Source organism: Quercus robur, chromosome 11, assembly GCF_932294415.1.
Source record: "Quercus robur chromosome 11, dhQueRobu3.1, whole genome shotgun sequence".
In the NCBI taxonomy this organism is placed as follows: domain Eukaryota; kingdom Viridiplantae; phylum Streptophyta; class Magnoliopsida; order Fagales; family Fagaceae; genus Quercus; species Quercus robur.
In genome coordinates this window covers 16,387,270-16,531,448 of record NC_065544.1, presented here as the reverse complement: position 1 = coordinate 16,531,448, position 144,179 = coordinate 16,387,270, and the positions used below count along the sequence as shown (strand labels likewise).

At 38.6% G+C, this 144,179-nt stretch overlaps 2 protein-coding genes across 2 annotated transcripts; both read left to right on the top strand.

Moving 5' to 3' along the window:
- Window positions 1–41,807: 41,807 nt before the first annotated feature.
- Window positions 41,808–87,479, top strand: LOC126706332 (uncharacterized). The gene is made up of 3 exons (XM_050405751.1): window positions 41,808–42,018; window positions 86,771–86,929; window positions 87,007–87,479. Exons 2-3 carry the CDS (start codon window positions 86,801–86,803, stop codon window positions 87,379–87,381), a joined length of 504 nt encoding a protein of 167 aa, XP_050261708.1. The 5' UTR covers window positions 41,808–42,018; window positions 86,771–86,800; the 3' UTR covers window positions 87,382–87,479.
- An 18,217-nt stretch (window positions 87,480–105,696) lies between these two features.
- Window positions 105,697–110,931, top strand: LOC126704769 (phytosulfokine receptor 1-like). The gene is made up of 5 exons (XM_050403780.1): window positions 105,697–105,742; window positions 107,596–107,753; window positions 109,249–109,339; window positions 109,406–109,730; window positions 110,013–110,931. Exons 1-5 carry the CDS (start codon window positions 105,697–105,699, stop codon window positions 110,929–110,931), a joined length of 1,539 nt encoding a protein of 512 aa, XP_050259737.1.
- Window positions 110,932–144,179: the final 33,248 nt, after the last annotated feature.

The following is a 144,179-nucleotide window of genomic DNA, read 5'->3' as shown; positions in this document are numbered from 1 at the left end:
TTTGTTTGATTTTTTTAATATAAAAATTTATTTGACATATTCCCATTGAGAGAACCTTTGAATTCTCCATTACTGGCGAGATTGGCAGATTGTGAATAAATGTGTTTAATTAAAAAAAAACCAAAAAAAATAAATAAATAACTAATGCATTCTCTTAGAGATTATTATTGTGGATGTTTATATGTAGAAGAGCATGAACTCTGAACCTTACTGAACAGTGATAGCAATGTTACGAACTACTAAATTACGAGTATTTGAACACGCACCCAATTAGATATCAATGGATCAAATAGCATGCTAACTAATTTCTATCTTATTTTATCTAAAGTAGGTAACTTCACAGCTTTTCTATAATTTTCCTTTTCCTTTGTCTTGGCGTTTTTAATGTTTATATGTTTTTATTCTAGATAAAAGTCTATGTTACAAAAATATATAACAAAACACAACTTTTATTGCTTAGGATGTCTTCATCTTGATTTGATATTGATCATTAAATAGCATTATGATATTTGAGCAATATGCATATATTTAGACACTTCTTGATGCACCATTTAATTAAATTGTCGATCATTGCAGGAAATAAAAAATGTTGTTGTGGGAAAATTAAAGAATGACAAGTCCATTTCAAATCAGCAAATAGAAGCAGCATATACGTTTGCCAAATGCTTCATAAACGTCACAAGGCTACTAAATAGAATGCATCGAATAAGGAAAAGAATTGAATAGGGTTCAAGAGAAACTTATTGCTAAACTTCTATGATATAACATTTATGTTAAGATGATTTATACACTATTTAAGAATTTTTATGATATAACATTTATATAATTAGAGTTTATCTGTGGTTGATTTCACACACAATTAAATTGTAATTTCCTACTAAAATTTTATTGTATTTTATAGATAGCATTCATATGATTAACAAACTTTACATGTTTTAACATGACTAATACATAAAGTACTCCTGTGCATTTGGGTTTATTTCTGTAAATCTGAATGCATGTCAATTGCAAATACAACTGCATTTTTTTTTATAGAAATTTATTGTTGATGATAAATGGTGATTTTAAAGAGTTGGGAGTTTGGTCATGCCAAATCAAAGAACCAAAAAGATATTGTTAACTGGTACTATACTTAACCTCCATGTCCTCTCTCTCAAATATCTCTCTATAATTTAATTCAATTTGTGCTTTCAATATTAATGTTTTGCTCATCTTCTTATGCAAAAACTAATAACAGAAGTCCTTCATTCCAGGTTAATATGAAAGGTTTGGATGGAATACTAGGAGCTAGCTTGGGACTAGAAATCATTCTATAATTATTATGCTCCTAAAGCTAAGAAGCCAACAACTAAGACATCCAACTATTTGCAAAGGTGGTGCTGCTGTTGTTATAGATAGAGGAAAAGGAAGGTTAAAAGAAGCTTAAATCTAAGATAAAGAAAGGGTATTTCTTTTCCCATTGTTAGGAAATTAAATTATGCAAAATATTGTTATTGATGTTGCTGCTTTTGTTGGTGTCATCAACCCAAAAGCTATAAGATATAGTGATTGATAATTTTAAAGTGCTTCTTACTTCCTAGAAATGCCAAAATTAACTACTGCACCTTAATTTGGGACTTCTCTGACTTGAATTGTTTAAATACTATGTATGTCTAAAGCAATTTAGTTATAATATTATACCCTTTTTTTTAATCCTACTTGGTTTCTAAAGATAGCCTTTTCATTTATTCTTTGTTCGCTAATAGCTTCTTCTTTCTAATGGTTAAGTTTTCAATGACTACATCTTTGCAATATCAATGTTAAAGTGGTTCTATATATATAGATGCTAAAGGTATTACTGTGGTCATTGCTTCTAAAAAATAGCACCCTAAGGCTATGGAAGGCAATTGAAAAATGCCAATAAGCTGTAAACTCAAATGGCAAAGAAGGTAAGCTACTAAATAAAAGTAATAGAATGAACCCTTTATGTATAAGTATATTTTTTTGGCAGCATATGCCTAAGTGTTTGCTGGCTTGGTTCCTTATTTCTATGCCATTACTCTTTTGGATGCATCACCCTGCTTACATTTTGTTATAGTGATTTGAATGTTTGCACTAAAAAAATGATTTTTTTTTGCTTTCTATAGTTTGAATTTGGTGTCTCTCCTTAGTTTCTCTTTGCTTGCACCATAATTGTCTCCAAGAACCTATATGTTTTTTCCCTAATAAAGTGAATTTTGTCTCATGTCCTTGGAATTGTGTTTGTTGACTCCAAGAATCTATATGTGTTTTCTCTAACAAAGTGATTCTTTTCTTATGTCCTTGGAATTGTGTTTGTTGCTATAATATGCTTGAATTATGGATTATTATTTTAATTGCCTTGGTCATTACAGGATGATTCAAGAGGGAGACAACAACCAAAAGTTGATATAATGTGTTATCATGCAATTTTTTGTGGTGGTGTTTTCTTCTCTCATAGTTGTGGATTTGGGATGAAAACTATGTTACCTTTGTTTTTATCAACGAAAGACTGCACCAATGCAACACTATTTATTTATTTTTGTTAAATTAGAATGAGGTATGCTATATGGATGAAAAGCTATAATGTTCTTTTTGTTTATTTTTTGCAAAATTTCCATTTCTATAAACTGGTTGTTTAGTCATACCCTGCCCTATACTTTCTTTTTATTTATTTATTTTCTTTATGTGTGTGAGTCTCCCTCCTAGAAACTTGAACCCCGACCCTTGCCCCTCATACCTCGCCCTCTACTTAAAGTTGAGACACAATGTCACTTATTACTAAATATATTTAATGCTTTTTTTAGTAAAAATGGTAGGTGTATTGGAGGGTGAGACTTGAGTGCAAAGTTTTATGAAGTAACCATTTTGTAGGACTATCAAGCCATTTTGAATGCTGCCTAAAGGAGAAAAATAAAAATAAAATATAGTTTGCTAAGTGCTAACCATGATAATTGACGATAAGATTAGATTTGGGATTGGTTTATAGTTTGATATCTGTAACTAGAAAACACATCAAATTTGAATTGGGTTGAATAAAAAGTATTGACATTTTTAAAGTACAGTAAAGTTACCCAAAAAAAAAAGACTGCAATAAAAGTTACTTTGTGGAATACCTTGCACATTGCACAGGTTAAAGGCTAGTAACAAAATAAAGACAGAAAGCCACATTGGGTAGAATAAAATAAGTTAATATTGATATATTTGTTTAAATAGTAGGGTTTTAGGGTATGAAAAATTTACAATTATAACTCCTTAGCAATACGGGGCAGGGTGGAGATGGGGAGGGGCGGGGCGTGGTGGGTCTAAAAACTCTAAACCCATCTTCGACCCACCCCGTGGTGTGGGGCTAAAATCTTGCCCCATCCCTGCCCCACCACCTTTGTAGGGTAGGGAATACCCGCGCAGGACGAAGCGGAGACAGGCGGATTAAACAGGGTGGAGCAAAATTGCCATCCCTGAGCTCGCTCAAGCAAAGTATTCGCACACTATCAAGAAGGGCCTGGGCTTAGAAAGCTATAGAAATTCAATGCACAAGTCCTAAATGCCTTAAACAAGCATAATGGATGATCACATGACTTCCTTCCCCTAGACAAAAGAAACTACTGTATAACCAAAACACAACTTTGTTTAAATATATACAGTGGATCCAATCCATCACTAGTGGATTCTCTCTCTCCTGTGCTCATTTTGTTTTTTTTCACATAATGAATAAAATCTTTGTTCTAATATATATATATATATATATATATATATATATATATATATATCTCTCGTAGTAACTATTTCTATTGTATATCATTGTCCATGCGTACGTGGCATGTTCCCCCCATCCCCAATCACACATATTTGATTATTTTCAGCTTAAAGTTGTATTTTTAGCCAATATAACTGAATAATTTATTTCAATCGAGCATAAAGTACATGATAGATTAACATTCTTATTTATTACAGTCTATTCATGGGTACATGGACCTTTTTTCCTCTTTTATTTATTTATTTATTTATTTTTACTCTGCTCAAAACAAATAAAATAATGTAGTGTTGGAATGACTAATTTAAATCTCGCTTACATTGAAGATTAACCGGCCTTTTAGCATGTTAATAAAGAGGAATTATCATAGAACTGACCTTACAAGTTCTATTCTTACCCCATTATGCCATTGCAAAAGCCAATTACAGCCCTTGCCAATATATATATATATATATATATATATATCAAGAAAAACCGTAAATTCAAGAGTCTAGAGTAAAATACCAAATTTGACAAAACTTTGACCAAAATCCAACATTTAGATTAAAGCGGTTATTTTTCCTAATGCATAGATAATTGATTCCATTTAAAATGATTGGTGAATTACCAAAACCAAACTTTTTTTGTTTTTTTGAGAGAAACGTTAGACAAAACCAAACTGAATATGAATGAGATGTTGCAAAAACGATAAACTTTCCAAACTTGAAATCTTAGCCCCAGCTAGGATTAGGGTTTGATTGAAACCTGACTATGTCGATCTTCAAATCACTTGATCCCATGTATAGTTGGAAGCTTTTGCAATTAAATTTATCATGGTCAGTTACAGGCAACCAAATTCTTAAAAAAAATTACATAATATATTGTTAGGTTCTAAGACTTTGGGAACTAAATGTATTAGAACTTCATTTTGTATATGTTGATAAACCATGATCAAAACAATGAGTCTAGATTTAGGCTTGATCAAAGCATGTTTAAGTGTAAGTTTGAATCGAGTGTTTTATAGGAATTTATAGTGTAAATCTGCAAGGCTCGATCGATCGAAAATAAGGCTCGATTGATCGAGAATCGTGGATCAGCAAATTCTGTAGAAAGTTCAAACGCAGCCTAAGCCCATATGACGTGTAGGGTTAAGTGTTTTACTTCAAGTATAAAAGGAAAAACCCTAGCCACGTTTTAGAAGTCTCTGAATAGCTTTGTGTTTTCTCTAGTGTGAGATTTGAGAGGTGTTTATCTTAAAACACAAGAAAAGCTTTACCAAGATCAAGATTTGGTGGTGATTCAGTTGCTGCACAAAGATCCTTCAAAGTACAAAACCTTTGAGTAGAGTCTTAAAGTCACAAGTAGGAGAACTTGTGTTTGGTGCAAATTCAAGGAAAGAAGTAGTCCATGGACTCAGAGCTGTCACGTAGTCGTGGTAGTAAGTTTTCTACACGAGGTAGCATTAGGATATTAGTGGTCTAAGTCCTATCATACAGACTTCAATTCTTTCATAGCAGATCTGTTTTTACCTTGAGGATAGCTAGGTTAAATCCTCCCTAGGTTTTTTACCAGTTTGATTTTCCTGGGTCATCAGATCTTTGTGTTCATTACTTTCTGTATTATATTTGTTTTGTTCACAATTGTTTAAGCTAGACTTGAATAACAAACATGTTAATCAACTTGGCTTAATATTAGGTTAAACATATTGTGTTAAGCGGTCTAAAACTTAACAAGTGGTATCAAAGCAGGTTAGCTCTTGTGTTGGATCTCTCGATCTAAGAGTTAATCCTTAACCCCTGTTGTCATGGAACACGATCACTCTCTTGTGATCCCTCCACACTTCGTCAAGTGATTGGTGTTATTCATTGTCCCTAGTCATCTATGTTTTTTATGGTCCTTGCGATTCATCTCAAATCCTTTGTGACCTTTTTTTTTCTTTCTTGTTTTCTTTTGTTTCTAGGATTTATATTGCATTACATTCATGCATTTCATATTAGGTTTTTTTTTTTTAATAAACCAAAAAAAAAAAAAAAGGAAAAGAGGAAAGTGGAAGGATGTGTTTTGTATTACACATCATGGATATGTATTTGAGGTTGGCCTATTATCTTTGCATAACATGCATGTGTACCTTGTTTAGCTTAGATGAGCTTATTTTTTAGCACTTTGCTAGTTTGAGCTATGTAGTGCATGTTTTGTTTGAGTTGTTTATAGTTTTTGATCACATTTTGAAGTCACATGCTTTTAATTGTAAGGACTAAAAAATCTTAAGAGAAATGCATAAATAACCATCTCATCACTATTTACTAGCCAATCATGAACACCTTAGTGCATCTAAAAAGTTTTTGTGCTCGAGAAAGTGTAACACTTGCACATAAAAAATCATAAGGTGTTGCCTTTAAAAAAAAAAAAAAAAAAAGGAAAAGTTGAAAAAGAAAATATGCAAAAAAAAAATATATATATATATATATATATATATATTAAAAAAAATGATAAGGAAAAATTTTAAAAAAAATCCATGATTGCAAACTTGTTTTCTAGGAGATGTGGGAGTTATATGATGTAACTCTTTAGGTGATAGTCACTTTCAAATTTATGTGATGAATAATGTAGAAATTGTGATTGATTACTATCTACAATTCACCTCACATGTATCTCATGTTGTTACTAGTTACACACACTTCACAAGTTATTCTTTACTAAACTTAGTACATCAAATTGTGTGTGAATTTAGTTTGGCCTTCCAAGATTATATATTCTATGATTTTGATACAAAATATGCTCAAGGGTTGAAGATTTTGGAGTAAAGAGTTTGAAAAATCTTGTTTTGAAATTCTGGGTTGAAAACTCATGTTTTTGAAAAACTTCTAAACTCATTCTCATGCATTTCATTCATAAAATCACTTAGGTTGAGTTGTTTTTGCATAATCTTCTGCTGTTTTTTTTAAAAAAATCAACTTTTTAGAATTTCGATCTATCAAATGTGTTTTTCGACCGATCAAAAAATTAAGATTTTTTAAAGGGACCTTTCTACCTAGCTTGATTGGTACTCAATTGATCGAATTTCGAAAAGGAAGAAAAATAAAAAGCTTTTATCTCACATGTTCTTCATATGTTCAAAACATTTTCTTCTCTTTTTGTCCCTTTTTCTCTCGACCGATCCAATCCAATATTTCTTTGTCGTTTCCTCCTCAAATCTTCAAGGGTTTTTGTCTTCAAGTGTCGGTAAGACCTAAATACCCTTCCTTTTTCAATTTATTCACATTTTTCATGCATTTTTTATGAGATTTTTTGAAAATGTCGAACAAAGAGGTTGTTGAAATTGTGGATTTTTGGGTTTTTTTTGTTCAAAGTTAATCATTGGGTTTTTGGTTCTTAGATGATATATACATGTTTCCCATGCATTAATTTGATTGATATTGTGTTTTGAGAAGAATTGGAAATTCTAGAGCTTGAAATTTTTTTAAATTGGTGTTTTTGTTAAATTGGACTTAATTGGTTAAAATTGACTTGTGATTTTGGTTAATTAGTACATTAAAACATGTTTTCTAACTGATATAATGCTTAATTGATCAATTTGTTATGGTTTTGAAAAGTGGGTTTTTCAAATTTTGGGTTTTTTTTTTTTTTTTTAAACTCTTTTGTTCAAGTCAGTTAGTGGTAATTTTGGTAAAATTGAACAAGTTTTTGTGCATTAGAGCATGCATCATATGTGCATTTATTACATGAATCATATAGTTTGTCAATTTCTTGATATTTTTTGTGCTCTAACCCTTTCTAATGTAGTCTAACCTTGGTCTTTGTGTTGTGTTATGTTTTATCTTTGCTTTTATTTTTTCTTTCTACTCTTAGAGTCATGGTTAGGGGAATTAGAGCAAAGAAAAACATTACCTCCTCTTCTGCTTCTAATGTAGATAGCACTAGGTTTCAGTCTAAGTCTTGTTAGGATGCCTATGAAAAGTTAAACATTTTTAAGCCTGTTTGGGTTGAGAGAAAAGTTATACTAGCTAGATGAGATTAATCTTGAAATCCGTAGGAACTTTGAGAGTTGAGGTTGGTTACCTCTTCTAGATGTTGTACATCCTCCTCCTATTGCAATGATTAGAGAGTTTTACTCAAACCTCTCTATTCACACCAATGGCTCTAATATTCACTTTGTGAAGACTTGGATAACGGGTGAAGAGTTTGTCATTACTCTTGAGGTAGTGGCTTCAGCCTCAATGTACCTTTGGTACAACAACCCGTGTATCCTTGCATAGAGTTTCCTCCCATTGATGACATCATGTCACTTCTCACTGGTACTACCATTAGTTGGGGTACTGATCCTAGGATTACTACTCATGAGCTTACTGAGCTTAATTATCTGTTCTTTAGGATTTCTTGTCATAGTATGCTCTCATCACTGATGCTCCTATGAGTTTTCCTACTCTTTTTATTCGTTCTCTTGTAAAAGTCTATAGGAGTAGTGCTAAATCCCATGATTTGTTCTAACCTATTTTTATTCATAGGATCCTCCGTGATTTTGGTTTAGAGGACTTTCCCACTTCTAAGCCTGTCCATATCATATCTCCCATAGGTGCCACCTTTCTTAGGTAAAGAGCAACTCAGTTAAAAGCTAACTCTAAATGCCCTAGAGTCAAGTCTTCTACAGGTGATGCATCTAGAGGTCCTCCTTCTGGTGATCCTCCAACTGAGGACTACATGGATCCCACTGCTGCTGTGGATCCTACGCCACCCACATCTATCGCTTCTACTAGATCTATGTTGAAGACCTGTCTTATAAGCCGATCTTGTTGCTTCTAGAGATGCCTCTCCACCCTCTGATGAGTCATGATTGCCCTTTGGCAATACTTCACAAAAAGGGGGAATGCATAGAGATAGGGGGAGTGTGATAGATGAGATATGAGATAGGGAGAGTAGTGTTTTTTTATGAGATAGGAGGACTAGTTTTTGGATGTAGTATTTTTTTTTCACAAACTTTGATACACTATGGTTTATATATTATGATCTTTATTCATTATATGATGGTTATTCATTATAATATGTTTTATTTTATTTTTGTGAAATCAATAGTTCTATTTTGGTTTACTTGTAGTTTCCACACATGCGTTTATGGTTTGTTTAGTGTTTCAGGAATTTACAAGTTGATTCATTCGAAGTTGCTATCTACACTTGCAATTGATAGGTAGTAGTTAGTTTGAATTGTATAGGTTAGGCAATATTGTGTATTTGGGTTTTTTACACTTTGAGCAATTTACTTTTTAAGAATTGTGTTTTGTCACAGATTGCCAAATGGGGAGATTGTTAGGTTCTAAGACTTTAGGAACGAAATGTATTAGAACTTCATTTTTCATGTGTTGGCAAACCATGATCAAAACGATGAGTCTAGGTTTAGGCTTGCTCAAAGCGTGTTTAAGTGTAAGTTTGAATTGAGTGTTTTGCAGGAATTTATAGTGTAAATCTACAAGGCTTGATCGATCGAAAATAAGGCTCGATTGATCAAGAATCGTGGATTAGCAAATTCTGTAGAAATTTAAAACGCAGCCCAAGCCCATATGATGTGTAAGGTTAAGCGTTTTACTTCAAGTATAAAAGGAAAAACTCTAGTCATGTTTTAGAAGTCTCTGAATAGTTTTGTGTTTTCTCTAGTGTGAGATTTGAGAGGTGTTTACCTTAAAACACAAGAAAAGCTTTATAAAGATCAAGATTTCGAATCAAGATTTGGTGGTGATTCAATTGCTGCACAAAGATCCTTCAAAGTACAAAACCTTTGAGTGGAGTCTTAAAGTCACAAGTAGGAGAACTTGTGTTTGATGCAAATTTAAGGAAAAAAGTAGTCTGTGGACTCGGAGTTGTCACGTGGTCGTGGTAGTAAGTTTTCTACACGAGGTAGTATTAGGATGTTAGTGGTCTAAGTCCTATTGTACAAACTTTAATTCTTTCATAGTGGATCTGTTTTTACCTTGAGAATAGCTAGGTTAAATTCTCCCCATGTTTTTTACCGGTTTGGTTTTCCTAGGTCATCAGATCTTTGCAATTTTTACTTTCTGCATTATATTTGTTATGTTCACAATTGTTTAACCTAGACTTGAATAACAAACTTGTTAATCAACTTGGCTTAATATTAGGTTAAAAATATTGTGTTAAGGGGTCTAAAACTTAACATATATCTCACACAAAGAAACTCTAGAAAAACTTCAGAGGCCCATCACTTCCAAAATTGATGTACAAAAAGCTCTAACCAAGGCATGTTCTTAAAGTAGGAGTTATAAGCTCTCCAACAGCTACCATGTGGCACATCCATTTCTAAGTTCGATAAAATTTCCATGCAATTTCACTTCGAAACCAAAAAATTTTATGATTAGGGAGCCATAATTTTCACAAACATCATTTGATTCATTCAAACTTACACTATGTTTGTTTCGTCACACGCATTTTCTTGAAAATTTTTCATTTTTCAAAGAGTATTTTCTAGAAAACCATCTTATTTTCCTATGTTTGGTACTAACTTTGAAATGAGCTTAAAATGTTTTATGGTGTTTGGTATGCACAAAAAATCACTAACATTTCTTGTATAATTCAAAACATATATAACATGTATATTGTGTAAAAGAACTACATAATCAATATTAAATAGTTCATAGCCAAGAGTCTTGTTGTTCAATTAATTGACACTTCTTAATGTTTTTAATGGAGACATCCAGAATTCAATCCCCTTCCTATTGTAACTCTCGAATTAATATATATATATAGCACTTAAACATTACAAAAAATTATAAAATATTTATATAATTTTTTATAATTCTATATGTGATAGCCAAAGGTAATCGAAGTAGGCAAAAAATCAAATTGTTGTCGTACATCTAACGTAGCACCATGAGGTTGAAATAGTTTTTTTTTTTCTTTTACGCAATAGCCTTATAGGATGCATTTCCTCAGTAGTTGTAGAAATCATCTAAATTAGCCTAATAGCCTTGCTGAGTGAGTTGCTAAATTTGTTACTGCACAAGGCATTGATGAGCTTTGTGACAAGGGAACACAATGATAATTGGATTAGAAACTGTTAGGTTTTAAAAGTTTAGAACAATTGGCTAATCATGAACACAAACTTATCTAGATATAGATCTTAGAGTCTATAGGTATTATTAGACAATGCTCAAGGTGATTTAAGTCAAGATTCAAGACCATACAAGCTGCAGGAAGAAGATTTCATAATCTGTCTAGTTCGATCGATCAAAAGACAGGCTCGATCAATCGAAAGTCGTATCTGCAGAATTTTAATTAAGCCCAAACAGCAGTTCAAACCTATTAGGGATTAGGGTTTCTAATCTACTTCTCCTAGTATATAAAGGAAACCCTAAGCACGTTTTTATAAGGCTTTTTAGAGAGAGAAGAGAGTGCCTCTTTTGTATTTAGGGTTTTGTTCCTAAAAAGCTCTCTCATATCTTCTACCGGTGTTATTACTTGAAGAATCTCAAAATCCGGTATTGTAGAAGTTTCTGCCTTCTCTAGTCATCAAAGTTGCTGATGATCTAAACCTTCAAGGGTGGTCTTGGAGTCACAAACAGGAGAGTTTGTGTTGCTAAACCTTTGAGTGGGATCTTAAAGTCACAAACATGGCTGTTTGTGTTTTGCTGGAGAATCCAAGAAAGAAAGAGTCTGTGGTCTCAGAGTGAAAGTTCAAATAGTGTATAAAACACCCTTGAATGTTTAGACCCCCAATTACAAAATAACCAATTCAAGCTTTGTGACAAACAACTAGTGTGCGGAAAATGAACACAAGCTATAAACAGAATTGGTAAACAAACTAAGCCAATTAAAATCACATCCACAGTAGAAAATAAAAGGTAAAGATAAAGGGAAGAGAGAGAGATGCAAACACAAGGACAACACACGATGTGTTATCGAAGAGGAAACCGAAGCCCTCGGTGTAAAACCTCTCCGCCGCCCTCCAAGCGGTAAGTAATCCACTAGAAAATGTAGTTGGGATACATGAATAGCAATAGCCCCTCCAAGCCTAATCTACCCAGTGTACCTAAGCCCTCCAAGCTTCTTGCTCCAACGAGGTTGCACCGAACCTATTTCTTTTCTAGCTTCCCGGATTCTGCTACTTGATCATAGCATCAACTAATGTAAGTTGGTTCCTTCCTAATTGCTTCCCAGAACATCAAACAGCCCTCTCACAGTAATGAATGGTGAGAAAAGGTTTTGGTAAAAGGCCTTTCAAGGATTTAATAATGGAGAGGAAGAGAGTTAAGGAATTTGAAAAGTCTCTTATGTGAAGATTGTGGATGAATCAATCTTGTATTACTCTAGGGTTTCTCTCTCAAAATTCTCTGGAAGCTCTCTTTCTTTTGTGGGTATAAGGGGTATTTATACTGGGGTGAGAATGGAATGTGAAGAGTCAGGTTTTTTAAAACAGGGCTGACACGCGGCTTGGCCTCGCGGCTATACTGAGTCACGAGATTCAGCTGCGAGATAACAGAACGGACAGTTGTCCTATTTGTCCTGTAGTGCTCCAGCTAGCATGACGCTTCAACTTCTGACATACTTGGCACGTGTGCTGCTTCTGGCGGCTTGAAGCCGTGAGTCACCCGCGAGATCAAGTCACGAGTCTCTGTTTTCTTGTACACTCTTGAGCACTTCAACACTCTATCTCACTCACTACCTTTACAACAATCCCACCTAAATACATGGTTACTAAATGCTGAAATACAAGCAAATTTGGCATGGAATAAAGCCAACAAGATGGTTGATTAAATTCAACCTTACAATCTCCCCCTTTGGTTATTCCATGACAAAACCCTACAATAGACTCTAGACTTAACATGTGAGTTGGGAACAGTTGAACAAATCTCACTCACACCTAACTCTAGAACCTGTGAAGCTCTTGAATCATATAAACATGAAACTCCTGAAACACAACAATACACCGTGATCATTGTATGCAGAAAAGCATGAAATGCATATGAATCAGGCAATATGTGATCAAGCAAAGATGGAGTAAAGAAACAAACCATGACTTGATCAACTAAGCAATCACTACAAGGTAGTGACCACAATGTTCATTCACACTTGGAATGAACACTTGAACAAACAAGCTAACAAGCTCAATGCAAGTCACTTGCATGCCCAACACTCAACCAATGCACAATACACTAAGTATATGCATCTAGGAACAATCCTACAAGGGCACAAGAGTGACAGTACTTAACAAGAAAATGCATGACATTTAGTTAGAAGTACTAATTAAACAAAGTATAAAGGCTGCATAAAGCATGGTACAAGCCATAAAGCCTACAGACTAAGAAAACAAACCCTAAAAGCTTACAAAAGCAACATGGGTACAAACCACAAAATACTGAATATAAACTTAAACAATATAAACTAAAAGTGCTTAAAGTTTCTCCCTTCCAAAATGATGAGAAGCTGTGATGCACTTGGAACATATATACTTGTAACCTGAAACACTTGCACAAAACACATTAGACCCTTTAAGTAAAGCAAGTAATAAAATGACAAGTATAATGTAACAAGTAAATTGTGATCAAGTAAACATGATGTGAAACATGTGAGCAACTTGATCATACACCAAAACAGTCATATAGAAATGAATACAATGATCACATAACAAAGCAATTGATCATCTGAAAATGCATTCAATGAAGCACAATAGCATAAGGAAGTATGTATGTCCAATACACAAACATGAAGTGATGAGAACAACAAAGCATAACTCAAAGCACCATAAAGCCAACAAGAAAACAAACAGAACAAAGTTTTCTAATTAACACAATGTCTTCTCCCCCTTGGTATATGCATCTCCATTATGGAAAATCTCTCCCCCTACAAATGTGCATGAGAAATAGAATTTCTCCCCCTAAGGATGTGCACAAGAGTTATATAGAAATGACAAAAACTCTCCGGTATACTCTCTAGAGTATACTCTCCCCCTTTTTGTCAGGAATAGACAAAAGGTTAAGAAGAAACGAGGGCAACAAATGAAGGTACGAACAATGCTAATGATGCATGAAGGGTGCAAGATGAATGAAAAAATGAAGCTCAAACCTAAGACAATGTAAAATGCTACAAAGCATAAGATAGACATGACATGCTAGGATAAAAAAGTAAGGTATAGACCAATGCATGACGAGGGTAGCAAATATGTGTGCAAGAGGTGGCTAAGTGCAATGCATAACCAATACATGAAAAATGCACATGCGGGGCAAGGTGTGGTAAATACACAACCAATAAACCAAACATGTTCCTAACGAGGAAACATGTGAAACCCCAAAGTTTGGTACTCATCGGAGTCCAAACAAGCGAGAAAATGTCAAAGAGGCATTTTATCAAACACCTAGCATGCACACTATGAACAATAATGTGAAACAATGCATGAACATCATGAAATCCACCCTTAATACAAGTTCTTTATGCCACAAGGGGCCAACATCCAAAGCAAATCAACAAAAGAAACCAATCCCATGAAAAAATTTGACAAAAATTAAGTTTTCCCAACCCCTATGATGAAAATCCCAACTAAAAGCACAAAACTCACCAAAACATAATCTAAGGATCAAAATTAATGAAAAGAGTTTATAATTACCTTAGAGATGTTAATGGAATGAAAAACCATTCAAATTGATTGGGTTTTGATGTAAAAATAGTGAAAGAGGGGTTTAAGAGAGGATGAGAGAGGTTTAAAACAGGTTTCCCACAAAAAAAACCCTTTAAAAAGCTATTTCTGGGCGTTTCGCGACTAGGCGAGTCGCGAGGTTCAGTCGCGAAAATTTTAGCGAGTCGCGAGTGAGTCGCGAGCAAGCTGCGAGTGAGTTGCCAAAGCTTCTGGATAAACTCGCGACTGGGGTTTCACGACTGGCGAGTCGCCAGCTGAGTCGCGAAAAACTCTAACACCTGTTTTTCAACACAGAACATGTTTAAACAATGAAAAACAAAGTAAGCACTAAACATGAATACAAAGAGTGATAAAAATCACTTCCAAAAACATATAAAATGATCAAAAAAAAATTTGGATTGATCCATATATAGTTAAGCACACACACATTACATTTAAACAAGTACAATCGAACAAATGAATAACGCATTCATTGAACATTAGGCATGTGTGTTGTGTGTGCGTATCAAATGTGAAATAGTTCTTAGTCTAGAGTGAAAATTCAATGATCAATTCAATCAAGTCATACACAACTAGTACTAAGTCAAGTGGTCTATCTCAATTATAGAAATGAACATATATGACCTCCCACAAGAAAATGAATACATATCTTTGAAGCTTTTCATTTGGCTTCTTTACAATTCATAACATTTGATCATTTTGAATCAATACATCTCATTTTGAGATTGATGCCTGAAATTTTTGATATTTCAATTTGATGAACAAGCCTTTGTCTTTTGGGCATCATACACTTTCAATACAAGTCGCTTTCCCTTTTTCCTAGTCAAATACTAGTATGTGCAACGGCTTTTGTAGCTTATTATCTCTTTTCATTTTGAGATTTACATTTATTGAGCTCTTTAAGTAATAAAAATAGAAGAGTGGGAAGAGATATAGGCACAAATCTACGCATGTATCACAACCAACATGACTATTGACTAATCATTCATGACAAGCTTGAAGATCGATTTACAACAATCACACAAAGATGTCAAGATTTTTCCCATAAAGATATAAGTGCAAAAATAACAAGCTAAGCTCGTAAATGCACAAAGCCATTAGTATAAAGGTACAAGGTCAAACTCACATGTAAAATGTGCTCAAACATATACGATCAAACTTTTTGAATTTTTCACTTTTTATGTGGTTTTGGATGTTTTACTCACACAAAACTAAAACATAAAAGTAAGATCAAAACAAAAGCAATGCATACAAATAAATGCAAGATGTACAAAATGCATGAAGATATGACATTTAATGCATGAAGGGTCCTACAAAGATCGAAAGAATTAGATCAAAGACCAAAAAGGACAAAAGCTCAACCATAGGAACCCTTCGTCATCCAAACAGAATGATTGTTTGAAATGAGTGTCTCAAGGGAAGTGAGACGAGGGTTGGAAGAATGAGAACTGGAGATGCACATAGTCAAGGAGTTAAGAGCATTAAACATTTTCTTTAACAACATGCTATTTTCACTCAAAACCAGTTTACCCTTTTTAGCACAACTTCCAAGAAGCTCAAGTTTCTCTTTTCTTTTAATTCTTTTAAGGGCATGAAACTTAGAGCAATGAGGTCTTAGATGACCAAAGGCACCACAATGGTGACACACAATGTGTTTAGGTCCACTAGGCCTTTCGGGAAGGGATCTAGCAATATGGTTTTGTTCCCTCTTCAACTTATGACATTGAGGTCTTATATGACCAACACACCACAATGGTGGCAAGTTGGAACAAACTTAGATCCATCCAAAGCCTTAGGTAGAGACCTAAACAGAGGCTTTGACTTAATAGCCTTTCTCTCCACTTTTTGATTTCTTTTGTGTGGAGGAACGTACACCGATTTGTCCTTAGAGATAGATCACACAATAGACACAAGATCGGGTACCACAACATGATTACAACAAATATTATCATTCCTTTTATCAATGGGTTTAACAATCAAACACTTGGCATGCATCTTAAGTGAAAGTTCAAATATGTGTATAAACACCCTTGAACGTTTAGACCCTCAATTTAAAAATTAACCAATTCAAGTTTTATGTCAAACAACTAGTGTGCGGAAAATGAACATAAGCTATAATATAGAATTGGAAAAACTATCTAAGCCAAATTAAAATCACAACCCACAGCAGATAATAAAAGGCAAAGATAAAAGGGAAGGAAGATGCAAACACAAAGACAACACGCGATGTGTTATCGAAGAGGAAACTGAAGCCTTCGACGTAAAACCTTTCCGCCGCCTTCCAAGCGGTAAACAATCCACTAGAAAATGTAGTTGGGATACATGGACAACAATAGACCCTCCAAGCCTAATCTACCCAGTGCACCTAAGCCCTCCAAGCTTCTTGCTCCAACGAGGTTGCGCTGAACCTTTTTCTTTTCTAGCTTCTCGGATTCCGCTACTAGACCGTAGCATCAACCAATGTAGATTGGTTCCTTCCTAACTGCTTCCCAGAACACCAAACAGCCCTCTCACAGTGATGAATATGGTGAGAACAAGGTTTTGGTAAAATGCCTCTCAAGGGTTTGACAATGGAGAGGAAGAGAGTTGAGGAATTTGAAGAGACTCTAATGTATAGATTGTATGTGAATCAATCTTGTTTTACTCTAGGGTTTCTCTCTCAAAATTCTCTCTGGAAGCTCTCTTTCATTTATGGGTATAAGGGGTATTTATACTGGGGTGAGAGAAGAATGTGAAACGTCAGGTTTTTCAAAACAGGGGTGGCTCGCGGCTTGGCCTCGCAACTTGACTGAGTCGCGAGACCCAATTGCGAGATAACCGTATGGCCAGTTGTCCTGTTTTGTCCTGTAGTGCTCCAGCTAGCATGACTGTTCACCTTCTGGCATGCTTGGCATGTGTGCTGCATCTGGCAGCTTGCAGCCGCGAGTCACCCGCGAGATCAAGCCGTGAGTCTCAGTTTTCTTGCACACTCTTGAGCAATCAACACTCTATCTCACTCACTACCCTTACAACAAACCCACCTAAATACAGAGTTACTAAATGCTAAAATACAAGCAAATTTGGCACGGAATAAAGCCAATAAGATGGTTGATTAAATTCAACCTTACAATCTCCCCCTTTGGCTATTCCGTGACAAAACCCTAAAACAGACTCTAGACTTAACATGTGAGTTGAGAACAATTGAGCAAAACTCACTCACACCTAACTCTAGAAGCTGTGAAGCACTTGAATCATAAGAACATGAAACTCCTGAAACACAACAATACACCACGATCATTATATGCAGAAAAGTATGAAATGCATATGAAACAGGCTTAAGGTGATCAAGCAAGGATGAAGTGAAGTTTCAAATCGTGGCTTGATCAACCAAGTAATCACCACAAGGTAGTGATCACAGTGCTCATTCACACTTGGAATGAACACTTGAACATACAGGTTAACAAGAACAAAGCAAGTTACTTGTATGCCTAACACTCAACCAATGCATAATACACTAAGTATATGCACCTAGGAACAATCCTAGAGTGACAGTACTTAAATCAAAATGCAAGACATTTAGATAGAAGTACTGATTTAAACAAAGCATAAAAGGCTGCATAAAGCATGGTACAAACCATAAAACCTACAAATATGCATAAAACATAACCCTAAAAGCTTACATAAGCAACATGGGTACAAAACACAATATATACTTAATAACATCAACAATATATATATAAAGAGTAAACCAAGTTTATAAGATAAGAGTTAGAAACAAAAATACACCAAAACCACAGTGTATCAAACCCATAGTAACACTAAATATCCAAAAACATAAACCTATAAGTTTAAACACTAAATAACCAAAAACATAAACCTATAAGTTTAAAGGATAAGACTTAAACAAAAATATGTGTGTACTCCCCCTATTACTATGCACACTTCCCTTTGAGCTTTCTCCCCCTTACTGAATGCTCTCCCCCTTTTTGGCACGAATAGCTAGAGGCTGTCGTCCAACTTCTGTTGAATAGCTTCTAGCTGATTCTCCATGGTCTCGAGTCGCATTTGAACATGGTTGTTGGTGGAGTAGAGAAGTGTCAGCATCTCATCAACGCGTTTCTGAATATTTGCAAGCAAACTAGCCACTCTATCAGTTTGAGGATAAGTCTGTGCTTGCGGAATGCTAGCTTGTGGAACTTCAGGGATGACACGCGAAGTAGGTGTGGTATGTATAGGTGTCTCTGACTCTGGAGTAGATGGAGTGACCGGAGAGATGTGTGCATTCTTTGGTGTTTTAGAGGAGTGACTTCTGCTAGCTTGAAGAGTGTACATGGAGATTGGACGCTGACGGGTCAACATTTTTCCATCTGTGGGAGGAACAATGCCTTCATGAAGAATGAACTTCATGATGAGACTGCAAAATGGAATACATCCTCGAGCTGCAGTTCGAACCGCGGTCTTCCTCATGGTTTGAAAGATATGAGCACAGATATCAATGAGGGCTCCTGTAATGAGATCACAAAGGAATTGAGCTCTCCCAAGATTTATGAAGGTAGTGTTGGACATTGGGTAGAGATTAGAGAACATGATCAACTTCAGTGTGGTCAGCTCTGGTGCAAACTTTGCAGTGCTGATGGATGTGCCTGTATTGGATACTTCATGATCTGAACCTAGAACTTGTAGAATGTCTTGAATATCTGGAGTTCGATCATCGTACGGAGTTAGATCCACATTCTCAGGTCTAGTGATGCAGAGAATATCAGCGATGGAGTTCGGGGAAATGCCAAATTCCTTTCCTCTAACCCAGAAAATGAGTTCAACTCCAAGATCACTTGCATTACAGAAGCATTCCTTAACCAGTTCATCCATTGGATCGACAAAATTCCCAAACAAGTTTGCCCAATCTCGTGGCTCAAAGATTCAAGGGATAAAAGTGGTCCCTAAGGTGTCAAACTCAACCACCCGTTCCACTATAGAAGTTGACTTGTCAAAGATGTTTGAGTAGATGTGTGAGGTAAGCGGGGTTCTAAACCTCTCCAAATTGGAGTCTTGAGATGACTGTGATGAGAGTCGAGTCCTTTTAGCAACTGGGGTTGTTGGATCGTCAGCAACAATGTCTTTGCCCTTAAAGGATCGACGAGACATCTGCAAAAGAATAGGCCCACAACAAAGAACTAAAAACAGCACCACACAAGATAAATATCAACATGATTAGATGCAAATAAGAGTGTAAACCAGAGATTTTAATACACAAATACAAACTTAAGACAGGTCAGACCCAAACAAAACCACCATCAATACTAAAGTACACAATAAGACAGGTGCAACAAAATGGTGAAAGTGCAATAGAGCATAGAGAACACAAATTCAGAAATAACTGTCAGTGAGACAGTCTACCATGACCATGATATGCAAAAAAAATAACAACATTTGAACATTAGGAACGGATAGCAAAAATCAGACCACATAAGATAGGAATAGGCATAAAATATCAGAATGAAAGATCAGAACACCCAAAATAGAGCACATGGCAATGAGACATAACATTCAGAAAATGAAGTGTTTTAAAGAGATACTTTCAAGATGCAATCACACACATGTTATGTTATCATAAAAACACAGTAATATGAGATAAGTAATCCAATGCCGCAAGCATACTTCAACACACACACAAGTGAATGGAGCAAGTCACAAAGTGTACCAAACCCATTTATCAAAAGAGTTTGAAAATCAACAACAGGCAAATAACAGAACATAGAAAAAGCACAATGTTACCAACAATATGAAAACGGATGAAAGCAACAACAAACACAACCAGCCATACCCATCAAACCAAGAGAAGAATGATTCTAAAATAGTATCTACTCAAATGGCACGAAAAACATTCATTAAACAGAGAATATGAGATGAGGAAAATAAGACTCATACCTTTTCTTGATGATTTTGAGAAGAAATGAAGCAACAATGGAGTTGGGAGTGGGTAACACGGTGTGTTTGAGAAGTTTCAGAAAGAAAAGACAATGAACAGTCACAATAAGTTCGAGGGAAAACTGAAAAAGATTTAAAAACTGCCCCTATTTTTGCCAAACATGCCTTTTTCGCGACTGAAGTGAGTCGCCAACAAGTCGCCAGGTCAAGCTGCCAAAACACTCAAAGACAAAATTGTGAAAAAATTTTCTAAGTGTTTTTCACGACTGGAAGGTCAACCCACGAGGGAGTCACGAGCTGAGCCGTGAAAATCTCTGAGTAACCCTTGCGACTAGAACTTCCACTCGCGAACAAGTCGCCAAAATTGACCCGCGAACTCACGACTGAGGCCTGCGACTTGACTTACCCACGACTGAGTTGCCAAAACTGGGCAAAAATGAATTTTTGAAATTTTCAGATTTTAAGAACAAAATACTTTCCAAAAACACCTAAACACATTCAAAAATCTTTTTGTGCTTGAATCAACAAAGATTGATCATGTGAAAACACATTTCAACAAGTACAATCACACAAATGAATATGGCATTTATTGAACATAAACTTGTGTGTTGTGTGTGGATATCAACAATGAGATAGTCCTTAGTCTAATGTGAAGCTTCAATGATCAATTCAACCAAGGCATACATAATTAGCACTAGATCATATGATCCATCTCAATTATAGAAATATGCATATATGACCTCCCATAGAACTTGATAACATAACTTGCAGCTTTACATTTGACTCCATTTTCAAACATAACAATTGATCTTTTTGATCCTTTTGAGACAATCACCTCTCATTGTGAGAGTGATATTTGATATTTCACTTTAATGAACTAGCCTTTGGCTTTTTGAATAAACATTCACTTTAATTTTTGGTTGCTTTCCCTTTTTCCTAGTCGAATACAAGTATGTGTGACAGGCTTTTGCAGCTCAAAATCTCTTTTCATTTGGAGATTTACATTTGGTGAGCTCTTTTTAGCAAAAACAAAAAATAAAGAGTGAGAAGATATATAAACACAAGTCTATGCATGTCTCAAAATCGTCATAACCATTCACTCATCATTCATGACAAGTTTGAAGATCTATTTATAACAATCACATAGATTTCAAGATTTCTCCCACAGTGATAAGAGTGCAAAGAAACAAACTATGCTCGAAAATGCACAAAGCCATTAGCACAAAGGTACAAGGCAAAACAAGTTTTGAGACAAAACTCAACTATGTCAATCAAACTTTTTGATTTTCTAATTTTTATGTGATTTTTGGATTTTTTGACATAAGAAGAAAAAATAGATCAAAAACAAAAAGAAAACCAAAAGTATGCACAAACAGACAAACAAACAACCATCAACATAAACAACAAGCAAACAATCAAACATCGTCACAAAGCATAGGAAGTATTAATGCATGGACATGTTGTAATGCTTATGCATGAGTACCCTTTTTCACCCACACGTCACTTGCGTTTGGGGTGATTTCCTTATAGGATTGGGTACGGGAATTAGGGCTTTCAAACCTTCGTGTGAAGCTTTCTAAGTAGTTGGTGAATGCACCAATCATCTTTATCACGTTCATCATTCCGGGATCATCATTTTGATCTCTTGATGGTTCACCTGCCCAATTTCTTCTATCATTTCTAGGTCCTCGTGACCTTTGAGGAGTTGCACTATTCTTTACTCTCAGCTTTTGACAATTTGGTCGACTATGCCCTTAAAGTCCGCAATGATGACACACATAATTTGATCTAGGACCTCTTTATGGTCGTGGACGAGACTTGGCTCGGGATTCAAACCTGCCCACAGATTGATTACATGAATTCAACAACCGTTCGTTCCCCACATTTCTCTTCTCCTCTATCTTGGGCTTCTCAGCAGTAGGACCAACGTCAGCTAATTCTTTGGTCTTTATAAACTTCACTTCTTTAGTGACATTTCCAGATGAGCTACTTCCTCCGGTATATCCCAATCCGGATTTGTCTGGAAAGCTCTTTTGAGATGGTATAACATCATCTAGCTTCTTGGTGGTGACCCTCTCTATTTTAGCATTTGCTTGCACAACCTCTTGCTCAAGAAATCTCACTTTTGTGTAAGCTTCTGACAACTCACCATTCAGTGTTTCTATCTCACATTTGGCCTCCCTATATCGGATTAGGAGACTCTTATAGTCCTCCTCTGCCTTCTTCATTTTTCTCACAACTGCCTTGACCACCCTTGTGTACTCACCCGACTTCTCCAGGAGTGAGTTATAATTCTCTTGAAGATTGGTTGTGCTTTCATCTTCTTCAGCATCTGATTCTTCAGCAACTCCCAGTGATTCTTCATCACTATGTTCTCCAAGGTCTCGTACAAGCAGATTCAACTCGTCTGAAGACTCAACATGGGCAATAGTCATAAAAGTTGAATAGTTCCCCTCTCCATCACAGCTTTCTTCAGATTCTGAGTCAGATGAATCTGAGTCACTCAATGTCGTGGCATACACTTTGCCTTTCGATTTCAAATAATTCGGACATTCTTTCTTAAAGTGTCTATGCCCGTTACATTCGAAACAAGTGACACCTTGTGTAGATTGGGATTTTTTTCCATCTTTCTTTTTGAATTCCCTTTTCTCCCTTCCTGAACTTTGGAATTTTCCTTTATCACCAAATTTGCCATTATTTTTGAATTTCAAGAATTTTCAGAAATTTTTTACAAGGTATGCAACATCTTTGTCAACCACATCTTCTCCCGATGAGTCATGGTCTTCCACCTTCTCATTAATGGTCTTAAGAGCAAGAGATTTACTCTTCCGTTGATTTGGCAGCGACATCTCATAAGTCTGAAGAGAACCAACCAGCTCCTGGACTTTGATGTCATTAAGGTCCTTGCTCTCTTCAATCGTTGTCACTTTAGCACTAAAACTTTCCGGCAATGATCGAAGGATCTTCCTTACAATTTTAGAATCCTCCGTTTTCTCTCCCAAATTGAACTTACTTACAATCACCTCATTCAGCTTGCTATAGAAAGAGTCAAAGGACTCATCCTCACTAATTTTTAACTCCTCGAACCGAGTGATTAGCATCTGCAGCTTGGTGTCTTTTACTTTTTTCGTGCCTTTGTAAGTGGTCTCCAATATCTCCCATGCTTCTTTAGCAACAGTAATGTGAGAGATCCTGTGAAATTCATCTGGAGACACACCACAGAAAATAGCATTGAGTGCTTTACTGTTAGCATTAGATGCAGCGAGTGCTGCCTTATCCCATGTGGATTTGGCTTCCTCAAGCCTGGTCCAACCTATCTCAACAGCATCCCAAATAGATTCATCAATGGAACACAGAAAAGCTCTCATGCGAACCTTCCAAAAAGCATAATTACTACCATCAAAATATGGAGGTGCATTTTGGGATTGAGACTGATCCATCTCAATAGGGAGTCAAGGATCACACAATGGTAATGAAACCACTAGAAGTGTACCTGCTCTGATACCAATTGAAAGTTCAAATATGTGTATAAATACCCTTGAACGTTTAGACCCCCAATTTAAAAATTAACGAATTCAAGCTTTATGTCAAACAACTAGTGTGCGAAAAATGAACATAAGCTATAATATAGAATTGGAAAAACTATCTAAGCCAAATTAAAATCACAACTCACAGCAGATAATAAAAGGCAAAGATAAAAGGGAAGGAAGATGCAAACACAAAGACAACACGCGATGTGTTATCAAAGAGGAAACCGAAGCCCTCGGCGTAAAACCTCTCCGCCACCCTCCAAGCGGTAAACAATCCACTAGAAAATGTAGTTGGGATACATGGACAGCAATAGACCCTCCAAGCCTAATCTACCCAGTGCACCTAAGCCCTCCAAGCTTCTTGTTCCAACGAGGTTGCGCCGAACCTTTTTCTTTTCTAGCTTCCCGGATTCCGCTACTAGACCGTAGCATCAACCAATGTAGATTGGTTCCTTCCTAACTGCTTCCCAAAACACCAAACAGCCCTCTCACAGTGATGAATATGGTGAGAACAAGGTTTTGGTAAAATGCCTCTCAAGGGTTTGATAATGGAGAGGAAGAGAGTTGAGGAATTTGAAGAAACTCTAATGTATAGATTGTACGTGAATCAATCTTGTTTTACTCTAGGGTTTCTCTCTCAAAATTCTCTCTGGAAACTCTCTTTCATTTGTGGGTATAAGGGGTATTTATACTGGGGTGAGAGGAGAATGTGAAACGTCAGGTTTTTCAAAACAGGGGTGGCTCGCAGCTTGGCCTCGCGACTTGACTGAGTCGCGAGACCCAGTCGCGAGATAACTGTATGGCCAGTTGTCCTGTTTTGTCTTGTAGTGCTCCAGCTAGCATGACTGTTCACCTTCTGGCATGCTTGGCACGTATGATGCATCTGGCAGCTTGTAGCCGCGAGTCACCCACGAGATCAAGCCGCGAGTCTCTGTTTTCTTGCACACTCTTGAGCAATCAACACTCTATCTCACTAACTACCCTTATAACAAACCCACCTAAATACAGGGTTACTAAATGCTGAAATACAAGCAAATTTGGCACGGAATAAAGCCAATAAGATGGTTGATTAAATTCAACCTTACATTAAGAGATTCATTTTCACATTTTAACTCATCAACAAGTTTGTTAGACAAAACAAGTTTGTTAGACAAAACAAGTTTAGCATCCAAGTCCTTATTCAAACATTCAAACTCTTTTAGCTTTTCAAGAGAATCTTCAACAAGTTTTATATATTTCTCAAACAATTTGTTGGATTCATTGAGCTTAGCAATCAAATCATCTTTTTCACAAAATAACTTGCTCAAATTCTTTTGAAACTTCTTAGCATTTTTCTTCAAGAGTTTGTCATTTGGAATATCAACAACATCAAATGATTCATGCAACATAGCATCACAATCATGAGGATCCACACTCATAGAGGCATTTTCACAAACACGTGACATGCTACATTTATCATCAACCAAATCATACAAAGAGGCATACAAAGCACAATCCATGGCAAATAAACACAAGGGGTCAAGGATCACACTTAGGTATTTAAACCACAACAAGTGTACTCACTCTGATATCAATTGAAAGCTCAAATAGTGTATGAAACACCCTTGAACGTTTAGACCCCCAATTACAAAATAACCAATTCAAGCTTTGTGACAAACAACTAGTGTGCGGAAAATGAACATAAACTATAAACAGAATTGGTAAACAAACTAAGCCAATTAAAATCATATCCATAGCAGAAAATAAAAGGACAACACACGATGTGTTATCGAAGAGGAAACTGAAGCCCTCGGCGTAAAACCTCTCCGCCGCCCTCCAAGCGGTAAGTAATCCACTAGAAAATGTAGTTGGGATACATGAACAGCAATAGACCCTCCAAGCCTAATCTACCCAATGTACCTAAGCCCTCCAAGCTTCTTGCTCCAACGAGGTTGCGCTGAACCTATTTCTTTTCTAGCTTCCCAGATTCCGTTACTTGACCATAGCATCAACCAATGTAAATTGGTTTTTTCCTAACTGCTTCCCAGAACACCAAACAGCCCTTTCACAGTAATGAAATGGTGAGAAAAGGTTTTGGTAAAAGGCCTCTCAAGGATTTAACAATGGAGAGAAAGAGAGTTAAGGAATTTGAAGAGTCTCTTATGTGAAGATTGTGGATGAATCAATCTTGTTTTACTCTAGAGTTTATCTCTTAAAATTCTCTCTGGAATCTCTCTTTCTTTTGTGAGTATAAGGGGTATTTATACTGGGGTGAGAATGGAATGTGAAGAGTCAGGTTTTTCAAAATAGGGCTGGCTCGCGGCTTGGCCTCACGGCTTGACTGAGTCGCGAGATCCAACTGCGAGGTAATAGAACGGTCAATTGTCCTATTTTGTCCTATAGTGCTCCAACTAGCATGACGCTTCAACTTCTGGCATGCTTGGCACGTGTGCTGCTTCTGGCGGCTTGAAACCGTGAGTCACCCGCGAGATCAAGTCGCGAGTCTCTGTTTTCTTGCACACTCTTGAGCACTTCAACACTCTATCTCACTCACTACCCTTACAACAATCCCACCTAAATACAGGGTTATTAAATGCTGAAATACAAGCAAATTTGGCACGGAATAAAGCCAACAAGATGGTTGATTAAATTCAACCTTACACAGAGCTTGCACGTGGTTGTGTCAGTAAGTTTCTACTGGTGGGTAGCAATAGGATGTTAGTGGTCTAAGTCCTATTGTAAAACTTCGATTCTTTCATAGTGGATTCAGGTTTACCTTGAGGATAGTTAGGTTAAATCCTATCCAGGTTTTACCGGTGTGGTTTCCTAGGTCATCATATCATTGTGTTATTTATATTTCCACTGCTATGCATGATATGATTGGTTGATTGTGATAACCTAGATCTGGAATTTGGACTAAGTAATAACTTGGCTAATTAACTAGGTTAATCCAATTGTGTTTTAAGGGGTCTAAAAACATACAAGTGGTATCAGAGCGGTTAGCTCTTCTGTTTTAGATCTTTTGATCTAAGAGCTGATCCTTGACCCCTGTTGTCATGGATAATTTAAAGTATCTTTTGATCATGTTTCTGCTCATGCTTCTGTTGATTTTATTGATGCCTATGAAACTCTAGTAAGGAATTATTGAAATCTATGAGAATTGCTAAGAAATTCAAGGAAGAGTTAAAATTGGCTAATCTTGAAAAAGAGGAATTGGTTGTTAGATTAGATGAATCTAATAAAATAAAAAAAATGAAGTTTTGAGAAATCAAATTTCCTCTCAAGATGAGAAGATGAAAAGCTTGGAACAAGAGTTAGTTGAATCTAAAGCTAAAATTGAAAATTTGACTAGTACCAAGCCTGTTGTTGATAACAGAAGTGTTTTTGTTTCTCTTAAGCCTAAAACTGAGGAAGTTTATATCCCTCCTTTTAAGAGAAATAATAAAGAAAAGGCTTATTTTGCTAGGTTAGACAAAGGTAAAAGTTCTGATGTAGACGCAGAAGTTTCTAAACCTACTGTTAGAGAGCACAATAAATCTGTTTTTGTGCCTACTTGTCACCTTTGTGGTGTTGTTGGTCATATTAGACCAAATTGTTCTTTGTTGAGGCAAAAATCAAAATTTGAGACTAGATTTGCTGTTAGGAATAATAATGTTCCTAAATTTGTTCCTGTTTGTCACTTTTGTGATGTCTCCGGTCACATTCGTCCTAATTGTCATAAATTGAAATTTAAGCATTCTATATTTCAATTTAGGATTTGTGATGATATTTCTCCTGCCATAAGTCCATATAAATTGTTTCATATTCATTTGAAAAATTTGAGCTTCTTGGCTTGTGAAAGGAATTTGCAGGATTTCAGTCTCTCTCAGAAGATTGGTGTAATCCCTCAAATACACTCTGCTTCTCATGGATTTTCACCTACAAAGCTGAAGACTCGTGCTATATGGGTGAGAAAAAATTCTCTAAAGTGAGTGTTGCTGACTTGTCCCTGATTAAATTCTTTCAATTGTTTGTGGACATGTCTTGTTTCTGTTTTTGGTTGTTTTGTTTTTAAGGTTGTTTTTTATTAAAAAAAAAAAATCCAAAAACATTGAAAATTTTCAAAATGACAAAAATATTTTATTTTGTGTCTAGATTTATTTTTCTTGAGGATTACATGAGTTATGATATCTCTCTCTTGATTTAGAACAAGCTTGACATTGTGGAGAAATTTGAATAGTATGTGTTATATAAGTGCTAAGATATTTCTGATTTTGTGTGAGTATGTACTAGTTTGTACATGTACTTAAGGGTTAATTAAGAAATTGATATTTCTTGTTTGTGTACCCTCTATAGCTTAGTTAAGCACTGTTATGCATTGCATTTGCATTGTTCATTAAGCATAATGTGTACTTTTTGTTTTTGGTCATAAATTTTTTTAAAAAAAAAAAATCAAAAAGATTTTTGTGTTTTGTATTTCACATCTTGGATTTATAATCAAGAATTGGCTATATTATCTTTACATAACAAGTTTATGTACCTTGTTTAGCTTGGATGAGCTTTTTTTTATTGCACTTTACTAGTTTGAGCTTTGTAGTGCATGTTGTGTGGGAGATGTTTATAGTTTTTGATCACTTTGTCTTGATCTTGAAGTCAAATGTCTTTGACTGTCGGACTTGAACCTTTTGAGAAAGGCATAAATAACCATCTCACCACTGTTTACTCGCCAATCATGAACACCTTAGTGCATATCGTAAGATTTTGTACTCGAGAAAGTGTAGCACATGCCCAAAAAGAACATAAGGTGTAGCCTCGGTTTAAATGTTAAAATTGGTGTGTACATTATTGGACTTAATGTTAAATCAATCAAATAAAATTGGTGTGTATATTATGAGGCAAATCAAGAAACTTACATGATTGCAAGCTTGTTTTCTAGGAGATGTGGGAGTTATATGATGTAACTCTTTTGATGATAATCTCTATCAAATTCTATGTGATGAATTTTGTAGAAATTGTGATTGATTTCTATTTACATATCACCTCACATGTTTTTCAGGCTTTTGCTAGTTGCACACACTACACAAATTACTCTTTGCTAAACTTGGTACATTATATTGTGTGTGATCTTGTTGTGGCCATCCAAGATTAAAAGTTCCTTGATTTTGATGCAAAATGTGCTTAATGTTTGAGTTTTTTTTGGACAATTTGATCGAAAAACTTGTTTTTGGAAGATCTAGGTTGAATTCAAGTGTTTTTGAAAAACGTATCATCTCATACTCATGCATTTTATTCATAAAACAATTCGCTTTGAGGAGTTTCTGCATTAGCTTACTCTGTTTTTCAAAATTTCACTTTTCCAAATTTTCGATTGATTGAAGCTGTTTCTCGACTGATCGAAATTGCGATAAAAATTTTTGGTTTGAATCTGCCTGACTCGATTGGAATTCGATCGATGCTCAATCGATCAAAACTGAAAAATTTTAGTTTTTAAGTATTCGACCAAATTTTTTTTCATGCATCATTTATGTTTAAGATTCACATGCATTGCATTGATTTTTGTATCCATCTTGCAGTTTTACAATCATATCTCTCATTGTTTTCACACATAACATGCATACACTTTGCTAAATTGGGTACTCAACTTGATTTAAAATTTGATTGATTAATTTTTTGAGTTATGTACATTTTAGTATATGCTATTTTTTTATGTGTGAACTGTATAAAATATTTTTCTTAAGAGATATGATGGATAATCAATGTGCAAATATTTTCTCTACTCATGCAACTGTTTATGGGTCACATAGTGTCAAGTTTGCCTTTATTGAAAGAGAGAATATTTTTCTTCATGTGTATCCTCAACTTAGTTTTTAAGTTTGGTTTGTGTGTTTTTATTTTTCCCCACCTCCTATATTTTCCCCAAAACTGTTTTTTCCAAAACTTGTTTTTTTTTTTTTTCCTATTTTTATAGGGGGAGAAAAGTTTTTTTTTTTTTTTTTTTTTTTTTTTTTTTTTTTTTTTTTTTTTTTTTTTTTTTATCTTTGTTGTTCATAGGTGGAGTTGTCTCTATTTTCTATAGAGTTGAATTGTTTTATGTTCCCTTGATTCTCTATTTTTTCTTCTCCTTTATTGCGTACGTTTACTCTTTATTGAGTTGTCTTTGTCAATACGTGACAAAAAGGGGGAAATTTTGATGAATTGTGGGAATCCTGTTTGTTTTGTTTAGGGGAAGTTGAATTTGTTTTTGAAAGGGGGAGAATATAAAAACTTTTTGATGTATCTAACTTAGGGGGAGAGTTAGAATTTACTTTTGGTTTTTATATTCTGTTTCATATTATTGTTTATATGTCTTTCTTCCCACACATGCAGTGATGTGTTTGTTGAGTGTTTTAGGAAAGATAGGTACATTTTGATCAAAACCTTCTACCTCTTATTGGCAACTTCTTGGTTAGGAAGTCTTAGATTGGAATTTGTGATGTAATTGGGCATTTTATTGTATTGGGTTGTTCTTGTATTTGAGCATTTCATTTTGTATCAAAGTTTTGTCACGAATTACCAAAGGGGGAGATTGTTAGGTCCTAAAAGTTTAGAACAATTGGCTAATCGTGAACACAAACTTGTCTAGATATAGATCTTAGAGTCTATAGGTATTACTCAAGGTGATTCAAGTCAAGATTCAAGAACATACAAGCTGCAGGAAAAAGATTTCATAATCTGTCTGGTTCGATCAATCGAAAGACAGGCTCGATCAATCGAAAGTCGTATCTGTAGAATTTTAATTAAGCCCAAATAGCAGTTCAAGCCTATTAAGGATTAGGGTTTCTAATCTACTTCTCCCAGTATATAAAGGAAACCCTAAGCACGTTTTTATAAGGCTTTTTAAAGAGAGAAGAGAGTGCCTCTTTTGTATTTAGGGTTTTGTTCCTAAAAAGCTCTCTCATATCTTTTACTGGTGTTATTACTTGAAAAATCTCAAGATCCGGTATTGTAGAAGTTGCTGCCTTCTTTAGTCATCAAAGGTGCTGATGATCTAAACTTTCAAGGGTGGTCTTAGACTCACAAACAGGAGAGTTTGTGTTGCTAAACCTTTAAGTGGGATCTCAAAGTCACAAACGTGGGTGTTTGTGTTTTACTGGAGAATCCAAGAAAGAAGGAGTCCGTGGTCTCGGAGCTTGCACGTGGTCGTGTCAGTAAGTTTCTACTGGTGGGTAGCAATAGGATGTTAGTTGTCTAAGTCCTATTGTAAAACTTTGATTTTTTCATAGTGGATTCAGGTTTACCTTGAGGATAGCTAGGTTAAATCCTCCCCAAGTTTTTACCGGTATGGTTTCCTGTGTCATCATATCATTGTGTTATTTATATTTCCGCTGCTATGCATGATATGATTGGTTGATTATGATAACCTAGATCTGGAATTTGGACTAAGTAATAACTTGGCTAATTAACTAGGTTAATCCAATTGTATTTTAAGGGGTCTAAAAACGTACAGAAACCTCATTAGACACCATCTAAAGAGAGATTACAAAGGAAGACAGAAAAGGACCACAAGAGAAGTCAGAGAGAGACATAAAGATTATTTTTCCATACTGAAAAACACAAAAAACTATTATTACATACACTACAAAAAAACTGGACTATTGTGGTGGGCCAAAACCACCGCAAAAGCCCAAAAAACTGCCGTTAAAGGACCATTTAGCCTATTGCAGTGGGGGCTATTACGACGGTTCCTCCCACCAGCCTTGCACTACTGCAATAGTTCTATTGCGGCGGTAACAAAAAAACTCTGCTATAAATAGACCTTTTAGTGGAATTTTTGGTTTTTTGTGGCGGGCAGAAAACCGTCGTCATATGTTGTCAAAATTCGTGAAAACTAACTTTTAGCGGGGGGTTATGCCCACCGCATTTGGTGTACACCTTTAGCGGCAGGCAAAAAGGGCGCTATAGGGCTTCATTTAAATCATAATATATGCACCTTTAGTGGCATTTTTTGACCACCGCTATAGGTTTATTTTTTTCCTAGTAGGTATTAAAACCACTTTTTTTTTTTTTTACAAACCTATTATAAAGAACCTGTAATAGTTTTAGCTCTACTAACACAATACCACAAATGCAACTAATTAACAACACCACAAATGTGTCCAAACTAATGTAATATTAACATAAAAATATATTATCAAATACATATAACATTGTCTATAACCATTATCAAAGTTCCAAAGTATTTAAACAAACCCTTCAACATTTTTGCAAGAAGATTCCCTTGGTTCACTTTTGCAAGAAGAACCAATAGTCCTAAACTCCATGCCTGCTGGTAATAGTATACTTAGTATTGGTCACTCGTTCTGCAACTTTCTACTTCAACCTGGCGAAAATAACAATACAGTGAGATCAATATCTCATCAATAATCTGAGAATAAATAAATAAATAAATAAATAAATAAAAGAAGAACAAAAAAAGGAAGAAACATGGAACTCCCTCTTCAGTACAACCCTCTAATCGGTGCAAGCACCTTAAGCCACATAGGCTTTCGTTATAGACTACAGTTAATGACTGTAAGGCCAAAGCCATCTAAAAGATTTGGATTGGCCTCTATCTTTTCAAATCTCATATGAGTGTTTTTCAACAATGTACAAGAAACAATTAAACAAAGCATAAACTAATTACCTTAATTGTTGCAATAGCTTCCACAGCACCTGAGGCACCTAGTAGGTGACCAGTCATGGATTTCGTAGAGTTCACTCTTAGCTACAAGAATTAGAACTCAAACTAAGAAATCTCATATTGTAAATTTGATAATAAGAACTAGATAAATTTGATATTTAAGTAATCTCATATTGCTTGCTGTGTCTTATAAAAGAAAAACTGTATTTAATTTTGATGGATAGCTTATTTGACAACAAAAAACTATAGGAGAGGGGAAAATATATAGAAACAGTCAAAAGGAAAAGATGAGGCTAATACACAAGTACCAGCATTATCAAAGTAATCCGAATGACCAGACTACCTACCATCAGGATGATGCTCATTCAAGTGATAGGCATCACAAGTGTAGCTTCCACCTAGAAACTCTGCATATATTTTTGCACCTCTTCTCTGTCATATAAGAAATAAGAAAAGTAACCCAAAAAGGAAAAATAAAAGAGTTAAAGCTACTAAACTCAACATATAAATATCAAGAGAAAAACTAGAGAAATTAATTTTACGGATATACCTTAGCATGTTCTAGGCCTTCTAAGAGCAATACCCTAGCTCCATCTCCAATAACAAACCCATCCCTATTCTGTTCATATGCAAAATTATATCTCAAGTCATGACTTACAAGTAGGTGAAGATATGGGTGAAATCTAGAATTCTAAATTGGAGTTAATGGTAATGTGACACAAAATAATTCAAACCAATTTAGCAATTAGATGGGATATCTTCTTTTTACTTTTTTATTTTTTTTCTGAACTAACCAGAGAGAGATAATTTCAAACAATTTCAAACAATTTTAAGGAGAAGAAACTAACCAGAGAGAGGTTTTGAAACTCTAAGACTCATTATCATTGGACTCATAAACATCATCGCTAAGCTCTTCATCATCTATAAAGTCTTGTTCAAGCAATTCATCCTCAGTGATCAATGGTGTATCATAAATGGTTCATTCTTCATTAACTCGAGCCCAAGCATGGTTGTCGTTTGCATCATCACATGCATCATCAATAGTTATATTGTAAGGGACATTCTCAAGATAGGTACCCACTTCATCATTATCACCATCATCATCATCATCATGTGAAGCATTAATACCAACATCAAACACCTCCCTAGGCTTTGTTTTGGCCACCACCGCCCAATCTTTATGTCTCACATCTTCCACATAAAACACTTGTGAAGCTTGAGATGCTAATACATAAGGTTCGTCAATTAATCGACAACCCGTGTGTATCAATTGTGAAAAAATGACAAGGGGAAATCCAAACTCATCTTTTTTGCATCCTCTCCCACTAATAACGTCAACCCATTGACATTTGAATAGTACATATCGATACCTGTCAAAGTAGTTCAACTCAATAATATCGATTAGTACACCATAATAAGTAGCATCACCTTTAGTAACAATACAAACTCCATTATTTTGAGTTTTCCTAGTTGTCTCAAAGTCTTTGGTGCGAAACTTCACACCATTTATAACATAACGCTTGAACTGTTTTGCTTCATTACTGGATATCGAACAAGCCATATGACTTTATCAGAAAGTTTCTTTTTCTTAGATGCATCCATTGACATCACATAATATAGACAATGACATTTATTATAAGTATGTTATCTAAAGTGTTACAACCAAATTTTATATATAGATATTGACATCACCTATTATAGACAACCAAGTTTTATATATAGATATTGACATCACCTATTATAAATAACCAAGTTTTATATATATATGTTTTATTTACATAGTTCCTAAACCAGCCGCAGAATTTCTCCACGTGCTTCTTTTGAATAACATCATTGGTGACATGAAAAGGAAAATTAGCCTTAATCTCCGCTATGTGTACACTATATAGACAAACGTGTTAGTGTTAAGTTAGAATATTGTACTTGAATGCCATGAAAGGATACACAATAACATATTACTTACTTACGAAATGGGGTGATTTCTTCACAATTAAATAGCACATAACGATGTGCTTGGATCCATGAATTTGAATCTAGTGTAATGCTCACCACCGCACCCATGGATTCCTTGATATTCCTTACAGGCTGATTGAATGCAGTTTCAACAGATTTAAAATAGTGTGAGCAGAATGCTAAGCATTCCTTTACTATATACCTTTCTGCAATGGAGCCTTCTGGATAAGTTTTATTATGCACGTAAGACTTAAGTCTTGACAAATACCTATTGGAAAACCCAAGACCAACAAAGGGAAATTGGTGTGAAAAACAATTAATTAGATAGACAAAGTTACTATATGTGTTACCTTTCTATGTGATACATCCAATGATAATGAACTGGGTTAGCAACTTTGACTTCGCTAGCCAAATGCATGACTTGATGTACCATCATTGTAAAGAAAGAGGGGGGGAATATCCTTTCCAATTCACACAATGTCACTGTAATTCTCTTCTCAAGAGCCCCAAGTTCATCCATATTTAGTACTTTGGAACATATCTCTCTAAAGAAACAAGATAAGCCAATTAAAGGCCTACTCACTTCCTGGGGGGGGGGGGGGCAATGATTTGCGTATTGCTATCGGAAAAAGTTGCTGCATTAAGATGTGATTATCATGACTCTTCATCTCACTAATCTTGCGTTCTTTGAGTTTAACGCAACGTGAGATGTTTGAAGATTATCCATTTGGCACTCTTACATCCTTCAAAACTTGCAAAAAACCATCATTTTTACTAGCATTCATATGGTAGCAGGCATGTGGCATACGTGGCTTATCATTCCCAACCTTTTCTAAGTGAAGTTTACTTCTTATACCCATATCCTTTAAGTCTTGACGTGCCTTTAAGTTATCATTTGTCTTGCCATCCAAGTTGAACAATGTGCTGATTATATTATCAACTACATTCTTTTCAATATGCATCATGTCAAGATTGTGACGCAACACATGGTCCTCCCAATAAGTAAGGTGAAAAATATACTTCTCTTCTTCCACACAGTTAAGGCTTCCACCCCTCTTTTTCTTTTATTGGGCGAATTAACTGTTTTCTTCCCAAACACATGATCAACTACAGCATCCATTTGTAACATGATTTCCCCTTCGGATACCGTAATAGGAGTTGATCTTGTATCAACATGCTCATCAAATGATTGTTTTTGCTTACGAAATTTATGATCACTATCCAAGAATCGCCTATGTTCAATGTAACTAAATTTCCTTCTATATTTCAAGCAACGAGACTGACTATCATAGTTACAAGGGGGACATGCAAGAGCACCTTTGGTACTCCAACCTGAGATAACACCATATGCAGGAAAATCATTTATAGTCCATAATAATGTAGCATGCATTTGGAATGAGGTTTTGGAAGACACATCAAATGTTTGTACTCCAACATCCCATAACTCCTTTAGTTTTTCTACTAAGGGTTGTAAGTACACATCTGTATCGTTTTCGTGCACATCCATGGAGGGAGATTGTACGGGATCAAAATGACAGGCCATGTACTATTAGTACTACTCATATTTTCATACGGGTTGAATCCATCGGCTACTAATCCAAGCCTCACATTACAAAGTTTGGATGAGAACTCTATGTACTTAGAGTCAAATGATTTCCAAGCTTCAAAATCAATAGGATGCCTCAGTAACCCGTTCATTCACATGACCTTTGGCATGCCACTTCATATGATTGGTTGTTTCAGGAGACATAAATAGTCGTTGCAATCTTGGCTTTAAGGGGAACCACCGTAGGATCTTTGCAAGTTTTTTTTTTTTTTTTTTTTTTTTTTTCTTGGTGGAAACATTAGTACTTTGTTGACCTTTAGACTCATTACTTTCTCATCTTGAACAGTTATAGTTCGGACAAGCTTCAAGATTGGCATTCTCCTTCCAATATAAAATACAATCTTTAGGACAAGCATAAATCTTCTCATAGCTTAAGCCTAAATCCTTAATAATCTTTTTAGCCTCATAACAATCTTTTGGCAACTTAGCATTTGAAGGAAGAAAATCAAGCAAAAATTGCAACAACAAGGTAAATGATTTGTTGGTCCAACCATTAAGACACTTCATGTGGTACAAATGTACAATAGCTAACAATTTGTTAAAATTCTTACAACCTTCATAACAAGGTTGATTAGCATCTTCAAGCAGTTTCATAAACCGAAGTGCATCTTCATTAGGACCTTCTGTGGGTTGTTGCACATTAGGGACTTCTTCCATTGGCCCAGACGCCATATCTTGTATGGGGAACATGTCACGAAGATCGGCATACTCTATCAAGTTTTCTTGGACGTGACTATTAGGAATAGAAGAAGAAGTTTGTGCAGATAATGATTCCCCATTAAAAACCTAGGGGTTATAACCCCTACAAATCCCTTTTGACACTAAGTGAGCCCGTACGACATCTATAGGTCACAAATTTGTATGCACACATTGTTTACACGAACATGAAATTGTTCCATCCGGGTGTGCATGGTTAGATGCAAAATTCAAAAACTGTTGGATTCTATCTAAATATTCTTGCAACCTTCTATTTGTAAGTTTTATCCAACTCCTATCCATTGCTATAAAGTGGTTTACAAGAAATACCTATAATGTCATTTCATGAAAGCACAAAGCAAGAGTTAACACACATTTCATTTACACAATTTCACTTTAATTTAAGAAACAAATCATCTTTAGTCATTCGCTTTCAGCTATGTTCCTAACAAAACAATGAATTTAAACGCATAGAGAAGTTATCAATATATTTGGTAACTATAACATCATTACTAGCAATAGCTTAAAATGAATTAATCAAATAAAAACAACTCAACAAAAATCATCCAGTATTACACAAAACAGTCAACACTCCTAATATCAAATAAAACCACCTTATTACTCCATGCAAGCCACCTGCTTGCCCCAATTCAACAACCCACCACAACTAGAGAGAGAGAGAGAAAGAGAGAGAGAAAGAGCACCTTAATTATTTCACCAATAGGGGTTGAGATCCTGTATCTTCCCAACAATACTACTGCAATTTCCTCTTCTATATATGTCATCACTCACCTGTAAAAAGCAAAGGAGACTTGACAATGACAAGACACTGTATAGATATGATATGATAGGATAGTGATTAATGACATATGCTGAGAAAGCTGAAGACTTGAGAAAAGATGCACATGGGAATGGAGTCCTGTCTAGTCTATTAGCGTACAACTTATAGATACAATACATACAACCTCATTCTCACCACACACTCATTCACTGAAAAACAATATATGGCTCCTAAATCAGTTAATACCATCTTATATCACATACTTTCAACCAACGCATAGCACAATTATAGGACTTTTTGTTAATCAATAATGCTAATTTATATTATAGTGAATTCATTGCAAATTAAAATACTTAAACATGTTACTTAGCTAGTTGATATTATAGTGAACAATATATTCTAAACACAAATAAAAGACTTTGTAACGCAAATCCTAGCTCTACATTTACTTTTGGAAGAGAAGAAAAGTTGGAAGACAGATTTACTAGATTTACTCCAATATTTATTTAGAGATATAAGTACATTAACGAAAAAGAACTTAGACTTAACCACAACAGAGTTTTGATTTGAAGAAAACTGTTAGCTAAAACAACTACCATTACACTTATTAAGAAAACCACATTTTGAACAAAAGCAAAACCAAATCCAACTCCTCAAAATTCCACCTAGCGAGCCATATGATTTTAGTAGACGCAACATAATTGAGGTAATGAGGAATACTATTTTCATGTGTACCAAGTAATAGAAGTTTCCGGATATGCTTTTCAACTTTAGCTTCTTGCTCAATTCTCCTTCCAAGTAATAGAAGATGCACTCGTCAAGCTTGGCCAAAACTACTTGAGGAAATCATTAAATCAAAACTTGTATATACTTTATCCAACTATTTATATAATGATAGCTCAAGTGAGATCACAAGTCACGATACAATCAGCCAGCTATATAGTGTGATATTTTTATCCAACTTGTAACAAGATTGCAAAAGTGAGATTACAGAACATGGGATGAATCACCAAACATATAGTCAAGCTTCATAAGAAACACTACCAATTAAGACAACATAGATAGGCACCACTACAACCAAAAGATTATAAATTTAAAACAAATTGGTTCACTTAGCATAAGAAAATGAACTTTCTTCTAGTCCACATAGTCAAAATCAAATTCAAAAGAAACACAATCCCAAATGCTATAACCCCATATACAATCAAACCTAGAAACCTTTTTTCATTTGTTTTAAGAAAAAAATCATGTACAACCTCAAAATGGGTACCTAGGATTTTGGCAAACCAAGTCAGATTTCATGGTTTTCTCAGCATCAAAATATTGCAAATCTCAAACGACACCAAGAAGAAGAAGATAGATGCATACCTGAAGAAGAAGAAGAGGCTGACTCTAACTCTGTCCGTGACTCAGATTCTGCAATTGCACAATATATGTCACAAAGGGTCAATACACTTAATAAAAAAACACTTAATTACTCTTCATTTTCTGCATTGCCTCATCAACTAGGAACCACCAATATATCTTTTTCTTTCCCACATTTTCTCAATAACCAAACAAACCCAAAATTCAATATTTCAAAACCAACCAAACAAACCCACATTTTCTCTTTCTTTTCTTGTTTTCACAGAAACCAAATAGGGAGTATAAACTAAAATGTTGTCAAGTTCACAGCTGAGATACTCAATCTACCTTTACCTGACTAACCTGAAATGATCTAGCACCATACACCAAAGCTCAAAACCAAATCACTTACATGACACTTTTAAGCTCATTCAAACTTTCAAACAAAACTTAGAACCATCACATTTTGTTATAGTATTCACCATCATATCTCCAACATAACAATTCAAACACCCATAAAAAAAAAAAACAATAAATTAACCAAATAGATCTTAGAAAATTAACCAAAAACACAATAATATAAACATAATAAATTAATACCAATTCAAACACCCAATGAATTAGCTAAATTCATAAAATCACCAAAAAAAAAAAACCCAAACCTTGAGTGGGATGGAACCGAGAGAGAGGGAGAGTACCTTTGGATTGGGAGATGGAGATGGAGATGTATGTAGAAGTAGGATTCCTTGCATAATGAGTACATATCAATCAAAAAAAAAAATCACTTATGAATCGGAATGATGTTGGCGGTGGAGGGTGGTTTTGTTGAGCTTGGGGATGGAGCGGAAGGTGGAGATGTTGGCAGTAGAGCACAGGGTGGTTTTGTTGAGCTTGGGGATGGAGTGGAGGGTGGAGATGTTGATGGTAGAGCAAAGGGGGGTTTTGTTGAGCTTGGGGATGGAGAGGAGGGTAGAGATGTTGGTGGTGGAGCTCGGCGAGGATTTGCGATTGAGAGTTTGGAGGGAGTGAAAGTTTTGGATTGAGAGAGAGTGAGAGTGAGAATGATAAGTGGGAAAAATGAAAACCTATTGCGGTAGTCATACAAAATGCCGCTACAGCTCTCATATTGTGGTGTTTTTCTCTACCGCCGCTATAGCATCTGCGCAAAATGATGTATTTATTGAGGCGGGTTTCAAGATTGCCGCTATATCTACGTTACGCCTCTAAAACATATATATGGCGGCGGTTTTATGTCCCGTTGTTGTAGGATGTTGCAAAAGTCTATACCTATAGCGATGGTCCAAAAAAATGCCGCAATAGACCCTATGTACGGTGGTAGGCACAAAAAACACCGCAATAGGCGACATATAGTGGCAATTTTTGCACCCGCCGCAAAAAACCGCTGCAATAGTCCAATTTTTTTTTTTTTTTGTAGTGATAAGGTTTTCCATCAAAAAAAACAAAATGCTAGTGTCATTGTAAATTTATGATGAGATTTGATTATCATAATAAATCTAAAAAGAATAAGAAATTTGAAAAAATAATTTGAAACATTTTAGTTATACCCAAAAAAGGAGAAAACTTAACACATTAAAACAAAAGATTGAAGAATATAGGCTATTTAAAAAAAGAATAATATTAATCAAACATGCTCAAGTTTCTTTAAAAAAAAAAAAAAAAAAAAAACTCAAAATAATAAAACAATATATTTGTAAAGATAAAAAGATAAAAAATATTTTTACAAATAGTTTAATATTTAAGAAAATTTTTTTTAATAAATTTTAAAAAATAAACTATATATTAAACCACATCACAAAATAGCATATATTGACATGGATTGCATAAGTTTGTTACTAGTTAATTACATTAGGTTATTGTTCAAGGGGATGCAAAATAGATGCAATCAATGAGTGATGTATTAAGGTGAGTCTCCACTCAAAATTGATCAAAACTATTAACATATTAAAGCACAATGCGTGTACCCTTTTCAGTTTTCTCTGTCAATGAGAGGGATGTCATATGCACCGGGCATAAGAGATACTCTCTCATAGTTAACAAATTTGACTAAAATTATTTTAATTCTTAAAAAAAAAAAGGACTTAAGAGCCACCAACGTTGACTGCCCAGACAACTCAACCCAAAAAAAAATTAAAAACCCACCCTAGGTTATAGCTTTTACAAACCTTAATAAAAAAAAAAAAAAAAAAAAAAAAAAAAAAAAAAATTGGCCCGTTTAGTAATGTTATTCTAATAACGTTGTCTAAGTATTGTAAAAATATGTGTGAGTAAAAAAATGTTGCAAAAATATGTGTTGTATTGTTTAAACAATGAAAATTGTTGTTTAAACAACACAACCAAAAAGGCCCTTAAACACCTGAGTTCCATAACTTTTGTTCTTTTCCTCCCTCCCTCCTAACCAAGTACCCATTGAAAAGAATAAAGTTTCTCTCTAAATTATTTTAGAGAGAAACCCTTCAAACTTCTCATATATCTCTATATTGAGTGTAAATTTGAAAATCTAACCATTTAATTGCATGTTCTTATTAAAATTTTAGGTTTTTGTGAACTAAAATTGTGTATAAAAAATAAGTTTCTTGATCAAATAGTAAATTACATCCGATTTGAACGAAAATTGATTTGCATGTTAAGTATATAATATATATGTAATTCAACGGTTAGATTTTCAAAATTCATATCCAAAAAAGAAAAATACGAAAAATTTGAAGAGTTACACTTCAAACTAGCTTGGAGAAAAACTTTGTTTCATTAAAAACATATATACTCTCCACTTTTGTCTCATCAATTTTTCATCTTCTCTAAGATTTGTAGGAAAAAAAAAATAATAATAAAAGTACAGAAAGAGCCATGTTAACAGTTGCGCGGTGGGTATTTAATGAATTTGTTAACAATTAGATAGGTGGGTATTTAATGAATTTGCTAACGGTTAGGTAGCTGGGTATTTAATGGATTTGCCACTTTGACCGGTTAATAGAGTTTTTCATTTTATATGGTCATCCTCAGTCGCTTTAGCTATGCAATCTGCAACCACATACTTGTGTTGTGAAATTCACTATTAACTTAGTACTCCAGCCAATGCATTACGTTTTCTGTTGAAGGCTTGAAGCACTCGGCAGACTCAACCATCAAAATCCTGCTGCTTTTGCCTGGGTGTCTAAGACACAGAAAGTAAGAGAGTCCAATTTACAACGCCTTTCTCACTGGTTAGTTAAAACTTCTTATTAGTAATTTTGTCATAGTCGTCGTGATCTAAAGTGGAAGACTATGATCAGCTCTTCTCTGTTTTTTGAATAACATTTTTCATTTTATTTTATGATTTGTTTGCAGCTATTTTTCGATTGTTCATTTTCATTTTTTGGCTGTTTTCATTTTTCTCTAAAAATTGGAAACGAAAACTTTTTTTCTATTTTCTAGTTTTGTACATTAAGCAAATAAGCTAAAAAGCTAAAAGCAAAGCAGGAGCCGATCTTTGTTGTTACATGTTGCAGGATCTGTTTGAAGACCTATATCTGATCCCAAAATTTTGGGAATAAAACTTTGTTGTTGTTGTTTAATTTGATTATGACACAGTTTGTTCAGGCCATATATGATGTTTGCATTCTCATTCAGTTTGAAAGAACGAGGCTATAATGATTCTTCTGTTATTGTGTTCTTAATGTAACTAGTTCAACCGTTCAAGTTGTGCTGTCACTTCCCTGTACTACTAGTTTAAAACTTTAGAGCCAAATAAAAAAGAAACTGGAAAACCAGAATCTATTACCTGAGATTGTCTTATCGTAAAAAATGAGAGTTAGCTCTGAAAAGTACTAGTTTATTGTAATGTAGCCCAAGTATAGTCACAGGTCAATGAATGATTTACTTTTTATGTAATGAAGATGTAGCTTAATTACCAAGATTAAGAAACGAAAGTCTTCTTTTGTGGCTATACATTTGGACTCATTTTCTTGAGCTTGTTTACCATAATTCTGAGTCAAATTAAAACAGTTAAATCCAAATCAATTGCATGCTCATATGCATATGCGTGCATACTCACATACACATGTGCTTCATTTATGTCTCATATGATTTGAATTTTATAACAGTTAAACAAAAGATGCCTCCTAAAAGAGGAGAGATAGAGGATCCAAAATTTATGGGGCTTGTATGGGTATTTTTGGTGAGTGGGCAAATGAAATTAGGACATGAAAAATTATACCTCAACAACGGCTCTCCAAGGTCAACCATTTCACAAAAGGAAATCTCAGATTCTCGAGCAACACTCCAACAGAATATTCTCTGTATCCAAACCGAGCCAAACATGTCAGGTGTACACACCAAGGTCAGCAACTCTACACGCTCCACTGTAGACAACTCTGTGGGCCTAAAACATGGCACGTGGAAAAGACTTGGGGCACCAAACCATGCAATGACTATTGGATGAAGAAACAAAAAGCCTTGGGCAAGCTCATGGTAGACAATTTGAGATCGGCAGTGGCTGATATGCAACACTGCCGAGAGCAATGAGAGCAATGAGTATCTTGAGCTGAAACTCTTAGGGGCTTAGGAACCTCCGATTTAACGCTCTTGAGAGAGCCATGAATAAAAAAGCTCTCATATGTGTCTTCTTAATAGAGACCAAACTCACTACGAACAACTCAACAACATGAAGCAAAATTGGGATTACAACCAAGGCCTTTGTGGTTTCAAGTGATGGTCATAGCGGTGGTCTAGCTCTCCTGTGGAAACCTAAAGCTCATGTACATATCCAAAACTTTTCTCGTTGGTTCATTGATACCTATATAGTTTGTGCTAACGCAGGTCTAAAGTGGAGGCTAATTGGCTTCTATGGTCATCCTAATACAAGCAAGCGAGAGGAAACATGGACACTACTTGAATCACTCCAACAATATCCCATGGCTATGCTTAGGTGACTAAAATGAAATAATCAGCCATTCCGAGAAGAGTAGAGGAGGCTTGAGACCAACTTGATAGATGGATCGATTTTGCACTGCAATTCATCATTGTGGCTTTGTTGACTTGGGCTACACTAGATCCCCTTTCACTTGGTCTCGAAACCACCCTACTGATGGCTGCATACATATTCGGTTAGACTAAGCACTTGCCACACCTACATGGAAATCATTGTTTTGGTGAGCTACTGTTCACCATATCTCTATGTCCACCTCTGACCACTCCATGCTTGCAGTGTATCTACCCACAATCAGACCACATCATTCCCCACCTTGCCATCCTTTTCGCTTTGAAGCAATGTGGCTCTAGGATTCACGATGTGTTAAAGTTGTCCAAGAAACATGGATGGAAGGATTGTAAGGATTGTACAAACTGGATGGCACCCAAATCACAAACTGCATTGACAGTTGTAGAGCTCGACTATCCTCTTGGAACAAAAACAGATTTGGCCATGTTGGACGACAAATAACACACCTGGAAAAAAAGCTTCAAGTTCTTGAACTAAACCAACTGAATAATTTTGAGCATATAGAGGATGTCCATAAAGATCTTAACTGTTGGCTTGATGCTGAAAATACCATGTGGGATCAATGGGCCAAGCACATGTGGATCACTGATAGCAACTGGAATGCCTCTTTCTTTCATCAAAATACCTCTAACCGTAAGCAAAGAAACTCTATCAAAGGCCTCACTGATAACAGCGGAGTATGGCATGAAGATGACCAGATTACAGAAAGGATTATATTAGGTTATTTTTCTAATATTTTTTAGTCCAATGGTCCCACTGACACAATAGCTATTGTTGTGCCCTAAAACAGATGCATCCAAAGAAATCACTTGGCTCCCATGGTATGCCTCTGCTATTCTATCAACACTTTTTGTTGCTTTATAGTGAGTGTGTTACTAAAGCTGTACTTGATTTTTGAATTTGGGAATCATCCCTTGAAAATTTAATGAAACTCATGTTATCCTTATCCCTAAAGTAAAAAACCCTACAAAGATAACACAATACATACCCATAAGCTTGAGTAATGTTATCTTTAGATTAGCCTCCAAAGTTATTGCAAATAGACTGAAACGTTTCCTCCCCAATATAATTAGTGAACATCAGAGTGCTTTCATGTCTTCTCACCTTATTACTGATAATGTTTTAGTTGCTTTTGAAACTATGCATCACCTAAACTAAAAAAGAAGTGGTAAAACTGGGAAGATGACCTTGAAACTTGACATAAGCAAAGCTTTTGATAGGGTAGATTGGGGTTGTCTTCATGATATAATTCAGAAAATGGGTTTTGATTCTAAATGGGTAAATCTCATGATGCAATGTGTTACTTTTGTTACACACTCCATCAAATTAAATGGCAAACCCCGTGGCCACATTACCCCCACTAGGGGCTTGAGGCAAGGGGATCCCATTCCCCATTCCTTTTCTTGCTTTGTGCAGAGGGCCTCTCATCTCTTCTTCAACAAGCCACGTCAACTGACTCACTTTGGGGGGTCACTGCTTGTCTATAAGGCCCATGGATCTCTCACTGCTTTTTTGTAGATGATAATATAATTTTTTGTCAAGCCACCAAGGAGGATTGCAATCAACTTGAGCAAATCTTGGAAACTTATGAGCAAGCATCAAGCCAAAAAATCAATCGTGAGAAGACCTCTTTATTTTTCAGCCGAAACACCCCACAAGATCTCCAGGAAGAGATAAAGGAATGTTTTGGAGCAATGTTTATATAGCAACATGAAACATACCTTGGCCTTCCTTCTTTGGTGGATGATCAAAGAAGAACACCTTTTGTGCACTAAAGGAAAGGCTGGATGACAAATTATCAAGGTAGAAGGAGAAGATGCTCTCATAAGTAGGCAATGAAATTCTCATTAAAGCAGTGGCACAAGCTATCCCAACATACACCATAAGTGTTTTCAAACTTCTTGATACTCTTTGTGGCGAGATGACTAGCATGGTTTGGGCTTTTGGTGGAGTTAATCCAATGAGAGAAATAAAATGGCATGGCTTGGGTTTTCGTAACCTCAAGGCATTTAACTTGGCACTTTTAGCCAAGCAGGGTTGGCACCAACAAACCAATACACACTCCATGCAGAACTAGGCCCACAACCTTCCTTTGCATGGTGTAGCATCATGGTTGTCCAAAAATGTGGTCAAGGCAGGGTACTGATGGAAAATAGGTGATGGATCTTCAGTGAGGATTTGGTTAGATAAATGGATTTCAAAACCAACCACTTTTCAAGCCATTTTTCCTCCAAATACACTGCCTATAGATGCACATGTTTCTCAGCTACTAGATGAGAACACAGATGAGTGGAAAGCTAACTTGATATGCTAGATTTTTCTACGAGATGAAGCTGAAACAATTTTGAGTATTCTTTGAAGCCAAAATTATGCCAGAGACCCCTTCATCTGGGCCTATACTCCACGAGGTATGTTTACTGTCAATAGTGCATACAAAGTGGCTTTATCCTTATCTTCACTATCCCACCCATTTAGAGCATCAAATGACCAAACCCATAGTACTTTTTGGTGAACCATATGGAGTCTCAATATCCCAAATAAATTGAAAACCTTTGCCTAAAGAGCAAGCCTCAATATTCTACCTACAAAGGTGAATCTTTGTCACTATGGAGTCCTAGATAACCTCCCTTATAAGGCTTAGTGATGAAACAGGTGGACACCTTTTTCAGGATTGCACATTATTGTGGTTTAAGTTGTAATAAGGAGCTAGGCCCTTAAAAATGGGAGAGGCCCAGCCCATGAAGATAGGTAAAAAGGAAGAAAGGTTTGGCCCTTAGAAATAAAGAAGGGAGGAGCCTGGCCCATAGAGAGAAAAGAATAAGTTCTAGGCCTTAGAAAGAAAGGAGGTGCAAAGGGGAGCATGAGCTAGAGACTTAAGCAAGAGGTGACATCCAAGGAAGCCCAAAAGGAAGGCAGGCCTAAGCTGGGTTGGAATGGCACAGGATCTGCCAACTCCAAGGAGGGATCCTAGAGGAAAGACTAGCATAAGGGATCCCAAACATGGACAACTCAAAATGGCATGCTTATGATAAAAGGTGGGTGCGAAAGACAAAAGGTGTCTAGTCAAAATCAAATGTCCACAACCAAGAAAAAAAAATGATGGGGACAACTGGTGATTTCGAGACCAACACCTGATGAAGAAACCTAGGATCTCGGGCAAAGAAGAGAAGGAGAACCAAGAAGGAAGCTGGCTAGAAGCCTTTCCAGTTACACTATCATCAAGAAAGGATCCGCCCTATTTTGAGTAAAGAAACAAGTCATGAGAGGTCAACATCATAGCCTCAGAGCTTTGAGATGTCCTTTTTAAGGCCTTAGGGAAAGAATAAGAAACCTTGACCTTGGAGAAGCATTTGGACTTACTCAGAAGGGAACTCCCATAAAAGGAAGTCAGCAAGGGAGCTTTAGATTGTCAAAACCTAGAAAAATGAAATAAGAATAAAAAGGGGTTAAGGACATTGATTGTCAAAACCCGCCACCAAAGCTTTCAAATATGACATTGGTCTTGGTAACCAGCACACAAAAGAGAATGATGGTTGGTGTTAAGGAGCATCCAAGTAGCACTATAAAAGGGGAAAAATGGCCCAACAAAGCCGCGGTGAGTCAAGCCTAGTCCACTAACCATCAACACCATTCTTTGGAGGCCTAGGATCCCCCCAAACCATTGGGCCTAGGCACTGTCCAAAGCAAGAACCCATACACATCAGCCTGTGAAACTTGGGAAGTTACTAGTTTTCCAATTGATCTCAGAGGCATACAATACAGGGAGTTTATAGACTTTATCTAGCACCTTATCTTTGTTCAACATGTAGGGATGGATTTACTTGAATTCACTATCACAACTGCTTGGTGCATGTGCTTTAATAGGAATAAAACTCGGCTTGGGGCTCCATAACAATCTTGTAGAGAGATTATCCATAAAGCCCACTCCATGCTTGAAGACTTCAAACTTGCACAGCTACGAAGACCACAACACAAGGAAGCTACTAACAGACGCTGGATCCCCCTAGATTTCTTGAAGTACATAGTAAACACAGGTGCCGTTGTTTTCTCAAATACTAAGGCGGTGGGGAATGGAGTTGTGGTACGCAATCATGAGGGATCAGTAATTGCGGCTTTAAGCAGACGCTTACCTCTTTCACTGGGACCTCTAAAAGCTGAAGTAAAAGCCATGGATGAAGTAATTTCTTTTGCCAGAGATATTGGACTACAAGACGTTATCTTCAAAACATACTCAACCATCATCAATGGTGCTCTTACTAGCTCTAGTTTCCATTGACAACATTGTCAGCATTCGCCACAATTGCAATATTTTAGAAGTTCTGAACTGCTGCATGTTCGACGACAAGGAAACAAACTAGCTCATACTTTGGCACGTCACGCCAAAGGAATTGATAATTCTGTAACTTGGATTGAGGAAACTCCATCTTTTATTGAGTCCTTGGTGATTTAGGATGCTTTGTATTTATCCTCTTATTAATAAAATTTTCATATTTCTCATCAAAAAAAACAAAAAACAAAAACAAAAACAAAAACAAAAACAAATCTAGAAAGCTAAAGAGAAAATATTATATCTCTATTTCATATCTTTTTCACATGGCCGTACATGAAGGCCTACTTATAAATTATAATATAGTGTGTAATCCATGCCATTAAAAAATATGTTTAAAGAGGCAATGAATGACTTTCCTGTTTATCCCTTTAAAATGTTTTGACTATTCTCAAGCATAACAAACTAGATGTTAATGCCATACACAAATAAAGAGATATTTTGATTTGAAATAAATATATAATTGATAGGCCTAACAAACCTCCTTGCCCAGACGAACCCATTAAGCACCTTCGTCAACCCCTCCACTTTGTGGATGAAGGAAGGTAAGCCACTAATAAAGGATTCAATACCTCGAACAGTTACAAACTAGCTGTTAGGCCGTTGGAAGCTCATCAAAACCTATATTAATGAGCCTAGAGGCGTTACAAAAGATGCACTAAAACCACAATAAAGGCCACAACGACTAGAAGCAATAGAGCCATATATAAACACCTCTCAGAACTAGACAAGGTACATACACACTTCCTAATATACAAATACACCGTAGCTCTGATATTCTAAGCTCTTATACTTTCCTAAAGCTTCTATACGCTGACTTTATCATCAGAGACTTTGTGGCAGGCACCACATTGGTGACCACCTACGGAGGGCTTTTCACGACAATTTCAGGCACAGGGACAAGGTTGCTGACTCATTTGGACAAACCTACTCAACTGACGATCACAACATCATCAGTTTGGCACCATTTGTCGGAATGACATTTTCGTACTGAGGTTCCAGAGTGTAGTTCCATTCAAACTAAAAAGTCCAGATGGAGTCCAACACTCCCCAAGATTCTGCAGTATTAGCCTTGTAAATCCAAACACTCACAGCCAGCGTGGAAGAGCTTACTAGACAGAACCAGGAGATAAGGCTGCAACTGCAGCAAGAGGAGAACCAGTCTAGGACCAACCGGGATGACGATGAAGATAGCCATAGAAGGAATGACCGCCGAAGACCCGCCACTCCAGAAGGACCGAGCTTGGACCTTCTTAGGGAAATGAGAAAGGAGATGGACAAGCTGAGAAGCACAATTAAAGAAAAAATAGATCGGAGCCTAGATAGGATCATCAAGAGGATGGATTCACCCTTCATAGGGTGGTCCTAGAATGCCCAATGCCATCAAAGTTTTGTCTACCTCAGCTCAAACCGTTTGACGAACTGAAAGACCCTCTGGATCACCTCAACACTTTCAAGACAACTCTAGGTCTTCAATAGCCCCCTGACAAAATACTGTGCCGTTCTTTCCCTATCACCGTCAAAGGAACTATGAGGGAGTGGTTAACGAAGTTACCAACATCGTCCATCGACAACTTCAAGCAGTTGGGCAATTCCTTCTTACACCACTTCATCGGGGGACAACGCTCGAGAAAGCTAGCAGACCACTTGCTTACCATTAGACAACAAGAAAATGAGACCTTGAGGTCATACGTGAAGCATTTCACTCGAGAAACTTTAGAGGTAGACGAAGCGAATGACAAAGTACAACTAACAACTTTTAAGGCTGGTTTGAAGTCCAGGGAGTTCGTGGTCTCACTCACAAAGAATCCCTCTAAGACGATGGCAAAGATGCTCCTAAAGGCGCAGAAGTACATGAACGCCAAAGATGTCCTAGCAGCAATATAAGATGTAGAGAAGTCCAATAGGAGGGAACGAAAGGAAGACGAATGTAGAGGACGAAAAGAGGAGCAGATAGATCGTCAGAATACTGACAGGAACAAACAGAAAGATGATAAAACCCCTCGAACGGTAAAATTCACTCCTTTAGTTATGCTTATTGATAAAATTTTGACACAAATTAAAGATGAACATTACCTCAAATGGCCAAAGCCGTTGCACTCGTCACCCAATGTGCATGACAAGAAGAAATATTGTCGTTTCCATAAGGATCACGGCCACTATATAGAAGATTGCAGAGACTTAAAGGAGCAGAAAGAGGAACTCATCCAAAAGGGAAGTTGCAGAAATATGTCAAGAAAGGAAACTCCAACAAATCTAGAGATAATAACAAGGACAAGCACGAAGCCTTTCTGAGGGACAAGGACCACACATCCCATCGTCCACAGAGTGCGATTGGGGAGATAAATATGATCACAAGAGGGCCATCCACAGGAGGATTATTTAGATCCCTCAAGAAATCACAACAGAGGCAGATGAATAGCATCCACAGGATACCACCCCTGAAGTAGAGACAGACAGATAGGGACATCTTTTTCTTGGAAGAAGACGCTAAAAGAGTGAAGCAGCCACATGACGACCCCTTGGTTATAATGCTTATGATCGAGGGGCTTAACACTAGGAGAATCCTTGTGGACAACGGTAACTCTGCGGACATCATCTACCTCTCTACTTTTCAATAGTTGAAGTTGGATCCAAGAAGACTGCGTCCCTTCGAGTCCCCTCTCGTCAGCTTCAGTGGAGACAAAGTGTATCCCAAAGGCATAGTGACACTAATAGTGATAGTGGGGTCTTACCCGCGACAACTAACTTGTCAGCTAGACTTCCTGGTGGTAGACTATCCTTCTTCATGCAACGTGATCATTGGGAGGTCTACACTCAATTTTTGGAAGGCAGCCACGTCCACCTATTACCTGAAGGTAAAGTTCCCAACAGAAAATGGTGTAGGCAAGGTAAAAGGAGATTAGGTGTTAGCTAGGGAATGCTACCAAACAGTGTTAGTTGCAAAGGAAAATCATACATGGATGATCGAGGAGAAGGAAGAGAAGGTTGAAGCCTTGGAGATCGTGGAACTGGTAGACAAGGAACTGACAAAGACTACAAGGGTAGGGACGACTCTAAGCCCAGAAATGAAGGAGAAACTAGTCCAATTCCTTAAGGACAACCTGGACGTTTTCGCATGGAGTCACGAGGATATGCTAGGCATACCCACCAAGATCATCCAAAACAAGCTAAATGCAAATCCCGAGAAGAAGCCTGTCCAATAGAGATGACGGGTCTTTTCTCCAGAACGAAACCAAGTAATCACGGACGAGATCAACAAACTGCTAGCAGTGGAGTTCATCCGCGAGGTCTATTACCTTGATTGGCTAGCCAACGTCGTCCTGGTAAAGAAGGAAAATGGAAAATGGAGGATATGCATAGACTTCACGGACCTAAACAAGTTCTGCCTAAATGACAACTTTCCCTTGCCAAGGATAGATTAGTTGGTGGATTTCATGGCAGGACATAAACTCCTAACATTCATGGATGCATTCTTAGGATACAACCAGATAAAAATAGCAGAAGAAGACTAGGAGAAAACTGCCTTCATCACAAGGTAAGGGCTCTACTACTATAAGGTAATGCCTTTCGGATTGAAGAACGTAGGAGCAACCTATTAGAGGTTAGTAAACAAAATGTTCAGCAAACAGATCGGGTGGAAGATGGAAGTGTATGTGGATAACATGCTTGCCAAGAGCAAGGAAGAGTCTGCTTACCTGGACGACCTCCAAGAGACGTTTACTACTCTCAGGCAGTATCAAATGAAGTTAAACCCCCAACAAGTGTGCCTTTGGGGTAGCGTCAGGGAAGTTCTTAGGGTTCATGGTGTCCTAGAGAGGGATAGAAGCAAACCCAAAGAAGGTGCAAGCCATACTAGAAATGACGTCACCCGAAACTGTGAAGGAAGTCTAGAAACTCACAAGAAGAATAGCAACACTCAACAGGTTCGTCTCTAAGGCAACGGACAAATTCCTGCCATTCTTCAAGACGCTGAAGCAAGCTTTCACCTGGACAGAAGAGTGCAAAAAAGCCTTCCAGGAGCTCAAACAATATGTGAGCAATCCACCCCTTCTGAGCCCGTCCAAAGAGGGAGAATACATGTATTTATACTTGGCAGTGTCAACTACAGTGGTGAGTGTAGCCTTGATTCGGGAGGAGGATGGAACTTAACTCCCAGTCTACTATGTCATGCAAGCCTTCCAAGGAGCTAAAGCAAAATACCCATGGATCGAGAAAATTGCATTTGCCTTGATTGTAGCCTCCCGAAAGCTGCACCAATACTTCCAGGCGAATCCTATCCTAGTGATGACAGACCAACCCATAAAGAAGTTAATGAACAAGCCTAAGGCTACAAGAAGGATGATTCAGTGGGCAGTCGAGCTTAGCTAATTCGACATTAAGTACAACCCCAGAATAGCTGTCAAGGCTCAGGCATTAGCAGACTTCATCGCCGAGTTTATAGTCCCAGATGAGGACAAGGCATTGGACGAAGCAGAAAGATGGACGATCCAGACTGACGGGTATTAAGCTCGAAAGAAAGGGGGAGTAGGGGTTATTATCATCACCCCAAAAGGAGAGACACTTAAGTATGGAGTTCAGCTGATGTTCCCTGCCACCAACAACGAAGCTGAATACGAGGCAATACTGACGGGACTAAGGGTCAGAAAGGCGTTGGGCGCCAAAAACCTGCTTTTCCAAAGCAATTCAAAGCTGGTTGTGGGGCAAATAAAGGAAAAATATGAAACAAAAGAGTAGAGGATGCAGAAGTACTTGAGGCTGACGAGGAATTTGGCCCAAGAATTTGATCGGGTAGAGGTCATATAAGTCCCCGGAAGCCAGAATATGGGGGCAAATGAGATAGCAAAACAGGCGTCGTCAGGAGTAGGGCTAACGAGCATGGATTTAAAGATGAAGTCCAGAAGTGTCCCAACATTGAAGAAATCCCCACCTTTGCAATCCAGAGTGAAAACAGCTGGATGACCCCAATTCTATCCTTCCTCCAAGATGGACGACTTCCACAAGATGTTGAGGAAGCTAGGAAAGTCAGGAAGAGGGCAGCCAGGTTCACTATCATGAACGACTCCCTATACAAAAAAGGCTTCTCCATGCCCTACCTGAAGTGCGTCGACGAAAGCGAGGCCAAGTACATCCTAGAGGAGGTTCATGAAGGAATCTGCAGAGATCATGCAAGCCCAAGGTCCCTGGTAAGTAAAATCATTAGAACAGGTTGCTTTGGGCCTACTATGCAGAAGGATGCAAGATAGTTCATCGAGAGATACGACAAATGTTAAAGATTTAGAAATGTTCAACGCATCCCAGCAGAGAGACTGATGCTAATAACCTTCCCGTGGCCATTTTCCCAGTGGGAAATTGACATCGTGGGCCCACTACCCCGAGGTAAGAGACAGGTAAAGTTTTTACTGGTCACTATTGATTATTTTACAAAGTGGGTTGAAGCAAAATCACTAGCAACCATCACGGAGGCAAAGGTCTAGAACTTCGTGTGGAATAACATAGTTTGCAGATTCGGGATACCACAGACGATCATATCGGACAACAGGCAGCAGTTTGACAGTCAAAACTTCAAAGACTTTTACTTGGGATTGGGGGATCAAGAACCAATTTTCGTCTCCAGGTCACCCCCCAGGCTAATGGACAGGCAGAAGTGACAAACTAAACGCTGCTCAAGATCATCAAAGCTTGGTTGGAGGAAGCAAAGGGCACTTGGCCAGAAGAATTACCTAATGTCCTGTGGGCATACAAGACTACCTCAAGAACCCCGATAAAAGAAACTCCCTTCAGGCTTACCTATGGCACCGAGACAGTAATTCCAGTTGAAGTGGGAATCACTAGTATGAGAAGAGAAGTCTTTAGTGAAGGCAACAACGACGATCAGCTGAGAGTCAACTTGGATTGCCTAGACGAAGTAAGAGACAAAGCATCCCAGAAGATGACAAAATACCAGCAGAAGATGGCCGAGTACTACAACAAAAGAGTGAAATTCAGGCAACTAAACATAGGGGACCTCGTCTTACGTAAAGTCACACCTGTAACTAAGGATCCAACCTAGGGGAAGCTTGGTCCAACCTAGGAAGGACCCTACAAGGTCATCCATTACTTAAGACAAGGCATTTATCATTTGGAAACGATGGACGAGAAGAAACTACCACGACCGGGGAATATTGAGCATTTGAAGAAGTACCATCAATAAATGTAATAGACGATTGTATCCACATTTGAAAGAAAGCAATAAAAGTACTATTCAACTAACATCCCAATGTACTGTATGCAAGTCCAAAAGTAAGATCTTGGCTAAGTAATAAGATTCCGTCTAGACGGATGTAAATTACTGACAAAGCCAAGTGACAAGATCCCTTAAATGGGTGTAAGTCATCTAAAAATAGGCTAAGTGATAAAATTCTGCCTAGACAGATGTAAATTACTGACGAAGCCAAGTGACAAGATCCCTTAAATGGGTGTAAGTCACCTAAAAATAGGCTAAGTAATAAGATTCTGCCTAGATGGATGTAAATTACTGATGAGGTCAAGTGACAATCCCTTAAATGGGTATAAGACACCTAAAAGTGGCTAAGTAATGAAATTCTTCCCAAACGGATGCAAGCCTTATCGAGGGGTAAACAAGCAAAGATGTAGGCAAAAAGCATAAACCACATACGGATAAGAAGTGTTAAGCATAACGAAGAACAAACTAGTGGAAGCGAGAAAGTAAGTAGGTAAAACATGAATATATTTTGTCTAAATCAAACGCCCAAAAACACTGGGCAACAAATATTGTTTTGGAGATAGAATTAAAAGCCCAAAAACATACTGGGCACCCCAAAAAAAAAAAAAAACATAAGTATCTGCAAGTTCAAATGCTAGCCTCTCCACTATTAGCTCTAATAGGCTCTAGAACATTTCCCTTGGGAGTAACAATAGCAGCCTGGGCAGCCTTGTCCACAGCCATTTCTTTGTCCACGGCCTCGAAGTCTAAGTTCTGCAGGTCCACGTCAACAGGGTGCTGGACGAGATATTTCCGCAAGAGCTCGAAGCCCTTGTAGTACCAGCTGAAGAGCATATATTGTACTCGTCAGTCTATTGGAAGGCCTTAATGGACTTAACCGCAATAGTCTTCACCCGCTCCCTTGTAGCTTGGAGTTGCTCGTCCTTCTCTAGGGTCAGTTGCTTCTCCGCTCTTAGGTCATCGGACAGGACCTTTGCCTTTTCCTTGGCAGTATTGGCCTCGTCCATGGCCAAGAAAAGGTCTTTCTTCAGCTTCGAGAGCTCCACCTCCATACCCTTCACCTGGGACTTTGCGGATGAAGCTTTAGCCTCCTGGCTCAAGTACTTCGAGGTAATGTGAATGGTTTCCCCTAGTACCTGAAAAGGAGATCAAACTTTCAGAACAATGCAAAAGAAGGAAAAGGGAAAGGTAAAATTGCACAAGTATATTACCTGGACGAGCTTATGGATATGACGATCCACAATCTCCTCGATCTCTATAGCATGCAGAATGTAGGCGGAAGGCTCTGGACCAAGGCAGTGACGAGCTAAGGTTCGTGGGTCGACCGGGTCATCAAAATCGTCAATCGTTTTCGCATACTCTACAGCTACCTCGACGCGATGCTTATACCTGCTCTTGAGCTTTGGACGCTTCTTAACTACACAGAGACGACAGACAAGAAAGGTAGCGACGATTAAAATATATATATATATATATATATATATATATTTATATATAAAGGAAAAGAACAAAGAATGAGAGATGACTTGCAGAAAGACGACGCACCTAAACTCGGGGCTCTCCAACGACGGAGCAACCTAGGGATGTCACCCTAAATTTCATCAGAAGGAGTCTCCCAATCATCCCCAGACTTAAAGAAGAACCAGGATTTCCAATATCTAAAAGATGATGGCAGGCCAGTGACGATCCTAGCCTTCCTGACCCAGGGCATCAGCTCATAGTACCCATACTCATTGGACTCATTTAAACGATATAGGTAAGTGAACTCATCCACCTTGATCATGTCTCGTTTGGTGGTAGCCAGCCATATCTCTATACAGCTAATCACTATCCTCCATGAGTTTGGCATAAATTGCCTAGGAGCGATGTTGAAATGACCCAAAAGCTCCATAATGAATGGGTGGATGGGAAACCTAAGCCTGCACTAGAAAGCAGCTTCGTAGAAGCACACCTCCCCAGGTGAAAAGTGGTAGGTTCATTCCTCTTTATGAGGACGATGAATATTAACCCTCTCAGGAAACTAAAACCTATCCCTAAATCTAGAGAGGATCTCAGCATCTAAGCCCTGACCTCCCTTAGGCTAGAAGCCACAGTGTCTTCCTCTACCTCAATAGGGCCATTACTAGATGACAACCCCGTCTCAAGCTCATTGGATCTCACCTTCGACATCACTCTCTGCTCACCCACTAATTCCTCAAACCAATCAACAGATTAATGGAGTAAGGGGAATAGATTAGCCAACACTACACTTAAGCTACTACCCCTAAACACAAAACCTTCAACTAAAGGGAAAAAGGTGCGAGAAACTCCTAGAGAAGCCACCAAACGCGCAAAGAAAAATGAGACAGAGGGGCAAAGTATCCTAACTTCAGAGCTACCAACCATGGAACCCAAGAAACGAAAAAAGAAGGGCAAAGTCCTAAAAACCAAAAAAAAAAAAAATTCAGAAACCCTTACAAATTACCGATGCTACAAAGAGTAAAGAGGGTGAGAAGAAGCCATACCTCAAGAAAAAGCAACCCTAGAAAGGAAAAACACAGGGAATCACTGAAGGAATAGCTCGAAGAAGAAAAAGCATAGAGCAGCAATGGCGAAGGAAAGAGAAAGTAAAGAAGAAAGAAAAAAGAAAGGATGTTTAAAAACTGGGCATAAAAAAACCTAAAATTAGCGGGAAACCTAAGAGACAGATGAGTGGGGTATTAACTCCACTGGTTAGAACGTACCATGTGGCCACGATGTGTACGGCGTCGCCACTATGCATTAAATGTGGAACGAGACCCCAAGAGTCATGTCTGGACAAGAAACCTTTCATTTTCTGATGGTCGTCATGACACGTAAAGACGACCACAGAACCTGGGGGGGGCAACTGATAGGCCTAATGAACCTCCTTGCTCAGACGAATCCATTAAGCACCTTCATCCACCCCTCCATCTCATGGACGAAGGAAGGCAAGCCATTAATAAAGGATTCAATACCTCGGACAATTACAAACTAGCTGTCAGGCCGTTGGAAGCTCATCAAAAACCACATTAATGAGCCCAGAGGTGTTACAAAAGAAGCACTAAAACCACAATAAAGGCCACAACGGCTAAAAGCAATGGAGCCATATATAAACACCCCTCAGAACTAGACAAGTTACATACACACTTTTTAATATACAAATACGCCATAGCTCTGATATTATAAGGTCTTATACTTTCTTAAAGCTTCTATACGTTGACTGTATCATTGGAGACTCTGTGGCAGGCACCACACCGGTGACCACCTAGGGAGGGCTTTTCAAGACAATTTCAGGCACAGGGACAAGGTTGCTAACTCATCTGGACAAACCTACTCGACTGACAATCACAACATCATCAATAATAATTTTATAATAATATTCCAACATACTCTGGTACTGATTTTGCACACTAATTTTAAGGTATTTTCGAACTAATATTTGGATGATCTTAGTGTCCACGTGGTTGTTGCATTCCTAAGGAAGCCTCATTGAATCCACGCGATTGTAATTAATGTTCTTCCAACTCCAAGCATGATTTTTTACTTCCAAATTAAGGAACCGCAGATCAGTAGTTGTGAGGAAGTTTCCTTACGCTTCTCCTTTTCGTTTATATGATGCAACCCTCATAGTCATTACTGTGCAATCCATCCTCAGTCACAGTATTCTTGCCTTTTGTGTTTTGGATTCTTTGTTGGAAGCCATTGCCCCGGTGCACATGTCTCCAAATATAGAACTATGAATTTCACTTTTGAATCTGAATTCAACTTTTTTACTCTTTCCACAAACCAGTTCTTTGTCTGGCAGTAGTGATAGTTCTTTATCTAATCAGTCGCTAATTCCAGACTTTAATGACTATCCTTTCATATCATCTTTCTTTCCACCAGACACAGACACAGATGTTCATATTTCATTTTCTAATCTGAATTCCATCTTTTCACTCTTTTCACCAGCTAGGTCTATGTCTAGTAGTAGTGATAATTCATTATCTAATCATTTGCCAATTCTTGACTTCAATGACCATCCTTCCATATCAACCTTCTTTCCACCAGACTACTCTCCATCAAGTTCCGTATCTGCTTAAAGCAAACATTTCTCTTCTTATTCCATAACACCAATCTTTCCACCCATTCACTCTCAGCGAAATTCAGTATCTAGTGAAACATCACTTCATGGATTTTCTAATTCCATATCCTCAATCCTCCAACCAAACAGTTTTTATTCACCTTCAATTGAATCAGCCTAATATCATTATCAATTTACTTCAAACGAAGGTTTTACTTCAAACGAAAGTGAATCAAGTCACAGATTTAAAGATGTTTCAAGTAAAACTAAATCTCATTTTCAGGGGCCTAATATAACTAGCTAGCGCCAAATTAAATTTCATTTCTTTGACGACAATGAGAGAATCTTCCGATAGCAAGTTGAGACAGATTTCAAGCAGGCCCAAGAGAGGTGGTCCTACGCTATCTACTGGGTGTTAGACAGACCATCCAAATCTCGTTCATGGTTTTCTTTCAGTCCAGTCAAAGGATTCTACAATGTGGACGATCAAAAATTTACTGATTATAACTTGGCCTCCTCGTTCTTCCAGCTCATGGATTCGTGGTCCAATAGGGTCATGAGCCTAGTTTATAGTATTCAGAACCCCATCTGGTTAGTTGGAGAGGACTGTCTGAACGACTCAAATTATTACCGGGCTTGTGAAGGGAGTAAGTATGGACTCAAGACCATGTCTTGGATACGCATAGCGGATGGTGTCATGGAATTCGGCTCCACGAATCTCGTTTATCCACCCGTATCTACTCAAACCGAACATTCCTCTCATTGTCAAGAGCCTAATATCTCCATCAACAGTGAGAGAATCATCCCACAGCAAGTGGAGGCGGAGTTTGGGCAAGCCCAAGAGAGGTGGACCTATGGTATCTACTGGGAGTTAGACAAGCATCCAAATCCCTTTTATGGGACACTTTTAGTCCGACAGTAATAAAGCTCTACAATAAGTACGATCACAAATTATTTTACACATCTTTCTTCCAACTTAAAGAACATTCATGGTTCAACAGCATCGTGAGCCATGTTTCCTACGTTTTGAGTCACATCTGATTGGTTTGGTAGGACCACCTAAGGGGCTCAAAGTACTTCTGGTCTTGTAGTGGCCATAGATATGGGCTGAAGACCATGTATTGGATACGTAAAGAGGACATCATCATGGAATTCGGCTCCACAAAGTTGATTCACCCTGTGGCGGACCCAGGATTATTTACTAAAGGGAGGCCAAGCTAAACATAAGAAAATTTTTATGATCAAAAAGTTGTATCTAATGGTACTAAAATCATTTATAACTTATTTTAAATTTTCTACATTCGCAATTAAACAATCACTTTGATGGTGATGAGCTAAGTGTAACTCGTCCTTGAGTTGTCATCTAAAGCGTGGGAGAATTTAAGTCAGCTCGTCCAAAGGCAAGAGCACATGGAGAAACTCGTCCATAGACATCCTAGTCACACCACGAAAAGAATTCTCCATGGATGAGTATACCTACAGATGATCTCTGCATGGACGAGTTATTCACACTTGGTGAATATTATAAAAATCTTCCATAAGATTCACATAAGCAAAATATGACACGTTGCATAATACGTGGAAGAGATTCCACATACAACACCCCATGTAATCCATTTCCTTTGACAACTGCCAACATTACCCACAATGGTAATGGATCCAAACAAGTAGACCCACGTCTAATTCTCTATAAAAGGAGTAAATTCTATCCACTCAAGGTAAGTTCTAACCATTCAATATTTTCTTTCCTTGTGTCTTAAAGAGAAAACTGGCTTAACCGTTGGAGGGTCCTTGGCCGGGTCACACCGGTCACCTTTAATAGTCCTTTCTTTTTTTTTTCAAGATTTACAGCCATTACCGTGGCCCGAAGTATTTCAGCCTACTGATTTTCGTGATTCATCAGTTGGCGCCGTCAGTGGGAATCATAGTGAAAAGTTCTTGTTAGCTTTTCCATTTTCCAACACAAAAAAGTCTGCATGGTTTAGACTAGGTTAATGGCTACTAGTCCAAGACACCAGGTGAGTAGAAATGCCTCCAGTCACCCAAATCGTGCACCACCACCCCCTATGACTGTCCAGCAACAGTTACAGTTCATGGCAGCAGCAATGGTAGAACTAACGCAACAAAACCAAGAGTTAACTAGAGAAGTTAACAGGTAATGTTAACAACATGGTGGAGAACGAGGTCAAAACTCAGGGTGTGAAGGTGTTGGAAACAACATCGAGGGAGATCATTCCAGGGGTATTGTTACTAGAAGGGTGCCACGTTTGGAGAAAGAAATGGACCAGATGAAAAGAGCTATGGAAGAAATGAATGATTCCATGAGAAGAGTGAATCATGTAGATAACCTTGTCCACAAAATAGATTCCCCCTTCACTGTGTCCATCACCAGCCATCCTTTGCCTTCCAAATTCAAAATGTCCACCCTAGACTCATACGACGGGACTCACGACCCTTGCAATCACATTTCCATGTTTAAGACAACTATACATCTCTAAGGTGTTCCGGATGTGCGGAGCCTTTCCTATAACCTTGAAAGAACCAGCCAAAGTGTGGTTTGGAAAGTTGCCACCAAATACTAACTTCATTCTAGGAGTTAAGCAAGTTGTTTGTCAACAACTTTGTTCGTGGACAAAGGAAAAAGCATTCCTCGTCCAGTTTTTTTAGCATAGAGTAGGGAGAGAATGAAAGTCTATGCTCATTCATCAGCCATTTTAACAGAGAAGCCTTGTTGGTGGACGAGATGGACGATAAAATCCTTTTAGCCGCTCTCTACAATGGAGTTAGTTTAGACTTATTTATTCATAAGTTGTATGATTGTGAGCCACAGACGATGGTTGAGTTGATACACTCAGCCTAAAGCTTCGTAAATGTGGAAGACACCATTATTGCCAGGAAGAAGAAGAAAGGTGAATGACTAGAGAACAGTTATGTGCACCACTCGAAGCAAGGTCCTCATCCAAAGAAAGCCAAAGTGGGGGAGAAAAGAGATCGGGATGGCAAGAAGGAAGGGTTGTGCTCAGGACGATATTCCAACTATACTCCTTTGAACACTTCGCTTGATCAAGTGTTGATGTAAATAAAGGATGATCCATCTTTGAAGTAGCCAGAAAGAATAAAGGGAGATCTTAGCAAGAGTAATAAAACAAGTACTGTCGCTTTCATCTCGATCATGGACATGATACAGACGAGTGTTATGACTTAAAGCAACATATTGGAGTTCTTATTAAGCAAGGAAAGTTGAAAATTTTCCTTGGATGAGATCACAAGGACGAGAGACAACCAATGAAGGGCAAGGTGGAAGAACCAAACTGTCCACTGTTTGGAGAGATAAAGATGATCATAGGGGGCATGTTTATAGGAAGCTCGTCCAAACTAAGAAGAACTACTTGCGGATCGTCCAAAACGTTCAACTGTTTGGAAGACCACCAAGGATGATTAGAGAAGATGAGCAAGGTATTGTTTTCATGGACGAGGATGCCAGATGACCGCACCATCCTCATGACGATTGTCATCACTTTGACGATTGCAAATTATACAACCAGAAGGGTGTTAGTAGACAATAGATGTTCAACAGATATCTTTTATTACCTAGCTTTTCAGTAAATGAGGATTAATAAAGAGCTACTTCATCTAGTGAATGTGCCATTAATTTTGGGTTTGGAGGAATGAAAGTTCTACCATTGGGTACCATCTCCTTCCCAATCGTGGTTGGCTCTTACCCATGGCAAATCAATAAGGAAGTCAATTTCCTTGTTGTGGATTGTTCGTTTTCATATAATGCCATCATTGGACGACCAACTCTGAACAGTTGGAGAGCTGCAATGTCCATTTACCTCCTGTCTGTTATGTTCCCAACAACCTATGGTATTAGAGAAGTACAAAGAGATCAGTTGGTAGCTAGAAAGTGTTATTTAGCCATGTTGGCTATGTATGAGCATGTGCAAACAATGAATATAGAAGAAAGAAGGGTTGCTACAAAGTCTACTGAAGTACTAAAGGATATTCCTCTGGACGAAAATAACCCTGAGAGGTTCACCAGGATTGGAACAAGCATGGAAGAGAAGACGAAGCCAGACCTCATTCATTTTTTAAGGAAAAACATTGATGTTTTTGTGTGGAGTCACGAAGACATGCTAGGTATTGACCCAATATCATTACCCATTGTTTGAATGTGTATTCTTCCTCTAAGCTCGCACGTTAGAAGAAAAGGGTCTTCGCTCCTGAACGAGACAATGCCATCAAAGAGGAGGTTCAGAAGTTAACCGCGGCAAAGTTTATTCGGGAATTCTATTATCTGGATTGGTTGGTTAATGTGTTGATGGTAAAGAAGACTAATGGCAAATGGAGAATGTGTGTGGACTTCACTGATCTAAACAAAGCCTGCCCCAAGGATAGCTATCCATTGCCACACATTGACCAGATGGTAGACTCAACAGCAGGTCATAAGTTGCTAAGCTTCATAGACGCCTTCTCAAGTTATAACTAGATAAGGACGAACGAAGTAGATAAAGAGAAGACATCTTTCATTACCAGTCAAGGCCTGTTTTGCTACAAAGTAATGCCCTTCGGTTTGAAGAATGCAAGGGTAACCTATCAAAGGCTGGTCAATCATATGTTTCATCCACAAATAGGACGGAATGTAGAAGTATATATGGATGATATGTTAGTGAAAAGCTTGGATGAGAAGAAACACCTGGACGACCTTTAAGAGACTTTTGATACACTTAGGCAATACAAAATAAAGTTGAACCCAAGCAAGTGTGCTTTTGGAGTTGCATAAGGAAAATTCCTTGGTTTCATGGTTTCGCAAAGAGGGATTGAAGCTAACCCTTATAAGATTCAAGCAACCTTAAACATGGAACCTCCGAAGAATATCAAGGACGTCCAGAGCCTCACTAGATGAGTGGCAGCCTATAATAGGATCATTTTAAAAGCCATTGACAAGTGTTTACCATTTTTAGGATATTAAGGAAGGCGTTCGAGCAGACGGACGAGTGTCAACGAGCCTTTGAAGATTTGAAGACTTACCTTACTTCAACACCACTACTGAGCCTGTCCAAACCAGGAGAAGAGTTGTATCTCTATCTAGTGGTGTCTCTCCATGCAATAAGTTCAACTTTGGTATGGGAAGATGGAAACGTACAAAAACCCGTCTACTACACTAGCAAGGCCTTGAGGGGAGTTGAAAGACGATATCCACCAATTGAGAAGTTAGCATTTTCGCTAGTAACAACAACAAGGAAGCTCAGACCTTATTTTCAAGCTCATGTAATCAACATCCTGACAAATCACTTGTTGAAGAAGGCTATGAATAAGTTGGAAGTCGCAAGACGGTTAATCCAGTGGGTAGTGGAACTTAGTGAATTTGATGTGAGGTACAAACCAAGAGAAGCGATAAAAGCACAAGTCCTTGTAGATTTCATTGCTAAATTTTCTTCTACCATCTGTCAGCAAGATGGAGTTTAGGGAGCGAAACAGTGGGTCGTCCATGTTGATGGCTCGTCCACACAACATACAGGAGGAATTAGGGTTATTTTACAGACACCAGTAGGAGACCATTTGGAGTATGCAATCCGTCTACAATTTCAAACAACCAATAATGAAAGCTAAGTATGAAACTTTATTTCAAGGTCTTGAATTGGCGAAGTCACTCGGGGCAGAATCAATCCTTGTCCAAGGGGATTTGCAGTTGGTGATAAGTCAAGTAAATGGGATGTGTGAAGCCAGAGAAGAATGAATGAAAAAGTACTTAGAAAATTTAAGCAGTGTGTGAAAAGCTTTACAATGGCTGAATTTCAGCAAATTCCAAGGGAAGAGAATATAGAAACTGACATCTTGGCCAAGAAGGCATCCTTAGACAAGACGGTTGGTGAACAACTAAAAGTCCAGTACATCCCAAGAATAGACGTTATTGAAGTAAATTAGATAGATTTAGTTGACAACTGGACCACCCCAATTGTGTCCTATCTCAAAAACAGAGTACTCCCTGATGACGCAGAAAAAGCAAGGAAGCTGAAAATAAGAGCCGTAAAGTTTTTCCTCATGGATGAGTTGTTGTATAAAAGGGGTTTTTCTTAACCATACTTGAGATGTTTAACTCCAAACGAGTCTCTTTACGTCTTGAGGGATGTCCATGAAGAAGCTTGTGAAAACCATTCGGGAGCCAGATCACTAGTCCATAAGATAGTCCGTGCAGGGTATTACTATCCAACCGTGCAAGTAGATGCCAAAGTTTATGTTAAAGTATGTGATATGTGTCAGTGCTATAGCAACATCCCTAGATGACCATCAAAATATCTCACCCTATGGTGGCTCTTTGGCCTTTTGCCTAGTAGGTACTTGACATTCTTGGTCCCTTTCCTATGGGGATGAGACCGATGAATTTCTTAATAGTGGGGATTGATTATTTTACCAAGTGGGTGGAAGCTGAACCCTTAGTGAAAATCACTCAGCAGAATGTCAAAAACTTCGTTTGGAAGAATATCATTTGTCGCTTTGGAATCCCGAGGGTGCTCATCTCAGATAATGGACGACAATTTGACAACACACCTTTCAGGGAATTTTGTGAGCAATTAGGAATCAGGAATCATTATTCCTCACTTGCCCATCCATAAGCTAACGGACAAGCTGAAGTTGCAAACTGATACTTGCTGAAGATCATCAAGACTCGACTTGAAGGGGCAAAAGGGATATGGCCAGATGAATTGCCTAGTGTCCTTTAGGCATATAGGATGACAATGAGGACTCCCACTAGTGAAACTCCCTTCAAGTTAGCATATGGAAGTGATGTAGTGATACCAGTAGAAGTTGGATTAACTAGCTATAAGGTGGCCTATTATGAAGAAAAGAAGAATGAAAAACAACTCCATCTAAACCTTGATCTCATGGACAAGGTAAGGACGGACGTAGAACAAAGGGTGGCGTGCTACAAGAATCTGATGACTAAGTACCACAATGCGTTGGTGAAGCCAAGGCACTTCAACATTGGCGATCTTGTTCTAAAAAGGGTATCTTTTGCCACTAAGGATCCTGCTCGTGGAAAGCTGGGACCTAATTGGGAAGGATCGTACAAAGTTATCAATTTCAAAAGGCGAGGATCATACTACTTGGAGGCCCTGGATGGACGGAAGTTGGAACACCCTTGGAATGTGGAGCATCTAAGAAAGCACTACTAGTGAAAGCAGCTTGTCAGGAAGGTCAGCATGGATGAGATCAAGAAGTTTGTTTATACTATGATTTCAAACATTTTCAAAATAGTTGAAGGAAAACCTAAAGACGAGATAGAGAAGATACCTGGCTCTAAACGAAGAAGACCTAAGGACGCGGGATGACTTCTAGATGAGGCATTGGACGACAAAGGTCAGAGAAGAAAATATTGGAAATGTGAGAGGGTAGGAGAGGAAATCTACTATTTATAGGCGACGAAACTGGTGACCTAAAATGATGCGACCAACTAGGAAAAGCCACATGGCACTTTCTCAAAGGAAGAAATGATATGATTGATGAACCTCAGGATTTGTGCCACATGTCAAGAATAAATATGAAATTCAAAAATTTGAAAATTCAAAAAAAAAAATTTTTTGATTAGCTGACAACGCAAGGACAAGGGAGCAACTGATGCTGATAAGCTAAGTGTAACTCGTCTTTGAGAATTTAAGTCAACTCGTCCATGCAGAGATCGTCTGTAGGTATACTCGTTCATCCATAGACATCCAAGTGACACCACAAAAAGGATTCTCCATGGATGAGTATACCTACAGACGATCTCTGCATGGACGAGTTGACTTAAATTCTCCCGCGCTTTAGATGACAACTCAAGGACGAGTTACACTTAGCTCATCACCATTGGTTAACTGATTAGCTAACAACACAAGGAAAAGGGGGGCAACTGATGGTGATGAGCTAAGTGTAACTCATCCTTGAGTTGTTGTCTAAAGCGCGGGAGAATTTAAGTCAGCTCGTCCAAAGGCAAGAACACATGGAGAAACTCGTCCATAGACATCCAAGTGACATCACAAAAAGGATTCTCCATGGACAAGTATACTTACAGATGATCTCTACATGGACGTGTTATTCACACTTGGTGAATATTATAAAAATCTTCCATGAGATTCACATAAGCAAAATATGACACATTGCATAATATGTGGAAGAGATTCCACATACAATGCTCCATGTTATCCATTTCCTTTGACAACCACCAACGTTACCCATGATGATAATGGATCCTAACAAGTAGACCCATGCCTAACTCTCTATAAAAGGAGTAAATTCTGTCCACCCAAGATAAGTTCTAACCATTCACTATTTTCTTTCATTGTGTCCTAAAGAGAAAACTGACTTAACCGTCGGAGGGTCCTTGGTTGAGTCACACCGATCACCTTTGATAGTCCTTTCTTTCTTTTTAGGATTTCCAGCTATTACCATAGCACAAAGTATTTTAGTCTACTGATTTTCGTGATTCATCACACTTAAAATCTCATGTTTTATATTGTTGAATCCAGGATCACATTTAAAGAAACAATATCTAATTGTTTAAGTTCACATTTTGAAAAAAATGAAACTTTTTCTCTCCCTTGTAGGAGCTTCTCTCTCTCTCAGGTAAGAGTTTCCTTCCTCTCTGTACGATGTGAGTCCTTCCTCCCTTAGATCCTATGGCTTAAGGGCTCCCTCCTCTCATCCCATATCATCTCATCACATCTCTTCTCTCTCAATCTCTTCAATAGTTGTCTTTCACTCTATTTTGTCCAGTGTAGTTAATACCGTACTGTACCAGCCAGTACAGCCGGAATTTACCGCACCGGTGGGTAGGCCGGTACAGAAATACTCTTATTTCATCTCGAATTAAATACCGGCCATACCGGTGTTATTCCGGCCATACCAGGATAAATACCGGATTCCGGCCGGTAAATAGATTTCAGGCGAAACAAAAACACTTACCGACTTACCTTCTATACAGTTTTGTTTTCACCTGATAATTCTTCTTTCTATTATCTCGTTCTCTCTTCTTCTCCCTTTTCTTCATATTTTCTTTATTTGTGACTTTCCTATTCTCCACTTTTTCCAGCTTTCCTCCGCTTTTCGTTCTTCAGTTCTTTCTTCAAATCTCTCTCTCATCATTTGAGTGTCTATGTTTGTTTGTTCCTTTCCGTTTGTATTTTTAAAGCTTTTTTTTTTCTTAGTTTTGTGTGGCCACGTGAAGAGGCAGAGGAGTTCTTCAACCAAGAAAAGAAAAAGTAATGCAAAGTATTAAATGTGATAAGACTTATCCTGAAAAGTGAGAGTGAAAAAAAGATTTTAAAAATAATAATAAAAGATACTAAAAATGGTGGAAGAGTATACCTTGGCTTGTATACCTGGCTTGTAGTAACAAAGGTTGGCAGGTATACCTTGGCTTATACATGTGCAACAACTTCTGATTTGAGTAAAAAAGAGATCTAGAATTTGCCTTATAATTTTTTTTAATGTCTAATCAATTAAACAAAAATTCACATATATTGTTGGTTTTATATATATATTAAATATATAAAATAGCGGTAAACCTGAAACGATATATCGGTATTGACTGGTATACGAAATATATCGTACTGATGGCCAAACCAGTACAGCCTTCAGTACGGTATTGACTTCTTTGATTCTGTCACTCAAGATCAGTATGGAACAAGCCATTGTGGACAGCCTAAATAAGCTACAGCTCACAAAAGAAGAAGAGGGAGATATTGTTATATCAACAACAAGCACACTGGATCTGCTTGAAGAGTGGTCACTTAGCCTATTTGGGAGATTGCTTGCAGATAGACAACAAAACTAGTGAGCATTTAAGAGCACGTTAAGATCTGCTTGGAAGATGTGTTCTGATCTCAGAATTGTGGAGGTTGGAAATAATATTTTACAATTCGAATTTAGCTCAATGTACCAGCTGGAGTGGGTTAAGAAGAGCGGACCATGGAACTTCAAAAATAACTTACTCCTTTTATGCCAGTGGAGACCAGTTTTGTCAACAGCCAATATCTCCTTCTCTCACTCTCCATTTTGGGTGCAAATTTGGGGTTTACCGTTTGAACTTATGATAGAGGAGGCTGGGAAGGATATTGGGTGTAAACTAGGGAAGGTTATTGAAGTAGATAGAATGGCATTGCAAGCAGATCAAGCAAAGTTCCTACGGGTAAGGGTGGACCTGCCCATTGAGAAGCCCCTTAGAAGAGGGGGATATATCACCAATATTGATGGAGAAAGAGGCTGGGTTGCCTTTAAATATGAGCAATTGCCAACTTTCTACTTCTCTTGTGGAAAACTAGGACATGATGATAAGCACTGTACCATGGTTAGTGAAGGTCAACCTTTGGACCAGCAATATGGAGAGTGGTTAAGAGCTGGGGGCATGTCCAAAGGAATAAATGAAGAGATAAAAGGCTTAGGAAGTCGGATTCAGGAACTGTTAAGCGGTGGAGACACCGGTGCAAGGTCGCAGTCTATGGCGGAGGACCTAGATTATTCCGTTCAAGGTAGGAATGGAGAAAACCAAAAGTTGGGTGGAAGCAGCACCATTGAGGATAAGGAGAAGACAAGAATGAAAAGACAAGAGGGGGGGATCAAAAGCACTAGCAACAAGTTATCAGAGTAGATGGGACAGCTCAGGAAAGGTGGAGCACGTGAGGCATGAAGTACTGAACAACATAGGAGCACGTGAGGGACAGATGCAAGATAGAGAAGGGTTAGCCAGGGAGTTATTCAAAAGTAACGGGGAAGTTGTAAGAGGAATAGGCCAGACCAAAAAGCCAAATAGTGAAGATCATGTAGTTACAAGCCCATTAAAGACAAAAACAACAGATGAATGTAGAGGAAGTGGAGAAGTGGTGCTGGGCCCAAACAAAGAAAATTTAGAGCCAGGAAAGGGTAAGTTAAAAAAGATTGAGAATGAGAGGCCAGTACAGAATAGAAAGGCCAGTACAGTAAAAAATGGTGTGACTTTTCAGGCCAAAGCTAACGAGAAAGGAAAATAGATTATGGGTAAAGGCAGCTTGAAAAAGGTTGCTCGTGCGAAAGGAAAAACAAGCGATGAACAAACTCTCGTCCAGATGAAGGGGATAGGAACAAAGCACTTGAGAGGGAAAGAAGTTTTAGAGGAAGAGAATACTCAGGCCCAAAAGCGTCTTTGTGAAATTGGCCTCTCGGGTTTAGCTGACTCTGTTATAGAGTCGGTTTAATAGGCTGCACAATTCTGTGTTTAGTTGGGATCCCTGGGCTTTTTCTGTTTTTGTAGTTGTTGTGCACTTGAAAAGGGAGTTCAACAGGGTAGTACATAAGCTTTCTTAGCTGGCTGGTGCATGTAGGGTAAATCTTTTTTGGTTTGGGAGGGACTATCCTTGCTTGCTGGTCCTGCGATGGCAGGTTTGTAGATAGGTGTCTCTTTCCTTTGTTTTTTGTCTTACCTGTTGTACTTCAATTTCTTGTGGCAATGAATCTTTGATCCCCTTTCAAAAAAAAAAAAAAAGTTCACATTTTGAAGCCTTTATAAGGTATTCAATATCTAAAGTTTCAGCATTGGGAATATGGATTTTTTTGTTTCACATATTGCTCAAATTTTAGCTAATTTAAAAAAGAAAAAAATATATAAATAATTAAGTATAAACTACTAAATGCAATGAGATAAAACCAAACAATTAATGAATTCTCAAAACCAAATATAAATACAATAAATAGCAATGTTATATATAAACACTTACTTTGAACTGACGTGACGATTATTCATTCACGCAACAGCATAGTAAAGGGTACTCAACAACATTGTAATATACTAATACTAATATATTATTATATAAAGTTATAAACAAAATGATTCTCAAGAAAAAAAAAAAGTTATAAACAAAATGGTAAAGAAATCGACACACCACCCCACACCCCCCAAAAAAAAAAAAAAAACTTGATAGCCACAATTTTTTACAGCTTTTCTCCACGATTTGAAACACAATCAATTTTAAATTATTAAAGTACCACAATACGGTGTACAACACATAGTATCTCAAAACAAAAGCAATAAACTAGCAGTATATACTATATACACTACTTTGACTGAGTCATTCGCAGCACTTAAACAAAGAGATAAAAGAGAGAGATATATAATGCTGGTACTGCTATTGCTAAGTGAAGGACATTGAGTAACTTAGATTGATAAGTTTTATATATGATTTCGAATGTGTCGAAAGGAGAAATTTGGGTTTTTCCTTTAGGATTTGGAGGCCACGGGTTAATGAATGGGTCATCTGATGGATTCTTTTTTGGGTCTTCTTTTGTATCATTTTCTTTTGGGGGGGGGGGGGGGGGGGGGGGCGTGGGGGGTTGGTACCAGTTAAAGATTTTGGGTTTTACTGGACTACTTCAAAAATTTGAGGAGCAAGGACCAAATTCTAAGATTTAGGGGGGCCAGTAAGTAATTTATGTGTTTAAATCATGCTTATATTACATGCTATAAGCGAAATTGGAAAAGCTAAGGGGGCCATGGCCCCCACTAGCCCCAACATGGCTCCGCTACTTGATTCACCCCACTTTGATTCTCATATCGGAGGAGATGATGAGAGGAGAAAATAGAAAAAAGATGAGTGGCCCAAATATTCTTTCTTCTCCGTCTTCTCTATTTTGCAAGTATAATACTCTTTAGGTCAAAATTTGTGTGGTGTACATATTGTTGTCAACTAGTCGAGACTCATGCTATATGTGGAAAAATTTGACAATAAAAATGAAGAAAATAGTATATAAGATTTATAAGTGTTAATTTTAAATCATTTTCAAATGATGTGATTATTTTATAATAAAGTATAGTCAATACAATATATTAGATTTTTTAAATTAAGCTATCTATATTTATTATTTGAAAGTGTTTTAAATTTTGAAAATTTTAATTTTTTTAGGGATACATAATGTATTATACATTCCCCACAAGATATTTTGTAAACAATGTAGTTTGTGATTGATTTTTTTTTTTTTTTTTGATGGCTTTGTGTTTGGAATTTATTTCTAATACTCTTTACAAACGGTTCATCATTTATGTATCTTGAATGACCAAAAATGTTTTAAGTAAATTCGTTACTTATATTAGAAAAAATTATAAGACTTTAATAATATAAAAAAAAAAATGTAACTTTATCAAGAATTTACCAACATTACATTGAAAATGTGATACAATTGTAAATAAAGTAGCTGCTCTTTCTACACAAGCCACGCATCACAAAGCATCAACATTGTTGTAGTTACTTCTATCTTATGCCCAATATCTCATATTCATATTCCTATCCAACACACTACCCCTATGCAACTGCAAGTCTGCATAAATACGTTGAAATGCAGGATATTCATGACGATTGCTTGAAAATTTTTGACTTCTCCTACATATTAGAATCGTACTTCTTTTCAATCTTGCATAATAAGAAGACTCTGGCCACTCCATAGTACTCCAATCATGCATGATATAAATAAATAAAATTAGGTAAAAACTAAAATAAAGAAGGAAACAAATTATACAACACAAAATGTATATTATGTTTAATGTTGCCCTTACAAACAAAACTATTCTTAGTCTCCCTCAATTGAATCAACCCCACCATCAGTTTACTCCAAATAAAAGCAATTTGATTCATGAATATAAAGTTATTTTTAGTAAAACTAAATCTCATTTTCAGAACCTAATATAACCCGATCATAACCAAAACCCATTAGGCCCAATCCCAACCCGTAAAACCCAATATCGTGTTCACGGATTTTATTAAACATTGAAACCCCTAATTTTGACCCAATTTAAACTAAGTTATCCCAAATGAGTACAAAGCACATGCTAGATTATATTTATTTTAGTGTATTTACGCATACATGATGTTAAATTACTGATTGCCTCAAAAGTATAACAATAAATTTGATTATTTAACTACTTAATTCTAATACTCTTCCATATGTGCGGGCTCAAACTTTCTTTTAATAAATAATGCACATGATATTTTAAATGAGAGGCAGAGTAGAGAAAATAGGAATACTCAAATTTTCTATAATACCATATTAAATTACATATTGTTCCAAAAGAAACTTCTCTTCTGTTGCACCGGGTATTCAATCGGGTAACCTTTAAAGCCAATATCCTCATGTCCACGCTCTTCCAATACCCTTCTAAAATCGTCCATTTGCAAGTCAAGGTGTTAATAGCTTCATATGAATACTTTGGCATACATGTAGTAGAATATAAGAATGTGAGATAGAATACACAAAACGAAGATATCTAAATAAATAAATAACTCATCTACAGAAAGCTTTTAAGACAAGAAATTATTGTTTCACACTTCTTGAGGTATATCACTCCACACATTTCCCCCATTTTTAAGGTCAGGTATCCCTATTTTTCAAAAATCTATATCCATAATTCACATTTCCCACCTTATAATGTAAAAGAATGTCAATGTGAACACTTTTTAGGCGAAAGCAATGAAATCTCTTCTAAGATTTATTTCAAGAAAACAGTCCGTCAAAAAGTTTTTAGTGTTGGTCAAAATAATTATATATAAAAGCTTTTAGTGGGCCTATAAAGTAAAAACATGTATGAAGAACTCTTACTATACCTTTGGCTCTAAATTAAAAAGCTAGTTTATTTTACTATTTATAGGCCTCACTGTACTTTTTGATATTATTCATATGTCCTACTGTTTTGGTACTATTCATGTGTCTCACTGTACTATTTTAACTAACTTTTACTTTTATCTACTATACTTTTAATAGAAAGTTTTTAGTTTCAGTGAATAAGCAAATCCCATCCCAAACAGACCCTCAGTAGATTTGGACACGAAACCACTGAACTCCTAGCAGATACGAGGATGTTCCCTATGAACACTATTTTACTCTCTTTTTTATTTTATTTTATTTTTTTATTGAGTACCCGTTTGGGTATTGATGAAATGGGCACGTTTGCGTCTGCATTTCCTTCTTCTTCCTTTTTTTTTTTTTTTTTTTTTTTTGAGAAGCACGTTTCTGTGGCTGTGGAGCTTTTCCAGTAGGTCTCGTACATTGATCATGGGATCCATAAACCTCTTTTTCAATAAAACTTTCATTAAAAATGGGTCCCATAGCACTATTCACACATTCAAAAATTATTTTGCTACAGTGTTTTCAACAAAATAAGCGGTATCCAAACGGACCCTGAATTAAAAACTTTTATTGCTGAAAAATGGAAATACAGCAAACAAAACATACCAAGGGAAGAAGTCCCTAGTCAAGGCAGGACCCAGGGAGTCCTTCTATACTGAGTTAACAAAAGTAGGGTGTCAAGCCCAACATCGATCAGAGCTACCATAGAAAGCATTTCTTGTGGGCAATAGAGTGACCTACCATATTTGCATCTTTAGAGCATCCCAGTTAGGTTGCTAAATTGACTTCCATACTGCTTTGACTCAAGGAAGTTTCTATATATGAATGAACTCTACTACTTGTCTTTATTGTTTATATGATTATGATGCTAACCCATCCCTAGCATCTTAGTTTGGAAGTAAGAGTTATTCTTTTATTTCATCAAAAAAATAATTAAAAAAGGAAGAGACTAAGAGTTATTGGTCATACTTTGGTCTACCAAGATACAGAGCTATTATCATCTCTCTCTTTTATATGTGGTTTCTCTTAGATGAACCTGCATTCTATACTCAGTAGTAACATCTTCTTTATTACAAGGTAACAATAGTGAATGAAATGGAATGAGGTCTAAGAGTTGTTGGATTTCGAAATACAGACCAATATAATAGAAGATGTCCACCACATCTTTTTTTTTTTTTTAATTTATTTTTAGAAACAAGTGTATCTATAGTCCTTCGAGTAATGGACTACTCCCTTGAGTTTGTATAATCCTCCTTCCCGCACATACTAAAGTCTAGCAAATTTTCAATCAACTCTACTCTACTTGCCCTTCTTCCCATTCCATACTAATTGACTCTAATAATTATAGTAGACATGGTCAAAATTTGCTGACCTAACCCAATGTAAATTTTTACCCGAAAGAAAAATGGATTAACCCATGGCCTGACCCAACTAACCAATGACCCGACCTATTTTTTTAAACTTTTTTTTTTTTTTTTTTGTAAACATAAAATTATGACATTATTAGTTTAATTGTTTGTTGTGAGTTTTACAGTACACAAGTCAAACTCAGTTGGCATATATAATGGACATTGTTGTTATTATTATTAATTTTTTTTTTTAAAAATCAAATTTTTTACATTTTTTGGATACATTAATTATCCAAATATATTTTTAACGTCATTTAGATACAATTTCCCTAACGACCTTACTTGAACATGATTTGTTCTACCACCGCACACCCTTGGTGCAATGGTCACTCCTAGGGGGCCAGAGCTGAGGTTTAAGTCTCCAAGAGGGAGTCTTACACACATATACACTTAGATTAGGTTAAAGTAGAATTTCTATCTGGCCTATTAAAAAATAAAATAAAATAAAAACCTTTACATAACTGCATGCAAATGAATTGAAAGATGAATGATTGAGACATTCTATAATGAGTATTTTTTTTTATATAATCAAATAATAAAGTATATACCAAGATAATTTGGTTACAATAGAGTTAAAAGCATATATATATATATATATATATATATATATATAATTATATACATGTATGAGAAACATTCATAAGTATGAAAGAAGTGAAGCCAAAGTATATCAATGAAATTAGCATAAATTATGATGCTTAAGCCTATTTTTTAATAATTCATGTCCAAAATAAATGGCTTTTCAAAATAAAATATGATATTTTTTGGAGTGTGTATTGCTAAACAATGACATGATATTCAAAAAATATGTCATATATAAATAAGTAAACAATCAAATTTTAATGTATATTTTCAAATTGAAATAGAGTGCCAACCGCAACTGATATTAGATTATAAAATTTGTTTTCAAGATTATAAATTTCTTATATGATATTGTATAGAAATGAAACTTCTTTTTTTGTTTTAATTATCCTTTGTGTTATTTTGTTTAGTTGAACTCATTCTTGAAATGAGTGGTAAATTCAAAGTAATGCATTTTATATCAAATAATTTTCTGTATTACTTTCCAAATGGAAAATAAATTTTTCCTTTTTTTTATAAAATAATTTCATGTTAAAAAATGTAGGTCAACCTAATTTGACCCAAACCTAACCTGATTCGCCTATTATAGGGAGAATGAATCTAAAATGTTGGCTAGATGTTTTGAATTTAGAACCTCATAGAAATCATGAGGCTTTAAAAATCACTTCACCAATTACATCTTAGAATATGAGAAATTGAGAAACATAAAAAAAAAAATAATAATAATAATAATTGTACGGCACCGAGCTCCCAAAGCCCATACAGGCCTGGGGCCCAGACCCATCTAGGCCCCGGGCCCAAGCCCATACCAGCCTTGGGCGCAGGCCCAGCGGATAGTTCCAGTTACCTTTTGCCCTTCTTAAAACTGCCTTAGGGCCAAAAACAAGTTTTGGTTATTAAGCTCCCGGGGTTGACCGGTTAACACTTCCCGGTTGAGCGCATGAGTCAATACCCGGGAAGGTCATGATATGCGCGGGAACGTGAGTTGCCGAACACCATCGGTGAAAATGGAGCCAAGTTCCAAGATCATAAACGCTGCACCGCCCTTTCACCTAAAACAGCCACTTTAACCAGATAATACTGGACCTTCAATAGCACTAACGATGAATATAATCATGGTTTCCCCACTAACCTTGGCTATAAATAGAGGAAAGTTGGGAGAAGAAAGGGTTCAGAAAAATTGAGAGAAAATAGTCAAGGAGAGAGCTTTTCAACTGAGTGTTGCTTTGAGTCTCTCTGCCGAGAACGACCCATTGTAGGAAATCCTTAAACCCATTACAAATAAATTGTGAGCCCAAGGGATCTAAGGCCCAGAGTTCTTGTACTTGGTTCTTACAATTGGCGCCCACCGTGGGGCCATCCTACGAAGCTGTGGTTCGAGTGAGACTCAAGCAAAGAAGATGTTTGAGGAGCGTTCAAGAGGGCACGTTCCGAGCAATTCCGCAGGATCTTCCCGGGGATCGACGTGGAGGGAGAGAAGGCAGAAGCGGCTGGAGGATAGGGAGCATTCAAGAGGAGAGGAAGGGTCCGGATTGGGAGAAGGATCGGACCAAACGCACTGGACGATTTCAAACGTCTCAGCACATCGGCAACTTGATGATAGAGACCGGGAGCTGGAGCGGTTGCGCAGATTGGTAATGGACTTGGAGCTGGAGGCAAGGGGTCGGCACCACGAAAGGGACCACAACCCCCAACCCAGAAGGAACCGTGGCGAGGAAGGTTCCAGCCGACCTGTTACGCAACAACACCGAGACCGATCCCATTCTCAAGAGTCACGTCGTCACTCCCGGGATATTCGTCGTAGACGGGACCGTTCCCGGTCACATGGATATGATAACCAAGGGTCAGAGTCGCCAGAGGAGCGGCAGCACCACAACGCCGCGATGGATGCCATGAGCAGGGCCTTGCGGATGGCGGCCCGGTCTCCATTCTCGGATGAGATTGAACGGGCACCCATGCCGAGCAGATTCACGCGTCCACCATTCAATTCCTATAAGGGGAGGACAGACCCCGTGGAGCATGTCAGTCATTACATCCACATGATGTCGTTGCATGCGCACAACGATGCATTGATGTGTAAAGTATTCCCCTCTAGTCTCGGCTCTACCGCACTGAGATGGTTCAATGGGTTGCGGAAAGGTTCTATACATAGCTTCGCCGAGCTGATTCAGGAGTTCGGAGCAGGTTCGTAACATGCAGCCGAGTGCAACAACCGGTCGACGCGTTGCTTTCCATGAAAATGAGGGTCGGGGAAACCCTTCGGAGTTACGCCAGCCGATACTGGGAACTCTACAATGAGATTGGTGGGGGAAACGAGAAAATTGCGGCTAGCACCTTCAGGATGGGGCTCCCCGAGGATTCTGAACTACGGGAGTCGCTGACAAGAAGACCCCCGGAGGACATGAGGCAACTGATGAGACGCATAGAGGAGTACAAACGCCTGGAGGATGACCGGCTGCAAAGCAGGGGGAAAGCCCCTTTTACGGGGAGAGTTCGGCAAAGCATCCTGCCGCCAAAGCCGAAAAGAGACTTCAGAATGCAGGAACCAGAGATGCAGATCGAAGGGGTTAATGTGTTGTTTAAAGAGCCCGTGCACAAGATACTGGAACGAATAAGGAACGAGCCATTCTTCAGATGGCCGAACAAAATGGGGGGCGACCCATCTCGGAGGAACCAAAGCCTATACTGCACTTATCACAGAGACAAGGGGCACACCACCGAGCAGTGTAGGGTATTGAAAGATCATCTCGGGCAGTTAGTGAAGGCAGGGCACCTGAAAGAGTTTGTAGCAGACTCTACTGACCGGGAGACCGAGCAGGGCGCCCCACAGAGAAGGAATCCCCTTCCACCACCCCGGGGAGTAATCAACGTCATTCATGCCGCACCGAGAGGGGCAGCGGCGGCTAGGATGGTGATGGCAGTGGCTTGCGCGGAGGGAGAATCATCCAAGAAGCAAAAGAGGGCTGGACGGCTAGACATCTTGTTCGGAGAAGATGATTTCGAAGGAACCATCCAACCCCACGACGACGCTTTGGTGGTGACAGCCCGGATAGGCGGATTCCTGGTGAAGAGGGTGATGATTGATCAGGGTAGTGGGGCTGACGTCATGTACCCGGACCTCTTCGAAGGGCTCGGGTTAAGAACCCAGGATTTGGCGAAGTATAACACGCCATTGGTCTCGTTTGACGGGAGAATTGTGATTCCCGAGGGGCAAATCTCACTCCCAGTGGACATGGAGGGCAAGAAAGTTGTAGTTACGTTCATAGTAGTCCGATCGTTCGCACCTTACACCGCAATCCTGGGGAGGCCGTGGATTCACGCCATGGGGGCTGTTCCGTCCACCCTTCACGTGAAAGTAAAGTTTCCTACTGAGTACGGAGTTGTAGAGGTAAAGGGGAATCAGCAGGTGGCGAAGCAATGCCTCATAGCCGTGGTCCAGTGGGAAAAGGCACAGCTCGGCTAAGCTGAGCACGCCGAGAAAGAAACTGCATAGCAATTACAGATACCCCAGGAAAAGGAGGCCGACGTTGCCGAGGAGGTACTGAAGGTAAGAATTCTCCCAGATAGTGACAAATACTTCCAGATAGGTACAAGCATGAATGACCGGGAAAGGGTAGAGATGTTGTTGTTCCTGTTGCAGAACATAGATGTCTTCGCGTGGAACCCGTATGAAGTGCCCGGCGTAGACCCCGAGTTCATTTTTCACAAACTCAATGTGGACCCATCATTTCCTCCGAAAAAGCAGAAGCCGAGAAGAGCGTCAAAGGAGCACGTCGATGCAGTAAACCTGGAGGTCCAGCGGCTGAAGGAAGCCGGGGCCATAAAAGAAATATTCTTCCCGAAATGGCTAGCAAACACTGTCGTAGTAAAGAAGAAGAGCGGTAAATGGAGAGTTTGCGTGGACTTCACCGATTTAAACAGAGCGTGTCCCAAGGATCCGTTCCCGATGCCCAAGATTGATCAGTTGGTAGATGCCACGTACGGGCACCCGAGAATGAGTTTCCTGGACGCCTTCCAAGGCTACCACCAGATTGCCTTAGCACCCGAGGACCGAGAGAAGACAGCATTTATATCCCCGAACGCAAACTACCACTACGAAGTCATGCCGTTTGGATTGAAGAATGCCGGGGCTACCTACCAGCGTATGATGACAAGGATGTTCCGGGAGAAAATTGGTTGCACGGTTGAGGTTTATATCGACGACATGGTAGTAAAGAGCAGAAAAGAGTCGCTGCATACTGAAGACCTTCGGGGAGTATTCGAGATACTACGGCGACACAGGCTGCGCCTCAATGCCGAAAAGTGCACTTTCGGAGTGGGGGCTGGCAAGTTCCTGGGTTATCTGATCTCCACTCGGGGAATAGAGGCTAACCCCGACCAAATAGAGGCAATCAATCGCCTAGAACCACCGAGCAACCCTAAGGAGGTGCAGGTGCTCACCGGGATGTTGGCCGCCTTGAACCGGTTCATCTCCAAGTTTGCCGATCGCTGCCGGCCATTCTATCAACTTCTGAAGAAGTGGAAGGGGTTTCAGTGGGACGAGAGCTGCGATGAAGCTTTTCGAGAACTAAAGGAGTATTTGGCAAAGGCGCCGAGGTTGACGACCCCGGAGCCCGGGGAGGATCTGTTTATGTACCTTGCAGTGACCAATCATGCCGTGAGTGCTGTATTACTAAAGGACCGGGGAGTGCAAATACCGGTGTATTACGTAAGCAAGACCTTGGTCGATGCCGAGACAAGGTACCTGCCTCTAGAAAAGTTGGTTTTGGCCTTGGTACACGCCACGAGGAAGTTACCACACTACTTCCAGGCACACACAGTGTTCGTCCTCACGGAGTATCCATTACAATCGCTGTTGAAGAGATCCGACTTCACAGGACGGATTGCTAAATGGGGGACTCGGTTGGGATCGTTTGACATAAGATATCGACCTAGAAGCTCGGTGAAAGGGCAGATTCTCGCTGATTTCATCGCGGAATTCACACCTAAGAATGAAGGCCAGGTAATCTGTAGTGCGGAGATTCGCCCGTGGAGGTTATTTGTGGACGGCGCATCAAACGCTATGGGAGCCGGGGCTGGAATTGTCATAATCACCCCTGAAGGTATGCGACTGGAACATTCCTTCAGATTGGGGTTCAAAGCCTCGAACAATGAAGCCGAATATGAGGCCCTGTTGGCCGGACTAAGGGCAGTATTGCATCTGGGCGCCAGGGACGTAGAAATTTACTCAGACTCTCGGCTGGTCGTTTATCAGATCACTGGGGACTTCGAGGCTCGGGATCCTCGAATGAAAGCTTATCTGAGTACGGCAAAGCAGATTATCGGTCAGTTCGGAAAGGTAAAGATATCCCAGGTGTCCCGGTCGTAGAACAAGCATGCTGACTCTCTTGCTACGTTAGCCTCATCGGCTACCGAGGACACCCCGAGACTTATCACGGTTGAACTTGTAAGGGAACCAAACATCTGTGTGCAGACTGCCCTCGACCGGGCCGGAGTAGAAGTTGCGCAGGTGGCGGTGGCCGGACCATGCTGGATGAACCCGATCATAGACTTTCTTTCTGAAGATAAAGTTCCAGAGGATGAGGCCGAGGCCAATAAGATTCGACGAATGGCTCCCAGGTACTGGTTGTCTTCGGACCGAAAGTTGTACAGAAGGTCCTTCGCGGGCCCTTACCTCTTGTGCCTGCATCCTGAAAAAGTTAAGGAGCTTCTAACCGAGCTGCATGAAGGAGTATGCGGCGGGCATGCCGGGGGACGATCTCTAGCACACAGAGCAATGACGTAGGGGTTTTGGTGGCCACAGATGCAGAAGGACGCCGCCGAATACGTTCGGAGTTGCGAACAATGTCAAAGGCACGCCCCAATGATCCATCAGCCTGCCGGACATCTAAATCCTGTCAGCAGCCCGTGGCCATTTGCACAATGGGGGCTTGACATCCTCGGGCCATTTCCCCGAGCAACGGGGAACCGCCGTTTTGTATTGGTGGCCGTGGATTACTTCACAAAGTGGGCTGAAGCTGAAGCCTTGGCCAATATCCGGGATACCGACGTGAAAAAGTTTGTGTGGAAAAACATAGTTACAAGGTTTGGGGTGCCGAATTCACTAGTGACAGACAACGGGCTACAGTTCGACAGCAACGCTTTTCGGAACTTTTGCGGCGAGCTCGGCATCAAGAACAAGTATTCAACCCCGGCATACCCCCAGAGTAACGGCCAAGCTGAAGCAGTAAACAAGACTATTTTGAACGGGCTCAAGAGAAGGTTGGATGGAGCGAAAGGAAGGTGGGCAGAAGAACTACCCAGTGTCTTGTGGGCCTACCGCACGACCCCCAGGAGATCCACGGGGGAAACCCCATTTTCCCTGGCATACGGAGCAGAAGCAGTGATACCGACCGAGGTGAGCTTATGCAGTGCGCGGGTCGTTGGGTTTGACCCTGTACAAAACGCCGACCTTATGATGGAGCAGTTGGATTGGCTAGAAGAATGCAGGGAGGCTGCGACCGTACGTCTTGCCGAGTATCAGCAGAAGCTAGCGCAAAGGTACAACCGAAATGTAAGGACCAGGGAATTCAGTGCCGGGGAATTGGTGTTAAGAAGGGTAGTAGGGAACATGCGGGACGTGGCTGCAGGGAAGCTTGCTCAGAGTTGGGAGGGACCATACAGAGTCACAGCCGTCGCAGGGGCAGGGGCTTACTACTTGGAGGACCTGGACGAGAGGCCGCTCCCCCGACCATGGAACGCCAACAACTTGAAGAAGTTCTACGCGTAACCATCGATGTAAGCCGAAACTTGTATTTTATGAAGATTAAGAGTATGATGAACTTTTTTGTCTCTGCTGTTTTTGAACCTGTAGCCGCACACCAAGAGAATCGCCAGCAGAACCAAAGGACAGAAACCTGACCCTCGGCTCGATCAATATCGCCGAGCAGGTGAAAACCTTACAAACAAAATCCTAAGGACAGAAACCTGACCCTCGGCTCGATCAATATCGCCGAGCAGGTGAAAACCTTACAAACAAAATCCTAAGGACAGAAACCTAACCCTCGGCTCGATCAATATCGCCGAGCAGGTGAAAACCTTACAAACAAAATCCTAAGGTCAGAAACCTGACCCTCGGCTCGATCACTATCGCCGAGCAGGTGAAAACCTTACAAGAAAAATCCTAAGGACAGAAACCTGACCCTCGGCTCGATCAATATCGCCGAGCAGGTGAAAACCTTACAAACAAAATCCTAAGGACAGAAACCTGACCCTCGGCTCGATCACTATCGCCGAGCAGGTGAAAACCTTACAAGCAAAATCCTAAGGATAGAAACCTGACCCTCGGCTCGATCAATATCGCCGAGCAGGAGAAAACCTTACAAACAAAAACCCTAAGGGCAGAAACCTGACTCTCGGCTCGGTCAAAATCACCGAGCATGTGTGAACCCTGCGATTAAATCTATGAGGGCAAAAACTTGATTCTCGGTTAAAATCAAACATCCGGACAAGCGGAAACTTTGCAAACAAATGCTCGAAGGGCGGAAACTCAATTCTCGGTTAAACCAAAACCTGATAAAAACCTAACCCTTTTTACAAAAACTAAGTCCAAATAGCGCTCTCAAAACTACTCACAGCTCCGCACAACAGGTTCTCGGGGGTACATTCTATTAAGCGGCCATAGCATTGGTGTGATTCAAGCAGAGCACAAACGGATATAATTTCATCCAACAAAATTGGAACAGGAAAAGAAAACAGACTTCCAATTAAACGAGTAAAAGCAATTGTTCAGTCACCACAGCCCGGTGACATGGGCAAATAAAACCAATAAAGTTCAAACAACGGTTCAATCACCACATCCCGGTGACATAGGCAAATAAAAACGAAATAAAAGTAAGCTAAAATAAAATCAACTAGTGGGTTGAGTCGGTGGTGACACTTCCGGTTGGACGATCAGGGAGAAAGGCTGGGCCTCGTCAAGAAGTTCCTGCACGGTCGGTGTGCTCGTAGCCTCCAGTTCCTCGGGCTCGACATGGGAGTCGATTTGCTCAACCAACTCCCTCATACTGGCCGTCTCCTCCTCGTCTAGAGCAGCCGGGGCGTTCTGGACGGCAGGTACAGGACTCGGGAATGGAATCTGGCCGGGGTCTCTCAGCGGCGAGTCTTCAGGAACTCCCATTGCTTGAAGAGCAGCAAACCACCCGGCCTCGAAGCCCATATGCCGAGCCCGAGCCACCACCGGCTCTGCGGAGTTCTCGGCGTCGGCGAAGCCCACGTCGTACCACTTCTGCTCCGCGGCTGCCAAGCCCGCCCTGAGATCAGCTACCTCCTCGGCATGAGAAGTGTTGAGGCTGAGGGCTTGGGCCAGTTTAAGTTCCGTCTCATTTTGCCTGGCAAGGAGGTCAGTACACCTCTGTTCGACAGATGCTCGGAACTTCTCCGCGGCAGCAGCCTTATTCTCGGCAGTTTCAGCAATCTTGGCCTTTTCCTTAGCCGTTTTTACTGCTGCCTCCCGCGCCACCTTCTCGCGCTCATTTTCCTCGTCAAGCTCCCGTGCCCGGGCAGCCACGATGTGAGCTAGTTGAGCGACCTAGCAAGCGCGAAGGTTAGCAAAATGACAAAAGGAAATCTACATGGAGCAAATAGACAAAAGAATTACCGCAATGGCGTGCCACTCTAACCGGCGCCCCACGGACTCCTCGGACCCATCCTCAAAGGCATGCACGTCCTCGGGAAGTTGGAGAGCTCCGGCCAAGGTTTGGGCAATGCGGCCGCCCTCGCCCTTATCCCATATCCGAACAGAGGCCGTTGATGGCAATGGTTTGCCATCCAGAAGGAACTTTGGCTCCCACGCTGGAGCCACTTGGGAGGAGGATGCGCCCCCCGTGCCGGCTTCGGTCTGCGGCTCGCGGATGACAATCCCCCCTGTGGGTCGGGGAGGAGTCCGGACAGCGGCGTCCCCCGGGGCCGTGGAATGTGGCTCGGCAACTTTCTGTTTTTTCCGGGCACGTCCGGACTGCGAGGTTGGTGGAGGTTGAGAAAATGGACCCCGACCCTGGGTAGGCGGGGGCTGGTTGGTCGGCCGGGCACCAGGCACGAACCTGTCTAGGGTCATTACTCGCCTTGCCACCATGCTTGCACCGGGCTGGATCGCTTCCGCTAGCAGGTTAGCCGCGTCTGTCACTTGCTGTTGATGCTCGGCGGGTGGATCCCCGGGATGGGTCTGCTCTTGGGCTTGGTCCCCTTGTTGTATAGCTTCGTGAGCTCTCTCTCTAAGGCGCCGGGATACTTGCTCCGCGGAATCGTCCCGAAGGGGAGCTAGTTCGTCCGCGGTAGTGAACCGTCTACTAAATTCCCTCGCTTCCCCGGTTGTAAGCTTCGGCGGCAAGAAGTTCACGTACCGGACGTCTATGTACGAGAGCAGGGGGCTGTCAACTATCAACGCCTGCTTGAATGATTTCCAAGTAGAGTAAACCGGTTCCACGCCGAGGATCAGGTGTGAGGCCCGGAGTTGCCCGTCCCAGTGCACGTAGATCTCGGAACGAAGGACGAAGTTTAGGTCCCTGACGTGGACGGCTCTGAGGTCCGGAGTAAACACTTTGCCGTCTGCAAAAGAACAAATAACACGTTAGCTTTTAACAATAAAAGATTTTCTTTTACTCCAACAACTATAAGAAGGGGAAGGTACGAACCCACTTCACGCCGTGTGAGGGGGCAAGGGATCTCCCCGGCAAACCAATTGCCGCGCACCCTGACAAACTCCCCGGCGGAGTTCCTGTTCGAATCGGGTAGGCACGATATCAGCCGTACCCGAGCATCCCTTGTCTTTAAGTAGTAATTTGTGGATTTGCTCCCACAGAGGCTGTACATTTGGTTAATATCATGGTGATCTAGTTGTAAGTTAAAGGTATGGTTCAACTGGCCGACACAACTAACTACCCGGTAAAAATTGGGGAGAAGCTGGTCGGGGCACAGCCCATAGTAGGTGAGTGTGCTTATCAGGAGGGGATCTACCGGGAACCTAACCCCACCTTCTAAGATGGACATCAAAGGAAAGAAGGCCGTACCATGCCCTCGGTGGAGTTCCATATCACTCTCATGGCAGTAAGCCACGTCCACGTCACTGGGGATACTAAATTTACTCCTAAAGGTGGCCAAAGCAGCCGGGGTATCTAGAAGGTAAGAATAACCCATCTATAAAGCCTAAAACTACAAGAATAAAATCAAAGAAACAAAGCTGAAGGAACAGGAAGGGAAAGAGAGACTTACGTTGGGTTCTAAGGAGAAAAAAAAACGCTGAGCAAGCAAGCACACAGAAATGTGGTCGGCAGAGAGTAGGCACTAAAGATCAGAGGCAAAGGAGAAATGGAGTGACGTTTGAAGAAGAACTATTTATAGGGCCAGAAGAAATGGGGAAAGAAGAGTAGGCACTAAAGATCAAACAATAAATGGGCACAGCGAACGAGCGACCCAGCAAATGCCAAGCGTAACCGATTTGCGCACCGCTTCGGTTCACGAACCGTCAGGCAATAATGACGACTGCGCCTGGCGCCGCGAAACGGCGCGTCTTTTGAGATGGCTATTAATGAGAAATGACAGCCAGAAGTCCCAGACTAAAAGATTCCCGAGGTCAAGAAGCCCAGGCAGCTCCTTGATTCTCCTCGGCGACCGAGTATGAATCAAGGGGGGGCTATTGTACGGCACCGAGCTCCCAAAGCCCATACAGGCCTGGGGCCCAGACCCATCTAGGCCCCGGGCCCAAGCCCATACCAGCCTTGGGCGCAGGCCCAGCGGATAGTTCCAGTTACCTTTTGCCCTTCTTAAAACTGCCTTAGGGCCAAAAACAAGTTTTGGTTATTAAGCTCCCGGGGTTGACCGGTTAACACTTCCCGGTTGAGCGCATGAGTCAATACCCGGGAAGGTCATGATATGCGCAGGAACGTGAGTTGCCGAACACCATCGGTGAAAATGGAGCCAAGTTCCAAGATCATAAATGCTGCACCGCCCTTTCACCTAAAACAGCCACTTTAACCAGATAATACTGGACCTTCAATAGCACTAACGATGAATATAATCATGGTCTCCCCACTAACCTTGGCTATAAATAGAGGAAAGTTGGGAGAAGAAAGGGTTCAGAAAAATTTAGAGAAAATAGTCAAGGAGAGAGCTTTTCAACTGAGTGTTGCTTTGAGTCTCTCTGCCGAGAACGACCCATTGTAGGAAATCCTTAAACCCATTACAAATAAATTGTGAGCCCAAGGGATCTAAGGCCCAGAGTTCTTGTACTTGGTTCTTACAATAATAATATATCTCTGTATATATGTTAAGTTCTAAATGTTTAGAAATAAATATGGGAAAATTACAGTAAACTCACCTATAGTATAGCCCGTTTTCACCTTGCCTACTCATGATTTAAAACTTAACACTTTGCTCACTTAAACTTCAATATGTTACCCATCCATTACCCACCTCACCCTTAGACGTTAGAAAAACACCCCTTTATTAAAAATCAGAACATAACATGGATAAAAAACATGAACCATTGAATCTTTTCCACACGAGCCCTATAAACACGAAAAACTCTTGTATTAAGTTGGGGTTCTGATTTTTCTCATCATGGTGCCTAACACTTTCATGTGAGAGTGAGGTTCTGACTTTGGGTTGTCTTGAGGCATTGAATATTCAAATGTAGATCATCACCAGGTACGAAATTTTTGCTTTATGTGGGTTGGGATTTCAAGTTTTGATGGTAGCTTTGATTCACAGGAAATTTGATTCACTCGAAGTTGATAAGCGATGTCTTCTTTGAGTGGAAATTACTCAAGCTCAAGTGGGCATATGTGTACATATGAGACTTCTGTGCTGAAAACAAGTCTGACAGTAGATAATTTTGGGAGAAGGTTTTTGGGTTGTAGCCAATATAAGGTAAGTATAGTTTTTACTTAATCTAGTTGACTCAAGTGAGATTGGAATGTGATGTGTTCAATTCAATTTATGAACAGGTTGGTCCCAAGTGCCCTTTCTTTCAATGGATTGATAATCCCATTTGTATGCGAGGGAATAAAGCTGCCCATTTGGTGCAACAAAAGCTGGATTTACTGCAAAGTGAGCTGCAACATGCATATGAAAGGGAAAGAGTAGCTACCCAGACAGCAGTAGAAGCTACCCAAATGGCAGAAATTGCTCTAGACAGGGCAGCAAAAGCCATTAAAAGGGAGAGAAAGTTTCGAGCTTCCTCTGTTCAAGCCAAGGAGATAGTAGTGAGAGCTTTAGAGCAAGAGAAAAAGTGCAGAATTGCACTAATTCTGTCATGGTTTTTATTTTTTTTGTTATGTTGTTTTCATGTTTTGGCTCAAGTGAGAATGTTGGAATGCTGAGATTGAGTCTGCTTGGTGGATTGTAATGTACAAGCTAGTCCTTAATTGTATTGTAATAAAATTATGTAAGATGGTAGATGTTGTTGGCTTGAAGCCACTTAATAATATAAGCTTTTTTAAGATAAAGTGTTATTTATGTTAGATGTTGTTGGCTACTTGTGAGCTATTGGTGTTTTGTCAGATGTTGTGAGTTGTGTTGGTTTGTGAATAAAGTGCATTGTTGTGTTGAAAGTGAATTGTTTAAAGTTTAAAGTGCATGACAACTATCTATCAACTCACAAAAAAGACAACAAATGCACACATAAACCTACTATTCAACACATACACCTGCTATATTCAAAAGCGATTGATGTATTCAATACACACACACATACTCAAACTCATATATGTTCAACTGCAATAATCAAAATAATAATTCTGAACACCTACCATTAAGTTGGGAAATTGTATACATATTTAAGGTGGCATTGAATAGTCTTTCATCAACTACTAGTAAATATAGGGCATTTGGTACAACAACGAAAACAGTTGCACCCGCCCTTGTTTACAAAACTTACAAAAATACAAATAAATCTCAACAGTGTTTGAACAACATATATAAAAAAAAAATTGTTTGCCCTACCATTGTTTATAAATTATATATAACTCTAACACTACATAACCCTAATACATAGCAAAAAAAGTGTCTTGACATAGTCTTCATTTATTGCCCCTACCCTTACCTCTCCTACCACAGCTGACCTTTCCACATCTTTTTTTACATTTCTGTGTCCTAGTTGCATTACCCATTCCTCTCAAAGCAGCTCCTTTCGTAGTAGGTGGTCTTGTAGGATACAAAGTACAAGAATTCACATGTTAGCTACTAGTATCACAATTTTATGAATAAAACATCAAACATACATAAAACTACAGTACCTGTGATGATGGTGCTCTAGTGTCCCATGTTTTTGCAGGGGTGTGTGGTGCTGGATGGCTTGAAGAGAACCAAGGAGCTCCTCTAACTATGTATCTGAAGTCTGAAGAGTACCACTGACTTGGTTGTTGTGACCATGGATTTTGAGCTGGTAGCTATGACCTTGTTGCCTGGTTGGATGAGGCCATAGTGTAAGGTTGATGTGTTGGTGGGGGCTGGGATGATGCTAAGGGTTGAGATGAGGATAGGGCTTGGGAAGTAGATTGGGCTTGAGATGAGGATTGGGCCTGTGATGAAGATGGGGTCTAGGATCCTTGTTTGCATGTAGAAAGCCTTCCACTTGCCTGCAACCAAATATAAGCATGTTTACAGTGTCAGTTATTGGCGTTTTGCATTTAATAAAAAAAAATTTGTAAAAACTTATAGATTCTTCTTTCTACAATCTCTTCTTCCTCTCCCATCGTGTCTCACCAGTGACATTGGCCTTGCATCCCCTTGCATTGTGCCCTTCTTTTTAACACCTTCCATATCTCACTGGCTTGTTTGCTCTAGACACCTTATAATGGTTCCTTGGCTCATCAACATCTCTCTTCCTCTTTATGGATGGCTTGCTTGGTGGCTTATAGATAGTAGGTGCAACAGGTTTAGGTTGGTTACTTGAGATCCACTTAGACTGGCCAAGCATGGGAGGTATGGGTGTCTTGTATGTCTCCACAAAAGCATCCTTGTAGTAGCATGGATGGGTGTAGTCCTCTGGTGTCTCACGATTCACAAAAAAGTGGCTGCAACTTCATACTTGCAGGGGATTTCTAGCAAGTCCCATACTCTACAACTGCATGTCCTTCCTACCAGGTCCACCACATGCCTTTCCCTCTCATTGTCAACCTTATACCAAACCTCCCAGATGGCATTGCATAGAAGTTCTTAGACTCTAATTTTAACTTCTCCAACTTATCCTGTATGCTTGGACAAAACTTGCCACCATACTTTTCTATGCCAATATTTTTTATATACAGCCTGCTCATAAGCCTAACTCTGATCCACTCCAGCATTGATAAGATTGGCTTGTCTCTAGCCTTCACAATCATAAAGTTAAAATTCTCACTCAAATTATTTACCAGAAAATCTGTCAAAGCTCTTGGAGAAAAGTGGGATCTGGTCCACTTTGCTGGCTCTATATCAGCAAGGTCCTTCCAAACTTCTTCATCCAAACTCTTAAGATGATCCATCCCCCTCTCAAATTCCCTGACTAATGTTGTGCTAGTACACCTCCACAGTACACTCTTCAACTCCATGCCCTTGTGGTTAACCATGAAGTTGTTGTATATGTGCTTCACACAATACCTGTGCTCTATAGTTGCGAATAGAGTCTCCATTGTAGGTAGAAGGCCCTACAATCAAGTAAGCATGTAAGCATTCAAGTAAGCAACTATGCAAGTAAGCATTCAAGTAAGTAAGTAATGAAGTCATGAACATGAGCTAGATGGTAATACCTTTTGCTTGTCACTAATGAATACCAGATTGAGCTCCTCTAGCCTACTAATGTCATCTGCAAACTGCTCCAAGAACTAGATCCAGCTGTCTTTGTTCTCTTGCTCAACCACAGCCATTGCCACTGGGAATATATTGTCATTTCCATCCTTGGAGTGGCAGACAATAATTGCCCACCAAACACACCCTTCAATTGGTATCCATCCAACCCAACAAAGGGTCTACAACCACTTAGAAAGCCAACTTTCTAAGCATTATACCTAATGTACATCCTTTTAAACTTAGGTTCTACATTCTCATTTTCCATCTCTGTTTGTAGTATCACCTTGCTTCCTACATCTGTCCTCCTTATCATTTCTGCATAATCTCTAAGTAGGCTATACTGAGCCTCTTCATTCCTAGTAATCAAACCCCTAGCTACCTTCCTTTATTTATACACCTAACTAAGACTTAAAATCAATTGAAATCTATTACATCACATGGTGCTTAACACTTGAGACCTCCCAGTTAAGATTCTTACTAAAATCCTCCAAATACCTGTTTGCCACATAGGCTGATGTAACTTGCCCATTTTGAAATGTTAGGGGGCAAGTACACTTAGGATTAAGTGTCTTGATCTCAAATGTGCACTCTCCAGTCACCAGTGAGGCATAACACCTCCATCCACAACTATTCTTACAATGTACATAAATCTTCTTCTACTTATTCAACTTCCACTTGATATCAATGTAATGCTGAATCACATACTCCCTCAAAGCCTTTCTAAAAACCTTGGAGTTTGGAAACTTCATCCGTTTTACCAACTTAACATTTGTCATATTAGTCCTCTCATTGAACTCTGGGTTGCTAGGCCTCTGCTCATCAGAACCATCCACACTTGCAATATCATCCTCTAAAGCTATTTTAGCCCACTCTTCATCTACATCTATGTTTGGAGGAGGAACATTGCTTAGCTCAGGTGTATCTGTGTTTGGCTGAGGTGTATCAGTGGTTGGAATAGTGTTAGGCTTAGATGGAACTGTGTGAGGTGGAGAACACAATTCCACCTTAGATGAGGAGGAGTTTTGATCCGTGTTATGTTCTAATTTCTAATAAAAGGGTGTTTTTCTAATGTCTAAGGGTGAGGTGGGTAATGGATGGGTAACAGATTGAAGTTCAGGTGGGCAAATTGTTAAGTTTTAAACCACGGGTAGGCAAAATGAAAACGGGCCATACCATAAGTGGGTTTACTGTAATTTCCCCAATAAATATTTAGATTTCTATTTTTATGTACATTGGCAAATTGAGATTAAAACATGTCTAGATTATGTATTAGATATTGCTCATGATAGTACAAATCAGGATTCAAGAACTTACAAGCTGCAGAAAGGAGAAGTTAATTTGTGTAAGGTTCGACCAATCAAAAATCGCAATCAGGATTTTTCTACATAATTCTATTCCAGTCCAAACACTACCAAAACATTTAAGGTTTTAAGTGAAAGGCTTCTTGGTATGAAAAAAAAAAGTAATATGTTGTAGAGGTTCTTGGAAGTCTTATGAGTTAATCCTGTGAGATCTAAATGGTCCTGTACCTTCTAACTCAACAAGCATTTGTTGGATCAAGAGATCTACAATCAAGAACCGGTGGAACCAAGTTGCTGCAAAAGATCAACTACTGATAGTGATCTGAAACCTTTAAGTGGAATCTCAAAGTCACAAATTAGAGTGTTTGTGTTCAACAAATTCAAATAGAAGAGTCTGTGGATTCGGAGCTACGTGTGGTCACGTGAGTAAGTACTACAAAAGGTAGCAGTAGATTTAGGATTAAATCTATTGTAAACACTTTCATTCTATTTAGTGAATTTGTTGCTTGGTGGATTATTTAGGTCAAATCCTCTCTAGGTTTTACCTTCAAACTAGACAGTTTTATTGGTTGTCCTAGGAAATCTTATCATTATCTTATTTATTTTTCCACACTGCATGATATGATTTATTGTTGTTTAACCTAGATCTAAATAATAAACCTAAGTGTTAACTTGGTTAATTAGTTAAGTTAAACAATCTGAGTGTTCAATTGTCTAAACAAACAAACAATATATATATATATATATATTTATATATATATATTCTTTCTTTTGCTAATTTGGAAGATATCTTTCTAGAAACAGTCAATCAAACAAGAATTTGTAGTTAGCCGCAACAAGCAAGTTTTTCCACTTTGGAGGAAACCAGGAATTGGTAGTTGTGAGGAAGTTTGTAATGAATTTCACTCACTCTCTCTCTCTCTCTCTCTCTCTTTAAATGATGTTACTGTCGTTTCTGTGGCAAGCCATTGATAGATAAGTCACAACTGACAATATTCTTCTATTCTGCGTTTAGGGTCATTTGCTGATGTCGTGGAAGCTTGAAGAAAGCACATACAATACTCTCTTGATGAAACATAAACTAAACTATTAGCTTCTGGTAGTATGCCTCGAATCCACGAGAGGTTTCCCTAAATCTACAAGGAGATAAATTGGAATCCACTAGAGAAAGAATTTGCCAAAAAGTAAGTGTTTGTTAATAATGGTCTCCTTTGCCTCTGATAGCTACAATACACATAAATACTGAGAAAAATGTCTGAAATCCTAATACGCACTTATTACGCAATTAGGTGACAAAATACCGAAATTTACCAAAAATGGCAAAATTGAGTTAAATGCAGAATCATAAACTACTGATCTTAAGGGTTGTCCCAAAACAAGTAGGACTTTATTCTAACTTTTGAGCAAGACGTTATTAAGGAAACAAAAATTATTATAAATGGCAAAGTCACAGTTTTCGGGGCCTAAATGATGGAATTTTCCATTTTCAGGGGATACCTCATGGCAAAGTGACGATTATTGCTCAGAAGGCTGTTTCGCTTCAACCTGCAAAATTTCATGCAATTCCAACTCCAAGACCCATAATTTCTACTAGTGCCTTTTTGCCTTACACGTTGATTTCAGGCACACTTGAGAGTCTAGGAAGTCCATTACGGTTTGCTCTACATCATTTGTATATAGAATTCATTGCCCCAGCTAGCCCACACGTCTCTTCTAGGTTCACATCCAGATGTAGTACGAATTTCACTTTCTAATCCGAATTCCATCTCTTTACTTTGTTTAAATATATAGAGTGGATCCAATCCATCACTAGTGGATTCTCTCTCTGTGCTCATTTTGTTCTTTCACATTATGAATAAAATCTTTGTTCCAAAAAAACAAAAATCATAGTAACTATTTCTATAGTATATCAATGTCCATGCGTACGTGGCATGTTCCCCCCACCCCCAATCACACACATTTGATTATGTTCAGCTTAAAGTTGTATTTTTACCCAATAAAACTAAATAAGTTATTTCAATCGAGCATAAAGTACATGATAGATTAGCATTCTTATTTATTACAGTTTATTCATGGGTACATGACCCTTTTTTCCTCAGTGTTTATTTATTTATTTTTACTCTATTTAAAACAAATAAAAATAATGTAGTGTTGGAATGACTAATTTAAATCTTGCATACATTAAAAATTAACTGGCCTTTTGGCATGTTAATAAAAAGGAATTATCATAGAACTCACCCTACAAGTTTTGTTCTTACCCCATTATGCCATTGCAAAAGCCAATTACTGCCCCTGCAAAAAAAAAAAAAAAAAAAAAAAAAATGACAAAACTTTGACCAAAATCCAACCGTTTGATTAAAGAGATTCTTTTTCCTAATTAATGCATAGATAATTGATTCCATTTAAAATGATAGGTGGATTACCAAAACCAAACTTAACATGAATGAGATGTTGCAAAAATGATAAAACTTTCCAAACTTGAAATCTTAGCCACAGCTAGAATTAGGGTTTGATTGAAACCCGACTATGTCAATCTTCAAATTGCTTGATCCCATGTATAGTTGGAAACTTTTGCGATTAAATTGATCATGGTCAGTTACAGGAAACCAAATTCTTAAAAAATTTACATAATATATCTCACACAAAGAAACTCTAGAAAAATTTCAGAGGCCCGTCACTTCCAAAATTGATGTACAAAAAGCTCCAACCAAAGCACGTTCTTAAAGTAAGTGTTATACGCTCTCCAACAACTAGTTTTGTGGCACATCCATTTCTGAGTTCGATAAGGTCTCCATGCAATTTCACTTCGATAACTGAAAAAGGTTATGATTAGGGAGCCATAATTTTCACAAACGTCATTCGATTCATTCAAATTTACGCTATATTACTACCGCACACCCTTGGTGCAATGATCACTCTACAAGTATAAGTGCTTATGGGGTGTGTGAAGTAAGGGCCGCTGTTCAAGTTTCTAGGAAAGAGCTTTACACACATATACACTTAGATTAGGCTAGAATAGAATTTCTATCTTGTATCAAATTTAAGCTCTATTTATTTTGTTACACACGTTTTCTTCAAAATTGGTCATTTTTCAAAGAGTATTTTCTAGAAAACCATGTCTTATTTTTCTATGTTTGGTACTAACGTTGAAATTAAGCTTAAAATGTTTTATGTTGTTTGGTATGCACAAAAAATCACTAACATTTCTTGTATAATTCAAAACATATATAACATGTATATTGTGTAAAACAACTACATAATCAATATTAAATAGTACATAGCCAAGAGTCTTGTTATTCAATTGGTTGACACTTCCTAATGTTTTTAACAGAGACATCCAGAATTCAATCCCCTTCCTATTGTAACTCTCGAAAACAAAGACACACACATACGTACATACATATATATATCACTTAAACATTACAAAAAATTATATAAAGTTTATATAATTTTTTATAATTCTATATGTGATAGTCATAGGTAATCCAAGTAGGCAAAAAATCAAATTGTTGTCTTCCATCTAACATAGCACCATGAGGTTGAAATAGTTTTTTTTACGCAATAGCCCTGTTGGATGCACTTCCTCAATAGTTGTAGAAACCATCTAGATTAGCATTCCAAACTGATTCATCAATGGAACATAGAAATGCTCTCATGCGAACCTTCCAAAAAGCATAATTACTACCATCAAAATATGGAGGTGCATTTAGGGATTGAGACCGATCCATCTCAATAGGGAGTCAAGGATCACACTATTGTAAAGAAACCACTAAAAGTGTACCCGCTCTGATACCAATTGAAAGTTCAAATAGTGTATAAAACACCCTTGAACGTTTAGATCCCCAATTACAAAATAACCAATTCAAGCTTTATGACAAACAACTAGTGTGCGGAAAATGAACAAAATCTATAAACAGAATTGGTAAACAATCTAAGCCAATTAAAATCACAATCACAGCAGATAATAAAAGGGAAGGAAGATGCAAACACAGGGACAACACTCGATGTATTATCGAAGAGGAAACCGAAGCCCTCGGCGTAAAACCTCTCCGTCGCCCTCCAAGCGGTAAGTAATCCACTAGAATATAGTTGGGATACATAAACAGAAATAGACCCTCCAAGCCTAATCTACCCAGTGTACCTAAACCCTCAAAGCTTCTTGCTCCAACGAGGTTGCGCCGAACCTATTTATTTCTAGCTTCCCGGATTCCGCTACTTGACCATAACATCAACCAATATAGATTGGTTCCTTCCTAACTGCTTCCCAGAACACCAAACAGCCCTCTCACAGTAATGGATATGGTAAGAAAAGGTTTTGGTAAAAAGACCTCTCAAGGGTTTAACAATGGAGAGGAAGAGAGTTGAGGAATTTGAAGAGTCTTTTATGTGAAGATTGCGGATGAATCAATCTTGTATAACACTAGGGTTTCTCTCTCAAAAAAATTTCTCTGGAAGCTCGCTTTCTTTTGTGCGTATAAGGGGTATTTATACTGGGGTGAGAATGGAATGTGAAGAGTCAGGTTTTTCAAAATAGGGGTGGCTTGCGGCTTGGCCTCACGGCATGACTGAGTCGCGAGATCCAGCCGCGCGATAACAGAACGGCCAGTTGTCCTATTTTGTCCTGTAGTGCTCCAGCTAGCATGACGCTTCAACTTCTGGCATGCTTGGCACGTGTGCTGCTTCTGGCGGCTTGAAGCCACGAGTCACCAGTGAGATCAAGTCTTGAGTCTCTGTTTTCTTGCACACTCTTGAGCATTTCAACACTCTATCTCACTCACTACCCTTACAACAATCCCACCTAAATATAGGGTTACTAAATGCTGAAATACAAGAAAATTTGGCACGGAATAAAGCCAACATGATGGTTGATTAAATTCAACCTTACACTATTCATTTTCTTGAAGAAAAAATTTACTTACAAAAAACCATCCACTCTACACTTCCATCGCAACCGCTTTAGCTCAAGGAAAACAATATATATCTCTATATCTTTTTTTCTTTTCTTTTTTTAAATAATTATAATATGCTACTAACCCCGCAACTTGAACCTTTTTTCCCTGACTCCCGCAATTTGAACATTTTCTCCCTTAAACCCTAGACACTTTGTATATAGGGAGGTTCCAATTCAGCTACATGGCCCTCAACATATATATATATATATATATATATATATATAAGATGGGTTCAAGTTACACCTGGTGTAACTCCTTAAGAGTTACACATTTCTTGTACCGTAGATTTCTAATAGATCCAACGGTTGAAAAAGTAGTATTAAATGATTAAGGATTTCCACCTTATTTACTTAATTAATAATAGATTTTCTCTATCTTCATTTATTATTTTCCATAAACCTCCTTAGGTGTTGTTTAACTGTGCCCCTTTCTTCCTTAAAAAAAAATAATAATAACATTGTACCACTGAGTCACACCAACCTCTTTCTTCTTCTTCCTGCTTAGGATGGAATTAGGCCAAATCTATTTCAATTAGCAGAATATTGTAGACATTATACATAATACATATTTCATTTATAATTAGAAGGTGTTGTAATGAAAATATCCCTTGCCTGTAACTCTTGTATCAAGGAGTATATATGGTTCAAATATTTCTTAACCACAAAAACGAATTCAACACGGTGACAGTAAAACAGGCCAAATTTATCATGTTAGATGTTAACTACCTGAATCAAGCAAGCCCATTCATTACCAATCTGATTATTACTTGCTTTTCATAACTGTAGGAACATTGATCCGCCAATTTTTTCAATTAACCAAATGGATACTTCTTTGTAGATTCTGGTCATCATTTATTTTCAACATTATAATAAAACATATATATATATATATATATATATATATGTTCACTTCTTTATTTTATTTTGTGATCTCATATCCGCCCTATCTTTAATAGATTTGAGTTTTGTCATGTGTTTTTGGTATAATGTGTTGAAACTGGAAACCACAAGCCTCTTGCTCATTTTGTGAATTGTTTAGGGGTAGTTCTGGCAGACTAAGTGTACTTATAAAATCACAAATTATAGTATATCTTTAGATCTTACTCACCAGCACCCAAGGATTTTGAGAGAAGAAAAATTTGAACTTTTTTAGTCCTTGTTTTTTGCCTAGATTCATATATATCTAGCAATTTTAGGAAGAAAGAGACACAATTAAAGACCCAATGAAGTTTATGGAAAGTAATAAATGAGGATAAAGAAAATCTGTTATTAATTAAGTAAATAAGGTGGAAATCCTTAATCATTTAATGCTACTTTTTCAACCGTTGGATCTATTAGAAATCTATGGTACAAAAAATGTGTAACTCTTAAGGAGTTACACCAGGTGTAACTTGAAGCCATCTCTCTCTCTATATATATATATCATTTAATAAATATAAAACTTCTTTTGAAAAAAAATTAATATGTTTATCATAATTAAGGGAAATCCTAATGGGTGCTTCAGTTGAGCATATGTGAAAAAGGCATATACATACCACAAATGGTAAAGGAGAAAGAAAAAGTTGCTAATCCCTTTTAATATGGTTAATTGCTTTGCCTCAACCAATCGCCCAAACAACATACCGCTTATTCATACCATAACCACAAATGACAATGCAACATTAGCCATCTGTAATTGCTAATCTGAAAGTACAAATTTCTTTAATAGCTTTACCTTCGTTTCTTTTGGCTAATATGTCTTTACTGAATAAAAAGCAAACCACAAAAATCATATAAAAATCACCAAATTAGAGTTTAAAATTATAATTAATTTTTTAAAAGAAATCTAGGCACATTTGCACAAAAATTCCATGTAACTAAGTCACACTTAGGAATTTTGGACCCTTTTTCCTTTGTATAAATAGGGGGAGTCCCAATGGGATGAGGGGGCTAACAATTTTCTCTCCAAAACATTTATTGTCGGAATACAAAAGTTTTCCATTGTAGACTTTTCACGATTAACGAACATGACTTGCCAACTAATCAAGTAATAATCAAGGAAACTTCCACCTAAAATAAGTCAGACTTTTGGCAAGAGAGAAAATTGATGTCTAGACAAATCAAGCTAAGCCTGACCAAAATGGACCATATTCTTAATTTCTTATCTCTATTTGTTCCATGTACAAGACTTATAGTCAATGCTTGGCATATAAAAGTTGAACATCTTATCTAAAGTCCATCCTCTGAAAGCTTGAGAAAAAATTCATTTAAACCAACACAATATATAAATTATAAAGGAATCAAAGAAAAATGGTCAAAAATAATGAAAATTTAATCTATGCTTAAATTCTTATAAGGATGAATACAATAGCAATATCCTTTTAAAAAAAAAAATAAAGGTAAAAAAATCTATACTTATTTTGTATGTATGATAAAGTCCAATCACAAAGTTTTTTGAGACTCATGTTGATTCGTGATTAGAAGTTATAAAGGAATAATCATCAATATATATAAGCAGAGATCTCATGCGGGAGTGCGTGAGATCTTGCCAAGTGACGCTCTAATTTTGCATATAGCATTTTTTTTACCTCTTTCATTAAGTTTTTTTTACTGTTACCCAAAAGTTTACATTAATTTATTTTACTGTTATCTCATTAGTCTCTCATTAATTGCCTAAGCTTACATCACACATTTCTCTCATTTTCATGTCTTTTAGCATACTCACCATTTTAATATTTTAAAAAAAAGAAAAAAAAATAATAATTAAGGACTAATAGTAATAACTAACCAAACAAGGCCTTGGAAAGAGATAGAGAAACATAAAAAAAATGTTGTGGATTGTTAAATAAAATGCATTGTTTCACTACAAAAATCAAAACACATTGTTTCACTATAAAAGACTTGAGACTGACAAAACATTTGAAAGAGAGAGAAAGAGAAATCCGAGGGGACGTCGCCTCCGTCATATTGGCCCCCCACCACCATCAAGACGCCGAAACCCCAACGGGTATTTTTTTTTTCTTTTTAAATTAGGAGATTAATTAAATATGATTTAGGTTTGGGTAATTTGGTTGGATAGTTTTTGTTTTGGGTATATAAGTAGAGAGAATATTTGGTATGCAATTTAAAGCCATATTCTACCATGGTTTTAAATCATCTATAAGACACGTGCATACACACTTGCCCACACCATGTTTTAATGTCGCACTATCAATGAGTGGAAGACAGTGAGAGAGTTGGACATATTATTTCATAGTATTAAATATGTGAACACAACACAAATTATTTGATTTTCACGGTCCTGTTACTCTTTTGCATTTATTTTTTGTTTCATGATTTAAAAAAAAAAAAATTAATCTTACCTTTATAAATTGCAATATATATATATATATATATATATATATATATATATTGGAGGAATATTGTAAAATAAAAGTTGTTACAAAATGTCTCTCTCTCAAAGACCTCATGCGAGAGTGCATGAGGTTCTATCAAGTGGCACTCTAATTTTGCATTTAGACTCTTTTACCTCTTTCATTAGGTTTTTTTTTTTTTTTTTTTGGTTACCCAAAAGTTCACATTATCTTATTTTATTATTATCTCATTAATATCTCATTAATTGCTTAAGCTTACACCATATCTTTCACTATTCTTCATATCTTTTAGCATACCCACTTTTTTAGTAATTTTTTTAACCAAAAAAAAAAAAAAGTAAGGGCTAATAGAAATAACTAACGAGATAAGACTCTAGAGAGAGATAAAGAGACACAAAAATATTGTGGATTTTTAAATAAAAGGCACTATTTCACTATATATTACCAAAATAAAAGACCTGAGACTAACAAAACATTTGAAAGAGAGAGAAAGAGGAATCTGAGGGGTCACCACCTCTGTTATACTGACCTCCCACCACCATCAAGACACTGAAACCCCTACGGGTAATCTTTTTTTCTTTTTAAATTAGGGGCTTAAATATGATTTAGGTTAGGTAATTTGGTTAGTTAGTTTTTGTTTTGGGTATATAAGTAGAGAGAATATTTGGTGCGCAATGTAAAGTTATATTCTACCATGGTTTAATTTTAAATCATCTATAAGACACATGCATACACACTTGCCCACACCATGTCTTAATGTCGCACTATCGATGAGTGGAAGATAGTCAGAGAGTTGGGTATACTTTTATTTCATAGTATGAAATATGTGAACACAATACAAATTAGTTTATATCATGGTCCCGTTACTCTTTTGCATTTATTTTTGGTTTCATGATTTAAAAAATAATAATAATCTTACCTTAAGAAGGCTACAAATATGTAGTGAAGCTACTAAACCAATTTTTAATATATCAAAATGTATATGTTTCTTTACTCTAATTTAGTTTACTTTTTTTTTATTTTTTATTTTATAATTTATGTACAACATTATTCAAAATTGTTTTACATAAAATATCATAAAATTATCAGTGCATCGCACGGGCAACTTACTAATTTATGTTAATTTTGAAATATATTATTGCTATATGAAATTTTAGGCAAGAATTCATGGACAAATAATTTAAAACATATCATACAAATCAGTTCATGGTGCAAAACACATAATACAAAAACAAGATTTTCATTAACAAATAATTTAACAAAAACAAGATTTTCATGCTTAGCCATGTCCCTAAAACATATCAACATGAATATTATTTATAAAAAAAAAAAAAAAAAAAAAAAAAAAAAAAGAAGTAACTACGTCAGAGATGTAACTCACCTTGTAAGAGATAAAGAATGGATAAATATTTGCAAGTGTTGTTTCTTATAGTTGTTTGTAGAATGTATGGCATGCATGAATTGAAAATGGTTGACAGAATTATGAGGGGAATAAGATTAGAGAAGAAGGTTGATAGAATTTTTAGGGGAAAAATAGTAGAAAATAAGAATCATGGAAACTTCAGTAGCATTAGAGCTGTTTAAATAGGATGCAAGTTCCATACAAGTTAAATTCTTAGATTTTAAACTGTATAACTAGATACGCCAATTGACCAAATACAACATGAAGGGGCATAATTTAGCACAATGGACTTTCACCACATTGGGCCTGACGGATCCGAGCCCATGGGCCGGCAACAGTAAAGCCTAGGGGCCTAGAGTAGTTCCATATTCTTGTCGCACACGTAGAGTCTCCAAGGAAATCAGAAACCTAGCGCAAAGAGCATTTCGGAAGATACGCGCGTTAATCCCCTCTACAAGGAAATGTCTTGTCCATCACATTTGGGATTACTCAAGAGGATTCCTATAAGGAAAAGACTTCCACATCAAGGAGGAGAGGTCAACCTACTACTATAAAAGCCTTAATACCCTCGTAAATCAAGGTACGCATAATTTACCCTCACTAGCACTCTAGAGTTGAGAACAATTCTAACTTGACCGTCGGAGGGTATTTGGCCGACACCACACCGGTGCCCTCGGCGAGATCACTTCTTTCTTCTTGCAGGTTGTTAGTTTGAGCGAGCGTGGATCGTGTAGCTCACTGGTGATTTTACGGCATCATCACAACACAACACAGACGAAGATGGGACACTCTGATACAAACAAATTACTTAACTATAAACATATATTCACTTTTACTTTTGGTTTGTTATTGTGTCTATAAAGAATATCTGCAAAGAATCAAACACAAGAATCTTGTTTCGTTATTTCATAGGGCAAATCATGTGAAGAATATCTTCTTCTTCTTCCATTTTTTTTTTTTTTTAACAGTGTGCACATCAATCATCTTTTTCTTCCATAATTTTCTCTCTTCAGGGCATGCATGGATAGGTTCTGCAACATATTCACATATTAGCACTAGCACAAAATAAGAATCTATGTACTTTTTTGTTGTTGTTGAGAATAAGAATCAATGTACTTGAATCTATAATTATTTGTTTCATAGGGAAAATCATTCAAAGAATCTATAGTTATTACTTTTATAGGATGAAATGAAAGAATATGACATACTGGCACAAACCAAATTGCTTCAGTCAAAACAACTACTGGCATACGAAAAGAATAAGAATATGTGTACTTTTTAGAATAAGAATCTATATTGCAAAATTTTTTTTTTTTTAACCTGAAAATTCTCTCTCTCTCTCTCTCCTCCAATTTTTTGACAACTCCATTGCACAATTCTTTTTTTTTTTCCCTCCCATTTTCAGCAATTCCATTGCCACAATCAATTTTTCTACATTTTTTTCCCAATTTCAGCAACTTGGCTGCCACAATTCTTTTTTTTTTTTCCTCCAATTTTCGGCCCAAATCAATTTCTCTCTCCTCTTTTCTCCAATTTTGGCAACTTGGTTGCCATAATTCTTCTTTTTTTTTCCCTCCTTTTTCGGCAATTTCATTTCCAAAATTCCTATTAAATTTTTTCTCTCTCCTCCCCTACAATTTCGGCAACTTGGTTGCCACATTTTTTTTTCCTCCAATTTTCGGCAACTTGGTTGCCACAATTTCTTTTTTCTCTCTCCTCTCCCCTACAATTCCGGCAACTTGGTTGCCACAATTACTTTTTTACTTCTCTCCTTTGGGCACTTCATCTGGGCAATAGAGTTGGGCAACAGGAATTTCGGTAACCTCATTACCGAAATTCAAATTTTTTTCTCACTCCAACCATCACATCATTTCTCTCTCTTCTCTCATACTTTTTGTTAGAATTTCGGCAACGGTGTTGTTGAAATTTACTTCTTTCCTCATTTTCCCAAATAACTTCCAATATTCAGCCTAAAGACTTGGAATTCAAGTTCTTGAGACTTAGTCAAATCAATTAAATGCCAATATGGACAATTCTGGGCTCCATGAATGTAATGCTTTAAGGAAAATTATCTTTACATCAAAGTTTTCACATTTTTTGATAATTTCTTATGTATAACACATAAAATTATGGAGAGTGTAGAGTGTATTAAGAAAACGTGAGACAATTAAAACCCATGCTTTAATAGTCCCCAGAGAACATAGACAAGAGATTAGGACTTATTTAGTAAATACCTTAAAAAAAAAGTTCAAAAAATTACCGAAACGGTTTTAGAAGCATCGATCACATATAAATTACTGATAAATACAAATCATTTGTCACACTTTTTGTGTTCCATTTGATACACCATGAATTGTAGTATATGTTGGTCTAAGTTTTTTTTTTTTTTTTTTTTTAATTTGAATTTTATTTTAAATATATATTATTTTACAAAGAAAGTAAAAAAAAAAAAAAAAAAAGTTATAATCGGTTGAGCATATAATGGAATACAAAATTTTGGACAGAGGATTAGTATTCAATTACTTTCAAAATGCCCATTAGTCAATCAATTACCTAGCTACTTAGAGACTACTTAAAAACTTAACCAGACTTGCTTATCACCAAATTCCACACTTCTATCATAACTGTTGAAAAATGCTACACGCCAGCGCGTCTACACAGCCATCCATCTAAATCTTATCAACATGGCTTTGTCCATACGTACGTAGACTTACTGGGATAAGAATCGAAGTCTTCAGACTTTTGATCAATTAAAAAATAACGAATACCGAGGTCCGAACCCACCTGCTAGAATTGCATGTATAATTACATATCTTATTAGTATAGTACTTTGCATTCTCTAATTTCATCTCTTTGGCAATTGGCATCCACCTAAAATGTTCTTTCGACGTGTCTGTTTATTCTTTGTTTTGATGGCTCTAAGTCTAAGTCTTGAACTACCAAACCTGAATTCTGAGACACTGACATGCAATCCGGATGACTTGAGAGCCCTAACTAGTTTCTCCAATTGTTTAGAATCAACAACTCCTATGTTAACGTATATTATGTTATGGGCTTTAAGCCCAGCTAGATTACTTGTATAGCACACTTGTACTTGTACTACACTTTACTTGTACATATGCCTCCTATATAAAGGTACTGATGTATATTCTTTCATTGAGAAATACAATATAATTGTTCAGTATTTCTGACATGGTATCAGAGCCACTGCTCTGACCTTTTATTAGCAGTCTTGTCTTTATTAGTGTGACTTCCTTTTCAACATCGCTTCCGCCATCACAACAGCCACTGCAGCCTCTTGCCGTTGAACCCCCGACGTCATCCAGCCGTCGTCCTTGGGTTCTGGACCTGCAGCTGCTATCGTTAAGGAGTTTCACACTGCACAGACCACTGCCCTTTGCATCACCGCTGCAAATATTGCTCCGATTACGTTTGTGAAGGTACCACTGAGATCGCCTTGCGCCGATCTACACACTCGTGGAAGCCTCGACACCATCGGAGACTGCACGCGCCCCCACGCGTCGTTCAAAGGTTCCGTTCCGCTGATCACGCGCCCCACGCGCCTTCCACGTGCCACTACACATCTGGGTTTTCTCTCACGTGCTCCCATGCACCGCAACTTCAGGTCACGTGCCTACACGCACCTCAACCCTCTCGCTGACGTCATTGCTGACGTCAGCCCTCATTGAGCCATTGCTAACGTCACTTGCTTGCGTCAGCCGCTAACGTCATCTTTTGACTCTGGGGGTTTAACCGTTGACTTTTTAGGATTGACCGTTAACTTTGACCGGTTGTTGACCGTTGACTTTTCTCCAAGGTTGACTTTTGCAGTCCAGGTTCTCCTTACTCAATTTTTCGTGTAGATTTCATTTTTGCAGTCTGTTTTTGCATATTGTGTCTCTAAATGGATAAAAAGTATATTTTTCTTCCTCACCCCAGAATACTATATTGGAGGGGAATAAGAATTATTTATCTTGGTCTCAAGCTATGCGCAGTTTTCTTAAGGGTCGCATGCTCTAGCATTATTATACTGGTGCAATCACTATTCCTGTCAAGGGAGCAAGTGAAGAAGATGCTGCCTTTCTTGGTCGCATGATTGAATGGGATAGTCACAACCACATGATCTTCACATGGATTTGGAACACTTCCATTCCCTCTATCTCCAATCTGTTGGGCAGTTTTGATGATGCTAAATCTGCATGGGATATGTTGGCCAAAAGGTACTCCACTACTCACGAATCCATGAAATATCAGTTAGTGGTTGAATTGCATCAACTCAAGCAAGAACCAGGGCAATCCATCAATGATTATTATGATTAGCTTCGCTTCATTTGGGACCAAATTGACCTTTCTGATCCAACTTGGGCATGCTCAAAGGATGCTCAGCAATATGCTTCCATTAGAGATGAATTTCGCCTCTATGAATTCCTGATGTCACTTCACAAGGACTTTGAGCCCATTCGAGGTCAGCTTCTAAATCGCAGTCTTACTCCTTCTCTTGATACTGCTGTGAACAAGTTGGTTAGAGAAGAAGCTCGTCTTCCAACCCTTCAAGCCCAGAATAGCTCAATGTTTTGGCTATTACTCCTTCTACTCCACTCATAGAGCAACCTCAGCAATCAGGAGATTCCTCTGGCTCTAGCAATCGTCGCAAACAGACCAACAAAAAGTTCTACAACTATTGCAAGCGTCCTGGCCACACCATTGAGACTTGTTACCGTCGCAACAAATCTACTGCTGCTGTTGATAATACTGAGCCTACTCTGCCAATGGCTTCCATTTCAGCTGAGTCCCAGTCTTCTGAATCCACTATCAACCTCTCCCCCATTGAACTACAGGAGATCATAGCTTAGGTTGTTCGTATGGCTGGTAATGCATCTCTTTCCACTGCTCTATCAGTTCTACCCAGTAAGTCTCAAACTTGGCTTTTTGATTCTGCTTGCTGCAGTCACATGACACCTCACTCATCCTTATTCTCCAAACTTGACCCTGCACCACATCCTCTAAATATTCATATAGCTGATGGTTCCACCATGCATAGGAATAGTCTAGGTTTTGTTTCAACCTTCAACCTCTCTGTTCCTAGAGTCTTCCATATGCCTGACCTATCCTATAATTTGTGCTCTGTGGGACAATTAGCTGAACTAGGTTATCGACTTATTTTTTACTATTCTGGGTGTATTGTGCAGGATCTGAGGACGGGGCAGGAGCTTGGGACCGGTCCTAGAGTTGGGCGTATGTTTCCCGTGGACAATCTTCATCTTCCACCTGTTGCTCCTGTTTCTATTGCTGCTGCAACTGCTGTAGTTTCTTCCTTACCTTCTCTCGCACTTTGGCATTCTCGTCTTGGTCATGCACCATCTTCTCGGGTACAACAGTTAGCTTCTAAGGGTCTGTTGGGTTCTGTGTCCAAAGACAATTTTGATTGTACTTCATGTCAGTTAGGAAAACAGCCAACTTTGCTTTTTAATAACAGTGAATCTATTTCTAATAGTATTTTTGAGTTAATTCATTTTGATGTTTGGGGACCTTCTCCTGTTGCTAGTATTGGTAGATCTCGATATTTTGTTGTTATATTGATTATTATTCTAGTTATAGTTGGATCTTTCCTATGAAATCTCGTTCAGAAATTTTACCAATATACAGCAATTTTGCAAAAATGGTTGAAACATAATTCTCCAAACGTATCAAAACTTTTCGATCTGATAATACTCTTGAATATACTCAATATGTGTTTCAAGCTCTGTTACATTCCTATGGCACTGTACATCATCTAACTTGTCCAGGTACCTCTCAGCAAAATGGTCAAGCCGAAAGAAAACTTCGTCATATTCTTGACACTGTTCGTGCTCTTCTTCTTTCTGCCAAAGTACCTGCCCCATTTTAGGGTGAAGCTGCTCTTCATGCTGTTCATGCGATTAATCACATTCCAAGCGCTTTCATCCATAATCAGACTCCGTATGAGCGTCTCTTTGGGTCACCCCCTAACTATCATCACCTTCGTTCCTTTGGATCTACTTGTTTCGTTCTTCTTCAGCCTCAAGAGCACAACAAACTTGAGCCTCAATCTAGACTTTGTTGTTTCCTTAGTTATGGAGAAACTCAAAAAGGGTATAGGTGTTATTATCCTGTCTCTCATCGTCTTCGTGTTTCTCGTAATGTTGTCTTTTGGGAACACCGATTGTTTGATGAACTCTCTCACTTTCGTTCTTCCCTGACTACCTCCTCTATTTTAGAAATCTTTCCAGATGAGTCTCTTGTTCCTTCTACAAATACTTTTGATCCTCCTTTGGACTTCTCTTAAGATATTTTTGATGCTTCTCCTAGACAGGTTGAAGATGAACAGGTTGATGACGAGCTACCCCACCTTGAGCCTGGGTCCCCTGCTCCTACTCTGCTTGAAGATCCTCCATAAGACATTCCACCTTGCCACTTAACCCAGGTAAAATCCATTCCTACACATTTACTTGACTATCATTGTTACACTGCCCTTGCTACACTTCATAAGCCTCAAACCTATTGTGAGGCCTCCACTGACCCTTTATGGCAGATTACAATGAAAGAGGAACTTGATGCATTAACCAAAAATCATACTTGGGATTTGGTCACTCTCCCTCCTGGATAGTCTGTGGTTGGTTGTAAGTGGATCTATAAGATCAAGACTCGCTCTGATGGGTCCATTGAGCACTACAAGGCTCGTCTTGTTGCAAAAGGCTTTACACAGGAGTATGGGATTGATTATGAAGAGACCTTTGCTCCAGTTGCTCGTATCTCATCTCTTCATGCCCTCTTAGCTATTGCTGCTGCTAGTAAATGGGATCTTTTTCAGAGGGATGTTAAAAATGCTTTCCTTAATGGGGGTCTGAGTGAAGAAGTCTATATGCAACCTCCTCTTGGTCTTTCTGTTGAATCAAACAAGGTTTGTCATCTTCGACGTGTACTTTATGGTCTTAAACAAACTCCACGAGCTTGGTTTGCCAAGTTCAGCTCCACTATCTTTCACTTGGGTTACACTGCCAGTCCGTATAATTCTGCCTTATTTCTTCGTCGTACTAATAAAGGCACCATTTTGCTTCTTCTATATGTGGATGATATGATCATAACTGGTGATGACCTCAGTGGCATTCAAGAACTCAAGGATTTTCTCAGTTAGTAGTTTGAGATGAAAGATCTTAGACATCTCAGCTATTTCTTGGGTCTTGAAATTACTCATTCCACAGATGATCTTTATATTACTCAAGCCAAGTATGCTTCTGACCTTTTGTCTCGAGCTGGACTCACTGACAGCAAGACTGTTGACACTCCAGTTGAACTTAATGCGCATCTGACACTCTCAGGGGGGAAACCATTGTCTAATCCTTCTCTTTACAGACGATTGGTTGGCAGCCTAGTTTATCTCACAGTTACTCATCCAGACATCTCCTATGTTGCTCATCAGGTGAGCCAATATCTGTCTGCTCCACGATTAACTCACTATGCTGTTGTTCTGTGCATTCTTCGATACCTGAAGAGCACTCTCTTCCATGACCTTTTCTACTCAGCTCAATCTCCTCTTATACTCTGTGCATTCTCTGATGATGATTGGGCAGGAGATCCCACTGATCATAGGTCCACTACAGGTTATTGCTTTCTCATTGGTTCTTCTTTGATTTCTTGGCGAAGTAAGAAACAAACTTTTGTGGCCTGCTCCAATACTAAAGCAAAATATCGTGCCCTTACTGATACCACATCTGAGCTCCTTTGGCTACGATGGCTTCTTAAGTATTTGGGTGTGTCCACATCCTCTACTACTCCCCTTTATTGTGATAATCAGAGTGTCATTCATATTGATCACAATTATGTCTTCCACAAACGGACTAAACACATCGAGATTGATTGTCATTTTATCCGCTATCATCTTGTCCATGGTGCTCTCAAGCTTTTCTCCATCTCCTCCAAAGATCAACTTGCAGATATCTTCACCAAGTCACTTCCTAAGGGACACACTCGTGATTTGCTTGACAACCTCAAGCTGGTCTCACATCCACCTTGAGTTTGAAGGGGGCTGTTAACGTATATTATGTTATGGGCTTTAGGCCCAGCTAAATTACTTGTATAGCACACTTGTACTTGTACTACACTTTACTAGTACCGCATACATATGCCTCCTATATAAAGGCACTGATGTATATTCTTTCATTGAGAAATACAATATAATTGTTCAGTATTTCTAACATCCTGGATGGAACTGGAACAACACCGACTCTCCTGGTTACTGCACTTGGACTGGCGTCACCTGTGATAATTCCACTAGTTTTGGCAGAAGGGTAGTTGGCTTGGAACTTGGCAGCAAAAGACTTGTTGGGAAGATTTGTGGATCTTTGGCAGACTTGAATCAATTGAGAGTTCTGAACTTCTCTCATAATTTCCTTGAGGGGTCCCTTCCAGATGACTTGTTTAATCTGCAAAACATAAAGATCATAGACATCGGCAACAATGCTTTTGTTGGGTCCATCAACATCAAAGGTATGTGTACAATATCTACAAAAATTCGAGTGCTTAATTTCTCTCATAACTATTTTTTTGGAGAAGTTCCAAAAGATTTGGCTAATTGTACTTCCCTTCAACATCTCTCTTTTGATGAAAATAGTTTGTCAGGGAGTTTGCCTGAGAGTCTCTTCCAGCTGAAAAATCTTAGTGAATTGAATCTTCAGGGTAATAGCATATTTGGGTCACTGAGTAATGGAATTGGTAACCTCTCTGACCTTGTTAAACTGGATATCTCCTCTAATTTGTTCTCTGGAGTTCTTCCAGACATTTTTATGAGACTAGCAAGGCTTGAGCAATTCTCAGTCATGTCAAATTTATTCACTGGTCATTTGCCTACTTCTTTACTAAACTCCCCATCACTTCAAAGGTTATATTTGAATAGAAACTCTTTAAGTGGTCCAATCAACCTCAATTGTTCTGCAATGAAAAATCTTGTCTCCTTAAATCTTGGTTCAAATCTGTTCCATGGCCCAATTCCTAATAGTCTTTTCTCCTGTAGAGGATTGAAATCACTCGATCTTGCACACAACAATTTTAGCGGTGAACTCCCTAATAACTTCAAGAATTTGTAGTCTCTAACACACCTCGTACTGTCAAACACTAGCCTTAGTAATATATTATCAACTCTTAGTATTCTACAACATTGTAGGAATTTAAGTTTGTTGGGCCTTTCAAAGAACTTTGATAATGAACAAATTCCAAATGATGTGAATCTGGAATTCAAAAATATCAACAGTCTAATTCTTCCCAATAGTCAACTCAGAGGTCCAATCCCGGAATGGTTGAGTCGTTGCCACAAGTTGCAGTTTTTGGATTTGTCTTGGAATCATTTGGGTGGAAACATACCATCATGGTTCGGAAAGTTTGAATCTCTCTTTTACTTGGATTTGTCATATAACTCTCTCAAAGGTGAAATTCCAAAGAGTTTGGTTGAACTTCGGAGCCTAATAAGTGGGAAGGTCACAATAGAAGAGCCTGTGCCAAGCTTTGAAATTTACTCTGTTGGACTAGTTGGACCAAGCTTGTGTTATAGGCAAATTTTAAGCTTTCGACCAACTATAGACCTGAGTTACAACATTCTCCAAGGCCCAATCTGGCCAGGTTTAGGGAACTTGAAAATGCTTCATGTTTTGAATTTGAAAGAGAATAAATTTTCAGGCCCTATTCCAAATAATTTATCAGGCATGACAGGCTTGGAAAAACTTGATTTGTCTCACAGCAAACTATCAGGAGAGATACCTCATTCATTGATTGATCTTAGCTTTTTGTCAAATTTCAAGGTATCCTATAATCAGCTGTGTGGGAAAATTCCTCAAGGAAGCCAGTTCGATACTTTTCTGAATACAAGCTTTGAGGGAAACAATGGTCTTTGTTATGCAGAGTGTACTTGCCAGTCTGAACAAATTCCTATTCTTTCTATAAGGGAGAGAAAAAGGACAATCATTGGTCTACCATCTATAATTGGAGCTGCAACAAGTTTTGTTCTTACTGTCATATGTTGCTTCATGTCTGGATTGGCACTGCCAAAGCTGCACAAAAGGAAGTACATAAGATTTGTAACCTCTTAAGTGACAGCGAGACCAGATTTCCTTGTGTTCATATGGAAATCGGATAGGTATGGTAATATTAATTATTTAATCATACAGTCATATGTAGCTTCAATTGTGGTTGGAGCTTTAATTGTAATAGTAAGTTACCTGTGCACGAATAATATTATAATGTTTTATGTAAGATAGTTTGGAAGAATATTATATATATGTACTAGTCGCTAACCCATGCGATGCACGGGAAAAATATTGAAAAATAGATTTAATCTTTCTTTTATTCTATTATATGTCATGTATATATAAGTGTGTTTAGGTCTGTTGATAGAGAGCAATCATTTAAACAATCACAGCAGAAAATTTTCTATTAATAGTAAAATTTGTGTATACACAAATTACAGTTTCATGTAAAGTGTACGTACACATGCTCTATACCTCTAAGGAAGGAAACATCACAAACCCTTTACATATGTGTGTTAGATTTAAAACAAACTACATATATTCCAAGTTTGATAAGCCAACTCAATGGTAGAAAATTGTTCTTTATAAAATTAGATAGTAACATATTTTACAAAAGGAGGCAATTCTTTGGAACTCTATCTTGCTGCTCATATTCTGCAGTATACAACAAAGTGATTTATCTATCTAGGTACAATGGGCAATAGCATTGGCTATTCTTAATCACAATTCAATATTAACAGATTTGGAAATTTCTAATTAAAAAATATTGAAATTTATTAATATTGAAATAATTAATAATGGATTGAAAAGTTCTCCCAAGCCCAATCAGTTAGAGCATTCACATTTGGTTTCTTCAAAAAAATTCTATTTTACCATCTCAAAACCTACTTTATCAATTATACCATATCATTTTACAACACACCCAACATCCCAACTTTTATTTTCCTATACAACACATTAAAATAATATATCTACACAATAAAATATATAACCCAAAAAATAATCTTTTCTATCTAATTTATGTCTCTCTTCCTTCCCCCCCCCCCCCCTCTCTCTCTCTCCACCGTGTACAAACCCAAAACCCAACTCAACCACCATCCAAACCCAACCACCCCACCACCACATGCCAATCATCAAAGTATTCAATATCAATAGAAACAATAATATTACTGCCCAGCAACTACACAACCACTTACCCAAACCAAATCAGTACCACCATATCAAAACAATTACCCAAACCATAACCACCTCCCCTGCCTAGCAACAATCACTTACCCAGTCCTCTGCCCAGTAACAATCACCCACAACACTGACCCAAATCACTGCTACACCACCAGCCACCCCAGCAAATCACAACAACAATCCTAAAACAAAAATTTGAAGAAAACCCACCATCAATCCATGCCAATCTTTAAAGTGATCAGAGTTGCCACTGTCGCCGAACCCCAATAAACCACCACCAAGCCACATGCCCACCAAAGAAAGCCATTAAATCATAAACCAACAAACCCATTAAATCAGAAAACCAACAAACCAATTATTTCGGTGATCAAAATCTAATCTCCATAGAACCCATGCGATCAAAACTCCATTGGAATGGAGCCCACGCCAATCAAAACCTGATCTCCACAGAACCCACTCGATCAAAACCCCATTGGAACGAAACCCACGCAATCAAAACCTGATCTCCATGCACGTCGATCAAAACCCAATCTCCACAGAACCCACGCCGATCAAAACCCCATCGGAACCCACCCAAAATCAAAACCCACCTCGCTACACCGATCTCTATGCACGACCTTGCCACGACCCACACGCCCTATGATGAACTCCATGCAAAATGGCCCAAGCAACTCCGGTGGCAAGTCTTGAACAAGAGAGAGATGTGAGAGAGGGAGTGAGAACAAAATCACACGGAGAGAGCCAAAGTGAGAGAAGAAGAGAAAGTGAAAGAGGGAGAGAGAATAAAGTAATAAAAAAAATTATACCAACTTGCTACAGTGTCGTCCTACATATAAGACCGCATTGTAGCAGTATTGTAAATATTTTTACAATTGGGAGTCCGAATAATGCATGCTTTTTGTGCTTTCATGCTAAAATTTAGCATACTTTGAGTTATACATGACCCAATACTAATGCTCTTATAGATCAAAAATAGCCATTGGAAGTTGGAAATTCATTCAAAATTTGAAAATTTGTGTTGAAAACTGGGACTAAGTTCTGGTAATTAAGCACTTTGGACCAACATTTAATTTGTCGATTGGCATATCAAGGGCTCCTCTAAGTGTGAATAAGGCACTTAGAGCACAAATATGTAATTTTATTTTAGATTTTCTGCAACAGCTTTAATAAAGCTTCAGATTGCAAATATGATTTGCCAGCTAATAATTGATTCAGTTCTAAAGGCTTTAGAGCCATCCAAATCTTCCATGAATAGAGGGGAATACTCCTATTCCAAAGCACCCCACCCCCTTGCTTCTTAGATGGAAGTAAGAGTTACTGGTCATACTTAGATGAATCTGCATTCTATAGTAATGGTAAGATCTTCTTTAATAGAGTTGTTGGGTTTCCAGATAGAGACCAATATAATACAAGATTCCCACCACACCTTTTTCTTAATAATTTATTTATTTATTTATTTTTTTTTTTTTAAAAAAAACAAGTGTATCTAAAGCACTCCGAACACTTGACTATTCACTCTAGTGTATGTAGTCTTACATTTCATAGACACTATGTTATTACATGGAGAATGACTCTAAAATGTTGGTTAGATATTTTGAACCCAAAATCTCATAAGACCTTTGAAATCATTTGGGTTACCAAGTGTTGATATTGAATTTTGTTCGGCCTTAAATATTTCTGAAAGCTTGAGCTTTAATTAAGAATTGGTGAACTTAAAGGTCATAAAATTCTCTTCAAATTGATTGTTATTGAACAAAAGTCATGCTTGAATTGGGTGAGTTATTGTGGAAATGTGAAAATTATCTCTTTGAATCTTTTGTGAAAAATGTGTATTTTGCCTTGATTTGATTTGGATACATGCTTGAAAGACATTTTATTTCTCAAAATTACTTGATTTTTCATAGAATGTGTCATTCCTTGAAAAATCATCTAGTTTTCCATTTTATTGTGTGTGTTCAAATTAAATCAGCTCCCTTTTCATGTTGTGCTAATCTTCAATTAATTGTTACATGAATACACATTGTGGTTCTTGTCATATGGAGGGCCAAGCTCATGCCATGTGGCAATCTATGATGAGGCTAGGTCCTCAAAGTTCTAGTATCTTCAAGAGATATTTTCATGCAAAATTGCTCTCCAAGTTTTTTGCTTGCTCACCAAGTTTTCTCTTTGCTCACCAAGTTTGATTCTCTTTTCCCACACATTCTTTGGGCAGTACACTTTCCCTACCTCTCTCACCACTAAATAAAGACACAACCTCAGTATAAGAAAAAGGGGAGAGGATCTCACAAAAAGGAAAATAATCCTCTGGAGCTCTCATCCCGCACACCCTTGGCTTGGAAGAGAGCCTTCTCTCTTCCTTATCTCTTCCTCATTTTCCCCTTTCCTCTATCATCTTCTTACCCAAATACCCACCAACAAAACCTTCTCAAAACCGAGCAAAAAACTCTAAAAAAAACCCTTCCAAATCGCCCCCCCCCCCCCCCAAAAAAAATTAAATAAATAAAAAAAACCTCCCAAAACCTAGCAAAAAGCTCTCATAGAAAACCCTTCCAAATACCTAGAAAACAACTCAAAAACCTCCCAAAATACCTAGAAAACACAACTCAAAAACCCTACTAAAAAAACCCTCCTAGAAATTCTGTGGAAAAGAGCAATAGAGAAAAAGAAGGAAAAAGAGCAGGAACAACACCAAAGAAACATTGCACAACCCACTGAATGAGCTTCCTCTCTCTTTTTTCCTTTACTCATTTTCTGGTTCTATTTGAATCTTAACCTTGTTCTTTGTGTTTTCTCTTTAGCCAAACACCAACAGAGGTAACCACAAGCATGAAGCCAGAGGAAACCAACACAACATAGCCAACAATCATCAAAGCAAAAAAAAAAAAAAAAAAAAAAAAAAAAAAAACTCTGAGGGCATCAACTAGGTAAACCTGAAATTCCTCTTTGATTTTTCTATAGCTTTATGTAGTATTTACACTTTTGTACACGATACACACACCATCACAGAATCATGTCACCCACATTCAGGGGCGGAACTAGGATTTTTTGTCTGGGGGGGCCAAATTTTGTTACTAATATATTAGTCTTGAGTCAAGATAAACCATCACACTCAGGCATAAACGCACATACACAAATATAAACATTAATATTTTGATATTACAGTAAGTCATAATTTATAAATATATTGTATATAAAATTAATAACTTTCACATTTGTATATTCCCAAGATAATTTTTTAGGGGAATTTATCATCTTTTAAACTTCAATACTATACAAAAGTTGTCTAGTTTAATATTAAACATGTACAAAAAAATGAATTAGAAAAAACAAAAAACTACCTTGCCTCTATTACTACTAGATCAATTGAAAATTTCTATTGATTTTTAAGAGCAATCATTGGACTAACTCACACATTTGTGGGGGCCAACTTCTATATTTGTAGCTAAATATTTAAATTTTTTAATACTTATACATAATATAAAATAATTTTTTAAAATTTTGGGGGGACATTGCCCCCCCCCCCCTCCAAGCCTTGCTGTAGCTCCGCCCTGCCCACATTCTATTTCTAATATATGGGTCACCCACATTCTATTTCTAATCTATGCCATAGATTGCTCCTTTCTCATATTTATACTAGTTGTGCACACTTATATGCATTATGCTCACCTGAACACAGAGCACACAAGCACAAAAGCTCCATAACTTACTCTTTATTTGTGCGTGTTTTCACGCGCTGCCTTAGTTTTGGTTCACGGTCAATCCATGATCTCCTAGGACTCCACACCATCATTTTTTTGCTCACGCACCAAGTAGATCCCTCCTAGGTAGTAGATAGAAGGTTGGAAGCCTGAGGTTACAGGTTTGAGAGAGTAGCTTTGGTTCGAGTTTAGAGAGAGAGAAAGTGAGAATTCGAAGTTGAGAAGCCAGCCTTATGGTGGTGGTGGCTAGGGTTTTTTGCGAAGGAGCTAGGAAGCTCCATTCATTTAGATCGGAGAGATCGAGGAGAGATAGAGAAGGGGTGAGGCTATTTGGGTCTGATGTGTTGGAGGAGATGCAACCACTGTCTGTGGTGGCGATGAAGGTTGGAGATGGAGGAAGTTTGAACTTCGGCCATGTAGTTTTTGTAGAGAGAGCTAAGGTTAAGAGTAGATAAAAAAAGAGATAGAACTTAGAGTGGGAGATAGAGAGTTTGGGATGGCTGAGAAGGAGGGAAACCATCGCTTGTGGTAGCGTGTGGTGGTGAGAAGCTTTAGAGTTTCGGCCATGGAGGCTGAGGCTCTAGTAGAAAGTTTTCGAAGAGAGAGAGAGAGAGAGAGAGAGAGAGAGAGAGAGAGAGAGAGAGAGAGAGAGATTGAAGCATTGAGAAGCTTCTTGAGTTTAAGGCTTCGTTGAAGAAATAAGGAGTTGGGTTGGGCTAGACCTGATCCATTTGTCGAGGCCCAATTTGTTTCCTTAATCCTATATTTAGGTCCCAGTCAACCTTAAGCTTAAGTTCAAAACCCAAATCCAGTGACTCTGGCCCATTTTCCCTTGAGCCCAACTATAAGTCCCACCTTCAAGCTTGAGCCCATTGTCCCAGTTTAGCCTAAGCCCGACACTTTGGATATAAACCCACGCACTTTACATAAAAGGGTCCACCAGCTTGCTTTTCCTTTAATTTCTGGCATGCCATCATAAAATTTCTCAAATCATGTTTTGACTCGAACTTTCGCAAAATCATGTTGACCCCAAAAATTTTTCAAAGTTGCATTTTGGTCCGTAACTTTTTCATATTCATATTTTTAACCTAAATTTTCCCAAAATTGGATTTCAACCCCCTAAACTTTTACAAAATTACATTTTGGCCCCTCAAACTTTTATAAATTGCATTTTGACCCCTAGGATCACCAAATTCCCTTTTTAATTTCTTTGAATGAATGAAGTGTCTTGTTGGTATTCACATGTTGATAGATCAAAATTGCACGATATTCTCTTAGGAATTCACATGTTTATCCATGTCCCAATCAAGGTAATATATTCCCCCCCTTCCCTTGGTACTAATGTTTTGGCTTATTATGTTTGTGAATGAGAATGAGAAAATGGAGGATAAATTTGCTAAAAGGTGACATCTCTCATTCACTCTCCTTTTATTTTATGTTGTATATATTCACATGTTAGTTACATAATAAATATTATACTCACATGCTAGTTATACATATTTAAATTTAGCCTTCACATGCTATGTACATAGATTTCCTATGTTTTGATTGTAAATGCTCTTTGAAGAAAATATTCATATGATATGTTATATGTAATAAATACTCACATGTGTATATATCAAGGAAGTCAATACCATACCGGATGCTGTACCAGTTTGGCCAGCGATACGATATATTTCGGGTACCGGTCAATACCAGTATACCGTTTCGAGTTTACCGCTAATTTTATATATCCTTACCTAAATTGAAATTCCTCTAACTATATATATATATATATATATATATATATAGAGAGAGAGAGAGAGAGAGAGAGAGAGAGAGAGAGAGAGAGATAAATATATAAAAATATTTACTTAAATTTTTTTTTTTTAAACGTTGGTTGGTCAAAATCTATATAATTTGTAAGTTTATACCTATTCTTTTTTTATTTTTTTAAGAAGATATGATTGTACTTATCTAAAGTCTAACAAAAATGGTAGTAGAATTTATAAAATAAAATAAAATAAAAAGTAATTGTAAAAAATTTTAAATTACCATTTGTACTTATTGAAAGTTATTGTGAATTACAAACTTCATTTATTTGTTTACAGTTGGATGGCAGTACATCCCATAAAAAAAAATAAATAATAATAATAATAATAATAATAATGTTGGATGGCAGTACAAAATTTGAGTCTAACGTGTAGCAGTAGTGTTAATGTGTGCTGTCAGTGGGAGTATTACTATGTTGTCATTCAAGGGCACACTTAACAAAATTGAAAGGAGCTTTCGGCTACGAAATGAAAAAGTAAAATAAGTAAAGACTAGAGAGAGAAAGAAGCAGAGAGCGTTTGGTAGACTGGTCCGAGCTTTGAGCGGAGAAGAAGTCTTTGAGCGAAGAAGAAGAAGAAGATAATGAAGAAAAGGAAGAGATCTGAGGTGATGGATTATCGGCAAAATAAAATTTATTATCGGAATTAGTAGAAATAGCGGTGATGTGATTTTCCTTTTAACAACTAATTTTTTTAAAGATTTTTTTTCCGACTAGTTTTCATTTTCCGGCCAAAAACCGGTATATACCCCGGTACGACCGAAACGGCCCCGGTACAACCGGTATATAAACCGGTATGAAACAGCTGTGTTTTTGTACCGGTCTAAGCATCGAAACAGTAAATACTGGCCGGTACGGTACAGTATCAACTCTATTGGTATATATATACATATATACTAACCTCATCACACGCGTTTCGCACGTGCGACAAGATTTTTTTATTTTATTTTTGTGGTCCTATTTTGTAGCAAAACAAAAATATGTGTTTGATTTTATATATATAATTTTTATTTTGAGAATCTAATTTATAAGTGGATAAAGTAATTTGAAAATCAATAAATGAGTAGACTTATTTTTTAGGCAATATTTTAGTGGGAGTTAGAGTTGTATTTTTATAGGATTGTTATTTAGTTTTGTCTCTACTTAAACATAGGGGTGTAGAGACATTTTTGAATGTTGAGGTCTAAAAAAAAAAAAAAAGATCATAGTAAAATAAGCCCAAGAAAGAATAAGCTAAAGCCCAAAAAGAATGAGTTAAGCCCAGAAGGAAAAACCAAGCCAAGTCCAAAGGGATTATACGAAAGGCCCAGAGGATCCCGAAACCCAGAAAAGAAAAGCATCCAAAAAAGATCACGGCAAAATATAAGAAGCAAGGATCCTCAGGCACCATCAATAGACGCGGATCCTTTCAGGCACAAAGAAGAAGGAAGATCAGGACAACTCGATAGAAAGAAGACAGAGAAAAGAAAAAAAGAAAAACAAGAAAAACAAAAAGCGCGAGCGACTTCTCACGGCACAGACAGAAGAGTCCTCGGGGAACCAAGACAGGGAAGAAGGATGACAACAAACGATCTTTAAAAAAAGACAGGATGGGATTCCGCCCAAATAGGAAAGAAAAGGAAAAGCTGAAGGCACCATAAGTGGGGATGCCGAGAAGGGCATACCTCAGCACTCCCAAAGAAGATAGCCAACAAGAAGCTTTCAAAAGAATCAGAACTGAGAGAAGGAAAGAATAAGAAGAAGCGGAAAAGGGACTTACCAAGACAACAGGGACAAGACGTGCTCTGTTCGCAGGAAAGCAAAACAGGGGAACCAATGGTTCCCCGGGACGCCCAGAAAACTCCATTATAAAAGGAGGGGATGGGTTGTGAAGAAGGCAGCGAGAAAAAAAAGAAAGAAACATAAGAAAGAAGAGATTCTCTAGGAAAAACTATCAGAAAATCTGTGCAGAAAGAAAATACTAAGGGAAAAACAAATACTGCTTCCCGATATCCTGTAAAAGCAACTATGGTACATACTCGAATTCAACGAGAATCAAACTTCGCAAGTTTTGAAGGCTTAAATAGCCATTCAAGGCTGCAATTTTTGAGCTCGATTGGACCTTGTATCACGTCCTAGTGAGCTTTCTGTAATCAAACAGATAATGCCTTAATGAAATACTGTTTCATAATTCCCAGGATCCCCACAATACTTTTTTTTTTTTATTGTCTTGCTAATCCTGCTTTTCTTTCTTTCTGAACTTACGTTGTTAATTTTTGGCACTCCTCGATATCCTTGTTTGTCATTTTTTGTATGTTGTCAGGAGTATTCTCTGCATTCACTTGATTCTTAAACAGCCATTTAGCTGCGGTGAGTCAAGGCCCAGTCCACCAAATCCTTTCTTTTTCATTCAGGCTCGGGATCCTTGGGCCTGAGTATCCCGAAAAAGACACTCTCACATTTTGGCGACTCCACTGGGGACTAGGCAAAGAAGAAGGAAGAAACAATCCCTTCACAGAGAATGCCTCAAAGACAAAGAAACAGCAAAGGAACTAATGTGCCACCTACGGCCTCTGAGCCTGTAGGAGAAAATGAGGAAGTCTCCAGGCAAGGAGGTGGGATACCCTTGGTGGAACAGGAGGTTGTGTCGGAACAAAGACACGCAAGACAGGAACCAGACCTAATGGCCAGGATGACAGCAATGTTAAAGGATCTGGAGTAAGAAGTTCGTCTTCTCAAAGAAGGCAGGACACAGGAAGTCAGAGACAACATTCCCCCTACTGGCCACCAAGATGGGACACAGCCAGAAGGAGGGTCAGTAGTGGGAGGAAGAGCCAACCCTCAGTATTTGACACTGGCAGACGTCAATGCCCTCCTGGAGCAAGAAAGGGAAAAACTCTCGGGGATCCCCAAGCAATTCTCTCGGGATCCCCCGTTCCCTCCAGAACTTCTTGGCAAACCATATCCTAAGGGATACGAACCCCCAAAGTTCCATCCTTTCGATGGGAGGAATGGAAGTGTCGTGGAACATGTGAGCAGGTTTGTCCACACTATGGGCCCCTATGCAGGAGAAAAAGAATTATGTCTAAGGGAATTTGCCAAATCTTTGGTGGATAGGGCATACACCTGGTACACCACGCTGAGACCCGGGTCCATCAAGACCTGGGATGAGATGATGGAAAAATTCTGCGCCAAATATTACCCTGGTGAAGACAAAATCACTTTCCAGAACCTGCAGATGGTGAGGCAGAGACCTGGAGAAGATCCTGTTCAGTTTATTAAAAGATTCGAAGATGTGTCTCTAGACTGCTATGGAGACCATGAAGAAAAGGAGCTCGTGGAAACCTGTATAGCCAACATGCTTTTTGATTACAGGCTCAACCTTGAAAATTTATGTATCACACAGTTTGCTGACCTGCTACAGAGAACCAGAAGGACAGCGCAAACCATGAGAACAAAAAGGCTGCCCGCGTCTCAAGCTATGACAGCATCAGCAGGAGAGAAAAGGAAAAGACCAGATGGGAAGGTGTTTGAGGAACCACCAGTGATCCCATGCACAGCTGAGGAGTTAAGCCATGTCCTAGACAAATGGATTGGAGATGGGGTTGTCAGGCCATTCACTGTGTCCAGGCCACCAACCGAGGAAGAAAGGAAGAATCCTTTATTTTGCAGAATCCATAATTATGTGAAGCACTCCACTAAGGACTGCTGGACCCTTCGCAGGCTCTTCCACAAAAAGTTGAGGGAAGGAACCTTGGAACTCACTCAGAAGGAGCCAGAAGTGTAGAGGAACCCCTTGCCTAACCACAAAGGGAAAGGGGTGGTAGCAGTAGTAATACACGGGAACCCGGCAGAAGCAGGAGAATCTGAAGGATCCTTCCACCCGAGCACAGTCAGAACCCTCCAGAAGAATCCTAAGTTCAGGTCACTATTCAATCAATTAGGATTCGGACCAGAAGCAAGAAGGGTGGCCACAGAGTCTCTCATGAGCATAGCAGCAGATTCAGGGATGGAATGCTTTACAGCTGAGTCACATGCTAGTCGAGCTTTCCTGGAAACAACCAATGCAATAACCTTCACTGATGAAGACATGGAAATTGAGCACCCAGACCACCGTAGACCCCTTTATCTCATGGCCACCATAAACGGTGTTCAAGTCAGAAGAGCACTGGTGGATACGGGGGCATCACTCAACCTCATTGCCTTAAGTACCCTGGAAGCTGTTGGCTTAGTTGACAGAAGGATCCTGGGGACCCCCATGGAGATAACAGGATTTGGAGGATCGGTGGAATCAACAGAAGGATACGTGCAGCTAGCCTTAAGGGTAGGGCCAATAGTAGCTTTGACAAGGTTTCATGTGATTAATGCAGAAGTTTCTTATCACGTGCTGCTGGGACGCCCGTGGCTTCATAAACATCGCCTTATTCCATCCACGTTCCATCAATGCATTAAAGGGAGACTGAATGGGAGGCCCATAAGGATCCCTGCCAATCATAATCCTTTCAGCCAGGGAGAAGTGAACTTTGCAGAAACGATGTTTTATGATGAGTTGGAGCCAGATGATGAGAACCCCACCCCGGGGACCCCGGGGGCACCTATCCTAGAAGAAGAAGAAGGAGGAAGGGGCACCCGTGACCTGAGAAACCTCTTAGAAAGAAAAAGACAAAAGAGGGAGCCCAGCTCTTCAGGATCCCGAGAATGTGTAGTGGTGCGGGAACCTGGGGGAAGGTTAATTTATCGTTTGTGAAGGTGCGCGGGACCCGAATGCATTGTGCAGGAAGGTCCCGGACCACCAAGCTGCATGATGGCCCAAGAAGAAATCCCAGAAGAACCAGTTAAGGAGGCCCAGATTCAGCCTGAGGAAGAACTAAAGGAAGTAGACCTGGGAACAGAACCAGGATCCCGAAGACCTGTTTTCATTAGCAGTCAATTGGTGGCTCAAGAAAAAGAACAACTGGTAACCTTACTTCAAAAATACAGAGATGTGTTTGCATGGACCTATGATGAGATGCCTGGTCTAGACCCGGAGTTGGTAGTCCATTCTCTTAATGTGGAACCAGGGGTGAGGCCAGTAGTCCAACCAGCCAGGGTCTTCCACACTGAGGTAGAAGCTCAAATAGTCCAAGAGGTCAAGAAATTACTAACGGCTGGTTTTATCAAACCCATCCAACACCCAAAATGGCTTTCCAACATTGTACCTGTGAAGAAGAAAAATGGTCAAATCCGCTGCTGTGTAGACTTTCGCAACTTGAACAAGGCATGTCCTAAAGATGAGTTCCCCTTGCCCAATATCGACCTCCTTGTAGATTCAGCTGCAGGAAACTCAATGTTCTCGTTTATGGATGGGTACAGTGGATACAATCAAATTCGCATGGCAGCCAAAGATGCAGAGAAAACGGCATTCAGAACTCGGATTGGGAACTTTTACTACACTGTAATGCCCTTTGGCCTCAAAAATGCGGGGGCTACGTATCAACGGACCATGACAGCCATTTTCCATGACATGATGCATGAGGAGATGGAAGATTATGTAGACGATATTGTGGTCAAGTCAAAAATCAGAACAGGACATTTCCAAGTACTTGAGCAAGTCTTTGAAAGATGCAGGAAATACAAGTTACGTATGAACCCCATGAAGTGCGCCTTTGGAGTGTCTGCTGGAAAGTTCCTTGGGTTCCTGGTACATCACAAAGGCATAAGCGTGGACCCAGCCAAGGCCATAGCTATTGCCACGATGAGAAGACCAACTACTGTTAGGGAACTCAAAAGCTTCCTGGGAAGGGTCTCCTATATCAGGAGGTTTGTGCCTGGTTTAGCCTCAGCTACAGCAGGCCTATCCAAACTATTGAAAAAGGGAAATGAATTTACCTGGGGAACAGAGCAGCAGGAAGCTTTTCAAAGAATTCAGGGCATTATGAACCATCTGCCCACCCTCTAGGCACCAGTACGTGGGCGACCTCTATTGCTATACTTAGCATCGAACTCTCAGGCAATAGGAGCTTTGCTGGCACAAGAAGATGACCAAGGAAATGAGCAGCCCATATATTATGTAAGCAGAACACTCAAGGATGCCGAGACCAGGTACCCCAGAATAGAGAAAGACTGCCTAGTAATCGTTTATGCATCCCAAAGGTTGAAGAGGTACTTCTCAGCTCACCAAATCCTCTTGGTAACCAAGTCCCACCCCATAAAAGCACTCCTGCACCAGCCCCTTCTCACGGGAAGAATAGCACAATGGCTAGTGTTGCTCTCACAATATGATATAGGTATAAGAACTCCCAAGGCTGTCAAAAGCCAGGCCATAGCAGATTTGCTAGCTCAATTCCCAGGAAAGGAAGAAGGCCCACTGAGCGAAGAAATCCCTGGTGAGGTAGCAGTGATGGAGATCCCAGGGAAGAAATGGAACATGAGGCTTGACGGGTCAGCTACAGCAACTTCAAATGGGGTAGGAATTGTACTGAGCTGCGAGAATGGGGATATCATGCCCCTGTCTTTCAAGTTTGGTTTCTCATGCTCTAATAATGCAGCTGAGTATGAGGCATACTTAACTGGTTTGGCTATAGCACTCAGCATAGGAGTGAAACATATGAGAGTGCTGGGAGATTCTAATCTTGTAGTCTCCCAAGTGAAAGGTGATTTTGCATTACGGGAGCAAAGTTTAGCAGCCTACAGGACTTGGGCACAAAGGCTGGAGATGGAATTTCAAACCTTCAGCATAGAATACACTCAAAGAAGTGAAAACAGGTTTGCAGATGCTCTCGCCACCCTGGGATCCCAAATACCATTTAATGAGAGGGATACGCTGATAAAAATAGGAAGGCAGGAACATTCTATTGTAAGGATCCTCCAAGGGATGTACCCCGGGGAATCCAAACAGTGGGACTGGAGGGACGAAGTCAAAGAAAGGATGAAAGAGGCGAGCCCTAAAGGGAACATCAAAGAACTAATGGATTACACTCAGATAGAAGGAGAATTGTATAGAAGACTGCAAGGAGGAATACTGTCCCGGTGTATCACCGAGAAGGAAGGAAAGTTGAAACTGGAAGAATTACACGCCCAAGCATGTGGAGTTGCAGAAAAAGTCAGCCTATACAGAAGGATGCAACGCATGGGGTATTACTGGCCAGGTATGGACAAGGAAGCAGCAATCATACAGGGGAAATGCAAGGAATGTCGTTTGGCAATCGATAAAGAAGAAAGCTACGCAGTGTTTATTGCAGAAGATTGGCGGGTTCCTTTCATAGGATACCTGGCTCAAGGGATCCTGCCAACCGACAAGGAACTGGCCCACAAGCTCAAAAAACTAGCGTGCAGGTATTTCTTGCAGAACGACATTTTGTTCAAAAAAGGATACCATGGGGATCCCCTCAGGTGCCTGGGACCAAAGGAAGCTAGAGAAGTAGTCAGAGAGGTGCACTCTGGAGATTGCGGAAGTCACCCAGGGAAGAGAAGGCTGTACAAGCAGTTACTGTTGTTAGGGTATTACTGGCCAACGATGAAAAGAGACTATGAGGAGCTGGTCAAAACATGTCATGCTTGCCAAGTCCTAGGAGATGCAATTCACACTCACCCAAATGTCCTACAGGATATGACGACGCTATGGCCTTTTCATACTTGGGGGCTCGATCTCATTGGGCCCATAAATCCTCCATCCAATGGTTATATATGGATCCTGGCAGCCACGGAGTACTTTACAAAATGGGTAGAGGCCATCCCTTTGAAAAAAGCTACTGGAGCAGCTGTAGCAAATTTCATTCGAGACCACATCATTACAAGATTCGGGATCCCCAGAAGATTGATCAGCGACAATGGAACCCCATTCATAAACAAAGATGTGAAGGGATTAACTGAAGCATACCACATCAAGCATGGAAGATCTACCTCATACTACCCACAAGGAAACGGCCAAGCTGAAGCTACTAATAGGGTAATATTAAAAATCCTTAAGAAAATGAAGCATGAGTATGGAGGAAAATGGAGTGACCATCTGGCAGATGTGCTTTGGGCATGTAGGAGCTCTGTAAAGACAGCCACATGATTCTCCCCATTCTCCCTGGTTTATGGAACAGAGGCCATCAGCCCTGTGGAGTTAATCATTCCTACACCAAGGGTAGTTCTCGAGGAAAATCAGGGAGAAAGTGAAGACGCAAGCAATGAAAAGAGATTAGTAGATCTGGAAGAAGTAGAAGAAGAAAGAGAATTGGCCAAGAAAAGGAGCCAAAGATACCAGCAAAGAATGACCAGAGCATATGCACAAGCAGTACGCCCAAGAGTGTTCACCAAAGGGCAATTAGTGCTAAGGATGGCGGAGCACGTGAGGAGGAACCTGCCAGGGCCTTCCAAGTTCACCCCAAAATGGGAAGGACCCTACATCATCAATGCAGCTCATGAAAGTGGATATTATTACCTTGCCAAAGAAGATGGAACAATCCTGACAGAACCCATAAACGGGAAATGGTTGAAGCAATATTATGCATAAGGACAAGGGGATCCCCAGTACCTCAGGGTCCTTTCACCAGCTTCACTATCTGCTAAGTTCCTTTTTTTTTTTTTTTGTCTTTTTATTTTTCAGCCTTTATCAAGAATTCTGGTCTAAGATAATTTTGTTCAGGAACATGTGATAGATTGACACTTTGTGGTCAATGCTGCACCAAAAGACTTTTTCTTTGTTCCTAAAAAAAAAATGATCATGTTTTAACGGAATTCCTGTTTCTTCAACATTTAAGTTTTTCTTTACTGCAAAGACCAAATGTGGATAAATTTAAGGAAGGATACCTGAGTCAAAAAAAAAAGGGAGAATATGTAATACCCTTTTACATATGGTCCAGGATCCACCTCACAAATAATTTCAGATATCCCACAAACAGTCCCAAGTGCATAGGTCTAGGATCACAGAATAAAAGAAAAATATCTAGGATACCTAGCCTAGCACTTGGCAAAAGGGGAACCTGTCAAAGTTCATGAACTGGGACCGTATCTCAAAAAAAAAAAAACATACATAGAGAAGGATACTAGTGTACCCAGTTCAGTACTTGCACAATAAATCACCAGGTACCTGGACCAGAACTTACAGTGAAGCCTGTGGGAACCATGGTCCAGGACTCAGGAAAGAAAAGAGTCACGAGAAAGTAAAGACAATATATATATCCAAGGAAAAAGGCAGATTCACATACTAAGAAATAAGAAGCAGTTTTGAAACACAAAAGAGAAAGCAAAGAGCAGAGCAATGTTCAAAAAAAAAAACTTATACAACCCCAAATTGTTCATGTAAATGAAAAAAAAAGCTAAGGAATGAGGCCGGCCAACAGAGAGGCATCTGGAGAAATAGCAGGAACAGCCAAAGTAGAAAGGATCCTCTGCCGCTTGACTTTCAAATCTTGTAAAACTTTGTGAGCATGAGCCAAAACTTCCTCAGCAACAGCTATCTTAGTGTCTATACTCTTGAATGATTGCCTTTGAAACAGCATATGAGCCAGCAGACGCAAGTGATCCAGCAGGAAAGACAAATTAAACTTGGCCTCTAGAAGGTCCTGCACCACCCCTCTCCACTCCAGAAGCTTTTCTTCAGACAACGAATCTACAGAGGAATTCCTTAGGGAAATCAACACAGCACATAGCAACTCCATCAAAATATTGCCTAGAAAAACGCCTCCCCTGAAGCCGCTGGTAAAATCCCCGTGACTCTTGAGCAGGCTCTCTAGCAGCGGCAAGCCTTCCACAGGAACAGAGAAGCGCAGGAAGCTGCCATAAGAAGACCCAAAAACATGAAAGTGGCTGGCAGGAAGACTGTTGAATTCCAAAAGATCAAATCGAGCCAGGAAAGAGGAAAGCTTTGAATCAAGATCTGAGGCTGCCATCTTCGAGGCATCCCCCATTGCCGTGTCACCACTTGCAGAGACCGGAGGACTTGCAGCCTTTTGCTCTGGATGAAGGTCAGCAACTTCAACAGGTCTCACAATTCCTTCAGGGATAACAGGCTCAGAACCTGCAAAGCCTGTATCAGTATTCAAAAAAAAAAAGGAAGAAAGAAGAAAAAGAAAAGGAAGAACAGATTTAGAAGAACAAACCGGTTCCAGTTTCTTGAGGCAGAACCTCTTCTTCCTGATCTCCTGACTTCCCCGAAAATTCTGGGAAGGAACATAAAGCAAGTTGAAGAAAAGGTGAAGGACCAATGGCAAAGTGGCTAAAGGAAGGGATATATGCAGGGGGCTTCGCCATATAAAAAAAAAAAGAAGGGGGGGAAAGAAAAAGGAAACACGATGGGAGCAGCTTGCACTCACCTTCTGAGCTCTCTGATTCTAAAGAAGAGGCAACACTGGGAGCAGATTTCTCACTGGTTTGACCTAAAGGAAAAAAAAAAAAAAAAGGGAATTCAAGAAAAACTGGAAAAGAAAGTAAAAAATATAAGGCTATTTCAAGGAAACAAGGTTTACCTGTTTGTTTGGATAGAGGAGTGTCTCCCAAAGCACCTTTATCTGACAAGGATTGAGGAAACACAGTCCTGATAGGACTAGGAGTGCGTTCAAGATGGGGACTTTGAGATGATAGGATCCTAGAAGCTTTGGGATCCTGAGAATCCTGGGAACCTTGCATCGGTTGCCCGGTTTCCTCAGCGGGATCATCAGTAGGGGGGCTCCTCCCCCATAACAGGAAAAACGACAGAAAGAGCTGTGACAGTTTCCTCCCCCAGAGCCTTGCCAGTCACAGGAGGGGATACCTCCACCTAAAGGAAGAAGAAGCGGAGAAGGCAATACTAAGTAAAAAAAAAACACAACAGCAGGGAATGCTAACAACACAATGTCAGAACAAAAGGGAAAGAACAGAAGAAGGGGGAACACACGTACCACGTCGTCTCCAGAAGATTGGCTCTTACCCTTCTTGTAATCAGACTTGCGCTTGGACTGCAAAGGAAATCACCACTCGTCAGCAAAATAGAAAGTGAGTGCAACAAAAAAAAAAAAAAAGAGAAGAAGGAAAGAAGTCTTGCCCTTCTCTCTCTCTCTACAGATTCTCTGGAAGTCTTTTGCTTACTACGAGTACGCCCAGAGGGTCCTAAAGGAGGCTGGGATACCAAACCAGAGGATCCTAAAGAACCATGGACTGAAGCAGTCACAGGAACCTGGGGAAAAGAAGACTCTACCTTGGTCTTCTTCCGGGTCCTTGAAACTAAAGGTTCCCTGACATCCTTGCCTTCCTGTGATGCCAAGTGTGTTTGAGATTTCCCCGTTTTCCTTCTTTTCGCCTCAGAGCCTATCTCCACACCCCCTGTACTTTCACCAACATCAGCAGCTTTCATTTTCTTCGACTTGACATCCTTACCTTTAGCAGTAGCAGCACTAATTGTCTCTGTTGCACCCTTTTTGATGGGCACCCCAGAGGAAGCACCAATGATGAGACTATCACCCAACCAAGCCTCAGGAAAATCCTGTCCATAAGCCACCCAACCTCCCCTAGAGGCATGCCACTCTGCAAACCCAGTCTTACTGCTTGTAGCAGCAGAAACAATCCCAGCAGTAGGAAGGGATAAACGTCTATTGGCTGTCGGAGCAGAAACAATGCTAGAATTTGGGACTTCCCGTACTGTACCAGTGCCAACATAGTCAACAAAAGATTTTTGTACTCTTCTCCAATAACTGGTATAGCCACTGGAAGCAAAGACTTCTCTCTGGGAGTTAGGCACTACAAACTGGGGGTTCCTCCGTGACCAATAAGAAAAGGCCTGCAGCCTCAAGAAAGGATCCAAGGAAGGAAGGGATGGCACCACATCCTTAAAAACTGGCGGAATGTCCTGATCAAAACCAAACTGTCGGAGCACCCGGTGTGCTGAATAATGAGTATATTTTGGGCCACTTGAAGAAGGCACAGGAAGCCAGGAGGGGCTAATGCAGGCAAGATAAGCCAGACTGCCCTTATCACCACGGCGCAAGTCAAAGGTATTACCTGTTGAAGATAAAAAAGAAGACAACACAGAATCACACGCAAAGCCAGGACCAAACTCACGAGGGGATCTCCAATATAAGCTCCCTGCTTGGTCAAACAACTCCACAAGATTGAGGCCACCACCTTTCAAGCTAATCCAACGAAAAATAATGGGAAAGGCATCAGTAGAATTGCCACAAAGACCCTTCACTATGTCGGGGGATCCTTGGAACTTGTCCTTCACAAACTTCAAATTTCTACACTTAGCCAAAGTAGCTGCAGAACGGTCCCACATGAAAATCTGAAGAATGGCACAGTGAAGAGATGAAGTGATCACATAGCAAGAGTCACCCTCAGCCTCATCTCCATGAAGCTGGTCCAGTTGAGAATAAACATGACCCAAAAACAGAGGGGCCAAAGGATATTGGGTACCTCGAGCCAACTTGATTGCCAACGGAAAAAACGAAGACTTAACTCCGTACCCAGGGAACTCACTAAACAAAAATTTACTAAGCCAAAAGGCCAAGAAACCGGCCCACCTCACTTCCTTATCCTTTTCACGAGAGAGGGTCATCACCCATCTCCCCATCCTAGCCGGCTTACCACCAGGAGAGGCGGAGCGACCACCAAAATGACCAAATAATTTCTCTTCTACCACGAGATCCTCACCAGAAAGATCAATATCAAAGGGATTTTCTTCACCAAACATCGGGAGGAGGAAGTTATTAACCACATCCTCCAAGGTGATCGTCAATTCACCAGTAGAAAAGAAAAAAGTATGAAGGGAAGGACACCAACGACGTACCAGATGCCTGAGCCCTTTGGCGTCTCTGAAACCCTCAAGGTTTCTGGAAATAGCCACTGCCTTTAGGATGCCAGCGCGCTCCAAACGACCCACAAACTCAGCATCAGACAGTTCCTTGTCTACCCATATAGGCCAACCCTGAATCTTTCCCGGAACAAAATCAAAGAAAATAGGAACTGCCTCTCGGATTCCTTGTCTGATCTGGAGGTCGAAAATCTCTCTAGGGTCAGGAACCTGGGCGGAACCAGCGAAACCCGCTTGGCCAGAAAATAGCCAAACGTGAGGGGATGGAGGAGCCTCACCATGAGATATATGAGGAAAAAATAAACTGAGAGAATACCAAGGATCCCGTAAAGGAAAGGCCGGACGTTCAGCAACCTCGTGAGAATCGCTCGGAGCAGAACCAGAAGAACCTTCACCCTCAGAAGGACTAGGAGTACGCTCTCTCCTCTTTCGAGAAGAAGAAGAAGCCATGGAAACAACACACACTATGAGAAGAAAAGAGATTGAAGGTGCGAAAGGGAAGAAGACCAAAGTAACAGAGAAGAAGAGAAAAAGAAAGAGAAACACAAAGAGTGCAAAACTCAGAGAAGCAAAGTGATAAGATGAAACGGCTACAATAAAGGCGCAAATAGCAGTTGGGGAAAACAGTTTATGGAAAGACGCGCCAGTTGCCAAAGAATTTAATTTGAAGTAGGGATTACAGCAGTTATTAATGAGAAATAACGGGAAACGAGAAAAGTGGGTAGAAGAGTTTTACCTCAAATACCCAACTGCCACGTCCCGTATAAAGAGGAAGCTGCAAAAGAATAAGGGAATACAACATGCAAAAAGAAGGTGGCTAAAAGCAGCAGAAAAGAACCGGGATCCCAAGTAAATAGGAAGGGAACCCAGTAGAAGTTGAAAAAAGGGAGGATACCACAAAAATCTTAGGAAACTTAAATCACTCACGCGTGGGCTTCAGGCAACCCACGAGCTCGGGGGGCTAAATGTTAAGGTCTAAAAAAAAAAAAAAAAGATCATAGTAAAATAAGCCCAAGAAAGAATAAGCTAAAGCCCAAAAAGAATGAGTTAAGCCCAGAAGGAAAAACCAAGCCAAGTCCAAAGGGATTATACGAAAGGCCCAGAGGATCCCGAAGCCCAGAAAAGAAAAGCATCCAAAAAAGATCACGGCAAAATATAAGAAGCAAGGATCCTCAGGCACCATCAATAGACGCGGATCCTTTCAGGCACAAAGAAGAAGGAAGATCGGGACAGCTCAATAGAAAGAAGACAGAGAAAAGAAAAAAAGAAAAACAAGAAAAACAAAAAGCGCGAGCGACTTCTCACGGCACAGACAGAAGAGTCCTCGGGGAACCAAGACAGGGAAGAAGGATGACAACAAACGATCTTTAAAAAAAGACAGGATGGGATTCCGCCCAAATAGGAAAGAAAAGGAAAAGCTGAAGGCACCAGAAGTGGGGATGCCGAGAAGGGCATACCTCAGCACTCCCAAAGAAGATAGCCAACAAGAAGTTTTCAAAAGAATCAGTACTGAGAGAAGGAAAGAATAAGAAGAAGCGGAAAAGGGACTTACCAAGACAACAGGGACAAGACGTGCTCTGTTCGCAGGAAAGCAAAACAGGGGAACCAATGGTTCCCCGGGACGCCCAGAAAACTCCATTATAAAAGGAGGGGATGGGTTGTGAAGAAGGCAGCGAGAAAAAAAAGAAAGAAACATAAGAAAGAAGAGATTCTCTAGGAAAAACTATCAGAAAATCTGTGCAGAAAGAAAATACTAAGGGAAAAACAAATACTGCTTCCCGATATCCTGTAAAAGCAACTATGGTACATACTCGGATTCAACGAGAATCAAACTTCGCAAGTTTTGAAGGCTGAAATAGCCATTCAAGGCTGCAATTTTTGAGCTCGATTGGACCTTGTATCACGTCCTAGTGAGCTTTCTGTAATCAAACAGATAATGCCTTAATGAAATACTGTTTCATAATTCCCAGGATCCCCACAGTACTTTTTTTTTTTATCGTCTTGCTAATCCTGCTTTTCTTTCTCTCTGAACTTACGTTGTTAATTTTTGGCACTCCTCGATATCCTTGTTTGTCATTTTTTGTATGTTGTCAGGAGTATTCTCTGCATTCACTTGATTCTTAAACAGCCATTTAGCTGCGGTGAGTCAAGGCCCAGTCCACCAAATCCTTTCTTTTTCATTCAGGCTCGGGATCCTTGGGCCTGAGTATCCCGAAAAAGACACTCTCACATTGAACAAAAAAATAAAAAATAAAAATAAGGAATCCAAACAGAGGAAGCCCCTTAAATAGTAATATGTGTGTGTATGTCTATATATATATATATATATATATATATATATATTGATTGTACAAAATCTTTTCCAAATACCAAGTACCTAATTTTTTCACTTAAAAGTTAATGTTGGAATTAGTATTAAAATGGAGTATTATTTTTTGGATAGGTGGTGTGGGGTGGCTAATACCTTCTCTATCCGTAACCAAACTTCCAAGTCCAAGATTTTTGGTTCGAGACTTTAGCTTACCTTAATTAATTAATAACATTGAATTGGTTTTAGTTAATTAGGTAACTAAAAAAAGAATTAGGCAAATAGATGAACAATCACACCTAATAAAAAAATAATTGTTGGTGGTGACTGCTAAAAAATAAAATAAGAAATACGCATACCTAATCCTAGAAACACATGCACACTAAGAGTCATGTCGTCAAGCCTCCAATGTGTAAAATTGGAAAAAGAAGAATTGAGAGGGACCAAGCATCCACTGTTTTTTTTTTTTTTTTTTTGGCACTGTTCATAGGACATGAACAGTGCATTTTGGCTTATGAACAATAACCCGCACTGTTCATGCACGCGGATTACACTGTACAGGAGACATTATGCACTATTCACGCACTGTTCATGCACTATTCACAGGACCCACAACCACTTTATTCAGAAAAAAATAAAAAATGGGTCCCACGGTACTATTTACACATTTAAAAATTATTGTGCTACAGTGTTTTTAGTTTTCATCGAAATAAGCTGTATCAAAAAAACAAGTTTCGAAAACTCTTACAAGCAAGCTTTCCGTCTTTGGAGGAACCTGTAGATCAGTAGTTGTGAGGAAGTTTCCTATGAAGTATACTCCTCTCTTTGTATAAATGATGTTTTCCTCATTCCTAGGCAATCCATCTATAGTTCCCTTCTTCCCTTTTGCGTTTGGGATTACTTATGGAATTCATTGCCCCAGCTCACATGTCTCATCCTGGTACACCTAACACAAAAGTACAAAATTCTCTTTCAAATCCAAATTCCATCTTTTCACTTTTTCCACCAACCAAGTCCCTGTGTAGTAGTGATAGTTCATTATCTAACCAGTCGCTAATTCCAGACTTCTATGACTATCCTTCCATATCATCCTTCTTTCCACCAGACGGCTCTCGATCGAGCTCCCTATCTTCTGCTGCTGAAGCTCAACACTTGTCTCCTTATTACATACCATCATTCTTTCCACCCACTCACTCTTAGGGAAATTCAATATCTAGTGAAACCCCACCTTACGGATTTGCTTATTCCATACCCTCAATCTTCCAGCCAAACCATTCATTTTCTTCTTCAATTGAATCAACCCATGACCATGATAAGTTTATAACTACTGAACTTTTTCATGAGCTTCATAAAACTCACTGGCTGTCTATCAACAGTGACAAGATTATCATGGTCCCGCAGGAGGTGGAGGCGGAGTTTGAGCAGGCCCGTCGTGAGGGGTGGACCTACGCTATGTTTTGGCAGAAAGACTGGCCAGGCTCTCCTTATGGTCACAACACTATTAGTGCAGTAAAACGGTTCTACAATGGGGACTATTGCAGGTTTAAAACCAGTTGGTTCTTGTTCACTAGGTTGTGGCCCGGTAGTGTCATACATCATCTTTTCAACACTCGTAAGAAGTGGGGCCCAGATGACTACTAGGTAGCCATGAGCTCCAAACGGGCTAGCCAGGGCCAAAAGGTTGGACTCAAGTCCATGTCTTCGGTACCCATAGCAAATGGAGTCATGGAATTCGGGTCAACACAACTAATTGACCGGCATGTTACAAATAAATGGGTCATGAATTTTGACAGAAAAACTACCCGCTTGTCGAAGTTGTTAAAGAGAGTAATGACACTAGAAAACAGAGATTGAAATTGGAAGAAGAAGAAGATCAACAGCTAGATTCTAACAGCTAGTACAATTCAGTGTCGTTGTATTGAATGTATTAAATGTGCCTCTTACGTTGTAATAGAAAAACAGTGACGTTTTATTTTAGTATAACGGTGCCGTTTTAACGCTTCTTCAATGTTAGAACTTTGGGCACTGGCTTTTCCCTCTTTTGTGTACGAGTTGATGGTCATCCGCCATTGTTATGAGTCTGTATAATCATTTTTTCTCAGTTGCTTAGTAAAGATCATTTTTTCTCTCTCTCTTTCTCCATTCTGTTATACTCATCCGCCATTGTTAATCTCACATAAGCTCCAAAATCTTACATGGTATTAGAGCCATAAGATCCATGGCTTCAACTTTAGCAGATACAACTCAATCTACACACACCACTCCGATTCCTACATCACAATCCTCTTCTCAATCACCATCTCCATTACTGCTACTATCAAATATGTCAAACCTCATGTCGATCAAGTTGGATTACACCAACTACATTCCATGGAGGCATCAGCTAGTTACAATACTAGAGGCCTATTCACTGATTGAGCACATTGATGGTATTACTACAAAACCATCACCTTATGTGCTTGACAGTGTAGGAAATGAAACTTTTGTTGTGAATCTTGAATTCCAAGCTTGGAAGATCAAGGATAAAGCTTTGCTTTCCTTGATTAATTCTACTTTGTCACCACAGGTTTTCTCACTTGTTGTTGGTATCACAAGTTCAAGGGAAGTTTGGAGTACTCTAGAACAAAGGTTCACCTCCACTTCTAGAGCAAATATCTTGAACCTTAAACTTGAGTTGCAAAGTCTCAAAGAAAGGTAATGATTCTGTAAACAACTTCTTGCAGAAAATCAAGATTGCTCGAGATAAACTTCTGGCTGTTGGTGTTGTTGTGGACAATGAAGAATTGATTTGTATAGTGCTCAGAGGATTCCTTAGGAAATTTGCTCACTTCTACTCAGCAATTTGAACTAAGAGTGATCCTATCACTTATGAGCAACTTGCAATTATGTTGCAAAGTGAAGAGCAAGCTATAGCTGAACACTCAGATTCAGTTCCTCACTCTCTTGTAATGTTTGCCTCAAATGCCTCAAACAGCAAGGCTAGTAGCTCCTCTCAGAATCATGGTTCTGGAAAAGGAAGGGGCAGGAATCATTTCAATAGAGGCAGAGGAGGAGGCAGGTTCAATCACAATGGTGGTCCATAGTATGCCAACCATGGTGGTGCACAATATGCCAATCATACTCATCCTTTTCAGAGTTTTTCTCCACAGAATTTATAGAATCAAGGTTCAACTGCTTCTTAGAATTACAAATCTGATCGTCCATCTTGCCAAATCTGTGGAGAATCAGGCCATCAAGCTTTGGATTGTTACCATAGGATGGATTTTGCATTTTAAGGAAAGAATCCTCCTACCAAGCTTGTTGCCATGGCTAGTGCTTCTAATGCAGCCATCACAAACAATCAAGATCCTTGGCTTGCAGATTCAGGTACTACTGATCATCTTACTACAAACCTCAACAACCTTTCTCTTCAGTCTCAATACAAAGGGCCTGAACAAGTCACTGTGGGCAATGATCAGTCTCTCCCTATCAATCTTATAGGTAATGGTACCTTGAATACTAAATATCTTAATTTCATCCTAAAAAATTTCCTTCACGTGCCTAGGATAGCTATGAATCTTTTTTCAGTAGATAAATTCTACCTTGATAATAACTGTTCTTGTCATTTTGATGCTCATGAACTCAAAATTCAGGATATTCCTACGGGTAGACTCCTCTACAAGGGCTTGAGTGAGAATGGAGTGTATCCAATCTACTCAAAGAACTTCATCAAATCACCCTCTGTCAAAACTTCTGTCAATTCCATTGCATCATCACAGACTTCATCTTTTCCACATTTTCAATCATCTTCTGTTTTTCATGTAAATAGATCAAATAAATGGCTTTTGTGGCACCATAGGTTAGGTCATCCAATTAATAAGGTGTAACGCCCCAAAATCATAAGCAATAAAAGTCTATTTAATCTGAATAATCCATAAAAATATTAAATAAAAGAAACCAACAACCTTAAATCTCATCACAAATGTCAGAGCTCTAATTCACCAAAGACAAAACATCCTCAAAATAATTCTCCAATATAATGTTTAATACCATAAAAATAATAATAAAATCTTTAGTTCCACAAAATAGTTCGTAACAGCTGTCTCCCAAGAATCTCTACTCCAATAATCCCACTAATGTATCTGTAATGGGAAATAAAGGGGGGGGGGGGGGGGGGTGAGATAACTCAATAAGTGGAAATTCACTAACATTAGGGTGTGGGAACAAACTTTTCAAATATATAATACTTACAACAATTTCATAACTTGTAACTCATCAATATTTCACATAAAAAAAAATATATATATATATATATATCTTTATATTGTGAGCCATCATAATATATTTATATATATATATATATATATATATATCAATACCATCATATAAACAATTACCTAGGCTTTTCTCGTGGTTAACATTTACGCCCCGTTGACAGGGTTGTGCTGTCCCCTTTTTGGGACTAGAACCTCCTTTTCTTCCCTTTTCTTAAGGATGGCTTCTTTGGAACCTAAAGGTGCACTCCCTTGCTAAGGAGCTTCCTTTTTGGATCCTCAACAGTATACTCTCTTACTAAGGAACTATCAAATGTGCATTGTTTACTTTTTTGGGACTGTCCTTTGCTAAGGACTAGCTGCAGTATGATTGTCCCTTGCTAAGGACTAAATACAATACTGAGTTTTTAATCACGACTTGCCATAGATTTTCAGAATATATTCAAGATGTTCACTAAAATAATCAATTCAAGATGCTCACAAAAATAATCCATTCATAATTCTAAAAAATATAAGGATATATTCACACATACAAGTTTAAATAAATTTAGGTTGTCCCACAAGTTTTTCATAAAATGAATAGTAAATGTGCACATCAAGCATTTAGAAAATATCAATTTATATATAGAATATCAACATATTCCTTGATATAAAATAGTTTAATAATTAACACTGTTTGGGAAAACCCCCAAAATTAGTAAACACCACTTACCTCTTAGTTGCAAAAATAAAAGAAATCAACCTCCCTTGAATCACAACAATTCAGTAGAATTAAAACCTAGCAACACCAAAAATAGGTTCATCAATACATAATTTCCCACTTAAAAATCTATTTTCACACTTAAACGGTTTTATCCTAGACAATATTGATATATCCAAAATTCTTCATTTATTCACCTAACTATCCAATTTACTTTCAGCTTTGATCAAATTTCTAGTCTTAAAAATATTGTTGCCTAATTAGATTTTTCCATTAACGTAATCATAGATATTCATGAAACTTCAATATGGCCGAACCTAATCGCAGGGTCACATGTATGGAATAGCTTCAAGTAAAATAAGACTCAATATAGGCTGAATGATGGATGTCTGATCCATCTAACAAAAGAAGCCATATATATATATATATATATATATATATATATATATATATATATATCCATTCACTCTAATATTATATATATTCAATCTAGTATTGGAAGCCATGTGATAGCCCTTAATTTATCAATCTAGTTGCCTACAATTTTCCCATGATGCCGCTAGACTAGTACTTGGACCATATCAAAAGTGTGATGGTTTGACGGTCAACAATTGAGGCTATATGCGATTACATATTAACCACAAGCACCCTTTGCCCATTAAAATAATCATAGTTTTAGATCCAAGATGGCCATATATGGATATACATATAAAACCACAAAGCAATCTTTTCCCTTTCACATGATAAAGTCCAAGCCTATTACTCTATTAGGTACAATTTCAAAGCTTGTGGCCCTTTCCTGACATATTGATCATTCCTTATCTAATATAATACAATTATAGGAGCCATTTTCTATTAGTATAATGATAGTCTAGGTTCATGGCAATTGCGAGCTATTGACTATTCAAACTTCTTAAATTTAGAGCAAGACAAACCATAGTTGAACTACTTGTGCACAACGTAGAGAAGAAAAGAAACAGCCTAAACATGTGTTGCAGTTGAAAACAAAAAGGAACTTTCTTATGTATATACACGTGTAACTTGGAGAAAATTGGCAAATGCCCTTTTCAAAAAAAAAAAAAAATCTAGAATTTTGCCCCATTTCCCAAACTAATTAGGGAAATACCCCTATTTTGGAATTCGATTTTCTCAAAATCGAGTTAAGCCCTATAGTGACATTTTTAAGGAGCCTATAGTGACGTTTTAAGGACCTATAGTGGCGTTTTGAAACTCGAATTATAGGTAAAAGAAAAAAAAAATTGCATGTAACTCGAGTTCATGGAGCTCGAGTTTCAAAACGCCACTATAGATCCTTAAAACGTCACTATAGGCTTCTTAAAAACGCTACTATGGGTCTCCAAAATTTTTTTTTTTTTTAACTCGATTTTGAGAAAATCGATTTTCAAAATAGGGGCATTTCCTTAATTGGTTTGGGAAATGGGGCAAAATGCTAGATTTGTTTTTTTGAAAAGGGCATTTGCCCATTTTCTCCCGTGTAACTTAAAAGGTAAAAGACTGGGGTTATCAAGGCTCATATATTTACTTATGCCACTCCACTTGGGCTTCATATCCCATAGTATTTATCTTATTTTTAATATCTTAGGCCCAAATCAATTTAATTGTAGGCCTCCTTTATAATTTACGCACAATAATTAAATCTGTACAAAATTATGGGGTGTTACATAAGGTGCTTAGCATTTCACTTTCTTCTATTGATGTATTTTGTCCTTTACCAAGTGGTGGAATTGTATCTCATTGTATACATTGTCTCAATGGTAAAATGCATCAAATTCCTTTTCCTACATTTGGTTTTCATGCCTCTAGACCTCTTGAATTAGTCTATTCTAATGTCTGGGGTCCAGCTCCAGTTACTTCCATAAATGATTTTCAGTATTATGTTCTCTTTGTTGATGCCTATTCCAAACTCACATGACTTTATCTCTTAAAACACAAGTCAGATGTTCTGGATGTTTTTAAGTTTTTTAAAGCCACTGTTGAAAATCAGTTAAACTCCAAAATTAAAACTTTAAGATCAGATAATGGAGGTGAGTTTAGTTCTAATGCTTTCAACCTCTTCTATTCTTCTCATGGAATTATACATAAGTTTTCTTGCCCTCACACACCCCAACAGAATGGGGTGGTTGAAAGAAAACATAGACATGTTGTTGAGTGTAACTTTACCTTGTTATCTCACTTAAAATTGCCTCAGTCTTACCGGTCTTATGTAGTTTCTACTGCAGTTCATTTTATCAATAGGCTTCCCACACCTAATCTCCGTAACCAATCACCTTGGGAGGTTCTTTTCCTATCCAAACTAGATATTAAACATCTTAGAACCTTTGGCTGTGTTTGTTTTCCATTCTTAAGGTCTTACAATACCCATAAGCTTCAACCACACACTACCCCATGTATTTTTCTAAGATATCCAGCTTTTACAAAAGGCTATATCTGTAAGGACCCTATTACTTCTAGGATCTATATTTCAAGACATGTTTTGTTTAATGAGGCTGAATTCTATCCCTTTCAGTCTTTACCTACTAGTCCAACTTCACCTCCTACCTCACAGATTCCTATACCTACCTTAATTTCTGCCTCTCAATCATGTTCCTTTCCTACATCCCAGTTTGGTACACAGTCTAGTTCCCCTTCTCCATCATTCCCAAAGTCTGCTTCTACCCCTCAGTCTACACCTCTATCTCTTCCTTCACCTCCTATCACTTAATCTAGTCCTAATTTTGGGTCAGTTTCACCTTTATTTGTCCCTTCTGTCAGTGCCAGCCCATAGGTACCTGTTCCAGCTCCTTCGTCCATCAACACTCATCCTATGATCACTAGGTCCAAGGATGGCACCTTTAAGCCTAAAGCCCTTGCTACTTAGCTCACTCATGATCAGTCTTTATCTGGCCATTCTGCTTTAGCTGTTTCTCTAGTCAAGGTTGCCAAGTCTACTAAAATCACATCTGTCTCCAAGATTGACTATACAATTACTGAACCTCCTTCATATAGAATTGCAGCTTAATATCCTCAGTGGTGCTCAGCTATGGATGATGAATTTGCTACTCTTCAAAGACAAGGCACTTGGTCTTTGGTTCCACCTTCACCTTCTTAGAATTTAGTTGGGTGCAAATGAGTTTATAAACTCAAACACAACAGTGATGGCAACATTTCTAGATACAAAGCTAGGTTGGTGGCTAAAGGCTTTCACCAACAATATGGGGTTGATTTTGAGGAGACTTTTAATCCTGTGATCAAACCACCAACTGTTAGAATCATTCTCTCCTTGTCTGTTCAATTCAATTGGCCTATTAGGCAGCTAGACGTAAGCAATGCCTTTCTTCATGGCTACTTAAGGGAGGAGGTTTACATGGTTCAACCCCCAGGTTATGTTGATTCCAAGTTTCCCAACCATGTTTGCAGGCTTTGGAAATCTCTATATGGACTCAAATAGGCTCCTAGAGCTTGGTTTGAGAGATTTTCTACTCAATTACTACATATGGGGTTTTAGGCTTCTCTTGCAGATTCTTCCTTGTTTTTTCTTCAACAAGGGAAGTTGGTTGTGTATCTCTTAGTTTATGTTGATGACATTGTCATGACTAGCAATTGCCCTTAGTTTCTGTCTTCCTTGATTGTTCAGCTTGGTACTGCTTTTGAATTGAAGGATTTGGGCCCTCTTCATTATTTTCTTGGTCTCCAAATCACTTGGACTTCCAAGGGATTGTTTCTTTGTCAATCCAAGTATGCTCAAGACCTTCTTCTTAAGCTTAACATGCAGTCCTTTAAGCCTGCTCGCACTCCTTGTGCTCCTCATCTCAGATTGGGGCCTCATAAGGGATCAGTTCTTTCTAATCCACATGAATACAGGAGTTTGGTTGGTTCACTACACTACTTAACCTTCACACGCCCTAATCTAAACTTTGCTGTCCAACAGGTGTGTTAGTTCATGTCTGTTCCAACTGATACTCACATGGTTGCTGCCAAACGCATTCTAAGGTATCTTAATGGTACTCTTAATTTTGGGGTTTACCTTAGACCTGGCCCTATTTCTCTCTCTACCTTTTCAGATTCTGATTGGGTTGGGGACCCCTTTGATAGGCATTCCACTACTGGATATATTATTTATCTGGGCTACAATCCAATTACTTGGAGTGCTAAGAAGCAAGACACAGTTTCTAGGTCTTCTACAGAGTCTGAATATCGCGCTTTGGCTTCCATTGCAGTTGAGCTTTATTGGCTTCGCCAGGTGTTAAAGGATCTTGGTTTGTTTCTCCCTTCTCCTCCAAAGCTCTGGTGTGACAATGTCTTTGCTCTGGCCATTGCTTCCAACCTAGTGTTTCATGCTCATACCAAGCATGTGGAAGTTGACTATCACTTTGTTCGTGAAAAGGTCCTACGTTGTGATCTTTAAGTCAAATACATTGCCACTGGTGATCAATTGGCTGATGTATTTACTAAGAGCGTGTCTACTTACCATTTTCTTTTTCTTCGTTCCAAAAGCATGGTGTTTATAGACCCCATGGTTTTAAGGGGGGATGTTAAAGAGAGTAATGACACCGGAAAACAGAGATTGAAATTGGAAGAAGAAGAAGATCAACGGCTAGATTCTAACGGCTAGTACAATATGGTGTCGTTGTATTAAATGTGCCTCTTAAGTTGTAATAGAAAAATGGTGATGTTTTACTTTAGTAGAACGGTGCTGTTTTAAGGCTTCTTCAATGTTAGAACTTTGGGCACTGACTCTTCCCTCTTCTGTCTACGAGTTGATGGTCATCACTGTGTGCTTCTCGAAGATAAGCCATAGCTCCACAATTGTCTTGGTAACCATCAGTCCTGGAATCACGGAGAGTCTGTTACAGAGGTGGTTATGAGTCTGTAGATTGAAGGTTCTAGAGGTTATCTAATCTAGGTCCTATAAATAGAGACTAAGTTACACTTTGTAATTTTGAGCTTGTATAATCATTTTTTCTTAGTTGCTTAGTAAAGATCATTCTCTCTCTCTCTCTCTCTCTCTCTCTCTCTCTCTCTCTCTCTCTCTCTCTCTCTCTCTCTCTCTCAGTTATACTTATTCGCCATTGTTAATCTCACATAAGCTCCAAAATCTTACAGAAGTAAGTTGGGCCTGCACTCAACAATCAGATTGTATTCTCATCAAAGCTTCTTCATGACAAGATTGACTCAAAGAAGCTAGTATTAGAACCGTCAGATTGTATTCTCATCAAAGCTTCTTCAAGACTGGGTTGACTAAAAAATGTTTGAGGTGGAAGGTGATAACATTAAATAAGATATTTTTGTATATCCATTCAACTTTGTTTATTATTTCTCAAAAAGATACCAACCAAAACTGAAAAATAGCAAAAATTAGCACAAAAACGCCATGACCCATTAAAGAAATACCCAATCAATGCAAACCCATAAGTCAAGAACAAAGACTTACACTTTGAAGAAACTTGAACAACAAAAAAGAGGAAAAAAAGTATGGTGGTGGCAGGGGGTCTTAGTGGAGGTCGACGATGGCTGTGGTGGCAATGGTTGGAAGGCAAAATGTGTGGTGCTGTTGGAGAAAGTGGGTCACAAAGAAACAATAGGAACAAACATCACAAAAAAGAAAAGAAGGGGACAATGAATAGTTAACTGAAGAAAGAAAAAAGTGGGACATGGAGTGGTTAATTAAAAAAAAAAAAGATAAAAAGGGGGGGGGGGGGGGAAGTGTGGGAATCTAAAAAAAGTGGCGGAATGCCAAAAGATTAGAACATATAGCAACGTTTGAAAACGTCACTATAAAGTCTTTATAAAATGTCGCTATATAGTATTTCTTTTTTAATAACATATTGAGCACATTTTCCTTAATAACTATTGTGACGTTTTCAAAAAATGTCGCTATAAACCAAAAATGCACTGCTAAAACTATATTTTTTTGCGGCTTTTGTTTTGAGTTACAGCGACATTTTTTAAAAAAAATGTTGCTAAAATTTCACTCTTTAGTGGCGTTTTTATAAAACGTCACAGTATACCACTTATAGTGGCGAATTTAAAAATGTCATTAAAAAAAACACCGCCTAAACCCAGATTTCTTGTAATGTTTTTTTTAATGTGAATTTTATAATGCTTTTTTTTAATAGAAGTGTTCATTGCTCATAAATATAATCTCCATTTCATACTCACTAAATTATTATAAGAATTTTCTCAAAAACATAATTATAAGAATGAATTTCTTTTAAGTGATCCCAATGTATTTTGATTAAGAGACTTAAACTAACCTTATTGATCACGAGTCTTAAAAACATGTCCACCAACCCTTTGGGGTTTTTCGTAATGCTAAATTGACTTTATATAGAAGTTTTAGAAAAAGAGTATGACTCATGACAATTTGCCTCTTTTATTTTATTTTACTTTTTCTAATATTTTATATGATACATTGAACCTTGCCTATTGTTAGGTTTAAAGAGTGAATCTTTCAACTTTGTCAGGAAAAAAACAAATATATTTGTCTTAAGAATTAAGGAATTGGTATTGTCCATACATCACATCTATTAAGTTCAAGCTAAGAATTCTAAGTAGTGTGCATTAGGTAGGTGTAGTGGACACACCATTTGTGTAATAACGCCAAAACATCTATCTATATATATATATATATAT

Bases quoted from the DNA above. Each gene is read 5' to 3' on its own strand.
- LOC126706332 (XM_050405751.1), top strand. From the start codon at position 86,801: ATGTCTTCTTTGAGTGGAAATTACTCAAGCTCAAGTGGGCATATGTGT. The intron at 86,930-87,006 runs GTAAGTATAGTT...ATTTATGAACAG, and splicing joins TGGGTTGTAGCCAATATAAG to GTTGGTCCCAAGTGCCCTTT.
- LOC126704769 (XM_050403780.1), top strand. From the start codon at position 105,697: ATGGCTGGTAATGCATCTCTTTCCACTGCTCTATCAGTTCTACCCA. The intron at 105,743-107,595 runs GTAAGTCTCAAA...CCTTTGCTCCAG, and splicing joins TGCTCTATCAGTTCTACCCA to TTGCTCGTATCTCATCTCTT. The intron at 109,731-110,012 runs GTTATATTTGAA...ACAACATTGTAG, and splicing joins AACTCCCCATCACTTCAAAG to GAATTTAAGTTTGTTGGGCC.